This window comes from Oncorhynchus keta, chromosome 24 (genome assembly GCF_023373465.1).
Source record: "Oncorhynchus keta strain PuntledgeMale-10-30-2019 chromosome 24, Oket_V2, whole genome shotgun sequence".
NCBI lineage: Eukaryota > Metazoa > Chordata > Actinopteri > Salmoniformes > Salmonidae > Oncorhynchus > Oncorhynchus keta.
The window spans coordinates 34904509-35048687 of NC_068444.1; the positions used below are offsets into that span (position 1 = coordinate 34904509).

Genomic DNA, 144179 nt, shown 5'->3' on the forward strand with positions numbered 1-144179 from the left:
CCCACCAAATAATTATTATCAACACACACACACACACACACACACACACACACACACACACACACACACACACACACACACACACACACACACACACACACACACACACACACAATCAGGCAAACTCAGATAACATTCAGCAATACCGAACGGGATAATAGACAAATCCCACTCGGACAAAGTTCAGCTTTACACCATTTGTTGGTAATCAGCCCCCTTCACACCTCCTCTCCTGCCCTTGAGTGTCTAAGACACAGGTGTCAAACTCATTCCACGGAGGGTCAAGTGTCTGCGGGTTTTCACTCCCTAACTTGGACTTTATTGATTAATTAAGGTCACTGATAAGTCAGGAACTCCCCTCACCTGGTTGTCTGGGTCTTAATTGAAAGGAAAAACCAAACACCAGCTGACACTAGGCCTTCCATGGAATGAGTTTGACACCCCTACCTTAAGATAACTAGATTTGGTGCTAGTTAGTAATAAAGAACCCCTCTATGAAGGGTTCTACCAAGAACATTTTTATCCTCTAAAGGATCTTCCTAGAACTCTCTATGAATGGTTCCACCAGCCTTATTAGCCTTTAAGATCAAATATTATGATATTACGTATATCATAAGGCTTTTCTTTGAAGGCCTATTTTCTACCCAGTGGTGTTAGGAAACTCTGGTTTACAGGCCACATCAGCCCTACTTGTCCCATTATGCTGGATTAAAAACTGAAATGTAATTCCTATTGGAATCCAGACAGAGTTAGGATATCCAACAAGTGGAATTATTTATCACCCGCAACGTGCATACCTTCTAAAGCTTCTAAAGCCATGACATCATTTTCTGGATTTTCCAAGCTGTTTAAAGGCACAGTCAACTTCTAACTCACTGGAATGGTGATACAGTGAATTAAAAGTGAAAAAATCTTTCTGTAAACAACTGTTGGAAAAATGACTTGTGGAAAACGATAGATTGTTAACAAGAAATTTGTGGAGTGGTTGAAAACAAGTTTTAATGACTCCAACCTACAGTTGATGTGGGAAGTTTACATACACTTAGGTTGGAGTCATGAAAATGCGTTTTTCAGCCACTCCACAAATGTATTTCAAGGCTTACCTTCAAACTCAGTGCCGCTTTGCTTGACATCAGGGGAAAATGAAAAGTAATCAGCCAAGACCTCTGAAAAAATATTGTGGACCTCCACACGTCTGGTTCATGCTTGGGAGCAATTTCCAAATGCCTGAAGGTACCACGTTCATCTGTACAAACAATAGTATGCAAGTATAAACACCATGGGACCACGCAGTCGTCATTCAGCTCAGGAAGGAGACGCGTTCTGCTCCGAGAGATGAATGTACTTTGGTGCGAAAAGTGCAAATCAATCCCAGAACAACAGCAAAGGACCTTGTGAAGATGCTGGAAGAAAACAGGTACAAAAGTATCTATATCCACAGTAAAACAAGTCCTATATTGACATAACCTGAAAGGCTGCTCAGCAAGGAAGAAGCCACTGCTCCAAAACCACCATAAAAGAGCCAGATTACGGTTTGCAACTGCACATTGGGACAAGGATTGTACTTTTTGGAGAAATGTCCTCTTATCTGAAGAAATTAATATAGAACTGTTTGGCCATAATGACCATAATTCTGTTTAGAGGAAAAAGGGGGAGGCTTGCAAGCAAGAGAACACCATCCCAACCGTGAAGCACATGGGTGGCAGCATCATGTTGTGGGGGAGCTTTGCTGCACGAGGGACTGGTACACTTCACAAAATAGATGGAATCATGAGGAAGGAAATTATGTGGATATACTGAAGCAACATCTCAAGACATCAGTCAGGAAGTTAAAGCTTGGTCGCAAATGGGTCTTCCAAATGGACAATGACCCCAAGCATACTTCCAAAGTTGTGGCAAAATGGCTTAAGGACGACAAAGTCAAGGTATTGGAGTGGCCATCGCAAAGTCCTGATCTCAATCCTATAGACAGTTTGTGGGCAGAACTGAAAAGGCGAGCAAGGAGGCCTACAAACCTGACTCAGTTACACCAGCTCTGTCAGGAATGGGCCAAAATTCACCCAACTTATTGTGGGAAGCTTGTGGAAGGCTACCTGAAACATTTGACACTATTTAAGCAAATTAAAGGCAATGCTACTAAATACTAATTGAGTGTATATAAACTTCTGACCCACTGGAAATGTGATGAAAGAAATTACAGCTGAAATAAATCATTCTCTCTACTATTATTCTGACATTTCACATTCTTAAAATAAAGTGGTGATCCTAAACAGACCTGAGACAGGGAATTTTTATTTGGATTAAATGTCAAGAATTGTGAAAAACTGAGTTGAAATGTATTTGGCAAATCTTTATGTAAACTTCCGACTTCAACTGTGTTGAATTTGTAGGTTGAAAACCTCTTGTGGCCAGGGTTGACTTATTTTATTAAATGCCATTGACTGATAAATGTAAAGTCATAGATATTTGATATGCTGATGAAGAAATTCTTGAAGGATATAATCACTGCCACCTGGTGAGGTTATCATAGGGCTATCATATGCCAGGTTATCTGATTGGACCAGCTTCAATGTAGCTTTCTATCTTGTGCAAGTAACAGTTTTAATTGGCTGATATGCATTTTGAACTGGAGAAACTACCATACGCATTTCATAAGGCCTGAGTTTGACCCTAACACAGGGACCTGGAACTCATACACATCACTTTGAACAAAAATCTCCCAGCATGCTCTTTTGCAAGTAGATTTTTTGAGTTATTTGTTTCATTATCTATGATGGTGCATGTACATTGATTGATTAATTAATATTTGGCCACTCAAATATAAATGTAACATTTTCTAAACTAATCCAATATGTTATTTGTACTTATTGCACTCATTACTGAAATTGTTGTTCCAGTTTAGATGCTTTAGGTAGACTCATAGCTTAGTCTTCCTAACCCTATCAGTCATTCTGATTACAAATTGCGGGTGATTAAAATGTTAAAACCTAACTGCAAGGTGTCCTGTAAACCATGAGTTTCAGCCTATTGTATTACACTCCCAGATAAAAGGTTTAGATTTGTTGCTAATGGGGTACAAACACGAATCACTTTGGTGGTACCCTGTAAGGTCATCCTTTGTACCTTTTAGTTATAAGTGCATAATTGTACCCCAGTTCATACCTCAAGTCACATCAGGCCTGCAAGTAGAGTTGCAAAATGACTTTCCCAAAATGCCCAGATTTTCCAAAAATCCTGGTTGATGGCTTGCAAAGTGATGTGTAATTCCAGCCAGAGTTAAGATATCCAACCATATTCATTTTATTTACCTGCAACTTGCAATCAGAATGAGTTCTAGGTGTAGGAACATTATGAGGAGACTACCTAGGGAATTTAAACTTGAACAAACATTTCAGTCACAGGTACTAAAAATCTAACTAATTAGTTTAGGAAAATGTATGTGAAGACTGAGATTTGAATACATATATATACATTTATTCTCAATGAATATTTAAGCAATAAAGCATGAGGAGTTGTGGTATATGGCCAGTATACCACGGCTAAGGGCTGTTCCTCCTCACAACATAACATGGAGTTTCTGGACACAGTTTTAGCCGTGGTATATTGGCCGTATATCACAAACCACCGAGGTGCCTTATCGCTATTATATACTGATTACCAATGTAAGCAGTAAAAATAAATGTTTTGTTTAACCCGTGGTATATGGTCTGATATACCACGGCTGTCAGCCAATCAGCAGTCAGGGCTCGAACCACCCAGTTTATAAAATCCAATATATTTATCCAGTATATTCCATATATTATATGCATGCAATATGTGAATCAGTAGAATATACACTCATTTGTCAGTTTATTAGGTACACCACCCCGTTCACGAAAATGGTTACCAGTTTCTACAGAGAGTGAGACATGGCTTGCTATATGAAACAGTCAGATCGGCATAGAGGTATTCAGTTACTGTTTGGCTGAACATTGCAAAGGGCAACCCGACTTTGAGCATGGTATGATCGTCGGTGCCAGGCGCGCCAGTTCCAGTATCTCATAAACGTCCGGCCTCCTGGGCTTCTCAAGCATGGCAATGTCTACGGTTTACCGAGAATGTTGTGGCAAACAAAAAACATCCAGTCAACGACAGTCCTGTTGGCCAAAACAGCTTGTTGATGAGAGGTCATAGGAGAACGGCAAGAATCGTGCAAGCTAACAGGCGGGCCACAAACAGGCAAAATAACGGCAAAGTACAACAGTGGCCTCAGTATTCAAAATAGGAGAAAGATTGTTGAAACAACACTTCTCCCTGTATTACATTGTTTATATGTTTCAACCTCTGTTTTGAAACTATTGGAGACAGTCTATCATTCCGCAATATGTTTTATCACAGAGGACAATTTAAGGACTTATCATTGGAGACTGTATACAAATGTGGGATGGACCTCTCTGTCTGAAAGAAGAGAGCTTCATTATCTTTTATTTATTTACAAAGCAATCTTACAGAAACTCCCTTCACATGTAACTTCATTAAGTTAAGAATCATAAGTTACCGAACGCGTTCTCAGGAATGGATAACACTAGAGATCCCTTCAGTCTCCACAGAGCTGGGAAAATCTCAAATGTCTTTGCATCTAATTTGTGGAACAATCTGCAGAGTTCACTGCAGTTAGATGTGCTGGTGCCACTCAGGAAGTTTAAATGATGATTGATTGAGGACCTCAATGCAGTTGAATGTAACTGCTTTCATTAAACATGTTTATTTTGTTATTGTGTGCTGAATTATATTGTTTTGTACACGCAGTGTAGAGTGGGGCAAAAAGTATTTAGTCAGCCACCAATTGTGCAAGTTCTCCCACTTAAAAAGATGAGAGAGGCCTGTAATTTTCATCATAGGTACACTTCAACTATGACAGTCAAAATGAGAGAAAACAAATTCAGAAAATCACATTTTTTATGAATTTATTTGCAAATTATGGTGGAAAATCAGTATTTGGTCACCTACAAACAAGCAAGATTTCTGGCTCTCACAGACCTGTAACTTCTTCTTTAAGAGACACCTCTGTCCTCCACTCGTTACCTGTATTAATGGCACCTGTTTGTACTTGTTATCAGTATAAAAGACACCTGTCCACAACCTCAAACAGTCACACTCCAAACTCCACTATGGCCAAGACCAAAGAGCTGTCATAGGACACCAGAAACAAAATTGTAGACCTGCACCAGGCTGGGAAGACTGAATCTGCAATAGGTAAGCAGCTTGGTTTGAAGAAATCAACTGTGGGAGCAATTATTAGAAAATGGAAGACATACAAGACCACTGATAATCTCCTTCGATCTGGGGCTCCACGCAAGATCTCACCCGTGGGGTCAAAATGATCACAAGAACGGTGAGCGAAAATCCCAGAACCACACGGGGGGACCTAGTGAATGACCTGCAGAGAGCTGGGACCAAAGTAACAAAGCCTACCATCAGTAGCACACTACGCCGCCAGGGACTCAAATCATGCAGTGCCAGACGTGTCCCCCTGCTTAAGTCAGTACATGTCCAGGCCCGTCTGAAGTTTGCTAGAGAGCATTTGGATGATCCAGAAGAAGATTGGGAGAATGTCATATGGTCAGATGAAACCAAAATATAACTTTTTGGTAAAAACTCAACTCGTCATGTTTGGAGGAGAAAGAATGAGTTGCATCCAAAGAACACCATACCTACTGTGAAGCATGGGGGTGGAAACATCATGCTTTGGGGATGTTTTTCTGCAAAGGGACAGGGATGACTGATCCGTGTAAAGGAAAGAATGAATGGGGCAATGTATCGTGAGATTTTGAGTGAAAACCTCCTTCCATCAGCAAGGGCATTGAAGATGAAACGTGGCTGGGTCTTTCAGCATGACAATGATCCCAAACACACCGCCCGGGCATGAAGGAGTGGCTTCGTAAGAAGCATTTCAAGGTCCTGGAGTGGCCTAGCTAGTCTCCAGATCTCAACCCCATAGAAAATCTTTGGAGGGAGTTGAAAGTCCGTGTTGCCCAGCAACAGCCCCAAAACATCACTGCTCTGGAGAAGATCTGCATGGAGGAATGGGCCAAAATACCAGCAACAGTGTGTGAAAACCTTGTGAAGACATACATAAATTGTTTGACCTTTGTCATTGCCAACAAAGGGCATACAACAAAGTATTGAGATAAACTTTTGTTATTGACCAAATACTTATTTTCCACCATAATTTGCAAATAAATTCATTAAAAATCCTACAATGTGATTTTCTGGATTTTTTTCTCATTTTGTCTGTCATAGTTGAAGTGTACCTATGATGAAAATTACAGGCCTATCTCATCTTTTTAAGTGGGAGAACTTGCACAATTGGTGGCTGACTAAATACTTTTTTGCCCCACTGTATGTGTATGTTTTATTATTCTGTTTTTATTGTAATGTATACAGACAGGGCTCTCATGTAAAGTATATATTTTAATCTCAATGTTTAAATAAAAGTGGTAGTTGGTGCCAGGCACACCAGTTTGAGTGTGTCAAGAACTGCAACGCTGATGTGTTTTTCCACGCTCAACAGTTTCCTGTGTGTATCAAGAATAGTCCACCACCCAAAAGACATCCAGCCAACTTGACACAACTGTAGGAAGCATTGGTGTCAACATGGGTCAGCATCCCTGTGGAACACTTTCAACACCTTGTAGAGTCCATGTTCTGACAAATTGAGGCTGTTCTGAGGGCAAAAGGGGGTGCAGCTCAATATTAGGAAGGTGTTTCAAATGTTTTGTACACTCAGTGTATGTATGGTATTGTGTTAAATAAATATAAATGGTGATGACACATTCACTTTAGGATCTCACTTGGTGAAGTACATAGGATCCAAAAATGGCAGAATGCAACAACCATGTCTCTGTCACTAACCAATACAGTCATGGGTGGCAACTCTACAATTTACTCGAAAGGCAAGGCATTCTGGGAAATATTTGTAAAAGCCTTTACACTAAGCAGTGTGGTAATTCAACTCTGTTCCGGTGTTGATTTAACTCTGTATTTATTTGTTTGGTTTTTACAATGGAGAATTTGCTGTGTAGGGGACAGATTAAGTGTTTGTTTTTTTGTTTTTTTTTGTAATTTACAGATAACTGGGTGCCAGTAAGTTACCATAAAAACAAGTTACGTTTCTTACAGTGTAGCAGCCAACCTGCCCTTGCTCCAATCCCTTGTAATTACAGTAAAATGCAGTGAAATATAAACCATCCATTCATTAAGTCATTCCTTACAATTATGGTTGTATTCAAATTTTAACAGTATAACACAGTCCATTTGTATGGCTTTGATACCATATTAACATTACAGTAGGTGTACTGAAATATGAAATACATCATTTTACTTACTACGCCCATGAGCTGCCTGTCAAATTCACAGAAACCCCTTTACAGTGTAATGTCCTACAAGAAGAATAGTGAAAGAGAGAGAGAGCGGGATGAGGAGATCAATAGAAAGAGGCGCTGATTGGGGAGAAACTGACTTCAGAAGAGACACACACATGGCTGAACACACCGGCACTTAACTCATTTGACTTTCATAAAGGTAGATCTGTGGGCGTGTTTTCTTTTGTTGAGAGGAGCTTTTGTTGCCAGGTGACAAATGGTTCCACAGGTGCAAAAACATCTGTGGAGGATGAGAGAGAGAGAGAGAGAGGGTCAGGACCCCCCCGAGGAGAAAATTATTCACATAATTATTCACATTCTCATTGACACACACACACCTGAGGAGCGTCAGGAGCCCCCCGAGGAGAAAATGTAGTAATTATTCACGTTCTCAAGGAAACACACATAAACAGGTGAATGTCTCACAAAACCATATGACCTTGAAAAAGGGTATATCGCCAGACCAAACACACACACACACACACACACACACACACACACACACACACACACACACACACACACACACACACACACACACACACACACACACACACACACACACACACCTGTGGAGCGTGGTGGCCTGAATAAATTGGCTCATGTGACGTAAACTACTCCAGATGCTCAGAGTCACCTTGAGAAAAAGAGAGGGCTGACAGGTGATGAAGGAAGAAAGAGAATGAAAGGGGGGTTGGATTGGATAGAGATATTAGTGGAATATGAGAAAATAGAAAGGGGGTGGGGATAGGGGGGAGAAAAGAGGGATATGATTAGGGAGGGGAGAGGAGCGGTTGGATAAGGAAGAGATTGTCACGCCCTGACCTGTTTTACCTGTCCTTGTGATGGTCTCCACCCCCTACAGGTGTTGCTTATTTTCCCCAGTGTATTTATCCCTGTGCTTCCTGTCTCTCTGTGCCAGTTCGTCCTTTCTGTTTCAAATCAACCAGCCTGTTTTTCCCGTGCTTTTGCTGTTCTCTGTTCTCTCTTTTGATGGTCCACTGCTATTCTCTTGCCCTGGAACTAATAAATATCAAGCACTCAAACCATCTGCCTCCCGTGTTTGCATCTGGGTCTGGCCCTGAGCCCTTATAGAGATATTAGATTGTGAATGGGAGGAGAAGAAAATAGAGAGGAGGGAGGGAAAGTGGATACCTAGTCAGTTGCACAACTGAAAGCATTAAACCAAAATGTGTATTCTGCATTTAATCCATCCCCTCTGAATCAGGAGAGAGGGGTGGTGAGTGTGGAGAAATTGGGGAGCATGACAAAAGGGACCATGTTTTGTTTCTAATAAAATATACGTTGAAGATCTCTATTAATTTGAACTGTAATACTCTAAGATATTATATGAACAATATGTGGTAGTAGTTCAATTCCAGTAGTCTATTGCAATATTTTGACTGATATTTGGTATTTCTATTCCTTCCATATTAAATATTTTGTACCCTGCACCTGAGAAGTGTTTGATGTGTGACATTGTTTTTGATTAATTGTGTGCCACTCACGTCATGTCTGAGTCACTCTCCAGATCAGACGACGTGATTGGCTTAGCTAGCAGGAGCGTTAATTACCTTGGCAACGCCAAGATTCCAGGCTCGGTGCCCACATTCATCCCATCCATCACAGGAGCCGGAATGACTTTAGCATTACGATTCGAAGATTTAGAAATTCCAATCCAAAACTGTTAACTGACGTAAATGGGCAGACGTGACACACTAGACATCAGTAATACAAGCATTTCGCTACACTCGCATTAACATCTGCTAACCATGTGTATGTGACAAATAAAATTTGATTTGATTTAATAAAGGTTGCTCTCTGGATAGCGTCTGGACTGACCACAAGGAAACACATAAAAAAACCACTGGTGAGCAGATTCTGTTGGAGCTTGTTTGAGGAAAACTGTAACATAAAAAAAAAAATGTAAAAGTTTAGTCCTAAAGTTTTAGATGTGTTTCTTCAAACAATATCAAATGAAGAAAATGGGAAAATCTTCATTAGTCCAAATATATCTGATTTCAAAACAAAACGGATCTTTATTTTGTAGAAATGAATGCAGGATTTGTTATGCCAGTGGGATGCAGACAGACATTTACAATATCTCAAGAATCGTGTGTTGAGTGGCAGATAACAAAGATGCCATTTCCTCTTTCACAAAGAAACCCTCGATATGTTTGATGAGGAAAAATGATTATGTTGCTTTACATATTGGGCACGATATGATCTTTTTCCATCTAGAGATTTTGCGGTGTGATTTGTCATCACTTCTATGCTGTCACCAGCCTATTAGACCAGAGGATCCAATTCTGAGACGGTCCAGTTTCTGAATGGTTCCAGGATGGGTTTTGGGGAGCAATTTGTGCGTGGCACAGGGAGTGGTGAGGTTCTTTATACAATGGTGTGTACACAGGCCATACATCATCAGTACTGTCAGACACACATACACATATTTTACACACACGCACACACAAACACGTGCACATACACGCACACAGTCTACAGACAGTAACCATGACAATGGTGAGCTTTTCCCTCCATCATTAAGTAAAGAGGCAGCTCACATTGTTGTTGACTATACTCAAGATGTCACCAAACTGTCGCCTCTATGTATGTGTGTGTGTCTGTCTGTGTCACCAGGCTGTCACCTCTCTCCTCATCCTTCCAAGGTGACAGCCCCTGTGGTCTGGCTGGCATCAATCACCCCAGCAAATGAACTACCACACCACAACCTGCCACAGAGCCAGTCCCAACAAGGAGCGTGGCCGGGCTGCCAACGACACACATAGAGACACATTTGCCAGGCTGCCAAAGAGCTACAGAACTCCCACTGAATCCATAGCCCTCTAATTAACTGGAGGTGTAAGTCTCAACCCCTCTGGACTCCCTCACCCCTCCTCTCTGCACCCCTAGCACCAAGCAGCCAATATAACCGGTATTATTAACTGACAGATACATTGTTAGGTGAGAGATATTCCTCAGGTTACTCATGTTATTATTATCACAGAATTGCATTTGTTCTACATGAGGGATATTGACCATGTTCCAGGGTTTGACACTCTTTTTCCTAGATTAGCACAAAAACCCGGAGATGAAAAAGATACGATTCTGAATAGGAAGAGAGGAGATGAGAGGAGAGGAAAAAACAGAGTACATTGAGAGAGGTGAGGATAGAGTTCATTCTGGTTTTAACCGCAGAGGAAATCGGCATGGACGAAGAGTCCATTAATAAGAGTCATCTCATCGTCGTTGTCCCCCATCTGACCAACAAATGTCCCCCCTCCAATAGAGACAGGGGAAGGACCTGCACCGTCTGGATCCACAGATGGCAGAATTCTGGCCTCTCTCTCGCGCGTGCACACACACAGACACACACACACAAACACAGGCGTCTTGAACTCCAACAGCTGATCAATGTTTGTGTTTCCAAAAATTAGGATTATAGTTTGAGTTAATGTGTGTGTGTGTGTGTGTGTGTGTGTGTGTGTGTGTGTGTGTGTGTGTGTGTGTGTGTGTGCTAGAGAGAAATGAAGACAGTATGTCAAACTGCAGTTTAATCTATGGCCACTATGACAGCAAAACACTATGTTTCAAAGCAGTAAATAGTAATGGATTTCTATCACATTTTCATCCCACTAAAACATAATGATGATTATTATTTTGAGGCTGCTATTTTTTACTGTATCGTAATGTCTCTCACTGCCTGTTTGTCTTCCTCTTTCTCTGCAAAATATCACATTTCTGTTGTCCTACATGTCCTGTAGTTCTCTGTTGGTTTCAGAGGCACACAGTATTACCATAAGTCATACAGTATGCTAGCAGTAACATTCCATAAGTTCCATCTAAGTTCTCTGAGTTCCCTTTATGTCAGGTCTCTCTTTGTAGCACGCACACACACACAAGTGTGTGTTTTACTCACATACACCGGACAGGTCCAGTGAGGCCAGTGAGGCTTCCCCCCAAAAATGACAAAGAAAAAAAAATGTATCTTTCCTTCTCTGTGTTTCATAAATGTCCTTCAATTCCCAGAGAAAGCAATAAAGTGAATTGAACAGCGCCCCTCTGTCTCTCTATGTGTAGCCAGCCATCTATGCTGTCTGGTCAAAAAGAGTATGACTGTTGCCGACCATAGCATTGAATGCCTCACTTGATAAAAATTTTAAAAACAATCGGTGTTGAGCTCAACTGAGTGAGCTCAGCTGTGAATGGTCCTGGCACAAGAAAAAAAAGTGTCAAAGGAAGCCAGTTTGGATTTGGCATCACACCAATCACATCACATTTGAAGCTAAACAGAATTTACAAAACTTGAATTGTTACATTTCGTTGTCCTCATTTGGCTAGCCAGCTTTAATCGTCCCTTTCCTAAATTAGCCATGGATGGAGATAAGGTCTTGGACTTGTGTTTTTACTTAATTCTCTATGCTGGCCAATGATTATAACTGTGCTTCTGATCCAACCATAAATCCATACATTGTGTCCCTGGACTGAGAGGAGGGTAGTTAAACATGTAGCTAGATGTAATAACTTTCAACATTTTTAGTTTTTGTATATTTTTCTTTTTTTTTATTATAATTTTTATTTTAGGTATTTTCTTAAAACTGCATTGCTGGTTAAGGGCTTGTAAGTAAGCATTTCACTGTAAGCTTTACACCTGTATTCTGACAAATACAATTTTATTTGATGTTAACTAGCTCGCCTGGTGGATCATTCAGAATGACAGACGCACATATGCCCAGGCCTTGAGCAGAACAACAGGCCCACACCCCAGCAAACACCAGCCCAAGCCCTATCCTGCAACCTAAGAGGCATGTATCAGATGCTCAACATGCTCTGCTCACACCTGCTGTAATGGTCGAGCCTAAACCAAAGGAAAACAACACTAGACACTATGGAACACAAAGCTTTTATAATCACATTCTGGCATGTTCAAGGTCTGAGGTTATCTGACTTTCGCCCAAAGAGCAGGAACCCAGACATCAAAGAAATGACATGTTTCTTGTAGGACATTGTCACCCTACAAGAAACATGGTATAGAGGAGACTGACCCACTGTTTGCCCTCAAAGTTACAAAGAGCTGGTTGTCCCATCCACCAAACTTCCTGTAAAACAGGAAGAGAGTCAAGGGGCACACTACTTTGGTATAGATCAGACCTAACACACTCTTTTAAAAAATGAAATAGGAACATTTTATATCTTGCTAGAACAAGGAAATTATCTCAGAGAAAAACATTTCCTCATGTGTGCTACCTATATCCCCCCAATAGAATTCCCATAATTTAACGATCATAGCTTCTCTATCCTTGAGGGGGAGATGAAACCACTTCCATGCCCAGGGACCTAAATACTAGAACTGGACAAGAACCTGACCCTCTCAGCACACAGGGGGTCAAACACCTACCTGTGGGTGACAGTAGTCCCTCACAAATATGCCCCCCTAGACACAACTATGACAAAACAACAAAAACAGGTCACAGGTCAACTCCTGCACTCTTGCATGCTGGGTCTGTACATGGTCAATGGTAGGCTTCGAGGAGACTCCTATGGTAGGTGCAGTACACCTATAGCTCATCTCTTGGCAGTAGTACTGTAGACTACTTTATAACCAACCTCAACCCAGAGGTTGATGTCGGTGAATGCTCTCTCTCAGCCCACTTGCGACCCCTATCAGATCACAGACTACTTGAAGAGTTCAATACTAATTTACAAGGCATCAAAGCAAAAGGAACTGCACATTATTAAATGATATAGCTGGAAGGAAAATAGTGTAGAAACCTACCAAAAACTTATTGGGCAACAACAAATTCAATCCCTTTTAGACAACTTTATGGACAAAACATTTCACTGTAATAGTGAAGGTGTAAACTTATCAGTAGAAAGCCTTAATAGTATATTTGACCTTTCAGCTTCCCTATCAAATCAAAAATGTTCAATCAGGCAACCTAAGAAAATTAAAAACAATGAAAAATGGTTTGATGAAGAATGCAAAAACCTAAGAAAGAAATTGGGAAACCTTGCCAACCAAAAACAACAGGAGCATCAATGTGCCCTCTTCCGGGTTCCTTGCTAGGTTCAATACTGTATATACAGGTTAAGGGTGCGTTCGTAAATTAACTTTGGCTATGTACGATTTCGGAGCACTCTCGTCTGTGTGCAAGAGCGCTGAATAACGGATGCATTTACAAGCGTGCAACACGTTGAATATGACCGTTGTCAGTAGAAGTTGGCAAAAAAACGTAATTATATTGTTGCCAGCAGCACAGTTACAGTCACCAAACGATACCCAGAAACGAGACCCAGAAAACCTGTGCCTTCCGTATGGTGAATCACTAAAACAATACATAAAATCACTACGGAAAAAGAGTGAACAGCACATCAGAAATCAGCTCAATGTGATTGAACAATCCATAGAATCTAACCATTTCTGGGAAAATTGGAAGACACTAAACAATCAACAAAGTTCTATCTATCTATCCAAAACAGAGATGGATAAACCACTTTTCCAATCTTTTTGGCTCTAAAACAAAGCAAAAAACAGATACATGATAAATGACAAATCTTAGAATCAGCTATTAAAGCTATTACCAGAATTAATTATTACATTGAATGAACTACAGGACAAAATACAAACCCTGCTACTCAGAAAGGCCTGTGATATTGATCCTAAATCCTAAATTAAATGATAAAAATATACAGAGCACAAATTCCAATTGGATATGCTTACACTCTTTAACGTTATCCTCAACTCTGGCATCTTCCCCAATATTTGGGGAAGATGGACTTATCGCAAAGGACTTATCGCCCCAATCCACAAAAGTGGAATTACATTTGACCCCAATATACGGGCACAAGGTGAGACCCAGATGCAGCCACGGGAGGCAGATGGTTAGAGTCCAAGATGTTTATTAACAATCCAAAAGGTGTAGGCAAGTGAATGGTCATGGACAGGCAAAAGGTGAAAACCAGTTCAGAGTTCCAGAGGTACAGAAAGGCAGGCGGGCTCGAGGTCAGGCAGGCGCGAATGGAATACAGAAAACAGGCAAAGGTCAAAACCAGGAGGAGGATTAGTAGAAGTGAAAACAAAGCAGGTGCACGGGGAAAAACCACACTGGCTGACTTTAACATACAAGACGAACTGGCACAGAGAGACAGGAAACACAGGGGTAAATACACCAGGGAAAATAAGCGACACCTGGAGGGGGTGGAGTCAATCAGAGGGACAGGTGAAACAGATCAGGGTGTGACACCCAATAACTACCGTGGGATATGCATCAACAGCAACCATGGGAAAATCCTCTGTATTGTCATCAACAGCAGACTCGTACATTTTCTCTGTGAAAACAATGTGCTGAGCAAAAGTTTAATTGAAAGATCACGTATTCACCCTACAAAACCTAATTAACAAACAAACCAGAAACAAAGCAAAGTCTTTTAAAGCTTTGTTGATTTCAAAAAAGCTTTTGACTCCATTTGGCATTGAGGTCTGCTATACAAATTGATGGAAAACAGTGTGGGGGGGGACATACAACATTTATAAAATCCATGTACACAAACAAGTGTGCAGTTAAAATTGGCAAAAAAAATGTTCCATAACAAAGCCAAACCTACAGAGAGGTTAATCAAGAGAAGAGTCCCCTAAGCAAGCTGGTCCTGGGGCTCAAACAGACCCCACAGAGCCCCAGGATAGCAACAGCAACAGAGTTAGACCAAATCATGAGAAAACAAAAAGATAATTACTTCACACAATGGAAAGAATTTACCAAAAAACTGAGCAAACTCTGATTGTTATTTGGCCCCAAAAAGAGAGTACACAGTGGCAGGATACCTGACCACTGTGATCGACCCAAAATGAAGGAATGCTTTGACTATGTACAGACTCAGTGAGCATAACCTTGCTATTGAGAGAGGCCGCCGTAGGGAGACCTGGCTCCCAAGAGAAGACAGGCTATGTGTACACTGCCCAGAAAATTAGATGGAAGCTGAGCTGCACTTCCTAACCTCCTGCTAAATGTGTGACCATATCAGAGACACATATTTACCTCAGATTACACCAACCCACCAAAGATTTTTGAAAAGAAATTCTCATCTCGATAAACTCCCATATCCATTGGTTGAAATACCACATTGTTTGATCACAGCAGCAAGATTTGTGTTCTGTTGCCACAAGGAAATGGCAACCAGTGAAGAACTAACACCATTGTAAATACAACTAATATTTACTGTATGTGTATTTATTTTCGTTTTTGTACTATTTGCACATCATTATAACACTGAACATAACCCTAATATGACATTTGAAATGTTTATATTCCTTTGAAACTTTTGTTTGAGTAATGTTTACTTTGTTTATAATCTATTTCACTTGCTTTGGCAATGTAAACATATATTTCCCATTCCAATAAAGCACTTTGAATTTAAGTGAGAGAGAGAGAGAGAGAATATATATATAGAGAGAGGTAGTTGTTTGGGCTAAATTATAGATGGATGGATTATAGATTTATGTACAGGTGCAGTAATCACCTGTACATAAAGTGCACACCCATACTGTATATAGAGTAGGGTGAAAGGGCGCTTTGGTGATGAAAAGTAAGTTCCTTTTGTTATAAAATACATTTACCAAGACAAATATGACTATTCATGTTCTGAATTGTTCAGTGGGGTCTTTCACTAACCTATCATTAACATTATATCCAAAAAGACAAATTCCATCACCTAATACAGCCGATAATAAGCAATGAGCTATGTTAACATAGCGATGCAGGTTTCTCGTAACAGCTTTTGAGGATTTTACATTTTGTGGTCGTCGACATCAAAAGTTGTTTCCGTCGGTCGCAAAAATCTGAATTAGCATGACACGAGCTGAATTAAATGTAGGTTTTGAAAATGAAAGCTTGTTAAACGTAAATGTGCTCCGTTGACATTTCACAGATATTAGAGGTCGACCGGAATGACTGACTAATTAGGGCCGATTTCAAGTTTTCATAACAATCGGTAATCAGTATTTTTGGACACCAATTTGCCGATTAAAAAAAAAAAGTTGTGTTTTTTAACACCTTTATTTAATCTTTATTTAACTAGGCAAGTCAGTTAAGAACACATTCTTATTTTCAATGATGGCTTAGGAACGGGTTAACTGCCTTGTTCAGGGGCAGAACGACAGATTTTTACCTGGTCAGCTTTGGGATTCGTTTTTTGCAACCTTCCGGTTACTAATCCAACGCTCTAACCACCTCTAACCACATTGCACTCCACGAGGAGCCTGTCTGGCAGGCTGACTACCTGTTACGCGAGGGCAGCAAGAAGCCACGGTAAGTTGCTAGCTAACATTAAACTTATCTTATAAAAAAAAACAATCAATCTTAACATAATCACTTGTTAACTATATATGGTTGATGATATTACTAGTTCATCTAGCGTGTCCTGCGTTGCATATAATCGATGCGGTGCCTTTCCCATCGAATCATAGCCTACTTCTGTCACGAATCCCGCTTCCTGAGTCTGTGTTTGCCTGTGTTTCTGTCCTGGAGTGTGTTTCCGGTGTCCTGGAACGCACCCTGTCTGGTTGCCGGGCGAATTAGCTTGTTGGGAGATCGATGTTCACCCGCACCTGTATCCCATCAGTAATCTGCACACCTGTCGTGATCATCACCTCTCCCCTTCAAAAGCTCTGACCTGACATCCATTCCCTGCCGGATCGTTAGCCATGATCAGTATGTTGTGCCATAGTATCAGCCTCAAGTTGGATAGAATTTGTTTTGTTGTTTTTTACGTATTGCTTGCCTTAAACTTACCTCTGTTTGTTCTGTCTTCAGTTACTCACCCGGATCATTTACCCCATTCCCGCCTGGTCATCGGAGGATTCCGTTACCCCATTGGATCCACCTATTTACTCCCATCAACTCACCACCGCAGCCCGCTACGCCACCTGGATATATCTACCCTTTCACATTCACTTGTAAATAAATACTCACCTTCTTCCTACTCTCCTTGTCCTGGTCTGCTTCTGGGTTCGATTTTGAAAGAACGTGACAACTTCACCAAATGGGAGATGAGTTAACAAGCGCATTTGCGAAAAAAGCACTGTCGTTGCACCAATGTACCTGACCATAAACATCAATGCCTTTCTTTAAATTTAATACACAAGTATATATTGTTAAACCTGCATATTTAAGCAACATTTTCACAAAAACCAGAAAAGCATTCAAATAAAATCATTTACCTGTGAAGAACTTCGGATGTTTTCAATGAGGAGACTCTCAGTTAGATAGCAAATGTTCAGTTTTTCCTGAAAGATTATTTGTTTCGGACAAATCGCTCCGTTTTCTGCGTCACGTTTAGCTACGAAAAAAACCTGTATCCAGGATTGTGTAAATCTATCCGCAAGCTCATTAGCATAACGCAACGTTAACTATTCATGAAAATCGCAAATTAAATTAAATCTATTTGCTCTCAAGCTTAGCCTTTTAACAACACTGTCATCTCAGATTTTCAAAAATATGCTTCTCAACCATAGCTAAACAAGCATTTGTGTGACAGTATTGATAGCCTAGCATAGGATTATGCCTGGCATTCAACATGCAACATTTTCACAAAAACCAGAAAAGCATTCAAATAAAATCATTTACCTTTGAAGAACTTCAGATGTTTTCAATGAGGAGACTCTCAGTTAGATAGCAAATGTTCAGTTTTTACAAAAATATTATTTGTGTTGACAAATCGCTCAGTTTTTTTCATCACGTTTGGGTAAAGAAAAAAAAAGAAAATAATAATTAAGTCATTAAAACGCTAACCTTTTTCCAAATTAACTCCATAATATTGACAGAAACATGGCAAACGATGTTTAGAATCAATCCTCAAGGTGTTTTTCACATATCTATCGATGATAAATCCTTCGTGGCAGTTGACTTTCTCTTCTGAAGAAATGGAACGCGCATGGACCTAGAGATTACGCAATAATTTCGACACAGGACACCGGGCGGACACCTGGTAAATGTAGTCTCTTATGGTCAATCTTCCAATGATATGCCTACAAATACGTCACAATGCTGCAGACACCTTGGAGAAACGACAGAAAGGGCAGGCTCATTCCTGGCGCATTCACAGCCATATAATGAGACATGGGAACACAGCGCCTTCAGAATCTGGGGCATTTCCTGTATGAAACTTCATCTTGGTTTCGCCTGTAGCATTAGTTCTGGGGCACTCACAGATAATATATTTGCAGTTTTGGAAACGTCAGAGTTTTTTCTTTCCAAAGCTGTCAATTACATACATAGTCGAGCATCTTTTCGTGACAAAATATCTTTTTTAAAACGGGAACGTTTTTTATCCAAAAATAAAAATAGTGCCCCCTATCTTGAAGAAGTTAATATTGCCTGCTAACATGAATTTCTTTTAACTGGGGAAATTGTGTCACTTCTCTTGCGTTCCGTGCAAGCAGTCGGGTTATATGCAGCAGTTTGGGCCGCTTGGCTCATTGCGAACTGTGTGAAGTCCATTTATTCCTAACGAAGGCGTAATTAATTTTCCAGAATTGTACATTATTATGACATAACATTGAAGGTTGTACAATGTAACAGCAATATTTAGACTTAGGGATGCCACTCCTGTTAGATAAAATACGGAACGGTTACGTATTTCACTGAAAGAATATACTTGTTTTCTAAATGATAGTTTCCGGGTTCGACCATATTAATGACCAAAGGCTCGTATTTCTGTGTGTTATTATGTTATATTTAAGTCTATGATTTGATAGAGCAGTCGGACTGAGTGATGGTAGGCACCAGCAGGCTCGTAAGCATTCAATCAAACAGCACTTTCGTGTGTTTGCCAGCAGCTCTTCGCTGTTTCAAGCATTGCGCTGTTTATGAGTTCAAGCCTATCAACTCCCGAGATTAGGCTGGTGTAACCGATGTGAAATGGATAGCTAGTTAGCGGGGTGCGCGTTAATAGCGTTTCAATCAGTGACATCACTCGCTCTGAGACTTGGAGTAGTTGTTCCCCTTGCTCTGCAAGGGCCGCGGCTCTTATGGAACGATGGGTAACGATGCTTCAAGGGTGACTGTTGTCGATGTGTTCCTTGTTCGAGCGCAGGTCGGAGCGAGGAGAGGGACGGAAGCTATACTGTTACACTGGCAATACTAAAGTGCCTATAAGAACATCCCAATAGTCTAAGGTATATGAAATACAAATCGTATAGAGAGAAATAGTCCTATAATAACTATAACCTAAAACTTCTTACCTGGGAATATTGAAGACTCGTGTTAAAAGGAACTACCAGCTTTCATATGTTCTCATGTTCTGAGCAATGGAACTTAAACGTTAGCTTTTTTACATGGCACATATTGCACTTTTACTTTCTTCTCCAAACACTTTGTTTTTGCATTAATTTTACCAAATTGAACATGTCTCATTATTTATTTGAGGCTAAATTGATTTTATTGATGTATTATATTAAGTTAAAATAAGTGTTCATTCAGTATTGTTGTCATTGTCATTATTACAAATAAATAAAAATTGTCCGATTAATCGGTATCGGCCTTTTTTGGTCCTCCAATAATCGGTGTCGGTGTTAAAAAAAATCATAATCGGTCGACCTCTAAAAGAGATACACTTGTTTTTGTTAGAAATCCAAAAACGTTCTTACAGGAATTGTGAATTAATTTGAAAAAGCATATACTAAAATATGGAAATACTACACGTCATTTCTCAAAATCGATATCCATCTTACCTCTATATTCTTTAATGACCCGCAGATTCGAGAAGAAAGATGATGAGTTCAATGGGATAGTGAGCCTGTCAGGTAGCAGATAGCCTTAATTCTTGCACAGAATCCAGCCTTGTTGACACAATGCAATTATGTAGATTTTTGACCACTTTTTGTCTCTGGCTTGCATTGATTTAGTCACCCTAACTATGGCCATCCTACAAGGGTAAAAACTCCAATAACTTTTTAACGGATTATAATAGAGACATTAAGTTTGGAAATTTTTTTAGAGGGTTATCTACACAATATTATTTTGCCCATTGTTTAATAAATGTGTTTTGTGTATTAAATATTTGTGTTTTTGATTGGTCACCATTCATAGAGGGCATAGGGAGAGTGATAATAAGACAGAAACAGATGACAGAGAATGAAGCCGACAGTCAGAGATAAAGAGAGATAGAGCGACAGGCACAGAGGCAGACAGTGGTCAAAAGAGAGAAACATGGGACAGAGCAATAGAGTCACACAGAGAGATCAAAAGAGAGACTCACAGGCACGTCCGTCCAAAATACCTTTAATTGTTCTTAGTGATTAATTACAATGTGGAAAAATCAGGTAATACAGATACTAGAATAGCTTTCAATGACCTCCTTTAGCTATAATTTACAGTGAGAGGAGGGAGGGGAGAAATAGTAAGTTCTGCCATCATTACACAGAGAGAGGAGCGAGAGAGCGGAAGAGAGAGAAATAGAGAAAGAGAGAGGGGAAAAGGAAGGGACTGGGAAAAAGATGGAGAGAGACAGAATATCAATCAAAGTAAATGTTTCACCAAGTCAGTCAGTTCTGCCATTATAAAAGTCCTGAAAGATATGCCTGAATAGTTATTGGTTATTAGAAACTATATATATATATATATATATATATTAATACATTAATATAACACTAAAACAACAAATAGCATGATATATCTACAGTATATATTATCTATATCTAAATATAGAATACATATACGGTGCATTCGGAAAGTATTCAGACCCCTTGACTTTATCCACATTTCGTTACATTACAGCCTTATTAAGAAATTGATTAAATATTTTTTTTCCCTCATCAATCCACACACAATACCCCATAATGACAAATCTAAAACAGGTTCATACACATTTTTTACAATTTATAAAATAAAAAAAACATCAATACCTTACTTACGTAAGTATTCAGACTCTTTGCTATGAGACTCGAAATTGAGCTCAGGTACATCCTGTTTCCATTGATCATCCTTGAAATGTTTCAAAACTTGATTGAAGTCCACCTGTGGTAAATTCAATTGATTGGACATTATTTGGAAAGGCACACACCTGTTTATATAAGGTCCCACAGTTGACAGTGCATGTCGGAGCAAAAACAAACCATGAGGTCGAAGGAATTTTCCGTAGAGCTCCGAGACAGGATAGTGTCGAGGCACAGATCTGGGGAAGGAAACCAAAACATTTCTGCAGCATTGAAGGTCCCTAACATAACAGTGGCCTCCATCATTCTTAAATGGAAGAAGTTTGGAACCACCAAGAATCCTCCTAGAGCTGGCTGCCCGGACAAAATGAGCAATCGGGGAAGAAGGGCCTTGGTGACAGGGCAGGGAGGTGACGAAGAACCCAATTGTCCCTCTGACAGAGCTCCAGAGTTCCTCTCTATGGAGAGACCAGAAAATAGCTGCGCAGCGACGCTCCCCATCCAACCTGACAGAGCTTGAGAGGATCTGCAGAGAAGAATGGAAGAAACTTCCTAAATACAGGTATGCCAAGCTTGTAGCATTATACCCAAGAAGATTCTAGGCTGTAACCACTGCCAAAGGTGCTTCAAGAAAGTAGTGAGTAAAGGGTCTGATTACGTAAATGTGATATTTCAGTTTTGCAAAAATAAATAAAAACCTGTTTTTGCTTTTTCATTATGGGATATTGTGTGTAGATTGATGAGGGAGGAAAAACTATTTAATCCATTTTAGAATAAGGCTGTAATGTAAAAACAATGTGGAAGAGGTCAAGGGGTTTGAATACTTTCCGAATGCACTGTAAATCTGATGAGAAGCCCTATTAGATTGTGTGCTGCTGTGGATGTATCATCCATCCAGTGTGATGTGCTCAGAGAAGGCACATATCTAGTATCAGCCTACCTTCCCAAAAACCTTACCTTAACCATCAGGGTGGGAACACAAAACTGACCGTAGATCAACATCAAGGATTATATAGCTTCTCAGATCACTTCTACAGCTGAAATGTTTTTATTGCACTGTAGATACACACAAAAAGGGCAGGATTCAATCCGTATCCCCACAGTATCACGGAAGACCCGCGCTATAGCTCATTATAGGCAATGTTCCCACATTTGCAGAGACTGCACTTACAGTAAACCCTGCATGTCGGCTCAATCGGAAATGATCTTCGCCTTTTAATGCCGATCTTTCTCAATACTTCCGCGATAGGGATTGTGTCCAGCGCTTAGCTTTCCGTATTCCTTACCAATATACAGTGTGTTCATATCTACAACGGAAACCTTTTTATTGCAATTCTTCTCCAGATTCTTTAACTGTGCTCCTACTTATAGAAATTGCTGGGTTGTCATGGCCTTGTACATAGAAGTCAATAGCTACAGGTAACTGTGATCTTGTTAGTGTGTATGATTGTGGGAGGTTCTTTGCTTATATGGAGAGCTGAAGACATGTTCCCCTTTCGCTCGGCTCAGTGGAGAAGGAAATAACCTGGCAAGGGCTGACAACACACACAGCACACATACACACACACACAGAATACACACACACACAGCTCTCTGGGCTATCTTTGAGAGCATCTGCCCCACACAGCAACACTACTGACTCTGTACATCGTGGCCACGTAATACAATGCACAGAACACAGGAATATAATGTTTCAAAGCAGCAAGTAAATTCAACATTCCATCAAAAGCCAGGGGTTCTTCAAAGGGTTCTCCTATAGGGATAGCCGAAGAACCATTTTAGGGTCTAGATAGCACCTTTTTTCTAAGAGTGTGAAATTTGAAGAAAAAGGGACATCACTGTGCTAGAATGAGCAAGCTGCAGTACAGTTACCTCCACTACACATCCTTTCAGTTTCATGCTTTTTCCAACATGGCCATTTAACATTTAGTCAAACACTCTACTTTGTCTGTTCAATAAGGAATAAGGCAGTTCAACTGTCCAACCTACCTACCCCTCAGCTTACCACCTTTACTGTACAAATCCTTTGTGTACATGTTTCTGTGTATGAGACATATCCCACCTCCCTCTGAAACGGTCACTGTGGATCACAAATCTTAAATGTGGAAGTCAAACGGTATATTCTATTGTATAAATTCCAGTATGTAAAGTCTGCACTGTTTGTCTGTGTCTCTCAGACCTCTGACTCCAGACTAGACACGCGTCCCCAGGGCTGGGTCACACAGGATCTGTCCTCAGACCTCAAACCTACTGATGTATCTCCTCTCTGGGGCTCTAAGCCCGGATCCTGGTCCTCTCGGTAGGCTCCATTGGCCCCATAGGCTCCATACAGACTGTCCTGGTACAGCAACCCCCTCTGGCCTCGAAAGCCACCACAGGGCAGGAGCTGGCATACTGGACTGGGACTAGGGTATGTACCGGGGCTGGGGCTGGCGTGGTTGCTGGATGCCTGGGAATGGGCCTGAAGGTCCAGGGGACCATGGTAGAGAGGCAGCCCAGGGTAGGAGGTTAGATAGTGGGAGTACTGTCTGCTGAGCAGGTTGGTGGCTCTCCGGACCCCCCCAAGGCCTACCCCCCCTCCGCCTCCTTGACCCCCCAGCATGGCCTCCCTGTAGGTGGGCAGGTGGGTGGAGTTTGAGTACCGCAGCTTCTTACGTCCGTTCCCTTTCCTCTGGTCCTGCCTTATATGGAGATACGCATGCTGGCGAGTTGAGGTGGCAGGGTAGCATAGGTTGTTCCGGAGAGGGGCGGGGTTGTAGAGTTTAGTGGGAGTTTCTTGGTCGGCCATGACGCAGGGGAACAGGTCTGGTAAAGCAGAATGTGATTGGCAATCAAGGGATGTAGGCAGAGTTTCGTCCGGCTGGAGAATCCGCTCACTCCCCCAGGTTGCTCGGAGGAAAGATGGCCGTCGGTGGAGCCTCGGTCTGCCTGCCAGAACCAGCTCTTCGAGGGGAAGAGGCCAGGAGCCAACGCAGCCTTCTACCCCAGGACAGAGCATCGTTCCTGGGTACAGGGAGTCGGGCATCTGGGGCGAGACGTTGTTCTCCTGGAGGTGGTTGGCCCGGAGTTCACCCAGACACACCGTCTTCTCCTCCCTACGCCTCCTCCACTCTCCTCCTCCTGATTCCCCTGAGAGGAGGCTCTTGCTCCTCCTATTCTTCCTGGAGGGTTCTGTGTGGGATGGATGGGAGATGGCTGAGGGGTGGTGAGAGGAGGGGTAGATGTCTGGCAGCTGAAGCTCACTATAGGGGATGAAAGGAGAGCGGGGGTGGGAGATGTGCTGGGGCTCCACATACAGCCTACCTGTGGAGGGTTGAGAGTAGGAAGAGAGGGGGTCCCCTCCAGCCAGGTCAAGGTGAGGGCTACTGAGACTAGAAACAGAAAGTGGTCTGTCGTAGAGGGAGGAAGTGCGAGCCGGGAGCGTGTATCGTAGGGGCGTGGGTCTCGCCAGCCCCTTCTGCCTGTTCAGAGAAGTCACTACACCCAGCGTGCAGTATTGCGGGATGAGGGGGTGCTCGGGGGACAGGTGTGTGTGTGTGTTCTCTGTGACATGAGAAAACCCTCCTGGAACCATTTCCGTGGTGACCTGCTGCGGAATGTGGACTGGCAGGTTGCCGCCATGGCGACCCCAGTGTTCTATGGTCTTGGTGGCATGGTCCAGTGAGGTCTCGACCTGGGCAGAGTTGACCAGGTCTTTAGCGGTGCGTAACATCTTAAGCATGTTAGCCTGGGCGTAGTTAGTTGTCAGATCTGAGTTTGCCAGGTTAGGGTGGTCTGGTTCCTCCACCCCGTTGAAGCAACTGTAGATTCCCTGGGAGATGGAAGAGAGAGGGAGAAAGGGATAGAGGAGGTTAGATAGAGGGAAGGAAAGTAGAGGAAGGAAGAGAGGAATGGGGGGGTCGAAGTGAGAAAATTATGATCTATTACACTTAAAACATGAAACATTAATCTTCTGCACATCTACCATTCCAGTGTTTAATTGCGATATTGTAATTACTTCGCCACCATGGCCTATTTATTGCCTTAACTCCCTTACCTCCTTTGCACTCACTGTATATATAGACTTTTATTTTTTCTACTGTATTATTGACTCTATATTTGTAAATGAGAACTTGTTCTCAACTAGCCTACCTGGTTAAATAAAGGTAAAATAAAAAAATGAATACAACTAAAGCTGGGAATGTCAATACGATCAAACTAGCAAGGGCAATGATTGCAATAATCACATCGCAATGATCAGTCATAACGTTGCTAATAGGTTAGGGTATCTATTTATGTAGGAAGCTAAAAACACAGATTCTAACGTTATCTAGCTAGCTATCAAGCTGCTAGGAGGATGTCATGTCATGCCATGCCATTGGAGGAGTGGGTGAGTGACTGACTTCTTCCCCTCCTATCTTTTTCCGGAGCACCCTCGTTTGAGTTTGCCAGAGCACAGAACAACTGATGAATTTACAAATGCGCAACACCTGCTGAATATGACCGGTGTCAATAAATGTAGACAAAAAAGTAATAGTTAGTCAAGAATGCACTAGATAACATGTAAACAGCCTAACCAGCTCTGCTACAGGCAGTAAAATTGTCAGCATGAGGTGTTCTCTAATTTGTGTCTGGAAGTAGCTAGCTAGCAAGCTAGGCAACTTTAACCAGTCAGCTTGGGTGCTTGGTTGGGACAAGCATGCATTGGCAGGCAAGCTGCAGAAGGACGAGGAGGCTACAATTCCCCATGGTTCAGCAGTACAATTTTTAGAGCCTACTCGCTGAAAACGTTTGAGAGGGTTAATCTAATGTTGCTTCGTTAGATATTAGCTCATCTTGCTCTGGCTGGCATTAGTTTTTTAACTTCTTGATGTGTGTAACTGCGGGAGAGAGAGCCTAACTTTTCATGGTTGTTTGATCAATAGTACTGTAAAGTTCCCAAATGTAAGAGGACTCCCATGGTGTTAACACATTTGCAGAACTCCTTTCAGGTGTATTTTGTGGCTTTTGTCGAATGAGTTCTAATTATCTAAAGCTGTGCTGTTGCAACTGCCTGCAAACACACAGTCCAGTTCAAAGTGAATGATGGCAGGGCCGAGTGGCAAATGGCTTGTTTGTATAAAGGCCTACTGTAGATCTGATTGGCTATAACTCACCAGTCTCTGTAGACTCCGGTCCTGGACAAAACAGTTTTATTTACTGCAGTGTCTAAAGCCTTTTGTGACTAGGGGGCAGTATTTTCATTTTTGGAAAAATAACGTTCCCAAAGTAAATGGGATATTTTGTCAGGACAAGATACTAAAATATGCATATAATTGACAGTTTGGGATAGAAAACACTCTAAAGTTTCCAAAACATTAAAAATATTGTCTGTGAGTATAACAGAACTGATGTTGCAGGCGAAAGCCTGAGAAAAATCCAATCCGGAAGTGCCTCATGTTTTGAAAGCGTTGCATTCCAATGCATCCCTATTGAGCAGTGAATGGGCTAAAAACTTCCTAATGATTGATTGTGTACTTAATTTGAAATGTTCCTTTGACCTGTAATATAATTTTTTAAAGTTTTTGTCCAATGTAACGCTGACCAGAACCAGCGTTTGGATATGTATACCAAACGCGCTAACAAAAGTAGCTAATTGAACATAAATAACGGACATTATCGAACAAATCAAGCATTTATTGTGGACCTGGGATTCCTGGGAGTGCATTCCGATGAAGATCATCAAAGGTAAGGGAATATTTAGCATGTAATATATGGTTTATGTTGACTACACAACATGGCGGATATCTGTTTGGGTTGTTTTGGTCTCTGAGCTCCGTACTCAGATTATAGCATGGTGTGCTTTGTCCTTAAAGTTTTTTTTACATCGGACACAGCGATTGCATTAAGGAGAATAATCGATTATTCCGTGCATAATAGTTGTATCTTTTATCAATGTTTATTAGGAGTATTTCTGTAAATTGATGTGGCTCTCTGCAAAATCACCTGAGGTTTTGGAAATACTAAACGTAACGCGCCAATGTAAATTGAGATTTTTTTAGATAAATATGAACTTTATCGAACAAATAATACATGTATTGTGTAACATGAAGTTCTATGAGTGTCATCTGATGAAGATCATCAAAGGTTAGTGATTAATTGTATCTATATTTCTGCTTTTTGTGACTCCTCTCTTTGGCTGGAAAAATGGCTGTGTTTTTCTGTGACTTGGCTCTGACCTAAACATAATGTTTTAGTTTGCTTTCGCTCTAAAGCCTTTTTGAAATCGGACACTGTGGTGGAATTAACAAGAAGTGTATCTTTAAAATGGTGTAAAATACTTGTATGTTTGAGGAATTTTAATTATGGGATTTCTGTTGTTTTGAATTTGGCGCCCTGCACTTTCACTGGCTGTTGTCATATCGATCACGTTAGCGGGATCTCAGCCCAAAGAGGTTTTAACCTCTTGCTCCTACCTGACACGCAGGCGTCCCATCTAGACATCTGGAAATGCAAATGCGCTACACTAAATGCAAATAGCACTCGTTAAAATACACATGCAGGGTACTGAATTAAAGCTACACTCATTGTGAATCCAGGCAACAAGTCAGATTTTTAAAATGCTTTTCGGCGAAAGCATGAGAAGCTATTATCTGATAGCATGTAACACCCCAAAAGACCCGCAGGGGACGTAAACAAAATAATTAGCATAGTCGGCGCTACACAAAACGCACAAATAAAATATAAAACATTCATTACCTTTGACCATCTTCTTTGTTGGCACTCCTAGATGTCCCATAAACTTCACTATTGGGTCTTTTTTTCGATTAAATCGGTCCATATATAGCCTAGATATCGATCTATGAAGACTGTGTGATCAACGAAAAAAATAGCGTTTTATAACGTAACGTCATTTTTTTAAATTAAAAAAGTCTATGATAAACTTTCACAAAACACTTCAAAATACTTTTGTAATGCAACTTTAGGTATTAGTAAACGTTAATAAGCGATCAAATTGATCACGAGGCGATCTATATTCTATAGCTGTACGTCTGGAAATAATGTCCGGGTAAATCTCAACCAAAATATCCGGTCGGAGACCGGAAGAACTGCGCTGCCTTGTGTCTGTTTGACCAAGAAACAAATCGTAGGAAAATGACAAGACTGTTGACATTGTGTGGAAGCTGTAGGTATTGCAACCTCGGCCCCATTTAATGTGGATCACGTTTAACAATGGGTTGAAGTGGCGCATGGATATATTTTCCCATTTTCAGTGATCAGATTTTCCTGCACTTTTCGATGAAACGCACGTTCTGTTATAGTCACAGCCGTGATTTAACCAGTTTTATAAACGTCTGAGTGTTTTCTATCCACACATACTAATCATATGCATATACTATATTCCTGGCATGAGTAGCAGGGCGCTGAAATGTTGCGAGATTTTTAACAGAATGTTTGAAAAAGTAGGGGGTAGGAGTAACATTAAAGTACTTAATGTCATCAGTTTTTGTCCAGAATATTAGGTAATTGAAACTGAAACAGCGCATCCCGAATGGAGCCAGCAAACAATGTACCAGGCCAGCTGTGATTTACAACATGATAGCAAAATTTTGGGACGGCCAGGAAATGTATTGGGGAATTATATTAATCATGCACTGAACTACATCCATCTATTCTGACAAAAATGTCTTAGTGTACATCATGGAACATTGAGTCAAATAGATCTTTTAAACCTCGTATAAAGTTGGTTTTGTAGCATAGACTGGGAATTTTATCTTTTTTTACTGATATTATGATTGTCTGTTTGTTTCATATCTGAATAGTTTAGGTCACCGGTTACTTTGTGTGCTAAACGTGATATTTGTTTTGCAATGGGAAGGAGTAGTTGTACCTTTCGATTGGGAATTGCTTAATGGTTGTGTTTTGTAATGTTATGATTGGGACCTACTGGCTTATTTTGCCTGAGTTTATGGACTGCTTATCCTTTATCAAAATGCTGCATGTGACTGCTGTCTTTCCATCGGCCCTATGTAATGGTGCCTGGAGAAGTGGGTATAATAACATTTTGCCAAAAGTTCCCAAACGGCCCACCCAGCGAAGTAAAGGCACCCTGGTGTGAAATATCTAGTTTTTGTAAAAGTTTTCCTATAGATTTTTCCGGTTCTCACTCTAAATCACACTTATTTTAAATAAAAAATGTTTAAAAAATATTGTCATAGCCTGGCTCCCCAGTAGGTGGGCCTCTGTCCACCTAGGTCCATACATGTCTACGCCCCTGATGCAAACAGTGCATGATGACAATTGTGCATCACAAATAGCAGTGGTGTAAAGTACTTAAGTAAAAATACTCTAAAGTAGTACTTAAAACCAGTTAGAGATAGGGGGCAGTATTTCCACTTTGGATGAATTGCGTGCCCATAGTGAACTGCATCAAAATCTGTCCTAAATTGCTAATATATGCATATTATTATTAATATTGGATAGAAAACACTCTGAAGTTTCTAAAACCGTTTGAATTATGTCTGTGAGTATAACAGAACTCACAGGGCAGGCAATCTTCCAAACAAGTTTTGAAATCCTGAAAGTTGGGGCAACTTTGACGTCATCGCCCCCTCCCTACCCAACAAGTTATGGATCTGGAAACACTTCATACATCTTCCACTAGATGTCCTCATTCAGTAGAAAGTGTAATGGAGCATTTGCTGTGAACTTTTACCTAATGGGAAGGAAAGAAGTCGGTGTCGCAAAATAATGCCATTTTGTTGTGGCGCATTAGTCTTTGAGTGCTTCCAATCAGCCCCAGATGAAAACGAATGATCCGGTTGGAATGCTATTGGATATATATGATTATAACATCCTGAAGATTGATTCTGCACTTAGTTTGACCAGTTTCTTCGACCTGTAATATGTCTTTTGGAAGTTTTGGAAGTTTTCATGCAAAGTTATCCTGGACCAGAAGTCATTTTTTGGGCATGTGAGCTGAAAGTGGTTGCAAATGCTGCTACTTGGACACTAGAATTGAACATTATGAAACAAAATGATTTATTGTTGAACTAGGACTTCTTGCACTACATTCTGAAAAATAAGATCATCAAAGGTAAGGGAATATTTATGTTGTAATTTTGTATTTCTGTTGACTCCAACATGGCGGAGAAATATTGTTACGTCTGAGCGCCGTCTCAGATTATTGCAATGTTAGGCTTTTTCCGTAACGTTAAATCCTGTTAACTTAACGTTAAATCCTGTTGAGGCGATGGTTCCCCTACGGGAACTCCACCCCCCCCGTTCAGCTGAAAAGGTGGCGCAGGGAATGCAAAAATATTCTTTACAAATATTTAACCTCCACACTTTAACAAGTCCAATGCATCAAATGAAAGAAAAACACCTTGTTCATCTACCCAGCATGTCAGATTTTTAAAATGTTTTACGGCGAAAACACAACATATATTTATGTTACACCACCACCAAACCAAAGAAAAAACGTAGCCATTTTTTCCAGCAAAATATAAAAATCACAAAAGCAGGATTTAAAAAAAAAATCTATCACTAACCCCTTGAAAATCTTCATCAGATGACAGTCATATGACATGTTACACAGTACATTTATGTTTTGTTCGATAATATGCATTTTATATCCATAAATCTCATTTTACATTGACGCCATGTTCAGAAAATCCTCCAAAATATCCGGAGGAATTATAGAAAGCTACGCCAGATAACAGAAATACTCATCATAAACTTTGACTAAAGATACATGTTCTACTACATATAATTAAAGATACACCGGTTCTTAATGCAACCGCTGTGTCAGATTTTTTTTTATTAAGTCGTTTTTGGGGGTATCTTTACTGTACTATTTATATTTTTGACAACTTTTACTTCACTACATTCCTAAAAGAAAATGTTCTAATTCACACACATATCAAGAGAAGGTCGCTGGTCATCCCTACACATGCTTCATTTGTAATTGATGTCTGAGTGTTGGAGAGTGCCCCTGGCTATCCGTAATTTAAAGAAACATGAAAATTGTGCAGCCTGGATTGCTTTATAGAAGGAATTTGAAGTGATTTATACTTTTACTTGTGATTCTTAAGTATAATTATTTTAGCAATGACATTTACTTTTGAAACTATATTTAAAACTAAATACTTTTACTAAATACTTTTACTCAAGTAGGATTTTACTGAGTGACTTTCACTTTAATTTGAGTCATTTTCTATTAAGGTATGTTCCTCTTTTACTCAAGTATGTCAATTGGGTACTTTTTCCACCACTGACAAATAGCCTACTAATCAACACTTCAGACTAAACCTTTTCATTAGCTGGTTTGCATACCCATTGTTTCATTAGTCAGCATTTACCGGCTACCAATGTCATTCTTCTCTGAGCTGAGTGCTGCACGCTCTTGCTACCTGCAGATGATATTCTGCTGAAACTAGGTTGTTTGCGCGGCACACATGTGAATATATTTCACATGCTTTGCAATTGTGGAGGCTTCTTTTGTGCACGATTTCTCTATTGTACTACATCATTGATAAGTCGCATACCTCCACTAAACTACTTTGACACGCATCAGTAGGGATTAATAAGTGAGTATATGCAATGCCCACTGAAAGAAAAGTAGGTGTATGGTTTATATCTGCTATAGCCTCCACTACTTTGTGTTCTACAAAAAGTGCACTCCCCTACATGAGTGCGCTGTTATTACAGTTGATGTCCATTCAGAATCAGAAACCTGTCAGACACTGAAGGCCTATAGGTTTGCCACTGCGCAAACATGTCTATAATAGATATGAAGGATGTTATCATGCTGTATTCATGTTTGAAGAATATTTGGCCTGGCTGAATGGAATGACCGACACTCAATGTGGTCTCGATACCGGACTCGAGATCGAGACCTGTCTTGAGTATTACAACACTGCCTATAGCTAAACAAATACACACACACACACACACACACACACACACACACACACACACACACACACACACACACACACACACACACACACACACACACACACACACACACACACACACACACACACACACACACACACACACACACACACACACACACTTTCTGAGCAAATAGACTCATACTGCATCAGCAAACAGAGAGCCGAGTCTCCTGACTGCCCTGTTCACAGTCGACTGAAAAACTGACAAAGCCCAAATTAATTTGGCCCTCAGGGGCCCCCGTAGGGATTAATTATCAGATAGTCATTTAGCTGCAAATCTGATAAGCCCTGATACAGGCACAACTCTGCAATTACACTCTGCTAGAGCAGGACGTACACACACATACTCTTTGTAAGAGTGGTGTTGGAGTTGGGTCTATAGATTTTTGGCTGGTAATGTTATTCCTTCCTTGCTCCTGCCTCTCCTCTCGACAACAACCACGCTTTATTTACATAGATTGGTTGTTGATTAACACTAATCTTGAGCTGGAATTGTAACTGTGGTTCGTGCTCATTATAACTATAGCTGGCAGATGATAATGTAGTCATTGAAATGATAGGCGGCGTAAACAGTACTAAGAGCTCATATCAGGCTTCATACATTGGCCACACATCCTCTCTCTCTTTCTAAACCTCTCTCACCCTGCTGATAGCGAGCAGGAAGTCCATGCGAGGAGACTTGTCTAGTTTCTTGCGTAGTTTCCAGTAGAGTAGATGTTCCCAGGCAAACACCAAGAGACTGAGCCCCATGGCCACCAGTAGCATGTAGAAGACCCCGGCCATGTTATCTATGTCCAGCTTACTACTCATCACCTCGTTCTTCTCATTCTGACAGATGCCTGACAGCCAGACCGTCTCCAAGCGCTGGGTGTCACCTGGGAGAGAGGAGAGGAGAGGAGGGGGTCATGGTCATAATCCCCTTGAGGAGGGACTGGACTCACAAGTGAATAACTAGTCAGATTCAGCTGCTTTAGCTTTCTTTCAAATAAGGGTAGTCTATTGAGGAACACATTATTTATGACTTACAAATTGGGGTTAGCAGTGAACAAGAGACGACTTCCATAATTCTACCATATCAGTATGACCACAGATGGGTAATTGTACTGAAGCTCCTGTTAAGAAAAGAAAAGAAACCTTTTCTGTGTCTGTATGTGTGTGTGTGTGTTGTATAGTTTGTATTCCCAACACTGCACTCATGATATCTCTAACACCTCCCTGTGGTTCCTACGATCCTACTGTGATAGCGGATATTAACTCTTACTGTATGAGTGTGTGTGTCCATAATGGTTATCATCCTCACACCTCCCTACTGTGAGGAAGGATATTAACTCTCTCTCTCTAAGCTTCACCCCTGGTGATGCTGCACACACTGTCACCAACAAATGGAGAAGTGCCAGCTCTACAGGCTGTGTGCGTGTGCGTGCGTGCGCGCGTGCACGTATGTGTTTGCAGTGGCACACCGTCTCCCAGGAACTGCAGCAAGGCCAGGTCAATGGGTCGTTTCCATCTGGAATCTTTCTGCAGGGCTATACCATAGCCTGTCGTGGCAAACACTTTCCCAGAGCCGATAGTCACAAGCTTACAGCCCTCATCTTTCCCTGCCATGTAGTTCAACACCGCAGCATCATAGATGAATGCGTCCAGCTTCCTATTGAATGACACAAAAAATACTCAGACAGTGATGTAATAAATCTCCAGATTATATTAGGAATGAGTTATAAAGTAGATGCACAGGGAGCCAAATAAAACTCCTTCCAGTAAATGGGACTAAATCCAATTTTTGGGTTAATGGACTGTAATTTATTTTGAGGTCATTGGGATGAGGGTTAGAGTTGAGAGCTGGAGGAGTGTTCAGTATTAAGCGCAGTGTATTTTTCTTACCCTGTCTTGAGGCTGTTGAGGGCATCCTCCACTCCTTTCTGGTTGTATTTGACCATGTGTGCATGCATGTCAGGGTAGTTACTTCTGATGTTCCTCTCTGTACTGCCGTTAGGGACCGTACCAAAACGGAATGGAGGGTAGTGCTCCTGAGGCTTCTGGAACTGTAGGAAGTGATGAGGAGAGGAGATTCAGTTCAATGAGATCTAATTCAGAGCCGTCCTATTAATTTCAAACTGATTCAAATAAATGCAGTTCCACTCAATTCAATTTAATTTGATTGAATGTCATTCTACCCTTTTCAATTTGAGTAGATTTGATATAATTCAAGGCCATTATTTTTGAGTCAATTCAATAGCCATAGATTGCCCGGACCTGCTGTTAGCCTGGACCTGCTGTTTTCGATTCTCTTTCTCTACCGCACCTGCTGTCTCTAACTCTGAATGATCGGCTATGAAAAGCCAACTGACATTTACTCCTGAGGTGCTGACCTGTTGCACGCTCTACAACCACTATGATTATTATTATTTGACCCTGCTGGTCATCTATGAACATTTAAACATCTTGGCCATGTACTGTTATAATCTCCACCCGTCATTGCCAGAAGAGGACTGGCCACCCCTCAGAGCCTGGTTCCTCTCTAGGTTCCTTCCTAGGTTCCTGCCTTTCTAGGGAGTTTTTCCTAGCCACCGTGCTTCTACATCTGTATTGCTTGCTGTTTGGGGTTTTAGGCTGGGTTTCTGTATAAGCACTTTGTGACATCGACTGATGTAAAAAGGACTTTATAAATACATTTGATTGATTGATTGAGTTCAGTCTACCACACTCAAAAAGAAAACGCTGCTTTAAAAACAACTCAATTTGGGTAAATATAGGACAGAACACATGTTGGATTATTTTGACCCAGCAGTTGGGTCATTTAAGAACACATTGCCAGAGCCAGGTTGGGTTGTTGATGCTGCAGTATTTAGCTAAAATCAGAGATGGGTCAAACAAATATCACAACAAATATTATGGCTGAACTCAAATGTGCTGGTTGATAAGTTACCTGTATTTATGGAAAAGATGTTTGAGAAGGTAATTTTGTTCTTAAATGATATTGTAAATTGGAATGGTAGAGTTATGTCCTTCATGGAGTTATCAGAATTGTACGGGAAGGTCTGCTCAATCCAAGAGTACAACCAATTGATTACAGCATTGCACCAAAAATGGAGGAGGTGAATGGCAGCGGGAGGAGGTAGGGAACTGGTCTGTCTGCCCAATATAAAGGATCAAAACTGGCGGAGGAATAAATAGCATAAATAGGAAAGTATACAAGTTTCATTTGAGGACCAGGATGTTGACAACTGTGCCAGACAGATTTCAAATGAGTTGGGAAGAGATTTTTGATGTACCGATTCCATGGTACAGGGTGCATGAGTTGATATATAAAACAACGCAAGACTCAAGACTTTGTGCTTTTCACCTAAAATTATTATATAGAATTCTTGCCACCAACAAAATGTTGAATATTTGGGGCATAAAATCATCGAAGCTCTGCAGATTTTGTTGTGAGGATACAGAATCAATAGACAATTTATTTTGGTATTGCCCTCAGGTAGCCTGTTGCTGGTTTCAGGTTCAGGAATGGCTGAAAATGCATAGCATTGATCTAAAATTAACCCTAGAAATAGTACTGTTAGGAGATCTGGAGAGACCGGGTCAGTCAATTACTAATATACTAATACTCTTAGTAAAAGTATTTATCTTCAACACGCAATCTGTAGTTTCTATTTGATTAGATAGATTGAAATTGTACATTAAACATCATAGCATAGTTGAAAGATATGTGTTGCGTAGAAACACGAAGTGGTTGGCCAGCAGAGATAGATGGAATGGGCTGAGGGAAGCTGAGGGTTGGTATGTGGAATAGGGTCAAGTGGGAGTGGAGGTGCTGTGTGAGAGAGAGAATGATAAAGAGAAAGGAAATCAAGTACAAATAAAACATAATAAAAGTACATTTGAATGACACTAAGTGGCAGTGTTTTTACAACTAATGCCAGAGTCTGATGCCGTGCAGGTGTTTGTAGATATATACACAGACTCTAATTCAAATAAACGCATACAAGAACACACACATACATGTAATAGTGCCAGACATGCACACAAACATATACAGTAGGCATTGCTGTTATGATTTCAGTTGTCCTTGATGTCCTTTGTTTTTTGTTTTTTGAATGTATTTTTATTTATTTATTGCATTGTTGTTTGCTGTTTTCGTCTGTCTTTTCCTTTTTTCTCATTAGTTCTTCTCTTGCTTGTTGGTGCATTGAGGGGTTCTTGAGGGTGGGGAATGGAATTAATTGTATTTTTAATTTTTCCTCTTCCGGGGGGCTGAGGGGTTCTCGAATGGTTGAGCGACAGCTATTGGGGAAACTATGACATAATTTATATCGCTATCAAGCACACGCACCCTCACACATAAGGATGGCTCTGTTGCGGAAAGACTGATACATGTTTGATGCTGTATTGTCTGTCCTTCATGTTCTAATACTTTATTGTTACCCCCTCCTTGTGCTTTTTGTAATAAATAATTTTAGAAAATAAAATAAAAATTAAAAAAATTAAAAAAAATAAAAATAAAATAAATAAAATAAATAAAAAATAAAATCAGAGATGGGAATTATTTCTATTACACGTATTTCAAATATGTATTTTAATCACACTATATATACAAAAGTATGTTGACACCCCTTCAAATTAGTGGATTTGGCTACTTGAGCCACATCTGTTGCTGACAGGAGTATAAAATCAAGCAGACAGCCATGAAATCACCATAGACAAACATTGGCAGTAGAATGGCCTTAATGTCATAGGATGCCACCTTTCCAACAAGTCAGTTAGTCAATGTTTTGCCCTGCTAGAGTTTCCCTGGTCAAAGGTAAGTGCTGCTTTTGTAAAAATGGAAACTAAATTAAATCTAGGAGCAACAATGGCTGAACCACGTAGCTCACCGAACAGGACCGCTGAAGCGCATAGTGCGTAAAAAACATCTGTCCTCGGTTGCACTCACTACCAAAGCGAGGTCCATACAGAAATGGTTTGTCGAACTTGACTGGCCTGCACGAAGCCCTGACCTCAACTCCATCTAACACCTTTGGGATGAACTGGAACGGCGACTGCGAGCCAGGCCTAATCGCCCAAAATCAGTGCCGACCTCACGAATGCTTGTGGCTAAATGGAAGCAAGTTCCCGCAGCAATGTTTCAACATCTAGTAGAAAGTATTCCAGAGGAGTGTAGGCTGTTATAGCAGCAAAGGGGGACCAACTCCATATTATTGCCCATGATTTTGGAATGAGATGTTCGACGAGCAGGTGTCCACATACTTTTGGTCATATAGTGTACTTCTGAATATTTTGTATTTTGTATTACACTGGTCTGAACAACACTCCAATGTGGTATTTCAGAGCCCTTGCCCTTTTCCACATTTTGTTACATTACAACCTTATTCTGATATTGATTAAATCGTTTTTTTCTTCATCAATCTACACACAATACCCCATAATGACAAAGTAAAAACAGGTTTGTGTATTAAAAAATGTAAGCACAATGTTCAGGGCCATACAATTTGTCCATTGTACAGTATACAGCCTACAATGAACTGTACCACAGTATCCATTCTCAGACTTTCTCCTTCCCACCTTCAACAACCTGTTTGCTCTCTGAACTGGCTTATATTGGTTGTGTCGCATCATTTGAGACAGGTTACATCTATTTTGAGTGGTTGTGTTCAATCAATGACATATGTTCTCTATTTGTATTTGATTGTTGCCACTTGTGTTTACCAGTATCGATGACATGTCCATTGGAATGCAGAATGTGTTTTGAGAATGAGAATGTGTTTAGAGATTTGCTGAAAAGTCTAAGTGAGATCTGCAAATTGTGTTTTACCATGTGAAATGGTTTAAGGTATTAACAACAGACTGCATAATTAGCTAAATGAGTCCAGGCAACTGAGAACTTTGTTCAAACAATGGGTTTTAGTGTTTTAGCAATTGAGAAAAACTGTAACAGTACTGACTGCTAAATAGATTTTGACTGGTTGCAGGCCAATGGTGACTTTAAAACAGTTACAGAGTTTAATGGCTGTGATAGAAGAAAAGCTAGCTAGCCAGCTATTGTCGTTCTTTTAACGCAACGTAACGTAATCAACACTGCTAGCTAGCCAGCTAGCCCCGAATAGCTGCACTGTAGAAACTATTACACTCAACGGAACGACTTGATTAGTGTAGTGTCAACAACGCAGCCACTGCCAGCTAGCCTACTTCGGCAGTACTGTATCATTTTAATCAGTTTAGTCAATAAGATTCTTGCTACGTAAGCTCAACTTTCTGAACATTCGAGACGTGTAGTCCACTTGTCATTCCAATCTCCTTGCATTAGCGTAGCCTCTTCTGTAGCCTGTCAACTATGTGTCTGTCTATCCCTGTTCTCTCCTCTCTGCACAGACCATACAAAAGCTCCACACCGCGTGGCCGCGGCCACCTAATCTGGTGGTCCCAGCGCGCACGACCCACGTGGAGTTCCAGGTCTCCGGTAGCCTCTGGAACTGCCGATCTGAGGCCAACAAGGCAGAGTTCATCTCAGCCTATGCCTCCCTCCAGTCCCTCGACTTCTTGGCACTGACGGAAACATGGATCACCACAGATAACACTGCTACTCCTACTGCTCTCTCCTCGTCCGCCCACGTGTTCTCGCACACCCCGAGAGCTTCTGGTCAGCGGGGTGGTGGCACCGGGATCCTCATCTCTCCCAAGTGGTCATTCTCTCTTTCTCCCCTTACCCATCTGTCTATCGCCTCCTTTGAATTCCATGCTGTCACAGTTACCAGCCCTTTCAAGCTTAACATCCTTATCATTTATCACCCTCCAGGTTCCCTCGGAGAGTTCATCAATGAGCTTGATGCCTTGATAAGCTCCTTTCCTGAGGACGGCTCACCTCTCACAGTTCTGGGCGACTTTAACCTCCCCACGTCTACCTTTGACTCATTCCTCTCTGCCTCCTTCTTTCCACTCCTCTCCTCTTTTGACCTCACCCTCTCACCTTTTCCCCCCTACTCACAAGGCAGGCAATACGCTCGACCTCATCTTTACTAGATGCTGTTCTTCCACTAACGTCATTGCAACTCCCCTCCAAGTCTCCGACCACTACCTTGTATCCTTTTCCCTCTAGCTCTCATCCAACACTTTCCACACTGCCCCTACTCGGATGGTATCGCGCCGTCCCAACCTTCGCTCTCTCTCCCCCGCTACTCTCTCCTCTTCCATCCTATCATCTCTTCCCTCTGCTCAAACCTTCTCCAACCTATCTCCTGATTCTGCCTCCTCAACCCTCCTCTCCTCCCTTTCTTCATCCTTTGACTCTCTATGTCCCCTATCCTCCAGGCCGGCTCGGTCCTCCCCTCCCGCTCCGTGGCTCGACGACTCATTGCGAGCTCACAGAACAGGGCTCCGGGCAGCCGAGCGGAAATGGAGGAAAACTCGCCTCCCTGCGGACCTGGCATCCTTTCACTCCCTCCTCTCTACATTTTCCTCCTCTGTCTCTGCTGCTAAAGCCACTTTCTACCACTCTAAATTCCAAGCATCTGCCTCTAACCCTAGGAAGCTCTTTGCCACCTTCTCCTCCCTCCTGAATCCTCCTCCCCCCCCCCTCCTCCCTCTCTGCAGATGACTTCGTCAACCATTTTGAAAAGAAGGTCGACGACATCCGATCCTTGTTTGCTAAGTCAAACGACACCGCTGGTTCTGCTCACACTGCCCTACCCTGTGCTCTGACCTCTTTCTCCCCTCTCTCTCCAGATGAAATCTCGCGTCTTGTGACGGCCGGCCGCCCAACAACCTGCCCGCTTGACCCTATCCCCTCCTCTCTTCTCCAGACCATTTCCGGAGACCTTAATATATAATATAATAATATAATAATAATAATATAATAATATAATAATATATAATAATATATATATGCCATTTTCTCCCTTACCTCACCTCGCTCATCAACTCATCCCTGACCGCTGGCTACGTCCCTTCCGTCTTCAAGAGAGCGAGAGTTGCACCCCTTCTGAAAAAACCTACACTCGATCCCTCCGATGTCAACAACTACAGACCAGTATCCCTTCTTTCTTTTCTCTCCAAAACTCTTGAACGTGCCGTCCTTGGCCAGCTCTACCGCTATCTCTCTCAGAATGACCTTCTTGATCCAAATCAGTCAGGTTTCAAGACTAGTCATTCAACTGAGACTGCTCTTCTCTGCATCACGGAGGCGCTCCGCACTGCTAAAGCTAACTCTCTCTCCTCTGCTCTCATCCTTCTAGACCTATCGGCTGCCTTCGATACTATGAACCATCAGATCCTCCTCTCCACCCTCTCCGAGTTGGGCATCTCCGGCGCGGCCCACGCTTGATTGCGTCCTACCTGACAGGTCGCTCCTACCAGGTGGCGTGGCGAGAATCTGTCTCCTCACCACGCGCTCTCACCACTGGTGTCCCCAGGGCTCTGTTCTAGGCCCTCTCCTATTCTCGCTATACACCAAGTCACTTGGCTCTGTCATAACCTCACATGGTCTCTCCTATCATTGCTATGCAGACGACACACAATTAATCTTCTCCTTTCCCCCTTCTGATGACCAGGTGGCGAATCGCATCTCTGCATGTCTGGCAGACATATCAGTGTGGATGACGGATCACCACCTCAAGCTGAACCTCGGCAAGACGGAGCTGCTCTTCCTCCCGGGGAAGGACTGCCCGTTCCATGATCTCGCCATCACGGTTGACAACTCCATTGTGTCCTCCTCCCAGAGCGCTAAGAACCTTGGCGTGATCCTGGACAACACCCTGTCGTTCTCAACTAACATCAAGGCGGTGGCCCGTTCCTGTAGGTTCATGCTCTACAACATCCGCAGAGTACGACCCTGCCTCACACAGGAAGCGGCGCAGGTCCTAATCCAGGCACTTGTCATCTCCCGTCTGGATTACTGCAACTCGCTGTTGGCTGGGCTCCCTGCCTGTGCCATTAAACCCCTACAACTCATCCAGAACGCCGCAGCCCGTCTGGTGTTCAACCTTCCCAAGTTCTCTCACGTCACCCCGCTCCTCCACTCTCACCACTGGCTTCCAGTTGAAGCTCGCATCCGCTACAAGACCATGGTGCTTGCCTACGGAGCTGTGAGGGGAACGGCACCTCAGTACCTCCAGGCTCTGATCAGGCCCTACACCCAAACAAGGGCACCTCTGGCCTGCTCAGCCCAGTCAAAACTGTTCGCTGCTCTGGCCCCCCAATGGTGGAACAAACTCCCTCACGACGCCAGGACAGCGGAGTCAATCACCACCTTCCGGAGACACCTGAAACCCCACCTCTTTAAGGAATACCTAGGATAGGATAAGTAATCCTTCTCACCCCCCCCTTAAAATATTTAGATGCACTATTGTAAAGTGGCTGTTCCACTGGATGTCATAAGGTGAATGCACCAATTTGTAAGTCGCTCTGGATAAGAGCGTCTGCTAAATGACTTAAATGTAAATGTAAAGAAAACTGAGGATGGATCAACAACATTGTAGTTACTCCACAATACTATCCTAATTGACAGAATGAAAAGAACAAAGCCTGTACGGAATAAATGTATTCCAAAACATGAATCCTGTTTGCAACAAGGCACTAAAGTAATTCTGAAAAAAATATTGCTAAGCAATTAACTTTTTGTCCTGAATAGAACATTTTATGTTTGGGGCAAATCCAATACAACACATTACTGAGTACCACTCTCCATATTTCCAAGCATAGTGGTGGCTGCATCATGTTATGGGTGTGCTTGATTCTAACATGTTGACTCAGAGGGTTGAATACTTATTTAATCAAATTATATTTGTGTTTTAGTTTTCATGATTTGTTTTACAAATGCTAGAATTTTTCTTCCACTTTGACATTGGAGTATTTTGTGTGGACTGTTCAGAAAAAGACAATGAAATCCATTTTAATCCCACTTATGTCATGCCTTGGTCTTAGTATTTTGTGTTTTCTTTATTTATTTGGTCAGGCCAGGGTGTGACATGGGTTTATTTTGTGGTGTGTTTTTGTATTGGGGTTTTAGTAGGAATTGGGATTGTGGCTGAGTAGGGTTGTCTAGGAAAGTCTATGGTTGCCTGAGGCGGTTCTTAATCAGAGGCAGGTGATTATCGTTGTCTCTGATTGGGAATCATATTTAGGCAGCCATATTCTTTGAGTGTTTCGTGGGTGATTGTTCCTGTCTCTGTGTTAGTTTTCACCAGATAGGCTGTATAGGTTTTCACTTTCCATTTGTTGTTTTTGTATTGTTCGTGTTTTTTTTGTCATTAAAGATGTATCGTAACTAACTAACCACGCTGCATTTTGGTCCGACTCTCCTTCAACGGAAGAAAACCGTAACAACTTAGTAATGAAATGTGTAATAAGTCAAGGGTGTGAATACTTTCTGAAGGCACAGTACATGTATTTTAATTAAATTAAAATATATATTTTCATACATTGGTCTTTAGGATATTTTGTAGTTGTATTTTGTAGTTTGTAATTTATGCCCATCCCTGGCTACGATCCACCGGGTCAGATCAGAAGACTGGAAGCATGGCTTAGTAGGGGCATGGCTTTAGGCAAGTTATTTTTGGCCACCCATGAGTGCAAATGTCATCCCAGATCATCTGTTCTGTTGTATTGTCAATATATTGTAAGGTTGAGTACTGACACTTTTGTATTTTAATAAGGCTTTCAAAGTGTATGAGTGCCTTAAATGCTGGGAAGGGTACCACTTTGATATAATGTAATTTATTAATAAATCCTCATGGGGATAGGGCTGTCTACTGCCCCCGCTGGAGTAATTGCGTGCCCATAGTAAACATAATTTTTTTTTGTCAAAAGTTGCTAATATATGCAAATAAAAAATATTATTGAATAGAAAACACTCTAAAGCTTCTAAAACCGTTTAAATTATGTCTGTATGTAAAGCAGAACTCTCAGGGCGGTCATTCTCCCAAACTCTCTCTTGTGATCAGAAAAGTTGGCCCAACTTTGACGTCATCGCCCCCACCCTCCCAAGCAGTTACAGTTCTGGGAACAGTCTCTCTGCCTTCAGCGCGATCTCAGCTTTCAATGGGGCTTCTCATTGTGAGAATCGCGCGCTCACGAGAGTTTTGGCTGGCCGAAATCTTTCAGTCACGCGTACATTTCAACCGAAATGTGTCGTTTTTGAGAACCGAAAGACACAGACTGCAAAACTAAAAGCTGTTTTTGGTAAGTATAATTCCTTCCAGGTCTTTTGATGGAAGAACAGCAAAGGTAAGGGAATATTTATGTGGTAAATTTGGGTTTATGTGGACTCCAAGATAGAGGAGCCATAATGCTACTTTTTGAGCGCCGACTCATAGTATAGCCTAGTGAACGAAACCTGTAACGTTAAAAATAAATGTAACACAGCGATTGCATTCAGAAGAAGTGTATCTAACTATATATATGTAGAACATGCATATTTAGTCAAAGTTTATGATGTGTATTCCTTGTTAGCTGACGTTATCTGCCGGAGCTATCGTCATTTCTCAGGACATTTGAATAGCATTTTTTGAACGATGCATCATTGTAAACAGAGATTTATGGATATATATAGCATATTATTGAAAAAAACATAAATGTACTGTGTAACATGTTATATTACTGTCATCTGATGAAGATTTCAAAAGGTTAGTGAAATTATTTTTCTTTTAATCCTGCGTTTGTTGATTGCATATTTCTTCCAACTTGGCTATGCAAATGAGCTATGTCTGCGGTGGTGGTTTGACATAAATATGTGCTATGTTTTCGCCGTAAAACATTTTAGAAATCTGACTTGCTGGGTAGATAAACAAGTTGTTTATCTTTCATTTGAGCTATTGGACTTGTTAATGTGTGGAGGTTAAATATTTTTTGGAATATTTTTGCGTTCCATGCGCCACCTTCCAGCTGAACGTGGGGGGGTGTTCCAAATTTGGAACCCTAGTCCCCTTCTGGTTTAAGCAACATTTTAATTTGCAGTGTACAAATTTAACATGATGAACAGGAATGACATTTACTCTCACGGTTGGCCTAAAATAACTATCTGAAAGCCACACTCTCAATAGGCTATGCCTTTGAATTACCCAAACATGGGTCATTTTATACTTTCATGTGGGCCTTAAAGTCTTATAACTGTCATTTTATTGTCCTAATATAAAATGAATAACATCTTCATTCAAAGACTTTCACACAGGGGTACCAATTCCAATATTTGGAAATGTATAGGTTCTTGATGAACTCATACTGTTATGTACACCTCTTTAAAGCTACAAAACTATCAGCTCAAAATTGTAATGCAATGACAATACCACAGACAAGACAAACCTGACTGACATTTACACTCATGGGTGTCCAAAAATAGCTATCTGAAAGCCACACCCCTACTTAGCCACGCCTCCAGTCTTCTGATCTGGCCTGCTGGGTCATTGCCAGGGATGGGAATAAATTACAAATTACAATTACAAAATACCGAAAGACCAATGTATCAAAATAAAAAATATAAAATACCGTTGCAAGAATTTCATTGAATTAAAAGCCTTGTATTTTGTATTTTAAAATACAAAACTAAATTTGCAAGTAGCCAGCCGATCAGCAACAATATCCTGTGTGGTTGTGGAAACGTCTTACTTGCTTTGACTGTGATATGTTGTTGTTTGTCTACCTTAGCTGCATGCACTCTGGATAATTCTAAATGACCGAAAGCTTGTTAGAGTAACTCAGCATGCTTTCCAATTGTTTATTTTTACATATACATTTATATTTAGTTCATTTAGCAGATGCTATTATCACACCATAGCACCATCAGACTTCTGATACCAATGTTGGGTGAAAGGGTACCACAAAATTGTGAACCGCTATAAAAAAAGTATTTTGAAATACAGAAATTACAGCTTTCAAGAGTATCTTACTACAAATTATATTGTGTTGTTCAGCCCAGTGTAATACAAAACGCACAATACTCAGAAGTAATTGGAATATGTATTTCAAATATATGTAACAGACATACTGCCAATCTGGTCATAGCTCAATAACCCAACTAAGTGCCCCAACTGCTGGGTCAAAAATATATATTTACCCAGCAATGGATTGTTCACACAGCATTTTTTTTAGTGTAGTACTTCAACTCAGGGCCGTTTGGCCAAGTCAGGTCAGAGTTGAGAGGATTCAGAGTGCAGGATGGATGAAACCTTTGACAGAACCACACAGAACCCAGACGCTCATGAAACTCAATTAAAGTGTAAACAAAAACTCTCCATTATAAGCTGTTAGTATTGACCTTCAGATCCCTGTGAAGATGGATGGACCTCTCTACAATAAGATCCTGTGTGTGTGTGTGTTCACTGTCTGAAAATAATATAATATTGTCTCAACACATCCCCTGAGGCCCTGGCTTTCTCTCTCTCTCTGTATCTATTCTTTGTTTATTTGTTTCTCGCTCTCATACTCTGAAGTGAAGTTTGTCGCTTGCCATTTTCCTCTTCTGTGATTACGCTGAGGAATAACGAGCCAAATGACGAAGATTGTGTGTGTGTGCGTGTGCGTGTGCGTGTGCGTGTGCGTGTGTGTGTGTGTGTGTGTGTGTGTGAATGCTATGGTCTGACAGGGAGAATCGTTGACAGGACGAGCCCAGAGAGGACAGTTATCAGGATGGATGGATTGATGGATGACTCAGGGATTGATTAGTTGTCCTACCTTCTTGTCAGACAGTCCAGACACAGTGTCTATGTACTGCTCCTGGATCATGAAGGCAGCCAGGTTGGCAGTGTAGGAGGCCAGGAAGATGACAGCGAAGAAGGCCCACACCAACACCATGATCTTACTGGTTGTGCCTTTAGGGTTCTCAATGGGGACTGAGTTATTGAACACGATGCCCCACAGTAGCCACACTGACTTCCCTATGGTGAAGGTAGGACCTCCGGGCGCTGGGGGGGGGGGAGCAGAGATGGGCAGTATTTTTATTACATATACACTACCGGTCAGAAGTTTTAGTACACCTACTCATTCAAGGGTTTTTCTTTATTTTTACTATTTTATACATTGTAGAATAATAGTGAGGACATCAAAACTACGAAATAACACATGTGGACTCATGCTGTAACCAAAAAAGTGTTGAACAATCTAAATGTATTTTATATTTGAGATTCTTCAAATAGCCACCCTTTGCCTTGATGACAGCTTTGAACACTATTGGCATTCTCTCAACAAGCTTCACCTGGAATGCTTGTCCAACAGTCTTGAAGGAGTTCCCACATATGCTGAGCACTTGTTGGCTGCTTTTCCTTCACTCTGCTGTCCAACTCATCCCAAACCATCTCAATTTGGTTTAGGTCAGGTGATTGTGGAGGCCAGATCATCTGATGCAGCATTCCATCAATCTCCTTGGTAAAATAGCCCTTACACAACCTGCAGGTGTGTTTTGGGTCATTGTCCTGTTGAAAAACAAATGATAGTCCCACTAAGCCCAAACCAGATGTGGATGGTGTATCGCTGCAGAATGCTGCGGTAGCCATGCTGGTTAAGTGTGCCTGGTCACCAGCCAAGCACCCCCACACCATAACACCTACTCCTCCATGCTTTATGGTGGGAAATACATGTGGAGATCCTCCGTTCATCCACACCACGTCTCACAAAGACATGGCAGTTGGAACCAAAAATCTCCTATTTGGACCAGACCAAACAACAAATTTCCACTGGTCTAATGTCCATTGCACGAGTTTCTTGGCCCAAGCAAGTCTCTTCTTATTATTGGTGTTCTTTAGTAGTGGTTTCTTTGCAGCAATTCAACCATGAAGGCCTGATTCACACAGTCTCCTCTGAACAGTTGATGTTGAGATGTGTCTGTTACTTCAACTCTGTGAAATATTCATTTGGGCTGCAATTTCTGAGGCTGATAACTCTAATGAGCGTATCCTCTGCTGCAGAGATAACTCTGGGTCTTCCATTCCTGTGGCGGTCCTCATGAGAGCCAGTAGAGAGCTCATAGAGCTTGATGGTTTTTGCGACTGCATTTGAAGAAACTATCGAAGTTCTTAACATTTTCCATATTGACTGACCTTCATGTCTTAAAATTAAAGTAATGATGGACTGTCATTTCTCTTTGCTTATTAGAGCTGTTCTTGCCATAATATGGACTTGATCTTTTACCAAATATGATTCTTCTGTACACCCCCCTACCCTGTCACAACACAACTTATTGTCTCAAACACATTAAGAAGGAAAGAAATTCCACAAATGAACTTTTTAAGAAGGCACACATGTTACTTGAAATGAATTCCAGGTGACTACCTCATGCAGCAGGTTGAGATAATGCCAAGAGTGTTCAAAGCTGACATCAAGACAAAGGGTGGTGTAACGGCGTTCTTCGTTTGTCGAAAGAGAGTCGGACCGAAATGCAGCGTGGTTGTTACTCATGATCTTTAATGAAGGATCGCGATACATGAACATAACTTATACAAATACAAAACAACAAAACGGAACGTGAAACCTAATTACAGCCTATCTGGTGAACACTACACAGAGACAGGAACAATCACCCACGAAATACAAAGTGAAACCCGGGCTACCTAAATACGGTTCCCCATCAGAGACAACAAGAATCACCTGACTCTGATTGAGAACCGCCTCAGGCAGCCAAGCCTATACTAGACACACCCCTAATCAACCGCAATCCCAATGCCTACAAAAAAAACAATACGACAATACAATAACCCCATGTCACACCCTGGCCTGAACAAATAATTAAAGAAAACACAAAAATACTAAGACCAATGCGTGACAGGTGGCTATTTGAAGAATCTGAAATATAATATATATTTTGATTTGTTTAACAATTTTTGGTTACTACATGATTCCATATGTGTTATTTAATTGTTTTTATGTTTTCACTATTATTCTACAATGTATAAAATAGTTTAAAAAAATAAGAAAAACCCTTGAATGAGTAGGTGTTCTAAAACTTTTGACCGGTAGTGTATTTGAAATACATATTTGAATTATTTCTGAGTATTTTTTTATTTGAATTACACTGGGCTGAACTACACTCCAATGTATTTTGTATTTTCAAAATTCTGTCATTTTGTATTTTCAAAATACAAAACACTTTACATTACCATTGAGAGCTAGAGGAGAGGGAGGTGGAGATTAGATGTTTGGTTAATAAACCCAAGGTATCATAACAGCCTCATTAGCAGATGTTCAATTGGATGAATGATCAATGCTCCCAAGATTCAGTGTTGTTGATGTGTTTCATGAAACATAATCCTTATATGTCCATGTTCCTATACTGTTGATGACAGAATCATGAATTTCCAATTAGCTTATTTCTATAGGCCACTCCTATCCCTTATAGAGAGCTGAATAGGTCAAACTTATATAGTGTTTCTATTCATAGGTCGTTCCCTAACCCATCACTCTACCCAGCAGCATTAGCGATCCTCTCAGCATTAGCCTAGCCACTGAAAGGTTAGACATTAGCCTGCCTCCACCTGGTCTGTATCATGTTGTGGAAGACAGCATTAGCCTCTAACTGTGTGTCGTGTTGGGGAACACTGCGCTTGCCGCTAGCCTGCTTCTAGCTGTGTGTCGTGTTGGGGAACACACCCTAAGTCCATCCATCTTGCTCATCTTAGCGGAGACACATCCATCTCCGTCAGATTAGCCTAGCGACAAACGTTAATTAAACCAGGAAGTGACCTTTCAGACAGTGAGACGAGAGCGAGCTTTGGCATCTCGGCATGCTGGGATTGAATAGCCATCTTCGTTTTGTGTATGGCTATACCCCACAGTCTTCCGGGGACTCTCTGTAGGACATTCTGTTTCATAACCTGTAAAGCAGGCTTCCCCAACAGGTGGCCCGTGGGTCGACTTCCTTCAGTGGGTGATTTTATTTGGCTCCCCAAGTTGTCCGAAATATACAGTACCAGTCAAAAGTTTGGACACACCAACTCATTCCAGGTTTTTCTTTATTATTACTATTTTATACATTGTAGAATAATAGTGAAGACATCACAACTACGAAATAACACATATGGAATCATGTAGTAACCAAAACAGTATTAAACAAATCTAAATATATTTTATATTTGAGATTCTTCAAAGTAGCCGCACTTTCCCTTGAGAGCTTTGTACACGCTTGGCATTCTCTCAACCAGCTTCATGAGAAAGTCACCTGGAATGCATTGTGCCAGTCAGGTATGTTGTGACAAGGTATGGGTGGTATACAGAAGATAACCATGTTTGGTAAAAGATCAAGTCCATATTATGGCAAGAACAGCTCAAATAAGCAAAGAGAAATGACAGTCCACCACTACTTTAAGACATGAAGGTCGGCCAATCTGGAACATTTCAAGAACTTTGAAGGTTTCTTCAAGTGCAGTCGCAAAAACCATCAAGCCTAATGATGAAACTGGCTCTCATGAGGACCGACCACAGGAAAGGAAGACCGAGAGTTACCTCTACTGCAGAGGATAAGTTCATTAGAGTTACCAGCCTCAGAAATTGCAGCCCAAATAAATGCTTCACAAAGTTCAAGTAAAAGACACATCTCAACATCAACTGTTCAGAAGAGACTGTGTGAATCAGGCCTTCATGGCCAAAGTGCTGCAAAGAAACCACAATTAAAGGACACCAATAAGAAGAAGAGACTTGCCTGGGCCATGAAACATGAGCAATGGACATTAAACTGGTGAAATTCTGTCCTTTGGTCTGATGAGTTCAACTTTTAGATTTTTGGTTCCAACCACTGTGTCCTTGTGAGACGCAGAGTAAGTGAATTGATGATCTCCGCATGTGTGGTTCCCACCGTAAAGCATGAGGTGTGATAGTGTGGGGATGCTTTGCTGGTGACACTGTCAGTGAATGATTTATTTTTATTTTTACTTTATTTAACCAGGCAAGTCAGTTAAGAACATATTCTTATTTTCAATGACGGCCTGGGAACAGTGGGTTAACTGCCTGTTCAGGGGCAGAATGACAGATTTGTTCCTTGTCAGCTCGGGGGTTTGAACTTGCAACCTTCCGGTTACGAGTCCAACACTCTAACCACTAGGCTACGCTGCCGCCCCGAGAATGCCAAGCGTTATAAATCAAGGCACACTTAACCAGCATGGCAACCACAGCATTCTGCAGAAATACGCCATCCCATCTGGTTTGGGCTTAATGGGTGTTTTTCAACAGGAAAATGACCCAAAACACACCTCCAGAATGTTTATGGGCTATTTTTCCATTTGATTGATGGAGTGCTGTATCAGATGGCCTGGCCTCGATTGAGATGGTTTGGGATGAGTCGGACAGCAGAGTGAAGGAAGAGCAGCCAACAAGTGCTTAGCATATGTGAGAACTCCTTCAAGACTGGAAAAGCATTCCAGGTGAAGCTGGTTGAGAGAATGCCAAGAGAGTGCAAAGCTGTCATCAAGGCAAAGGGTGGCTACTTTGAAGAATCTCAAATCTAAAATATATTTTGATATGTTTAACCATTTTTGGGGTATTACATGATTCCACATGTGTTATTTCATAGTTTTGATGTCTTTACTTTTAATCTACAATGCAGAAAATAGTACAAATACATTAAAACCTTTGAATGAATAGGTGTGTCCAACCTTCTGGCTGGTACTGTCTATATACAGTTGAAGTCAGAAGTTTACATGCACCTTAGGCAAATACATTTAAATTCAGTTTTTCAAAATTCCTGACATCCAGATAAAAATTATCTGTCTTAGGTCAGTTAGGATCACCACTTTATTTTAAGAATGTGAAATGTAAGAACATTAGTAGAGAGAAAGATTTATTTCAGCTTGTATTTCTTTCATCACATTCCCAGCGGGTCAGAAGTTTACATACACTCAATTAGTATTTGGTAGCATTGCCTTTAAAATGTTTAACTTGGGTCAATGTTTAACTTGGGTTGGACACTGGTGTAACTGAGTCAGGTTTGTAGGCCTCCTTGCTAGCATACCCTTTTTTCAGTTCTGCCCACAAATTTTCAAGTGGAAAATTCCAATGTTGTAGCAAAATGGCTTAAGGACAACAAAGTCAAGGTATTAGATTGGCCATCACAAAGCCCTGACCTCAATCCTCTAGAAAATTTGTGGCAGAACTGAAAAAGCGTTTGCGGGCAAGGAGGCCTACAAACCTGACTCAGTTACACCAGCTCTGTCAGGAGGAATGGGCCAAAATCCACCCAATTGATTGTGGATAGCTTGTGGAAGGCTACCCGAACCGTTTGACCCAAGTTAAAAACCTTAAAGGCAACTGAGTTTGAACCTGGGTCTCCTGTGTTAGCCCTCTGAGCTAAATCCAGGCTAGCAGACAGGTTTGTCTCAACTCACCTTTGGCACTGACCAAGCTTCGGTTGTACCCGACAGGACTGAAGTACTCAAACACGAATACAGTCACAGCGACCACGGTCAGGCACATTACAAACATCATCACCCACACCGCTGGGCTATAGGGCTCTAGTGGAGAGGATGAGAGTCAATGAGGGGAGGGAGGGCAAAAGAGAGAAGGAGTGAGAGACATCTTTCTTTTCAGGTATTTTGGACTGGCCAATAATGGCTAACAATGTCTTCTGCATAGTCTCTAAAGAAGAATTAACGGTAATCATGGGATTCTTAATCCATTCCTTTGGTTGTCGTGTTAGCTTTTGTACTGCCAGGCTCAAACAAGGTAATTATCATACAGTGGGGCAAAAAAAGTATTTAGTCAGCCACCAATTGTGCAAGTTCTCCCACTTAAAAAGATGAGAGAGGACGTTAATTTTCATCATAGGTACACTTCAACTATGACAGACAAAATGAGAAAAAAATCCAGAAAATCACATTGTAGGATTTTTTATGAAATTATTTGCAAATTATGGTGGAAAATAAGTATTTGGTCACCTACAAACAAGCAAGATTTCTGGCTCTCACAGACCTGTAACTTCTTATTTAAGAGGCTCCTCTGTCCTCCACTCTTTGCCTGTATTAATGGCACCTGTTTGAACTTATCAGTATAAAAGACACCTGTCCACAACCTCAAACAGTCACACTCCAAACTCCACTATGGCCAAGACCAAAGAGCTGTCAAAGGACACCATAAACAAAATTGTAGACCTGCACCATCCTGGGAAGACTGAATCTGCAATAGGTAAGCAGCTTGGTTTGAAGAAATCAACTGTGGGAGCAATTATTAGGAAATGTAAGACATACAAGATCACTGATAATCTCCCTCAATCTGGGGCTCTACGCAAGATCTCACCCCGTGGGGTCAAAATGATCACAAGAACGGTGAGCAAAAATCCCAAAACCACACGGGGGAACCTAGTGAATGACCTGCAGAGAACTGGGACCAAAGTAACAAAGCCTGCCATCAGTAACACATTACGCCGCCAGGGACTCAAATCCTGTAGTGCCAGACGTGTCCCCCTGCTTAAGCCAGTACATGTCCAGGACCATCTGAAGTTTGCTAGAGAGCATTTGGATGATCCAGAAGAAGATTGGGAGAATGTCATATGGTCAGATGAAACCAAAATAGAACTTTTTGGTAAAAACTCAACTCGTCGTGTTTGGAGGAGAAAGAATGCTGAGTTGAATCCAAAGAACACCATACCTACTGTGAAGCATGGGGGTGGAAACATCATGCTTTGGAGCTGTTTTTCTGCAAAGGGACCAGGACGACTGATCCGTGTAAAGGTAAGGATGAATGGGGCCATGTATCATGAGATTTTAAGTGAAAACCTCCTTCCACCATAAAGATGAAACGTGGCTGGGTCTTTCAGCATGACAATGATCCCAAACACACTGCCCGGGCAACGAAGAAGTGGCTTCGTAAGAAGCATTTCAAGGTCCTGTGTGGCCTAGCCAGTCTCCAGATCTCAACCCCATAGAAAATCTTTGGAGGGAGTTGAAAGTCTGTGTTGTCCAGCAACAGCCCCAAAACATCACTGTTCTAGAGGAGATCTGCATGGAGGAATGGGCCAAAATACCAGCAACAGTGTGTGAAAGCCTTGTGAAGACTGACAGAAAACGTTTGCCCTCTGTCATTGCCAACAAAGGGTATATAACAAAGTATTGAGATAAACTTTTGTTATTGACCAAATACTTATTTTCCACCATAATTTGCAAATAAATTCATTAAAAATCCTACAATGTGATTTTCTGGATTTTTTTTTTCATTTTGTCTGTCATAGTTGAAGTGTACCTATGATGAAAATTACAGGCCTCTCTAATCTTTTTAAGTGGGAGAACATGCACAATTGGTGGCTGACTAAATACTTTTTTGCCCCACTGTAATTTGAAGATCAGGGAGAGAAGAGGCAGAGATAAAAAAAATTATTCATTTTAACATGGGAAAATATCCAGCAACTTGTTTTCATTTTGATTTTGTTGTTTCGGGGTTTATGTGGGATTTAGTCATATCTGCGGGATAAAACTTTAATCTAAAGTTTCCTAAAGCAGAAAAAACAGACCACTGAGACAGAACTCAGTAAAGTAGGCCACACACACACACGTTTGTGCTCACTGAGCGTTGCCATGGGAGCTAGCGGTCCTGCTGCATCCATGGGGAGAGGCATCATAGCAGACAAAACAGGTAAATTACTATTAGGCACACATCTAGGATCATCTTGTCTTCCCCATATCCTAATGATAGCTATTGGAGTAATTCAACTAAACCGACCTCAGATCAAATTATATTTACATTATCTCAAGTCAATCAATTAATCAATCCTACTATCTCACCAAGGAAGGCGGAGGGGGAGACAGTCCCATTGCTACGGGCAACCATGACGCTGATGCCCGTCTCAACGAAGGGCACGGAGAAGTCGATGATCTCAGAACGCTCCTCATTTATGGTGAGAGAACCTATGGCCATGTCTGCTTTCCTATAGAACACCTGGGAGAGGAGAGGGTGAGGAATGAGACAGGGTGAGGAAAAGAGAGTGTCAGGTTGATACAAGTACATCTTTACATTATACAACTGACAATAGGATTTACCCTACATAATCCCACTGTTAACGTGCAGTTCAGATTTTCGCATGTTGTTACATTACAGCCTTATTCTAAAATGCATTAAATAAAAAATGTCATCATCAATCTACACACAATATGCCATAACGACAAAGCGAAAACTGGTTTATAGAAATGTTGGCTAATTTATTAAAAATAAAAAACAGAAATAACTCATTTACATAAGTATTCAGACCCTTTGCTATGAGACTCGAAATTGAGCTCAGATGCATCCAGGTTCCATTGATCATCCATGAGATGTTTCTACAACTTGATTGGAGTCCACCTGTGGTAAATGTAATTGATTGGACATGATTTGGAAAGGCACACACCTGTCTATTTAAGGTCCCACAGTTGACAGTGCATGTCAGAGCAAAAACCAAACCATAAGGTCAAAAGAAATGTCAGCAGAGCTCTGAGACAGGATTGTATCTAGGCACAGATCTGGGGAAGGGTACCAAAACATTTCTGCAGCATTGAAGGTCCCCTAGAAAACAGTGGCCTCCATCATTCTTAAATGGAAGAAGTTTGGAACCACCAAGACTCTTTCTAGACCTGGCAGCCCGGCCAAACTGAGCAATCGGGGAAGAAGGGCCTTGGTCGGGGAGGTGGCAAAGAACCTGATGGTCACTCTGACAGAGCTCCAGAGTTCCTCTGTGGAGATGGGAGAACCTTCCAGAACGACAACCATCTCTGCAGCACTCTACCCATCAGGCCTTTATGGTAGAGTGGCCAGACAGAAGCCACTCCTCAGTAAAAGGCACATGACAGGTCGCTTGGAGTAAAGGGCTCTCTCTACTGTAAAGGACTCTCAGACAATGAGAAACAAGATTCTCTGGTCTGATGAAACCAAGATTGAACTCTTTTACTGATTGCCAAGCACTATCCTTACAGTGAAGCATGGTGGTGGCAGCATCATGCTGTGGGGATGTTTTTCAGTGGCAGGGACTGGGAAACCAGTTAGGATCGAGGGAAAGATGAATGGAGCAATGCACAAAGAGTTCCTTGATGAAAACCTGCCGCAGAGCGCTCAGGACCTCAGACTTGGGCGAAGGTTCACCTTCCAACGGGACAACAACCCTAAGCACACAGCCAACAGAACGCAGAACACAGGACTGTCTCTGAATTTCCTTAAGTGGCCCAGCCAGACCCTGGACTTGAACCAAGATTGAACATCTCTGCAGAAACCTGAAAATAGCTGTGCAGTGACCTAACAGAGCTTGAGAGGATCTGCAGAGAAACTAATTATGGGGTATTGTGTGTAGATTGAGGGAACAAAACGATTGAGTCATTTTCAGAAGAAGGCTGTAACGTAACAAAATTTGGAAAAAGTCAAGGGGTCTGAATACTTTCCGAACGCGCTGTATATAAGAATTGCACACTATGGTATTTTTCTCTAGAATTACCTAAAAAAAACACATACAAAGTATTGAGCCTCTGGGCAGAGGAATGCAGGCAGTGATGTTCTCATGAGAAACACCTGTTAAGGCGTACGCCTTAGGATGCAACTGTGTTTGATGTGTGTGTTTTGCATCTTCAGCACCATATGTGCATGTCCTCATACACCATTGCCTAGTTAAAATGCACCATCAAAGAGATAGGCAGAGCTCCTGTACACCTACCCAGGTTACCACTGCCACTGACCACTGCCTCTTTTTCTCTCCTGCTCCCATGGAACACACAGCACATAGTTAGGAGTTGGAGCATTGTAGCTATTTATGGAGAAGCTAGTTTATATTCCAATTGTTATCGTTCTGGGATTTGAAACAGCAGCATTCCAAGCTACTGGTACACCTCTCGAGCCTCTATGCTACCCACCACCTCTGCCCGAGCACAGACATCTCCTGTAATGTTCTGCACTCCTGGTCCTGGAAAACTCCTGGGTGTGCAGGCTTTTGTCCCAGGCCAGCACTAACACACTTGATGACACTAATCAACGGACCGTGAAAGCCTTGATAAGTGTAATCAAGTGTGCTATCAGAATGCCAGTGGAGCTTTTACCCCATTGCTTACACCTACGGATTACTCTCAGATCCCCATAGACTAGGGTTTGATATGGGGTTTGGCATTAGTGTTCCTCTCACCTCTCCGATCATGCCGTTCCAGATGCCACTGATCATCTTTCCGTGTTTCCCGTTAGTGACCAGGTAGAGGTCGTAGGAGAACTTAATGGTGCGAGACAGCTTCTTCAGAATGTCTATACAGAATCCCTTACAGCAGAGCTTGTTGTAGGGCTCCGAGTGGCCCACAATACTGTAGGGAGAGGAGGAGCACACACACAGAACAGAGATTAGTCAATTCTTCAGTGACCTGAGATATTGCAGAGATCGACCCACACAGAGAGAGAGAGAGAGAAAGAACGTAGGTGAAGCATGATACGTTTTTGGAGAAAGAAGAAGAACTCCTAATTGACCTAATAGGTCCTATTATTGACCTCCCAAACAGCAGGAACACAGTGAGTCCTGATGGCTGAAGATGTGAGACATATCAGATCAATAAGCTAAACAGCATCATAGCAGAGCAAAGAGCAAACTGTACTCTGTACTAATGACTGGGACCTGGTCTGCAGACACGAACGACAACAGTAAATCGGTATCCCCCAGACACACACACACACACACACACACACACACACATAATCACACACACGCAAACAAGCGTGCGCATACACACAAACAGAGACAGAGATGCACGCACGCAGTCAGAGGGGCAGGCATGCACGCACGCACACACACACACACACACACACACACACACACACACACACACACACACACACACACACACACACACACACACACACACACACACACACACACACACACACACACACACACACACACACACACACACACACACACACACACTTAGTCCAGTCTGAAACCTTGGATGTCTGAGGGCCGGAGACAGACTCTAAACACAGGCCATTAGGGTGTTTGGAGGAACACTGACACACACACACACAGAGCGGTGATGATCCGTCACCTCCAGCCTCCCCTCAACCCCACTGTCTAATGATGTGTAGGTAGAGGGGGAGGACAGAGAGAGAGGGATGAAAGAGAGGGGATGGTTGTTGTTGTTTGACCTAGAGTAAACAGGTCTGTCCCCGTCTCCCTCATCTCACCAGCCTGGGCTAAACGCTGCAGGTTAAGAGCTCTGAGTTAGGGTGTTCTAATGTGTGTGTGTGTGTGTGTGTGTGTGTGTGTGTGTGTGTGTGTGTGTGTGTGTGTGTGTGTGTGTGTGTGTGTGTGTGTGTGTGTGTGTGTGTGTGTGTGTGTGTGTGTGTATGCTACACAACAAAAAAACTGCTTCCTCTATCTCCCCCCAACACTACACGCTCACACACAGACACACCTGAGGATTAGCGATGGCTCTGTGGCTCCAGGGTTCTTCCCTGAGACTACAGCAGTATGAAACAATGTGAACAGAGGGAGGAAATCTAAAGCTATAACACACAAATAAACATCCTTTGCTATGAGGAAGGAAGACAGAGAATGGTGGAGAAAGAAATAATGAGGAAGGAAGATTGAGAACATATGTTTCAGTGGGGAGATTGCCAGTGGTGTACCCTTAGGTATGTGATGCTAATACCTATGGCTCGATTGCAACCAACAGGCAGAATTGAACGCAGTCCTGCAGGTTACCGCTGGATTCCTTAAAACGCTACGAATGGGAGATGACTAAGCTTGATTGCAACAAAAAAATCAGTTGATCTCTCGTTGTTACCATGTCAAGTGATTATGATACCATATAGCTGGTCTAGATTCTCTACTACCGCCCCGAATGAATTATCACCCAATCAGAAGCATCAGAAATCAAGGCTGATTGATGTATAAGAAGATAGAAGTATTAGCCCTCATTTCATTCAAATGCTTCACCTTAAATGGCAAAATAAAATGATAATTGCCTTTCAATGTATAACGTAAATGACTACATTTTCATTTGATAAACAAATATAGATTATATGACTCAATCATGATTTACTTGATATTGTTGCAAATTTCTAATATGGACTGTCCAGGGATATTTTACCCTCAATCTTGATATGACCATATCAGACAATTTTATTTTAAAGGCCGTTGCATTTCATGGAGAGCATAAATTGGAGACAAATAAAATAATTAAGAATAGGCTACACCTTCAACATATTTTTTTTCCCATTCATACAACGTGTCAGGAAAATTGCCACAGTAGATTTGTCATGGTAGAAAAGGAAATACTTTGTTTCAGTCGTCAAATAGATACATCACTCTTAGTCTGCTCATCTCACTGATCATCCCCAAAGCCAACACCCCATTTGGCCGCCTTTCCTTCCAGTTCTCTGCTGCCAGTGACTGGAACGAATTGCAAAAATGGCTGAAGTTGGAGACTTTTATTTCCCTCACCAACTTTAAACATCAACTATCTGAGCAGCTAACCGATCACTGCAGCTGTACATAGTCCATTTGTAAATAGCCCACCCAATCTACCTACCTCATCCCCATACTGTTTTTATTTTGTTTACTTTTCTGCTCTTTTGCACACCAGTATCTCTACTTGCACATCATCATCTGCTAATTTATCACTCCAGTGTTAATCTGCTAAATTGTAATTATTCGCTCCTATGGCCTATTTATTGCCTACCTCCTCATGCCTTTTGCACACACTGTATATAGACTTTATTTTCTCTACTGTGTCATTGACTTGTTTGTTATTGGCTTGTTTATTGTTTACTCCATGTGTAACTCTGTGTTGTTCTCTGTCACACTGCTTTGCTTTATCTTGGCCAGGTCGCAGTTGCAAACGAGAACTTGTTCTCAACTAGCCTACCTGGTTAAATAAAGGTGGAGAAAAAAAATAGCAAGATTAAAATGTTCCGATGATAATTACCCACCAGAGAACAAATGTTGGTTGGAATCAGGACTAAAAGATAACCCCGAAATCCGCGTTATGCAGATGTTTAACAGTGGTGGACGATGGTTGCAATTGAGATCAGTTGTGCGGGTGGTTTTAGCTCGTATCGAGAGTTTAACGAGAGCTGGTGATAATCTCGTGGCCATCAATTGTTGCAATTGTCCCAAAGCTTCTACATAACTAAACTAAGGTCTTACAGTACTGCACTTGAATATTCTGCCATCGCAATACAACTCTCGCGCTCTCTGGGCGTCCCCAAACCAGTTCTGCTCGCAGGTATACGCCGACTACATTGCAATCAAATACCCACACGTGGACAAGTTAGGATTCTACCCAGACAAAGCATAGTACAGCATGTAGGATCACGCAGCAATAGCATCACTGTTGCGGCTCGCCCACAGTCAGTTAGAAGAGAGGGTGCTTTTGACTGTGCCTTAAAGAAGGGTTAGCTGACAATTTCACGAAAACGGTGCACACGCTTAAAATGGGGCAGAAGTCTGTGTGTTGTGATTTGGGATGGGCCAGATAGCTAGCAACGATGACAAGATGTTGCCATGTGGTGAATCGTGGGTGTGGCTTGTTTCAGATGGTATCAAGAACAAGATGAAACTATGTCTTGATTTGAAGTGTTTTTACTGATGTCACATCTATGCTAATATGGCTCAAATTTGCTAGTAACGACAGTATACTGGTGTATTTGACACAAGTGCTCATTGTGCAAATGTATTTATTTTCAAACATTTGAGACTAAATATAGTTTACATGTCAACAATCTAAGCCAACTCTGTCCGTTTTTCCCCATAGTTGCACATGCATCGGTTTTTGTTGCTGAACAAACAACCTGTTTACGATACTCTCACTTATTGGAGTTCAGTTATGTTGCCAATGAGACCAGCCGCTGTCCAAAGAGAGGAGTTTTAATGAGTAAAAAATCTTTCAATTACACCAAACATCTGCCACGGAGAAGAGCTATGTCACCCAACATATGATTAACATCCTTTATTTTACTTTCACTAACTCTCTCTCTCTCCCTCTTTCTGGTTTTCCCTGGTAGCCCGTAGTGTTGATTACTCCCCAAGCAGGGGGGGGGGAAGAGAGAGAGAGAGAGAGAGAGAGAGAGAGAGAGAGAGAGAGAGAGAGAGAGAGAGAGAGAGAGAGAGAGAGAGAGAGAGACCAAGACCGAGAGAGGGACCAGAGAGAGAGAGAGGGACCATAACCTGGCAATAGAGACAGAACGCCATAGAAAAGCATGGAAGGTCAGAGAAGAAAGACTAAGTAAGCACTGTGGGTCAGGTGAAGTAGATGATGAGCAGCTCTTCCTACTCCACTGCTCAAAATACGAATCAATCAGAGGTATTTATCTCCTGAAATTTGAAGACAGAATTGCAGGATTTCTTGACCTGCCTGTTGAGGAGAAAATCAGCATTTTGTTTGGAGAAAATGTAGAGACAGTAGATGTTGCTCCAGATGATGTCCTGGCCTGTCATAATGTAAGAGAAACAATAGCCCTTGCAGATTTATATTTCTCAATTGTTGCTGTTTGTTAAATGTTTTGTTTATTAGTTTCCTATATTTTATTATTATTGTTGCTCAAACACATGGTTAATTTATGTCATACTTCATGTGCATTGCTCTGGCAACAGTGACAACCACCCATTCATGCCAATAAAGCGTTGAATCAGGAGAAAGAGAAAGAGAGGGTTGTGTGATTTCTACCCGACAGTGCCATGATATATATGCCAGCGTTGGCAGATAAATCTTCTTTACAGCCAATCAATGTGCCATCGCGCACAACAACTCTCCCCACACATCTCTCCACTATTAATATACTGGTTGGCCCCTGGTGTGTCATTGTTGTGTTATGGGTTGACTCCTATTAGTAATCCGTTTCACTCCAGGTGTGTTCATGCACGTGGTTTGATACAGTTTAAAGGATCACACAGCTGCTATGTGCTCTGACAACAGCGCATCATAGTGTATGCATGTATGTTTGTGTGTTTGAAATGTATAAAAGTATCCCGGTCTCAAAATCTAGCTTCCAGTATGTGTTTACCAGATGCACCTTTGCCAAATACATTTAACTCAGTTGTTCACAATTCCTGACATTTAATTCAAGTAAAAATGATCTGTCGTAGGTCAGTTAGGATCACCACTTTATTTGAAGAATGTAAAATGTCAGAATAATAGTAGAGAGAATGATTTATTTCATCACATTCCCAGTGGATCAGAAGTTTACATACACTGAATTAGTATTTGGTAGCACTGCCTTTAAAATATTTAACATGGGTCAAACATTGTGGGGAGCCTTCCACAAGCTTCCCACAATAAGATGGGTGAATTTTGGCCCATTCCTCATGACAGAGCTGGTGTAACTGAGTCAGGTTTGTAGGCCTGCTTGCTCGCACATGCTTTTTCAGTTCTGCCCACAAATTTTAGAGAGGATTGAGGTCAGGATTTTGTGATGGCCACTCCAATACCTTGACTTTGTTGTCCTTAAGCCATTTTGCTACAACTTTGGAAGTATGCTTGGGGTCATTCTCCATTCGGAAGATCCATTTGCGACCAAACTTTAACTTCCTGACTGATGTCTTGAGATGTTGCTTCAATATATCCAAATAATATTCCTTCCTCATGCTATCTATTTTGTGAAGTGCACCAGTCCCTCGTGCAGCATAGCACCCCCATAACATGATGCTGCCACCCCCGTGCTTCACGGTTGGGATGGTGTTCTTCGGCTTGCAAGCCTCCCCCTTTTTCCTCCAAACATAACAATAGTCATTATGGCCAAACAGTTCTATTTTTGTTTCATCAGACCAGAGAACACTTCTCCCAAAAGTATGATCTTTGTCCCCGTGTGCAGTTGCAAACCGTAGTCTGTCTTTTTTTATGGCTGCTTTTGAGCAGTGGCTTCCTTGCTGAGCGGCCTTTCAGGTTATTCGATATAGGACTCATTTTACTGTGGATATAGATACTTTTGTATCTGTTTACGCCAGCCTCCACAGGTACACTTCCAATTGACTCCAGTTATGTCAATTAGCCTATCAGAAGCTTCTAAAGCCATGACATCATTTTCAGGAATTTACCAAGCTGTTTAAAGGCATAGTCAATTTAGTGTATGTAAACGTCTGACCCACCGGAATTGTGATGCAGTGAATTATAAGTGAAATAATCTGTCTGTAAACAATTGTTGGAAGAATCACTTGTGTCATGCACAAAGTAGATGTCCTAACCAACTTGCCAAAACTATAGTTTGATAACAAGAAATTTGTGGAGTGGTTGAAAAACAAGTTTTAATGACTCCAACCTAAGTGCATGTAAACTTCCGACTTCAACTCTATGCGCAGCCATCTGTATACATTTGCAATTTGCATGTTGTTGTTGGTGCGTGCGTGTGTACCTCTCGGTGCGGTTGGACTGGCGTCGGCAAGGCACGGTATTGCGTACACAGGTGCCCGTGTCGGGGTCCACGTTTTCTACGATGACGAAGGGCCTCTCCTCCAGAGTGGCTACCGTCAGGTGGCGGTCATCTGATACCGTCTCCAGAAAACTGCCATAGCGTGGCCACACCGGGTAACGCACCTGGAGGATACCCCGCTCTAATGTTCCCACCTGGGGGGAGAGGGAGAGTACATGAAAGTGGATTAAACACACTCAGGGCTGTAGATCTGAGAGAGGCTGATCCAAGTAATCCAATGGATTGTGACTCTAAGCAGAGCCCCAGAGGACCCAGTGATCCCCGTTAAGAACCTGTCCTCGCTTAACCCTACTGGGGCTTCATTTATCACCCAGGCTTCTTTCCCTGGAGCTTCCAACTCCATCCCTCCAGTCATAAATCATAGTGTCTCTTCTTTTATATGCAGATTACATTGTACTGATATCTGAAAGTGAAGATAAGTTTCAAGAAATGTTATATATTGTTTTTAACTGGTGTGGACAATTGAATCTGAATATCAACGTGGACAAAACTAAGGTGGTACGCTATTGGAATTCAGCAGTGACTAGAACACTGCTGTGGTCCAGGCCACAGTAGATATGATCAGTGAGTACAAGTATATGAGATTGATTGTCAAAGACTTTGTGGATCACAATGTGTCTGTGAAGTACATATCTAACTATGCGAATTGTGCCCTCGGTGCCATCATTGCAAAGTACAAAGCCATGGGCGGCTACCATTTAAATGTTTAACTAAACTGTTTGATTCATTGGTGCTACATACCGTATTTGTACTTATGCTGCAGGAGTATGGGGGAACAGAAATTATATATTTTTATTGTGTAAATGCTGATTTTACCTTGGTGTGGATAAATACACGACAAATCCTGTTATTCAAGGCGCTGTATGGGTTGGAAAATATGGCATCATCAGTTGCTATTTTTTTTTAAAAATGGCAGTGATTTTGCATCATGCATCAGCCAAAATAGAAATTGTAACGGTCTTGATGAAAATAATAAACTATGTGACATGTTAACAGATAACAATAATATGCAGTGCCTCTACTTTATCCACATTGTGTTGTGTTACAGCCTGAATTTTAAATGAATTGAATTGAGATTTTGTGTCACACACACAATACTCCATAATGTCAAAGTGGAATTATGTTTTACAAGTTCATTCAAAATGAAAAGCTAAAATGTATTGAGTCAATAAGTATTCAACCCCTTTGTTGTGGCAAGCCTAAATAAGTTCAGGAGTAAATATTTGCCAATCAAGTCACATAGGTTGCATAGAATCACTCTGTGTGCAATAATAGTGGTTAACATAATTTTGTTATGACTACCTCATCTTTGTACCCCACACATACAATGGTCCCTCAGTTGAGCAGTGTATTTCAAACACAGATTCAAACACAAAGTCCAGGGAGGAAAAAAAAGCAGACATTGAATATCCCTTTGAGCATGGTGAAAATATTAGTTACACTTTGGATGGTGTATCAATATACCCAGTCACTACAAAGATACAGGTTTCTTTCCTAACTCAGTTGCCGGAGAGGAAGGAAACCGCTCAGGGATTTCACTGAGGATGGTTCAACGACATAGTAGTTACTCCACAATACTAACCTAAACAATGGAGTGAATTGAAGGGAGCCTGTACAAAATAGAAATACTCCAAAACATGCAAAGACAATGTGGCAAAGAAATTATCTTTATGTCCTGAACAAAAAAAAACGTTATGTTTGGGGCAAATACAACACATCGCTGAGTACCGCTCTTCATATTTTCAAACATGGTGGTGCCTGCATCAACACTTTGGATAAACAGGGCATAATATAAATTGGTTGCTTGATCTCAACCTTTAAATAAAGGGTGAACTGTGGCTGCCTTCCAAGCAATGGGAACCTCCCTAGAAAGGAGAGACGGGTTAAAACGGTTGGAGATAGGCTTGGTGATTATAGGGGCAGCAAACTTAAAGAAGAAAGGGTGTTTTTTTGGGGTCAAGTTTAAGGAGCTCCTTTAGCACCTCGGACTCAGTGACTGCCTGCAGGGAGAAACTTTGTAGCGGGCAGGGGAAAAAGAAGGAGAAGCATCAGTGTCACGACTTCCACCGAAGTTGGCCCCCCTGCCTGTTCGGGCAGTGCTCGGCGGTCGTCGTCACCGGCCTACTAGCCGCAACAATCCCTTTTTCGTTGTCTGTTTATTTTGTCTTATTAGTTGAACCTGGCTATTTGTGTGCTTGATTGGCTTCCTTGTTTATAATACGTTTACCCGCCCTTGTTTCGTGCGGGATTACTGATATGTTACGTGTGTATGCTTTTTTGGTGTTCATGCTCTGGACCTGGCACCCTGTTGTGTTGGGTTGGTCCACATTTTCCTCACTCTGTTTTGTTGGGCATTATATTCTGTGCGATATTAAAAGTGCAATTCTTCCTGTGGAAATATATGCTCTCTGCGCCTGATTCTTCCCTCACGCACCAAGTTACCCGTGACAATCATTGATAGTCACATTAGAAGGGGTATGAGATGAGGAAATGCTGGATGGGCAAGGAGGCATGGCTGAGTCAAATAGGAATCCTGACCTAATTAATCAATCTGGTTCGGGATAGGGTCTAGATTCCTGAATTTCCAAAGTAAACTGTCTGTTACTCAGGCCCAGAAGCCAGGATATGCATATAATTGGTAGCATTGGATAGAAAACACATTGAAGTTTCTAAAACTGTTACATTAATGTCTGAGACTATAATAGAATTGATATGGAGAATTGATATATCATCAACATTAAGGGACATGGGCAGCTGTGAGGAGGAGGGTTTATTCTCCAGGTCTTTAACCGTTTTCCAGAACTTCTTGGGTTTAGACCCTCAGAGTAAGAACTGCTCCATAAAGTAACTAACTTTGGCCTTCTGGATAGCCTGAATGCACTTATTTCTCATTTGACTGAATGATAGCCAGTCAGCCTGAGCCTTTTGCCGAGCCTTTTGCCAAATGCAATTCTTGAAGTGGAGTAACTCTGCAAGATCATGGTCGCACCAAGGGCTGAACCTGTTTTTAATTCTCATTTTCTTTATGGGGGCATGTTTGTTAACAATACCACTGAAAATATAAAAAATAAGGTCCAAGCGTCTTCAAGCTGATTCTATACCATTTTACAGAGGCCAGTTTGTCACGTATACTCCCTCTCTGGCCTCTAGGTCATCAGGCTGCTGATTATCCAGCACAACTGTCACCATCGTCTCGTGCTTCTGCGCCTCATGACACTCACCTGGACTCCATCAACTCCTTGATTGTCTTCCCTAGAACTGTCTCTCCCCTTGGTTCTTTCCTCAGGTGTTATTGACTCTGTTTTCATGTTGGTGCGTTGTTTGTGTTACGTGTTTATTGTTAAATACACTGTTTAAAAAAATAAAGGGAACACTAAAATAACACATCCTAGATCTGAATGAATGAAATATTCGTATTAAATACTTTTTTCTTTACATAGTTGAATGTGCTGACAACAAAATCACACAAAAATTAACAATGGAAATCAAATGTATCAACCCATGGAGGTCTGGATTTGGAGTCACACTCAAAATTAAGGTGGAAATACCACACTACAGGCTGATCCAACTTTGATGTAATGTCCTTAAAACAAGTCCAAATGAGGCTCAGTAGTGTGTGTGGCCTCCACGTGCCTGTATGACCTCCCTACAACGCCTGGGCATGCTCCTGATGAGGTGGCGGATGGTCTCCTGAGGGATCTCCTCCCCGCCCTGGACTAAAGCATTCGCCAACTCCTGGACAGTCTGTGGTGCAACGTGGTGTTGGTGGATGGAGCGAGACATGATGTCCCAGATGTGCTCAATTGGATTCAGGTCTGGGGAACAGGCGGGCCAGTCCATAGCATCAATGCCTTCCTCTTGCAGGAACTGCTGACACACTCCAGCCACATGAGGTCTAGCATTGTCTTGCATTAGGAGGAACCCAGGGCCAACCGCACTAGCGTATGGTCTCCCAAGGGGTCTGAGGATCTCATCTCGGTACCTAATGGCAGTCAGGCTACCTCTGGCGAGCACATGGAGGGCTGTGCGGCCCCCCAAAGAAATGCCACCCCACACCATGACTGACCCACCTCCAAACCGGTCATGCTGGAGGATGTTGCAGGCAGCAGAACGTTCTCCACGGCATCTCCAGACTCTGTAACGTCTGTCACGTGCTCAGTGTGAACCTGCTTTCATCTGTGAAGAGCACAGGGCGCCAGTGGCAAATTTGCCAATCTTGGTGTTCTCTGGCAAATGCCAAACGTCCTGCACGGTGTTGGGCTGTAAGCACAACCCCCACCTGTGGACATCTGGCCCTCATACCACCCTCATGGAGTCTGTTTCTGACCGTTTGTGCAGACACATGCACATTTGTGGCCTGCTGGAGGTCATTTTGCAGGGCTCTGGCAGTGCTCCTCCTGCTCTTCCTTGCACAAAGGCGGAGGTAGCGGTACTGCTGCTGGGTTGTTGCCCTCCTACGGCCTCCTCCACATCTCCTGATGTACTGGCCTGTCTCCTGGTAGTGCCTCCATGCTCTGGACACTACGCTGACAGACACAGGAAACCTTCTTGCCACAGCTCGCATTGATGTGCCATCCTGGATGAGCTGCACTACCTGAGCCACTTGTGTGGGTTGTAGACTCAGTCTCATGCTACCACTAGAGTGAAAGCACCACCAGCATTCAAAAGTGACCAAAACATCAGCCAGGAAGCATAGGAACTGAGAAGTGGTCTGTGGTCACCACGTGCAGAACCACTCCTTTATTGGGGGTGTCTTGCTAATTGCCTATAATTTCTACCTGTTGTCTATTCCATTTGCACAACAGCATGTGAAATTTATTGTCAATCAGTGTTGCTTCCTAAGTGGACAGTTTGATTTCACAGAAGTGTGATTGAGTTGGAGTTACATTGTGTTGTTTAAGTGTTCCCTTTATTTTTTTGAGCAGTGTATATTTATTAAAACACTCCCTGAACTTTCTTCCTGACTCTCAGTGCACTTGTTACACAGTTCATGAAGGAAGGCTTGCTTATTAAAGTTTATTAGCAAGCGTAGGCCGATACTGATGGAGGACGATAGCACCCAGCAACAGTCAACAAGAGCTATTTGAGAGTTTTGTGCTTAAAACCAGCGAATCAAATTGTTTGGGGACAGACTTGGTGGAGACAACTGAGTACTGAATGTGATCCTTGGTAAAGATTGCCACTCCCCCACCTTTGGAAGATCTGTCTTGCCGAAAAAGGTTATAACCAGAAAGGTTAACATCAGTATTCAAAACACTCTTCCTTAATCACGTCTCAGTAATGACCAACACATCTGGATAAGAGCTATGAACCCACACTTTCAATTGATCCATTTTACGTAATAAGTTTCCAGTGTTAACGTGCAGAAAACCCAGGCTTTTACGAAATCAGAAATCAGTGAAGCAGATATCAGAGCACAAGTCAGAATTGGGGCTAGCAACAGTAGGTGGGCCAGGGTGTACATGCACATTTCCAGATATCATAAACTGTAATACAATCAAGGCACGGCAGAGGACAGGGAGAGATCTGCAGTGTTGACTTATGACATCTGAATGTGCATCAGATGTCAGCAAGATCATATTGTACAGCAATTTCATCAGGTAACATGAATACAAAGCCGGAGAGAGGTGGTTAGAATAGGATGTGAGGCAAAACGTTTGTGTAACCAATAGAGAGTCCTGAGTGTGGGAACAAACATAGTCTGTCCCACAGTTGGGTAAAGAAGGTTGTAGTCAACAAAGTATGCAGGAGTCATGAGTCAAATGGCAAAATAGCAAAATGCACAAGAAAGAAATGTAATATATAACGAATAGACTTGGGCTAGCCATTGTAAGTTCATAGTCACTCGCCCCAACAGTGTGTGTGTGCTGGAGGCGAGCAAAAGCTCAGGAGAGAGGGGTTAGTGTGGTGGAGGTACCTGTACCAGACAGGGGGAGACAGGGCAGGGCAGACGGCAAACAGATGGCCAGGTGGAATCCAAGCAGCAGTGCAGCAGGCAATGGGAGTAGGTGTCACACACACTTGGGATAAGCTTTTATTTCTAGAGGCAGATTTCTTGTAGAAAATGCCAGGGAATGGTCTTTGAACAGCAGGAGGGGGGTTCAGAAGACTCTTCAAAGACTCCTGACCCTTGTTGGGCCCAAAGACTGTTTACGTCACAATTTAGTGCTAAATGAATTTGTATTTGGTCTGTCCTTGCAAGCCTCGGAGCCTTAACTCAGCATGCAGTCACCATAAAGTAAAATATATCACTGTAAATGCACTTTATTATAAAAAAAATAAAATGTTTTTTATTTTTCTTCTAGGCTTTCAAAATAGCATCAGACCAAACGCTACTCACTCAGTTCCAGGTTGCAATGGTGTCCTCGGGTCTCTGCTGTTTGTTTGCTAGAGCACCCTCCGAATAGCTTGGAAAAAGAACCTTGAAAGCAGTAATCTCTGCTTTAGGTAATTAGGCAATTAGTAATAATTAGGTTATGGGTTTGGAGTTTTGCTCTGGAGCGAAGGCCAAGCTGTGGAGGGTGGGTAGCATCCTGCATTCAGTGTAAGTCAGAAGTTTGCATACACCTTAGCCAAATACATTTAAACTCACTCAGTAAAAATTCCCTGTCTTAGGTCAGTTAGGATTGCCACTTTATTTTAAGAATGTGATATGTTAGAACAATAGTAGAGAGAATTATTTATTTCAGCTTTTACTTCTTTCATCACATACCCAGTGGGTCAGAAGTTTACATACACTCAATTAGTATTTGGTAGCATTGCCTTTAAATTGTTTAACTTGGGTCAAATATTTTGGGTAGCCTTCCACAAGCTTCCCACAATAAGTTGGGTGAATTTTGGCCCATTCCTCCTGACAGAGCTGGTGTAACTGAGTCAGGTTTGTAGGCCTCCTTGTTCACACACGCTTTTTCAGTTCTGCCCACAAATGTTCTATAGGATTGAGGTCAGGCATTTGTGATGGCCACTCCAATACCTTGACTTTGTTGTCCTTAAGCCATTTTGACAAAAGTTTGTAAGTATGCTTGGGGTCATTGTCCATTTGGAAGACCCATTTGCGACCCATTTGCGACCAAACTTTAACTTCCTGACTGATGTCTTGACATGTTACTTCAATATATCCAATTCTCCAACAATTTTCCATGATGCCATCTATTTTGTGAAGTGCACTAGTCCCTCGTGCAGCAAAGCACCCCCACAACATGATGCTGCTACCCCCGTGCTTCACGGTTGGGATGGTGTTCTTCAGCTTGCAAGTCTCCCCCCTTTCTCCTCCAAACACAATGATGGTCATTATGGTCAAACAGTTCTATTTTTGTTTCATCAGACCAGAGGACATTAAAAGTATGATCTTTGTCCCCATGTGCAGTTGCAAACCGTAGTCTGGCTTTTTTATGGCGGTTATGGAGCAGTGGCTTCTTCCTTGCTGAGCGGCCTTTCAGGTTATGTCGATATAGGACTCATTTTACTGTGGACATAAATACTTTTACTCCAGCATCTTCACAAGGTCCTTTGCTGTTGTTCTGGGATTGATTTGCACTTTTCGCAACAAAGTAAGTTAATCTCTAGGAGACCGAATGAGTCTCCTTCCTGAGCGGTATGACGACTGCGTGGTCCCATGTTATTTATACTTGCATACTATTGTTTGTACAGATGAACATGGTACCTTCAGGCATTTGGAAATTGCTCCCAAGAATGAACCAGACTTGTGGAGGTCTACAATTTATTTTCTGAGGTCTTGGCTGATTTATTTTGATTTTCCCATGATGTCAAGCAAAGAGGCACTGAGTTTGAAGGTAGGCCTTGAAATACATCCCCAGGTACACCTCCAATTGACTCAAATTATGTCAATTCTCGACCCGCTCCACTGCAGCCCCGTCGATGTGAATGGCCCTCCTCTTCCTGTAGTCCATGATCAGCACCCTTTGTCTTGCTCGCGTTGAGGGAGAGGTTGTTGTTCTGGCATCACACTGCCAAGTCTCTGACCTCCTCCCTATAGGCTGTCTCATCGGTGCTCAAGCCTACCACTGTTGTGTCATCAGCCAACCTAATGATGGTGTTGGATGTCGTGTTTGGCCACGCAGTCGTGGGTGAACAGGGAGTACAGGAGGGTACTAAGCACACACCCCTGAGGGGCCCCCGCGTTGAGGATCAGCGTGGAAGATGTGTTGTTACCTACTCTTACCACCTGGGGGCGGCCCATCAGGAAGTCCAGGATCCACTTGCAAAGGGAGGTGTTTAGTGCCAGGGTCCTTAGCTTAGTGATTGCTTTGTGTGCACTATAGTGTAGGACGCTGAGCTGTAGTCAAATGAACAGCATTCTCACATAGGTGTTCCTTTTGTCCAGGTGGGAAAGGGCAGTTTGGAGTGTGATTGAGATTGCGTCACCAGTGGATCTGTTGGGGCGGTATGCATACTGGAGTGGGTCTAGGGTTTCCGGTTGATGGTGTTGATGTGAGCCATGACCAGCCTTTCAAAGCACTTCATGGCTACCGACATGAGTGCCACAGGCAATAGTCATTTAGGCAGGTTACATTCGCTTTCTTGGGCACAAGGACTATGATGGTCTGCTTGAAACATGTAGGTATTACAGACTCGGTCAGGGAGAGTATGGAACTGTCAGTGAAGCTAATAGCTGCCAAAAGGTGATTCTAACAGGTTTTGACTCAGAGGTGTGAATACTTATGTAAATGATATAGAGTGAGCTCCAAAAGTATTGGGACAGTGATATATTTTAGTGAATAATGATAAGTGAGAATGTTACAGATGCACAGATATCATACCCCCCAAGACATGCTAACCTCTCACCATTATACTAACAGGGAGGATAGCAGCCAACGGGTTTCTCCACGCATCGCGCCGACAGAAACAAACACCTTTCTGGTAAGAAGAGGGGCGGGGGCGTATGCCTTATGGCTAACGAGACATGGTGTGATGAAAGAAACATACAGGAACTCAAATCCTTCTGTTCACTTGATTTAGAATTCCTCACAATCAAATGTAGACCGCATTATCTACCAAGAGAATTCTCTTCGATTATAATCACAGCCGTATATATCCCCCCCAAGCAGACACATCGATGGCTCTGAACTAACTTTATTTAACTCTTTGCAAACTGGAAACCATTTATCCGGAGGCTGCATTCATTGTAGCTGGGGATTTTAACAAGGCTAATCTGAAAACAAGACTCCCTAAATTTTATCAGCATATCGATTGCGCAACCAGTGGTGGAAAAACCTTGGATCATTGTTACTCTAACTTCTGCGACGCATATAAGGCCCTGCCCCGCCCCCTTTCGGAAAAGCTGACCACGACTCCATTTTGCTGATCCTTGCCTACAGACAGAAACTAAAACTAGAGGCTCCCACGCTGAGGTCTGTCCAACGCTGGTCCGACCAAGCTGACTCCACACTCCAAGACTGCTTCCATCACGTGGACTGGGATATGTTTCGTATTGCGTCAGATAACAACATTGACGAATACGCTGATTCGGTGTGCGAGTTCATTAGAACGTGCGTTGAAGATGTCGTTCCCATAGCAACGATTAAAACATTCCCTAACCAGAAACCGTGGATTGATGGCAGCATTCGCGTGAAACTGAAAGCGCGAACCACTGCTTTTAATCAGGACAAGGTGTCTGGTAACATGACCGAATACAAACAGTGCAGCTATTCCCTCCGCAAGGCTATCAAACAAGCTAAGCGTCAGTACAGAGACAAAGTAGAATCTCAATTCAACGGCTGAGACACAAGAGGCATGTGGTAGGGTCTACAGTCAAACACGGACTACAGGAAGAAATCCAGCCCAGTCACAGACCAGGATGTCTTGCTCCCAGGCAGACTAAATAACTGTTTTGCCAGCTTTGAGGACAATACACTGCCACTGACACGGCCTGCAACGAAAACATGCGGTCTCTCCTTCACTGCAGCCGAGGTGAGTAAGACATTTAAACGTGTTAACCCTCGCAAGGCTGCAGGCCCAGACGGCATCCCCAGCCGCGCCCTCAGAGCATGCGCAGACCAGCTGGCCGGTGTGTTTACGGACAAATTCAATCAATCCCTATACCAGTCTGCTGTTCCCACATGCTTCAAGAGGGCCACCATTGTTCCTGTTCCCAAGAAAGCTAAGGTAACTGAGCTAAACGACTACCGCCCGTAGCACTCACTTCTGTCATCATGAAGTGCTTTGAGAGACTAGTCAAGGACCATATCACCTCCACCCTACCCGACACCCTAGACCCACTCCAATTTGCTTACCGCCCAAATAGGTCCACAGACGATGCAATCTCAACCACACTGCACACTGCCCTAACCCATCTGGACAAGAGGAATACCTATGTGAGAATGCTGTTCATCGACTACAGCTCGGCATTCAACACCATAGTACCCTCCAAGCTCGTCATCAAGCTCGAGACCCTGGGTCTCGACCCCGCCCTGTGCAACTGGGTACTGGACTTCCTGACGGGCCGCCCCCAGGTGGTGAGGGTAGGTAACAACATCTCCTCCCCTCTGATCCTCAACACTGGGGCCCCACAAGGGTGCGTTCTGAGCCCTCTCCTGTACTCCCTGTTCACCCACGACTGCGTGGCCACGCACGCCTCCAACTCAATCATCAAGTTTGCGGACGACACAACAGTGGTAGGCTTGATTACCAACAACGACGAGACGGCCTACAGGGAGGAGGTGAGGGCCCTCGGAGTGTGGTGTCAGGAAAATAACCTCACACTCAACGTCAACAAAACTAAGGAGATGATTGTGGACTTCAGGAAACAGCAGAGGGAACACCCCCCTATCCACATCGATGGAACAGTAGTGGAGAGGGTAGCAAGTTTTAAGTTCCTCGGCATACACATCACAGACAAACTGAATTGGTCCACTCACACAGACAGCATTGTGAAGAAGGCGCAGCAGCGCCTCTTCAACCTCAGGAGGCTGAAGAAATTTGGCTTGTCACCAAAAGCACTCACAAACTTCTACAGATGCACAATCGAGAGCATCCTGGCGGGCTGTATCACCGCCTGGTACGGCAACTGCTCCGCCCTCAACCGTAAGGCTCTCCAGAGGGTAGTGAGGTCTGCACAACGCATCACCAGGGGCAAACTACCTGCCCTCCAGGACACCTACACCACCCGATGTTACAGGAAGGCCATAAAGATCATCAAGGACATCAACCACCCGAGCCACTGCCTGTTCACCCCGCTATCATCCAGAAGGCGAGGTCAGTACAGGTGCATCAAAGCTGGGACCGAGAGACTGAAAAACAGCTTCTATCTCAAGGCCATCAGACTGTTAAACAGCCACCACTAACATTGAGTGGCCGCTGCCAACACACTGACACTGACTCAACTCCAGCCACTTTAATAATGGGAATTGATGGGAATGATGTAAATATATCACTAGCCACTTTAAACAATGCTATATTATATAATGTTACTTACCCTACATTATTCATCTCATATGCATACGTATATACTGTACTCTATATCATCGACTGCATCCTTATGTAATACATGTATCTCTAGCCACTTTAACTATGCCACTTTGTTTACATACTCGTCTTATATGTATATACTGTACTCGATACCATCTACTGTATCTTGCCTATGCTGCTCTGTACCATCACTCATTCATATATCCTTATGTACATATTATTTATCCCCTTACACTGTGTATAAGACAGTAGTTTAGGAATTGTTAGTTAGATTACTTGTTGGTTATTACTGCATTGTCGGAACTAGAAGCACAAGCATTTCGCTACACTCGCATTAACATCTGCTAACCATGTGACAAATAAAATTTCATTTGATTTGATTTGATTTTTTTGTGGGGGGTGATATTTACGCAACTTTCTGTCTCATCATTATTCACAATTCATTCAGGACTATCAGAAATCAAGGTAAGATCCAGATGCAGACACGTCGAATTGACAATAGTTTAATATTCTAACAGGGGCAGGCAATAGACAGGTCAAGGCAGGCAGGGGTCAGTAAACCAGAGGTGGGGCAACAATACCAGATGGCAGGCAGGCTCAGGGTAGGCAGAGGTCAGCAATCCAGAAGTGGGGCAAAGCTACAGTTTAGCAGGCAGGCTCAGTGGCAGGCAGAGTGGTCAGGCAGGTGGGCTCAGAGTCAGGACAGGCAAGGGTCAAAACCAGGAGGGCGAGAAAAAGAGAGACTGGGAAAAGCAGGAGCTGAGAACAAAAATGCTGGTTGAACTGACAAACAAGATGAACTGGCAACGGACAAACAGGTATACGGAGAACACAGGTATAAATACACAGGGGATAAGGGGGAAGATTGGCGACAACTGGAGGGGGTGGAGACAATCACAAGGACAGGTGAAACAGTTCACAGTGTGACACAGGATTATCCATAATTATGGTAGATTCCAGATTAATGTAGAAGTGTTTAGAAAAATATTATATTCTTATTTACAATAAAAGTTCTTCCAAAATGACACAATACATTGTTTACCATTAATCTCTATTGGGGACAAAATCATCTGAAACACAACCAAAACAAACAGCAAATGCTAGGAATATGGGACCAAATACTACACTTTCGACTACTTTAATACACATACAGTGTAAGTAAATTTGTTAACAATTGTAAAATCACCCGCTATGGATGAAAATACCCTCAAAACAAAGTCATTGATAATTTCATATCCAGAGTGGTGTAATACAGAGCCAAAACCAAAACAGTGTCACTGTACTAATACTTTTGGAGCTCACTCTATTTCTGTATTTAATTTTCAATAAATCAGCAAAAATGTCTAAAAACATGCTTTCACTTTGTCATTATCAAAGTTTCACACACAGTATTGTGTGTAGGTTGGTGAGAAAAAAAATGATTTGATCTATTTTGAATTCAGGCTGTGACAAACAACAACATGTGGAAGAAGTCAAAGGTCAATGCCTGCACTGTAAAGGCCTGCGCCAAACCCTGCCATCTTATCCTCCAATAGAGACGTTTCTTTTTATGTGCCCAATTGTCCTTTTATCCACTGTATACTCCGTTTTTTTTATGCAGAGGCTACATGTGTATAGATGATGTCATGTATTATAGATGAATCCTGTACAATGTTTGATCATGATTGTTTTTAGTGTTGCAGAACTCAATATGAGTGATCCACAATGTGGTTGAAAATAAAATCTGCATTTTGGACTATTGTATCATTGCGTGACACTTAAATACATTTTTCTAACTCTAAATCTATCTCTGTTGATTTATATTACTTTTTTTAAGTAGAAATAGCTACAACACTATTGAAAGCGACATTAGCATGTAAATAACCCACACGATTGTGTCTGACTCTATGAATTGCAGTGCTGTTTTAACTGTTTCGCAGGCAGTTACTGAAATCAATCACTCCTCCCTCTCTAGGAGGAAAGCAGTGAGGTAGATAGAGAGACGGTTCCCCCTGACTTAGTTTTAAAAAATGAGATGTGTAGTGCTGTCAGTGTGTCAAAAGGAAAGAGAAGGGATGAAAAGGGCATGTCACATGCACAAACCCACAAGTAAGTGCACAATGACACTTTTTCACTAATGAATGAGCTACATGACACTGGAGGTAAGGAGGGGGAGAGAGGTTTAAAGGAAAGAGGGAGAGAGTGTTACAGAGAGAGTGAGAAGGTTGAAGGGAAGAAATAGAAGCAGGGGTTGTGAATGACTGTGTTTTGTTGGAATTCCAGAGCATTCCCCAGCAGCCTGACTTTTTTTTTGTGTTTGAGTTTCCGACTGCACAGTCACGACCCCCACACACACACACGCACACAACCACACACACACTGTTATGTTCCTTTATACTTGTAGGGACCTAAAAATCAGTGATAATACATAATAATTAATTTATCACCTGTTTGAACTTGTTATCAGTATAAAAGACACCTGCCCACAACCTCAAACAGTCACACTCCAAACTCCACTATGGCCAAGACCAAAGAGCTGTCAAAGTACACCAGACACCAGGTAGTGCTGGATTGGTTGTTTCACGGTCCAGACACACACCCACTCACTCACACACACACACACACACACACACACACATGTAATTCAGTACCTTGTCCCACAGTCTGTCTCTGTCCAGTGCGATGATGGCCATGGAGGGGTTGGTCAGGTAGCCATCACTGTTGAACGACAGGTCCTTACGCTCCCATGTCACATTTAGCATGTGTCTGCAACACACACAGATTCAGTTTTCAACACAAACACACCTGTTTAGTATGTGTCTACTTACAAAAACACACACAGGACGAGAGGGTGTGTGGCCTCACACACTCACCTGAACAGTGTGTTGTTGTTGATATGTGTAACTGGTGTGTTGCAGTCGCTGTGTCCCTCTGGAAGGAACCCTTGATGCCTTCTGAAACTATCCGCCCCTTTGGCCACTATGGCCACTCCCTCTCTGACACGTTGCCTCAGGCTCTTCCTCCAGTGGTCAGTGATGACGCCAATCAGTCCTACAGGGAAGCTGATAGGTGGAGGGCTCTCTGTGTTGCCCAATGCGAGGGAGGGGAGGATCCAGATGTACCCAGGCCCCAGTAGACCCACCTCCCCTGCTACCTGGAACAGGTACTGGGCCTCTTCATAGGAACAGTAGGCCAGGAGCACCTGGGAATCAATCTAGAGGGACAGACAGATATAACACTGTAAGTAATATCTAACATTAACCTCTCTCTCTCTTTCTCTCGTTGGAAATAGTTTTTAAAAATTCTCTCTCCTACCTGCTGTAACATGCGTTTGGCTCGGACGTCACTGGTTCCGACGGACATCTCCAGAGACAGGATATCTTGTAGCCTCCACAGGAAGTAGGAAGTGTCCGTGTAGGATCGGACATAGTCTACAAACGTCTCGTATCCCGGCCACATGCTGGTGATTACTACAAAGTCTCCCCAGTCATACTCCTCCATCAACTAGAATATAGACATGATAGAACATATTATATGTAAAGGGTCGTTCCACTAATAGAGTACATTGTGGCTCGTGTAATCTGGTCCAAAATACATTTTTATTTCACCTCTTTAACATTGTCATAAAGAGCACATGTTCAAATTAATTTGGAAAAAAAACATGTTTTTCCATCTCAAGAAGTTAAATTAAAAAATGATTTTAGTATTTTGTATTTGTATTTATTATGGATCCCCATACCAAGGCAGCAGCTACTCTTCCTGGGGTCCAGAAAAATTAAGGCAGTTATATAATTTAAAAAACATACAATACATTCTCAGGCCCCTATCCAACATATATACAGTACAAAATCCATGTGTGTGTGTGTGTGTGTGTGTGTGTGTGTGTGTGTGTGTGTGTGTGTGTGTGTGTGTGTGTGTGTGTGTGTGTGTGTGTGTGTGTGTGTGTGTGTGTGTGTGTGTGTGTGTGTGTGTGTGTGTGTATGCTTGTGTCTGTGACGATGTTTGTGTTGCTTCACAGTCTCCGCTGTTCCATAAGGTGTTTTTCTATCTTTAAAAAAAGCTATTTGTACTGCTTGCATGAGTCACTTGATGTGGAATAGAGTTCCATGTGGTCATGGCTCTATTTAGTACAGTGCACCTTCCATAGTCTGTTCTGGACTTAGGGACTGTGAAGAGACTTCTTGTGGCATGTCTTGTGGGGTATGCATGGGTGTAGTTCAAACAGACAGCTCAGTGCATTCAACAGGTAGTCAATCTCTCCTCTACTTTGAGCCAGGAGAGATTGACATGCATATTATTAATATTAGCTCTCTGTGTACATCCAAGGGCCAGCCGTGCTGACAGTGCTGGTGTATCAATATGTTTTGACCATGAGTTTACAATCCAGGGTAACTCCAAGCAGTTTAGTCACCTCAACTTGCTCAATTTCCACATTATTTATTACAAGATTTAGTTGAGGTTTAGGGTTTAGTGAATGAGTTGTCCCAAATACAATGCTTTTAGTTTTAGAAATATTTAGGATGAACCTATTCCTTGACACCCATTCTGAAACTAACTGCAGCTCTTTGTTAAGTGTTGCAGTCATTTCAGTCACTGTTGTAGCTGACATGTATAGTGTTGAGTCATCTGCATACATAGACACTCTGGATTTCCTCAAAGCCAGTGGCAATTCAATAGTAAAGATTGAAAAAAGTAAAGGGCCAAGACAGCTGCCTTGGGGAATTCCTGATTCTACCTGGATTATGTTGGAGAGGCTTCCATTAAAGAACACCCTCTGTGGTATGTTAGACAGGTAACTCTTTATCCACAATATAGCAGGGGGTGTAAAGCCATAACATAAGTTTTGCCAGCAGCAGACTATGATCGATAATGTCAAAGGCCGCACTGAAGTCTAACAAAAGTAAGTGCCAATAAAGTGCAAAATAAAGTAGCAGGGTTGACCGTGACAGGGTTGATGTTTTGATCTTAAATCAGTGATAAATGCACTTGTGACAGGGGGAATAGAAGCTTGTTGTCACGCCCTGACCTTAGAGATCATTTTTATGTCTCTATTTTGGTTTGGTCAGGGCGTGAGTTGGGGTGGGCATTCTATGTTTTGTGTTTCTATGATTTTCTATTTCTATGTTTTGGCCGGGTATGGTTCTTAATCGTTGTCTCTGATTGGGAACCATACTTAGGTACCCTTTTTTCCCACCTGTGTTTGTGGGAAGTGAACTTTTTTTGACGGCACATAGCCTTAAGCTTCACGGTTTGTTTTGTATTGTTTGTTTTGTTTTGTCGGGGTCATTTCGAATAAAAGAGAAAATATACGCTCACCACGCTGCACCTTGGTCCAGTTCTTTTAACGGCCGTGACACTTGTTGTGTGCAACAGGGAGTTGAAATTGAATGCAAGCTTCACAAAAAAAATGTAACTGTTCAAACATCTCTAGCCTATCTATCTATGGGTAACAGAGTTGACGTGTTGTGCTGGATGCACTCAGTTTTCCACCACAGAACACCAGAAAAGGCCAAAAAGAGTAGAACCAGCTCACCTGCTTTCTCTCTATGATTTTACTTTTACTGAAAAAATAATTTAAAAAGGAATAGTTTCACCACATTGAAACGAGAGTTCAGTTCATATAAAAGATTTGACCTTGAAATGAGGGACAGATGCTAATTGATCACTAATAACATAAATACATAATACTCTTCAGAAAGAACTTGGTCAAAGCTTTAAAATGAAAACTTGGATAAGTGGGTTGAAATCTTAATCTAATTCGTAAAAACGAGACAAGAAACATGTCAAAATGCTGAATTGTGTTGTGTTTCTCAAACTCAATCCTGGGGCCCAGCCTGGTTGCACATATATATATTTTGGTCCTAGCACTACACAGCTGATTCCAATAATCCAAGCTTGATGAGTTGATTATTTGAATCAGCTGTGTAGTGATAGGGCAAAAACCAAAATGTGCGCCCAGGGGGGCCCTAGGACCAAGTTTGAGAAACCTTGCTTTAGCAAGTCTTTATTCATACTAATAGTCTGAAGGGCACTTCATTTAATATAACAGGCTTGTAAAATGCAATATTGGTGCACAATTTCTACTCAAAATATCAAAGGAATACAAAACGTACTTGTGGAACGACCCATAAATGTAAAATCATATATTGACATAACATTTCAGACCACGGCTTTCCTGATTGCTACATTCTGATTGGCTGAAAGGGGGCTCTATAAGTGAACATGAACTTTAGATTATTCTATTCCTGTACCTTGAACATGCAGACGATCTGCTGCTCCAGGGAGGCACCCATCTGGAGAAACGTGGAACCCTCAGCCTAAAGGGGGGAGGAGTGGGGTGAGAAGAAGAGGGAGGGGGGAATGAGAATGTTAGCTCAATCCAATAATACTGTACACTATTCAGGTGAGCACACTCACAAGCAATCACAAACTCTCAAGTAGACATTTTCCACACCCAGAGGTAAATAATGTGTGGTCAATCCTATCGCTGTTATAACACCTAAACACACCTACACACCTATAGACACACACTTAAACAACGGGCTGTGAGGGTCGATTCTATCTCTATTAAAGCCACGCTATGAACACGTGCATTCGGGAAAGTATTCAGACATTTTTCTTCTAAAATGTATTAAATACACACGTTTTTTTTCTCGTCAATCTACACACAATCCTCCATAATGACAAAGCGAAAAACAGAACTACCTTATTTACATAAGTATTCAGACCCTTTGCTATGATACTCGAAATTCAGCTCAGGTTCAAACAGGTTCATCCTGTTTCCATTGATCATCCTTGAGATGTTTCTACAACTTGATTGGAGTCCACCTGTGGTAAATTCAATTGATTGGACATGATTTGGAAAGGCACACACCTGTCTATATAAGGCCCCACAGTTGACAGTGCATGTCAGAGCAAGAAACAAACCATGAGGTCGAGGCAATTGTCAGCAGAGCTCTGAGACAGGATTGTGTCGAGGCACAGATCTGGTGAAGTGTACCAAAAAATGTCTGCAGCATTGAAGGTCCCCAAGAACACAGTGGCCTCCATCATTCTTAAATGGAAGAAGTTTGGATCCACCAAGAATCCTCCTAGAGCTGGCCACCCGGCCAAACTGAGCAATTGGGAGAGAAGGGCCTTGGTCAGGGAGGTGACCAAGAACCTGATGGTCACTCTGACAGAGCTCCAGAGTTCCTCTGTGGAGATGGGAGAACCTTCCAGAAGGACAATTATCTCTGCAGCACTCCCACAATCAGGCCTTTATGGTAGAGTGGCCAGACAGAAGCCACTCCTCAGTAAAAGGCACATGACAGCCCGCTTGGAGTTTGCTAAAAGGCACCTACTGTAAAAGACTCTCAGACAAAGAGAAACAAGATTCTCTCTTTTACTGATTGACAAGCGTAACATCTGGAGGAAACCTTGCACCATCTCTACTGGGAAGCATGGTGGTGGCAGCATCATGCTTTTTGGGTGTTTTTCAGTGGCAGAGACTGGTAGACTAGCCAGGACAGGGTAAAAGATGAATGGAGCAAAGTACAGAGAGATCCTTGATGAAAATATGCTCCTGAGCGCTCAGGACCTCAGACTGGGGCGAAGGTTCAACTTCCAACAGGACAATGACCCTAAGCACACAGCCAAGACAACGCAGGAGTGGCTTCGGGACAAGTCTCTGAATGTCCTTGATTGGCCCAGCCAGAGCCCAAATTGAACCCGAGCGAACATCCCTAAAGAGACCTGAAAATAGCTGTGCAGCGATGCTCCCCATCCAATCTGAGAGAGTTTGGAGGATCTGCAGAGAAGAATGTGAGAATCTCCCCAAATACAGCTGTGCCAAGCTTGTAGCGTCATACTCAAGAATACTTGAATCTGTAATTGCTGCAAATGGTGCTTCAACAAAGTAAATGGCCTGAATGTTTTAATTTTTTAAATTTCTACATACCTGTTTTTGCTTTGTCATTATGTGGTATTGTAATTTATGTAGATTGATGAGGGGAAAAATGTATTTAATCAATTTTAGAAAAAGGCGGTAACGTAACACAATGTGGAAAACTCAAGGGGTCTGAATACTTTTCGAATGCACTATACGTGAAACCGTTAATTAAACATTACCTTCTCAGCAGGCATTCTGTATATGACTGTGAGCAGACTATATGAGCTGTCATAAATCCGACACAACAATCCTATGAAAATGACATAGCACCTGATGTAATAACACACTGTGAAAAGGCAAAACGTAGGGCTTCCTGAGTTGCGCAACGGTCTAAGGCACTGCATCGCAGTGCTTGAGGCATCACTACAGACCAGGATTTGATCCCAGGCTGTGTCACAACCCGCAGTGACTGGGAGTCCCATAGCGGGACGCAATTGGCCCAGCGTCGTCTGGTTTAGGGGAGGGTTTGAGCGGGGGGGCTTCATTTGGCTCATCGCGCTCTAGCGACTTCTTGTGGTGGGCCGGGAACCTGCAGGCTGACTTTGGTCGTGAGTTGAACAGTGTTTCCTCCGACACATTGATGCGGCTGGCTTCCGTGTTAAGCCAGTGGATGTAAGATGCGCGGTTTGGCAGGTCATGGTTCGGAGGATGCATGACTCGACTTTCGCTTCTCCAGAGCCCACTGGGGAGTTGCAGTGATGAGACAAGATTGCAATTGAATATCACAAAATTGGGGATAAAATGTGGATAAAATATGTTATAAAATGAATAAAAGGCTAAACTGTCTTAGGGCAGGCGTAAGTACCTTAAAGGGTAAGTACCTTAAATCACAAATTTCCCAAGTGATTCCATACATTGAAACTCATTAGGTGGAATTTTCCTTCTCTCCCTGCAGTCTTGAACTGGAAAGCTGCAAAAACGGTTCATGTGACTCATGAGGTTTGTTTGTGCACTACTAAGAACAATTGAGAAATCTGCGAATTATGGGCAAATTTGTTGTTTTATTGAAAGAATACAGACGAATTTGATATTTTTACCAAAAGTACTAATGTTTTTTAGTCAGGAAATGTGTACCTTTCCACCTAAAGTGGTTGCAATGATGTTATATTATTATTTTATGTGGCCAACTGCAACAACAGTGGAGATGGGTAACAACTGTGCATGTGCGCTCTCGTGCAGCAAACTCTGTAACGTATATGCCCTTATTTGAAGCTTGACATCACAGATGCGAGTTTAGTACAGGTTAGTAAACATGGTATCACTTGACTTGTGTGTTAGGGTGGTAGTTTTTCTTAGTCAATACACAATCAAAAGCCTGATCAACTCTATGAGAAGGAGATGTGTCTTGCAGCATGAGGAAAATGGTGGTCACACCAGATACTGAGTGGTTTTCTGATCCACGCCCCCATCTTTTTTTAAGGTTGCCAACAGATGCATATCTGTATTCCCAGTCATGTGAAATTCATAGATCAGGGCCTAATGAATTTATATCAATTGACTGATTCCTTATATGAACTGTAAATCAGTAAAAATCTTTGAAATTGTTGCATGTTGAGTTTATATTTCTGTTCAATATATGTTATAAAAATGACAATACAATTCATGCTTTATTGGTCCATTTGCATGGATATTCTTTATTTTTGCAGTCACATTCCTAACATGATACACAACAGACAAATCACAGTCTGGGAGCAGCGAATACCTGTAACTTTGACTATTCACAAGTTCTGGGAGTCTTCCACTTCCTGAAAACCAGTGTAGACCCCATAATGAGATTGATATTTGGCTCAGATGGCATTTACCACGCAGGCTGGGAAAGGGATCTGGACTCCTGGACCCAATGTCTCACCGTGGAGGACCCACTCCAAAATTATGTGGTAGGAGACTAGTCTCAACTGTCTGGAATGACAATAGACCAAAGGGCATTGTGGATTTGAGAATCTGGAGCAGAAGTCATGTACTCATAACATTTCATTTTTTGGACAATATATGGAAACAGGTTTTCATTTTCTGTTATTAGATTTGGCTGTTATTTCATGTTCAATGTGTAGGCCTATATTTCCTATATCCTACTCAAATAAAAGATGCTAAAAACATTGTGATCATGTGAAAACCTATCTGGACAGTGTTTGAGATCATGTAGAATCATAAACCCACAACAGTCAAGCTCAGAGGTTCTATTTTTAAAAATCCACCTCTCTAAAAACAAGTCTCACCTGTTATAGACCACCCTCTGCCTCCAGCTGTGCTCTGGACACCATATGTGAACTGATTGCCCCCCATCTATCGACCTAAACTGGAAGACCTAAACTGGAAGATGCTTAACATCCCAGCCATCCTACAATCTAAGCTTGATGCCCTCAATCTCACACAAATTATCAATGAACCTACCAGGTACCACCCCAAAACCGTAAACACGGGCACCCTCATAGTTATCATCCTTACCAACTTGCCCTCTACATACACCTCTGCTGTTTTCAACCAAGATCTCAGCGATCACTGCCTCATTGCCTGCATCCGTAATGGGTCAGCCGCCAATCGACCTCCTCTAATCACTGTCAAACGCTCCCTGAAACACTTCAGCTAGCAGGCCTTTCTAATCGATCTGGCTGGGGTATCCTGGAAGGCTATTGACATCATCCTGTCAGTAGAGGATGCCTGTTTTTTTTAAATGCCTTCCTCACCATCTTAAATAAGCATGCCCCATTCAAGAAATTTAGAACCAGGAACAGATATAGCCAAGTGTTTTCTCCAGACCTGACTGCCCTTAACCAACACAAAAACATCCTATGTTGTTCTGAATTAGCATCGAACAGCCCCCGTGATATGCAACTTTTCAGGGAAGCGAGAAACCAATATACACAGGCAGTTAGAAAAGCCAAGGCTAGCTTTTTGGGGTTTTTTTTGTGAATTTTACCCCTTTTTCTCCCCAATTTCGTGGTATCCATTTGTTTAGTAGCTACTATCTTGTCTCATCGCTACAACTCCCGTACGGGCTCGGGAGAGACGAAGGTTTAAAGTCATGTGTCCTCCGATACACAACCCAACCAAGCCACACTGCTTCTTAACACAGCGCCATCCAACCCGGAAGCCAACCGCACCAATGTGTCGGAGGAAACACGTGCACCTGGCAACCTTGGTTAGCGCGCACTGCGCCCGGCCCGCCACAGGAGTTGCTGGTGCGCGATGAGACAAATCGGAGGGCCTGTTGTCCGGGCCTCTGGCAGTCTCTATGGGGGTGCCTCAGGGTTCAAATCTTGGACCGACTCTCTTCTCTGTATACATAAATGATATCGCTCTTGCTGCTGGTGAGTCTCTGATCCACTGCTACACAGACAACACCATTCGGTATACTTCTGGCCTTCTTTGGACAGTGTTAACAACCCTCCAGACGAGCTTCAGTGCCATACAACTCTCCTTCCGTGGCCTCCAATTGCTCTTAAATACAAGTAAACTAAATGCATGCTCTTCAACCGATCGCTGCATGCACCTGCCCACCCGTCCAACATCACTACTCTGGACGGTTCTGACTTAGAATATGTGGACAACTACAAATACCAAGGTGTCTGGTTAGACTGTAAACTCTCCTTCCAGACTCACATCAAACATCTCCAATCCAAAATTCAATCTAGAATCGGGATCTTATTTCGCAAAAAAAGCATCCTTCACTCATGCTGCATAACATACCCTTGTAAAACTGACCATCCTACCGATCCTCGACTTCGGCGATGTCATTTACAAAATAGCCTCCAATACCCTACTCAATAAATTGGACGCAGTCTATTATAGTGCCATCCGTTTTGTCACCAAAGCCCGATATACTACCCACCACTGCGACCTGTAGGCTCTCGATTGCTGGCCCTCGCTTCATACTCGTCGCCAAACCCACTGGTTCCAGGTCATCTACAAGACCCTGCTAGGGGCTCACTGGTCACCATAGCAGCACCCACCTGTAGCACGGGAGCACGCGCTCCATTAGGTATATCTCTCTGGTCACCCCCAAAACCAATTCTTCCTTTGGCCGCCTCTCCTTCCAGTTCTCTGCTGCCAATGACTGGAACAAACTCCCTCACTAGTTTTAAGCACCAGCTGTCAGAGCAGCTCACAGATTACTGCACCTGTACATAGCCCATCTATAATTTAGCCCAAGCAACTACCTCTCCCCCTACTGTAATTATTTCTATCTCTACTTTGCATATTCTTCCACTGAAAATCAAACATTCCAGTGTTTTACTTGCTATATTGTATTTACTTCGCCAAAGGCCTTTTTTTCGCCTTTACCTCCCTTATCTCACCTCATTTGCTCACATTGTATATAGACTTATTTTTCTCCTGTATTATTGACTGTATGTTTGTTTTACTCCATTTGTAACTCTGTGTTGTTGTATGTGTCGAACTGCTTTGCTTTATCTCGGCCAGGTCACAATTGTAAATGAGAACTTGTTCTCAACTTGCCTAACTGGTTTTAAATAAAGGTGAAAAAAAAAAAAGTTTAGCTACTTACTCATTGGATATCTGTCATTTTGGTCCATATGGAGTGGGGTTACCAATTTATATTTGGGATATGAAAGAAAAAGAAAAAAATCCAGGACACCAGAGTTGTTCTGGGCAGAAAAATCCCTGTTGTTGCGAAAGTAAGCAAACTGTTTCTCAACATTAAAAATCACATTCTTCGTGAGTCTGCATTGGAGCACAATTACACTACCGATCTGCGTTCATCTTGGGGCTGGGCTGGGGCTGTGGTCCTGCTGCTTCTCCGGCCTCGGTGACTAGAGTGGTGGTGGCCATCTGAAACTCAGGTTTGCCTCAATTCCTTGTCAGAATACTCAGGCTCAAATAAATACGGTTCGATGCCACCATTGGCACCCCTCTAGTAGTTTTCTTCATCACTCGCAAATATTTAATCGTCAGACATGCTTCAGGTTGTTGTTTACTTTCGTATAACTAATCTGTAATGCTAGGCTACCGTCCCCTGAAAACGGTTGCATCTTGTCACGAATATTACCGAAAGTGACTCCCCTTCTTGTTCAGGTGGATGGATCGTTGGGAGAGGAATGGTCTCCCTACTACCCCACCGACCCTCCCACCAGCAACTCTACCATCTCCCCCATCTAGATCCGGCTCCAGCGCTCTGCTCATGACGCCTCCGAGGAAGTACGATGGAGCAGCGACGGGGTGCCAGGGATTCCTGCTTCAATTAGACCTCTACCTGGCCACCGCTCCCTCGTCGGAGGAGAGAGTAGGGGTTCTCATCACATGCCTTACCGGTAAAGCCCTGGAGTGGGCTAATGCGGTCTGGAACGGGCCCGACTCAGCGAGGGACAACTACCCGGAGTTCACCCGCCGTTTCAGGGCCGTGTTCGATCACCCTCCAGAAGGTCGAGCGGCGGGTGAGAGATTGTTCCATCTTAGAGAGGGGACGAGGAGCGCGCAGGACTTCGCACTGGAGTTCCGGACCTTGGCCGCGGGAGCAGGGTGGAATGACAGGGCCCTGATAGACCATTACAGGTGTAGCCTGAGAGAGGACGTCCGTAGGGAGCTGGCCTGTCGGGATACTACACTTAGCCTGGATGGACTGATAGACCTGTCGATCCGGTTGGACCATCTGCTAGCTGCTCGTGGACGTTCTGAAAGGGTCCTGTCAGTTCTACCTCCTGAACCTCCTGCTCCTATCCCGATGGAGCTAGGAGGGACCGCGTCAAGGGAGATCGGAGGAGGAAGCTCCTCCTGTACCAGTTGTGGCCGGAGAGGGCACACGTCTGGTCGGTGTTGGAGGAATTCATCTGGGAATCGAGAGGGCAGGCAGAACACTCATCGGTCACCCCAGGTGAGTAAGCACCACACTCTCCCAGAGTTTCCTGTTGGTCACATGTTCCTATTTGTTTCCTTAATTATTCTCCTTCTCTCCAGCATAAGGCACTGGTAGATTCAGGCGCAGCTGGAAACTTTATAGATCGCGGACTCCGTTAGTAAAAGTAGACCCCCCTTTTACCGTGCACTCTTTAGATAGTCAACCATTAGGGTCAGGGCTGGTGAAGAAAGCCACAATTTCGTTGGAGATGATTACGCAGGGGAATCACAAGGAGCGAATTAGTTTGTTCCTTATCGATTCACCTGCGTTTCCAGTTGTACTGGGGATTCCCTGGCTAGCTATTCATAATCCTACGATTTCGTGGAAACAGGGAACTCTACAGGGGTGGTCTGATGAGTGCTCAGGCAGGTGTGTAGGGGTTTCCATCGGTGCGACAACGGTGTAGAGTCCAGACCAGGTTTCCACCGTGCGCATTCCAGCTGAGTATGATGATTTGGCTATAGTTTTCAGTAAAAAGAAGGCGACCCAATTACCACCCCATAGGCAGGGGGATTGCGTGATAAACCTCCAGGGTAACACTGCACTCCCCAGGAGTCATGTGTATCCTTTGTCCCAGGAGGAGAAGGTGGCTATGGAAACTTATATCACCGAGGCTCTGGGACAGGGGCCCTCCATGTCACCTGTCTCTTCTAGTTTATTTTTTGTGAAGAAAAAGAATTGGTGGTTTACGTCCGTGTATTGATTATAGAGGTCTAAATTCCATCACAGTGGGTTTTAGTTACCCACTACCTCTCATTGCTACGGCAGTGGAATCATTTCACGGAGCGCAGTTCTTCACTAAACTGGATCTCAGGAGTGCTTATAATCTGGTGCGTATTCGGGAGGGAGATGAGTGGAAAACTGCATTTAGCACTACTTCTGGCCATTATGAGTACCTCGTCATGCCATACGGTTTAAAGAATGCTCCAGCTATATTTCAATCCTTCGTGGATGAGATTCTCAGAGACCTGCACGGACAGGGTGTAGTGGTGTATATTGACGATATTTTAATCTACTCCGCTACACGCACTGCGCATGTATCTCTTGTGCGCAAGACGACTGCTGGAGCATGACCTGTATGTGAAGGCGGAGAAATGTGAGTTTTCCAAACAATCAGTTTCCTTCCTGGGTTATCGCATTTCCAGCTCTGGGTTGGTAATGGAGGGTGACCGCGTAAAGGCCGTGCGTAATTGGCCGACTCCGACCACGGTAAAGGAAGTGCAGCGGTTCTTGGGGTTTGCTAATTACTACCTGAGGTTTATTCGGGGTTTTGGTCAGGTAGCTGCCCCTATTACCTCACTGCTGAAGGGGGGGGGGTGTGTTTGCTGTGGTCAGCAGAGGCGAATGGAGCTTTTCATAAGTTGAAGGCGATGTTTACTGAGGCGCCGGTGTTGGCGCATCCGGACCCTTCTTTGGCGTTTATAGTAGAGGTGGACGCATCCAAGGCTGGGGTTGGAGCGGTGTTCTCACAGCGTTTGGGTGCGCCACCGAAGCTCCGCCCCTGTGCCTTTTTTTCGAAGAAACTCGGGCCAGTGGAGCGGAATTATGATGTGGGGGATAGGGAGTTGTTGGCTATGGTTAAAGCCCTGAAGGTGTGGAGACATTGGCTTGAGGGGGCTAAGCACCCTTTCCTTATCTGGACTGGCCACCGTAACCTGGAGTATATCCGATCAGCTAGGAGACTGAATCCTCGTCAGGCAAGGTGGGCCATGTTTTTCACTAGATTTTGTTTGACTATCTATTATAGACCAGGTTCCCTCAACACTAAGGCCAATGCGCTGTCAAGACTCTATGACACTGAGGACAGGTCCATCGATCCTACTCCCATCATTCCGGCAGCTAAGCTGGTGGCACCAGTAGTATGGGATGTGGACGCGGACATCGAGCGGGCGCTAAGGGAGGAACCTGCGCCTCCACAGTGTCCGGAGGGTCGTAGGTACATGCCGCTGGCTGTTCGTGATCAATTGATTCGATGGGCTCATTGTCTACCCTCGTCGGGTCACACAGGTATTTTCAGGACAGTGAGAGGTCTTGAGAGGAAGTACTGGTGGCCCACTTTGAGGAAGGATGTGCGATTCTATGTTTCCTCCTGTTCGGTGTGCGCCCAGAGTAAGGCTCCTAGACACCTGCCAAGAGGTAAATTACAACCTCTTCCCGTTCCACAACGGCCGTGGACCCATCTATCGGTGGATTTTCTTACTGACCTTCCCCCCTCTCAGGGTAACACAACTATCCTGGTCATTGTGGATCGGTTCTTTAAGTCCTGCCGTCTTATCCCATTGCCCGGTCTCCCTACGGCCCTACAGACTGCGGAAGCTCTTTTCACCCATGTCTTCCGGCACTACGGGGTGCCTGAGGATATAGTTTCTGATCGGGGCCTCCAATTTATCTCCCGTGTTTGGAGGGCATTTATGGAACGTCTGGGGGTCTCGGTCAGCCTGACCTCAGGGTATCACCCGGAGAGTAATGGGCAGGTGGAGAGAGTTAACCAGGAGGTGGGTAGGTTTCTGCGGTCGTATTGCCAGGACCGGCCAGGGGAGTGGGCAAGATATATTCCCTGGGCAGAAATAGCCCAGAACTCACTAAGCCACTCCTCTACCAACATGTCACCATTTGAGTGCGTGTTGGGGTACCAGCCAGTCCTGGCACCGTGGCATCAGAGCCAGACTGAGGCTCCTGCGGTGGAGGAGTGGGTACAGCGCTCTGAGACCTGGAGGGCGGTCCAAGAGTCATTACGCCAAGCGAGTATTAGGCAGAAGAAGAGCGCTGACCGTCACCGCAGTGAGGCCCCCGTGTTTGCACCTGGGGAAAGGGTCTGGCTCTCGACCCGAAACCTGCCCCTCCGCTTGCCCTGCCGGAAGCTGGGTCCGCAGTGTATAGGGCATGTATTTAAAGTCCTGAGGAGAATAAACGAGGTTTGTTATCGATTATTACTTCCTTCGTATTATCGCATTAACCCCTCGTTTCATGTGTCTCTTCTCAGGCCGGTGGTAGCTGGTCCCATGCAGGAAGATGAGGTTCCGGAGGTTCCTCCGCCCCCTCTGGACATCGAGGGGACCCCGGCGTACAAGATACGAGCTATACTGGACTCGAGACGCTGGGTGAGGGGCTTGCAGTACCTCGTTGACTGGGAGGGGTATGGTCCGGAGGAGAGGTGCTGGGTTCCGGTGAGGGATATTCTAGACCCATCTATGTTGAGTGAATTCCATCGCCTCCGTCCGGATCGCCCAGCGCCTCGGCCCCCGGGTCGTCCCCGAGGCTAGCGTCGGCGTGCTGCGGGAGCTGCGCGTCAGGGGGGGGGGTACTATCACGAATATTACCGAAGGTGACTCCCCTTCTTGTTCGGGTGGCGCTCGGCGGTCGTCGTCACCGGTCTACTAGCTATCGCCGATCCGTTGTTCTGTGTTCCTTTAGTTCTGTCTAATTGGTAGCACCTGTTTCTTGTTTGGTTGTTAGGGTAGGGTTATATATAGTCTGTTCAGCCCGCTTCTGTTTCGTGCGGGCTTGTTCGTCTGAATTGTTGTTTGAGTGTATTTTTGTTTGCATTTGGGTTTCACGCTGTCCGTTTATATTTCTGTTCATTTGTGTTTCCACTTTTGTTCATGTTATGTTTCCAGGACATTAAAGCGTGTTTTTTTCCCCACATCTTTTGCTCTCTGCGCCTGACTCCACACCTCATCACTCATTTACCGTAACACATCTGTGATTGTGAATAATCAAATCAAACTTTATCTGTGTGGACTTTACCATGAAATGCTTACTTACAAGCCCTTAACCAACAGTGCAGTTCATGAAGAAGAAAATATTTACTAAATAAGCTAAAATAAAAAGTAATAATAAAAAATAACACAATAAGAGTAACAATAATGAGGCTATATACAGGGGGCACCGGTACCCAGTCAGTGTGCAGGGGTACAGGCTAGTTGAGGTCATCCGTACATGTAGGTGGGTGCTAAGTGACTATGCATAGGTAACAAACAAACAGCTAGTAGCATCAGTGTACAAGAAGGGGGTCCATGTAAATTGTCCGGTGGCGATTTTATGAATTGTTCAGCAGTCTAATGGCTTGGGGGTAGGAGCTGTTGAGGAGCCTTTTGGTCTTAGACATGGTGCTCAGGTACCGCTTGCTGTGCAGTGGCAGACAAAACAGTCTATATGACTGGATGACTGGATTCTCTCTTTTATGGCCTTTCCTCTGACACCGCCTATTATATAGGTCCTGAATGGCAGGAAGCTTGGTGATGTACTGGGCCGTTCACACTACCCTCTGTAGCGCCTTACAGTCAGAGGCCGAGCAGTTGCCATACCAGGCGGTGATGAAACTTGAAACTCTCGACCCACTCCACTACAGCCCCGTCGATGTTAATGGGGGCCTGTTTGGCCCTCCTTTTCCTGTTGTCCACAATCAGCTCCTTTGTCTTGCTCACATTGAGGGAGAGGTTGTTGTCCTGGCACCACACTGCCAACTCTCTGACCTCCTCCCTATAGGCTGTCTCATCGTTGTCGGTGATCAGGCCTACCACTGTTGTGTCTTCAGCAAACTTAATGAAGGTGTTCGAGTCGTGTTTGGCCATGTAGTCATGGGTGAACAGGGAATACAGGTGGGGACTAAGTACACACCCCTGTGGGGCCCCAGTGTTAAGGATCAGCGTGGCAGACGTTGCCTACCCTCACCACCTGGGGGTGGCTCGTCAGGAAGTCCAGGATCCAGTTGCAGATGGAGGTGTTTAGTCTCAGAGTCATTAGCTTTGTGATGAGCTTTGTGGGCACTATGGTGTTGAACACTGAGCTGTAGTCAATGAACAGCATTTTCACATAGGTGTTCCTTTTGTCCAGGTGAGAAAGGGCAGTGTGGAGAGCAATTGAGATTGCGTCATCTGTGGATCTTTTGGGGCGGTATGCGAATTGGAGTTGGTCTAGGGTAGTCCGGGAGGATGCTGTTGATGTGAGCCATGACTAGCCTTTAAAGCACTTCATGGCTTTCAACGTGAGTGCTTTGTGGATGTTGACCTGTTTAAAGGTTTTGTTCACACATCGGCTACCGAGAGCGTTATCACACAGTCATCCAGAACAGCTGGTGCTCTTGTGCATGCTTCAGTGTTGCTTGCGTAACTGGGCAGCTCGCATCTGGGTTTCCCTTTGTAGTCCGTAATAGTTTTCAAGCCCTGCCACATCTGAGCGTCAGAGCCGGTGTAGTAGGATTCAATCTTAATCCTGTATTGGCACTTTGCTTATTTGATGGTTCATCTGAGGGCATAGCGGGATGTCTTATAATCGTCCGGATAAATCTCCTGCTCCTTGAAAGCGGCAGCTCTAGCCATGAACTCGATGCGGATGTTGCCTGTAATCCATGGCTTCTGGTGGGTATATGTATGTACAGTCACTGTGGGGACGACGTCATCGGCGCAATTATTGATGAAGCCGATGACTGAGGTGGTGTATTCCTCAATGCCATTGGATAAATCCCGGAACATATTCCAGTCTGTACTAGGAGAACAGTCCTGTAGTGTAGCATCCGCGTCATCTGACCACTTCCGCATTGAGTGAGTCACTGGTACTTCCTGCTTTATGTTTTGCTTGTAAACAGGAATTAGGAGGATAGAATTATGGTCAGATTTGCCAAATGGAGGGTGGGGGAAAGCTTTGTATGCATCTCTGTATGTGGAGTAAAGGTGGTCTAGGATTTTTTTTCCCCTGGTTGCATGTGGCATGCCGGTAGAAATTTGGTAAAACTGATTTAAGTTTGACTGCATTAACCTGTTAAGTCGACCCTCTACTTTTGCGAACATTCTGTTAAAAATCGCGCAACATTTCAGCGCCCTGCTACTCAGGCCAGGAATATAGTATATGCATATGATTAGTATGTGTGGATAGAAAACACTCAGACGTTTATAAAACTGGTTAAATCACGGCTGTGACTATAACAGAACGTGTGTTTCATCGAAAAGCGCAGGAAAACCTGATCACTGAAAATGGAAATAAATATCCATCCGCGACTTCAAGGAATTGTTCAAAGTGAACCGAATTACATGAGATCGAGGTTTCAGTGCCTACAGCTTCCACACGTTGTCTAGAGTCTTGTCATTTGATTCGCAATTGATTCTTGGTCTAACCGAATCAAGGGAACCAATTCCCTCCGGTCTCCGACCGGATGTTTTGGTCGAGCTCTCTTCAGACATGTTTTCGACACGGACAGCTAAAGAATTTACATCGCCTCCTGATTAATTTTATCGCTTATTAACGTGTACTAATACCTAAAGTTGCATTACAAAAGTATTTCGAAGTGTTTTGTGAAAGTTTATCGTCGACTTTTTGAATTTTAAAAAATGACGTGACGTTATGAAACGCTATTTTTTTCAGTTTATCACACAGTCTACATAGAACAATATCTAGGCTATATATGGACCGATTTAATTGAGAAAAAAAAGACCCAATAGTGATTATGGGACATCTAGGAGTGCCAACAAAGAAGATGGTCAAAGGTAATGAATGTTTTATATTTTATTGTGCGGTTTGTGTAGCACCGAATATGCTAATTATTTTGTTTACGTCCCCTGCGGGTCTTTTGGGGTGTTACATGCTATCAGATAATAGCTTCTCATGCTTTCGCCGAAAAGCATTTTAAAAATCTGACTTGTTGCCTGGATTCACAACGAGTGTAGCTTTAATTCAATACCCTGCATGTGTATTTTAATGAACGTTTGAGTTTTAACTAATACTATTAGCATTTAGCGTAGCGCATTTGCATTTCCAGAGCTCTAGATGGGACGCCTGCGTGCCAGGTAGGAGCAAGAGGTTAAAGTCCCCGGCCACTAGGAGTGCCACTTCTGGGTGAGCATTTTCTTCTTTGCTTTTGGCCTTATAGAGTTTGTTGAGAGCGGTCTTAGTGCCAGCTTCGCTATGTGGTGGTAAATAGACGGCTATGAATAATACAGATGAGAACTCTCTTGGTAAATAGTGTGGTTGACAGCTTATCATACAGTACTCTACTTCAGGTGAGCAATACCTCGAGATTTCTTTAATATTAGACATTGCACACCAACTGTTATTGACAAAAAGACACACACCCCCACCCCTCGTCTTTCCAGATGTAGCGTCTCTGTTTTGCTGGTGCATGGAAAATCCCTCCAGCTCTATTATTGTCCGTTTCTTAATTCAGCCACGTCTCGGTGAAACATAAGATGTTACAGTTTTAATGTCCCGTTGGTAGGATAATCTTAACAATAGGTCATTAATTCTATTTTCCAATGATTGCATGTTAGCAAGGAGAATGGAAGGCATTAGGAGTTTCCTCCAGATTCTCAGAACGCTTCCCTGATCTGCGAACCCCTTTTCCGGCATCTTTTCTTTGCGCAAAAGGCGTGGATCTGGGCCTGTTCCATTAAAAGCAGAATATCCTTCTCATCGGACTCGTTAAAAGAAAAAGTTTCTTCCAGTCCCCGGTGAGTAATCGCTTTTCTGATGTCCAGAAGTTATTTTCGGTCATAAGACGGTAGCAGAAACATTATATACACAATAGGTTAAAAAAATAAGTTAGCACTTTACTACCCATTACCTGATCATAATCCAAAAAACATCTGTTGCAAGGACAAGAAGAATGTTTGTATTGCTAATATTTTTGATGTTGTCAACCTCACGAACCAGAGCCAATAGTAATAACAGAAGTCCAACTCAGTTGTGTTAGTTTTCTTTCTTGTGGATTTTCATTCATTCATTATTAGTTGTATGACATTATTTGACATTTGATAAGACTAATTGACAGTTGGCACTATTTCCAGTTGGAAATGGGACATGTATAACTAATTCAAGAGTCCACAAGAGAGAGTGGAGCTTGTGCAAGTCATCACACGCAACTTCATATGACTTCAGGAGTACTTCGTGGACATAGCAGCACTCCAACAAGATCACAACAAGTATGCTCTCACACAGACACACCATCAAGCTCTAACGGTCTCACTGCAGAATTAGATATTCATCCAAGTTCTACAACGTCAAATTTCAACAACAAAAGTTGTTGCTCCTGCTGTATCTTTCCATTTCTCCAAACATCAAATTGGGAAGTTAGTGGTTAAGTTTAGGCACTCATTCTGAAGGGTTAAGGTAAGGGTTGAGGTTTGGGATAGGGTTGAAATAGAAAAACAAAAGCAGTTTCTATGACTAGGACCGAACATGCAACTTTCTGATCCAGAGTCATGGAATTACACCCATCCACAACACCCTAGCAAAACCCAGGGCTACTTGATGGAAATAGCACTCAATGTTGCCCCTAGTGGCTGGTTTTGAATGCATTTCCTAACATCCTCAGGACATGGATAGACGTCCAATTTCGATGTGAATCTTGAACCACCTGGCTGCACACACACACACACGCTACACACTGTCACGCTGCATACTTTCTGTCAACTTCCTCTGTGTGTGACTGAAGCTGTCCAATTAGGCTGATGGGTCCATACAAGCAAAAGTGTGTATGCCCTCGCACCTGCAGTACAGTATCTGTCTCATGTCTCAGGTAGCCCATGAATGTCTGCAAGATAGAATGCAATAATTAAGTGAAAAAGCCAAAGAAGCCAATGTTTGGGGATATGTTGGCACGGGTGTTGCTAGTACAGTGGGGCAAAAAAGTATTTAGTCAGCCACCAATTGTGCAAGTTCTCCCACTTAAAAAGATGAGAGAGGCCTGTAATTTTCATCATAGGTACACTTCAACTATGACAGACAAAATGAGAAAATAAATCCAGAAAATCTCATTGTAGGATTTTTTATGAATTTATTAGCAAATTATGGTGGAAAATAAGAATTTGGTCAATAACAAAAGTTTATCTCAATACTTTGTTATATACCCTTTGTTGGCCATGACAATGGTCAAAAGTCTTCACAAGGTTTTCACACACTGTTGCTGGTATTTTGTCCCATTCCTCCATGCAGATATCCTCTAGAGCAGTGATGTTTTGGGCCTGTTGCTAGGCAACACGGACTTTCAACTCCCTCCAAAGATTTTCTATGGGGTTGAGATCTGGAGACTGGCTAGGCCACTCCAGGACCTTGAAATGCTTCTTACGAAGCCACTTCGTTGCCCGGGCGGTGTGTTTGGGATCATTGTCATGCTGAAAGACCCAGCCACGTTTCATTTTCAATGCCCTTGCTGATGGAAGGAGGTTTTCACTCAAAATCTCACAATACATGGCCTCATTCATTCTTTCCTTTACACGGATCAGTCGTCCTCGTCCCTTTGCAGAAAAACAGCCCCAAAACATGATGTTTCCACCCCCATGCTTCACAGTAGGTATGGTGTTCTTTGGATGCAACTCAGCATTCTTTGTCTTCCAAACACGACGAGTTGAGGTTTTACCAAAAAGGTATATTTTGGTATCATCTGACCATATGACATTCTCCCAATCTTCTTCTGGATCATCCAAATGCTCTCTAGCAAACTTCAGACGGGCCTGGACATGTACTGGCTTAAGCAGGGGGACACGTCTGGCACTGCATGATTTGAGTCCCTGGCGGCGTAGTGTGTTACTGATGGTAGGCTTTGTTACTTTGGTCCCAGCTCTCTGCAGGTCATTCACTAGGTCCCCCCGTGTGGTTCTGGGATTTTCGCTCACCGTTCTTGTGATCATTTTGACCCCACGGGTGAGATCTTGCGTGGAGCCCCAGATCGAGGGAGATTATCAGTGGTCTTGTATGTCTTCCATTTTCTAATAATTGCTCCCACAGTTGATTTCTTCAAACCAAACTGCTTACCTATTGCAGATTCAGTCTTCCCAGCCTGGTGCAGGTCTACAAATGTGTTTATGGTGTCCTTTGACAGCTCTTTGGTCTTGGCCATAGTGGAGTTTGGAGTGTGACTGTTTGAGGTTGTGGACAGGTGTCTTTTATACTGATACCAAGTTCAAACAGGTGCCATTAATACAGGTAACGACTGGAGGACAGAGGAGCCTCTTAAAGAAGAAGTTACAGGTCTGTGAGAGCCAGAAATCTTGCTTGTTTGTAGGTTACCAAATACTTATTTTCCACCAAAATTTGCAAATAAAATCATAAAAAATCCTACATCCTACAATGTGATTTTCTGGATTTTTTTCCTAATTTTGTCTGTCATAGTTGAAGTGTACCTATGATGGAAATTACCTGGATTCCTGCATAATTTGGTCATAACATTTGATCTGATCTTTGTCTAAGTCACAACAATAGACAAACACAGTGTGCTTAAACTAATAACACACAAATTATTGTAATTGTCTTGTCTATATTTAATACATAATTTAAAAACTTTCACAGTGTAGGTTGGAAAAAGTATGTGAACCCCTAGGCTAATCACTTCTCCAAAAACTAATTGGAGTCAGGAGTCAGCTAACCTTGAGTCCAATCAATGAGACGAGATTGGAGATGTTGGTTAGGGCTACCCTGCCCTATAAAAAAAACTCACGCAATTTGAATTCAAGAAGAAGCATTGCCTGATTGTGAACCATGCCTTGAAGAAAAGAGATCAAAAGATTTAAGATTAACAATTGTTGACTTGCATAAAGCAGGAAATGGTTACAACAGTATCTCTAAAAGCCTTGATGTTCATCCATCCAATGTAAGACAAATTGTCTATAAATGGAGAAAGTTCAGCACTGTTGCTACTCGCCTTAGTAGTGGCCGATGACTGCAAGAACACAGTGCAGAATGCTCAATGAGGTTAAGAAGAATCCTAGAATGTCAGCTAAAGACTTACATAAATCTCCTGGACATGCTAACATCTCTGTTGACAAGTCTACGATACATAAAACACTAAACAAGAATGGTGTTCATAGGACGACAATGCGGAAGAAGCCATTGCTGTCCAAAAATAACTCTGCTGCATATCTGAGGTTTGCAAAAGAGCACCTGAATGTTCCACAACGCTACAGGTAAAATATTCTGTGGACAGATGAAACTACAGTTGAGTTGTTTGGAAGGAACACACAACACTATGTGTGGCGAAGAAAAGGCACAGAACACCAACATCATAACCTCATCCCAACGGTAAAGTATGGTGGAGGGAGCATCATGGTTTGGTGCTGCTTTGCTGCCTCAGGGCCTGGACAGCTTGCTGTCATCGATGGGGAAATGAATTCACAAGTTTATCAAGACATTTTGCAGGAGAATGTAAGGCTATCTGTCCGCCAGTTGAAGCCCAACAGGACAACGACAAAAAAACACATTAGTAAATCAACAACAGAATGGCTTCAACAGAATAAAATACGCCTTCTGGAGTGGCCCAGTCAGAGTCCTGACCTCAACCCGATTTGAGATGCTGTGGCATGACCTCAAAAGAGAGGTTCACAACAGACATTCCAAGAAAGTTGCTGAACTGATACAGTTTTGTAAAGAGGAATGATCCAAAATTACTCCTGACCGTTGTGCAGGTCTAATCCGCAACTACAGAAAATGTTTGGTTGAGGTTACTTCTGCAAAAAGGAGGGTCAACCAGTTATTAAATCCAAGGGTTCACATACTTTTCCCACCCTGCACTGTGAATGTTTATACAGTCTGTTCAATAAAGACATGAAAACGTAGAATTGTTTGTGTGTTATTAGTTCAAGCAGACTGTGTTTGTTTATTGTTGTGACTTAGAAGATCAGATCATATTTTATGACAAATCTATGCAGAAATCCAGGTAATTTCAAAGGGTTCACATACTTTTTCTTGACACTCTGTATGCCAATGTATCCTCAAAACACCGGGTTCGAGGGCATTATCACTTTTATGCAAAGGGTTACCAACATATTCAAATAATGATAGACTAATTTTCATAAAAAATGTATTTTGGTGAATTTATTGATATTATTTAATCCTTCCATGAGATATAGTCTAGACACAAATCTAAGGTTGCCTACCCAAGCCAGCTGATCTTTCATTCTATCGTTTCGGTTGCCAGAGATGCGACCCATTTGTTAAGTCTTTTGTTCTGTATCTATGGACGCAACCCCGTCGTTACATCTAAATGTTGGCAACGTTCTTATCCCTTGTTTTGCTAGCTAGCCAACTACGGCTAACTTACGGTCACGTCGAAAGGGCAGCCAGAATAACAGAAAAGTAGCTGCATTTGTTTAAGCTGTTTTCTAGTGACATTTATTTGGATACAGTGGATTGCTCAGTGAGATGGAACAGAATAAATATGCATTTCAAAGTCATAGCTTTAGCCGGTGGTAACTTGTGGAATAGACACTGGCTGGAATGCGTTTTTAACCAATCAGCATCCAGGATTAGACCCACCTGTTGTATAATTGCCTAATATTTGCCACATTCTAATCATTCTCATGTCACAATATATCACTATAGTCCGTGCCATGGTATTGAAACATTTCTGGTAGGTCTCAGGGAATGTAAAAGAGTTAGGAAGGGAGACTTTTAACATGGTATTGAGTAAAGTAGCAGCAAATATATCAAATGAGCAACTAATAAGTATGGAGAGCCTCCCAAGTTGATGAAATGACCTTATATTGTTCAGCCTAATAAGACGATTTACTTAATTTTGTAGCTCATCATCAGAAGCACGCTTTTTGTAAGTACACTACTGCACATGACCAAACGTATATGGACACATACTCATGGAACATCTCATTCCAAAATCATGGGCATTAATATGAAGTTGGTCCCGCTTTTGCTTTAATAAACAGCCTCCACTCTTCAGGGATGGCTTTCCACAAGATGTTGGAACATTGCTGCGGTGACTTAATTCCATTCAGCCACAAGAACATTAGTGAGGTTGGACACAGATTGTGGGAGATTAGGCCAGGCTCGCAGTCTGCGTTACAATTTCTCCCAAAGGTGTTCAATGGAGTTGAGGCCAGGGCTCTGTGCAGGCCAGTCAAGTTCTTCCACACCAATCTCGACAAACTATTTCTGTATGGACCTCGCTTTGCTGAAACAGGAAAGGGCCTTCCCCAAACTGTTGCCACAAAGTTGGATGCACAGAGTTGTCTAGAATGTATGCTTTAGCGTCAAGATTTCCTTTCACTGAAACTAAAGGGCCATGAAAACCCATGAAAAACAGCCCCAGACCATTATTCCTCCTCCGCCAAACTTTACAGTTGGCAAAATCACTGAGCTCTTCTGTAAGACTGCAAATGTTTTCTATGGAGATTGCATAGCTGGGTGCTCGATTTTATACACCTGTCAGCAACAGGTATGGCGAAAAAGGCTGAATCAACTCATTTGAAGGGGTGTCCACATACCTTTGTATATATTGTGTATATAGTTGGGAGGCCAAACTGTCCTCTCCAAGTTTAACTGGAGTTTAGCCTGAAAGGATTTGAGAAATATGATTGGTTGGCTATAAGCCTATGACATTGGCCTACTGTCTCATCTTAAACTGTGCAGAATATCAGATCTCAACAACGATTGGAGAAGTGTTTAACATCACAATTAGGCTGAGGCTACCACATCCTCATGATTTATATTTCATAAGCCATCATGACTGGAAGACACTGCTTTTGTTGAATAATCCTGGGTCAATGGAAACCTGCCTATTGACTGATTTCACCTGTATTTCTAGACTTTGCACTTCAAAGTAAACCTCAGCTTTGTTATAAATATACCAGTGCTTAATTTGAGCAGGATCATGCCAGCACGGGATCCGGCACCTCTCAGTTTTGGACTTGTTTCATTTTGGAACCTATTTGCCAGGATCCGGTACCTCTGGTGGCATAAAACATCATTTCCAGACAAAACAGGCCTTTCACAATATTTCAAATGCAATCATGGGATAGCACAGGTTGGAAAGCAAATGGGTCCTGCTGAAACAAAAATTGTTATCTAGCCGTAGGCTACGAAAATATTTTACAACTTTCAAATATTCCTATTGAGTGAACAGCATTGTTTTTACAAACTAAAACGAGGGAGACAGGCTTTTGGCACGAGCTCATCGGCCATTGCCGTTGAGTGAGCTGCACATCATTGGGTGAGTCAGTGAAACTGGAAAGCTTTTTAAGGACTATAATTTCCTACTCATATTGGTCAAGATTGTGTCTCTTCCACACACCTTGGCCTAGGCTATTGATGGATTCAAGATTGTCATTTTTTATGATCTCTCATTCTCAGTTTGTCAGTGTCAAAGTAGCCTGACATTTCAATCATTTGTGCAGTATTCAAAAATATTCTGCTGAAGTCTCCAGTCATGTAAAATTACATAGAATTGCATAAAATGTGTTTATAAAAAGGACCAATCTTTTCCCACACCCTAGGGTACAAAAATAATTCAGCAAGTGCCTCCACTCTACTGCTCTACTCTAGACCACTACGCAAATGCAATGACACGCGTGCAATGCTTTATTATAAAGGTGATTTTCCGGTAACTCAGAGCTCCCCAGATTACCCCCCTTGCATGCTCATTTTCTGTTCCGGCACCTCCCAATTTACAAATGAAGCACTGAAATACACTATTCACCATAGTGATTCAGGAGTAACATTAAAACAGAATAATATGTTCCACCAACATTAGACAACTATACAGAAAACCCTAGAATTGCTGAGATTTGTGTGTGTGTGTGTGTGTGTGTGTGTGTGTGTGTGTGTGTGTGTGTGTGTGTGTGTGTGTGTGTGTGTGTGTGTGTGTGTGTGTGTGTGTGTGTGTGTGTGTGTGTGTGTGTGTGTGTGTGTGTGTGTGTGTGTGTGTGTGTGTGTGTGTGTGTGTGTGTGTGTGAATAGGAGTGTGGGAGAGAACGGGTGGGTGGATCCATAGGGTATATGTTGGATGGGAATTAATGAGAATGGATGAGTAAGTTGATGGATGTAAGTGTGTCTGAGAGGTAGGAAGGGTGGGAAAAAGACGGGTAGGTTATAATGTGACAAAAGGGGACCCCAGCTCCCCACTACCGCATTGGGCAGAGGGTATGGCTTTCCACTCGGGACCTGCTCCTTCGGGTGGTGTCCCGCAAACGGTCCCCCTGTTTCATTGGTCCTTTTCCCAACTCTCGAGTCCTTAGATCCACTGCTGTCCATCTTTTGTTACCCCGTACCCTCCGCATTCACCCTACTTTCCATGTGTCTAGGATTAGGCTCGTGTCTCACAGCCCTTTGTCTGCTGTCTCCAGGCTCAACCCTCCTCCCCGTGTCATCGATGGCCATCCGGCATACACGGTGAAACGCCTCCTGAGTGTTTGACCACAGGGCAGGGTTTTCCAGTACCTGCTTGACTGGGAGAGTTATGGCCCGGAGAAGAGGTGCTGGTGGTTTTAACCTTCCGGACTTGGAATTGTATCAACTCGCCACCCAAGGCTTTTACTTGTGACATATTGTTAAATGCACTAAATAGGAACCATGGGTGCATATTTAAGATGAGCATGCTCATCCCCAGAACTTTTCACTTGTCTATTTTCAAAGGATAAAGCTAAGAACATTGACCACTTCATCGTTAAGAACACTACAACAATATGGAAGAAAATGAAACGTATTCTACAAGAACCAATATGACTCCCTAAAAACACAACCCCATGTTACAATCCTTGTATAGCTTGTCAGAATTCACCCATAAATTGGTCCACATGGAAAACTAAAGGCATAGAAACCAAAAATAAATTTTAGACTGGCCAGTGTAGATATTTTCAAATACATGCAACTTAGAAGTTTCATATCAAGAAATGTTGACTTGTAATCTTTTGGACATCAGAGCAGTCTTGAAGGAATCCTAAGAGTCAGAAAAGGATTTTCATATCATAAGATATATAAAAACTTGCAGACAGCCTATCCAACTGACAGTGTCTTCGAAAAAAAGATTGGAACCAAGACTTAAAAATAACTGATATTGGCAGAAGAGGGGGGGGAATGTTGAAACATAACTAACGAAATATCAGTTAAAGAAATATTTGAGAATTAATCCATTATTTACTAATGCATATAATTTATTACATATAAAATTCACAATTTCTTCAGCACAACGGCAGTCATGTCTTAAGTGTAAAACTAACAATGACTAAAAAATGTACAGTCGTGGCCAAATGTTTTGAGAATGACACAAATATTAATTTCCACAAAGTTTGCTGCTTCAGTGTCTAGATATTTTTGTCAGATTTTACTATGGAATACTGAAGTAGAATTATAAGCATTTCATAAGTGTCAAAAGCTTTTATTGACATTTACATGAAGTTGATGTAAAGAGTCAATATTTGCAGTGTTGACCCTTATTTTTCAAGACCCTGCAAATCGCCCTGGCATGCTGTCAATTAACTTCAGGGCCACATCGACTGTTGGCAGCCCATTCTTGCATAATCAATGCTTGGAGTTGAGAAATTGTGGGTTTTTGTTTGTCCACCTTTTTCTTGAGGATTGACCACAAGTTCTCAATGGGATTAAGGTCTGGGGAGTGTCCTGGCCATGGACCCAAAATATTTATGTTTTGTTCCCCGAGCCACTTAGTTATCACTTTTGCCTTCTGGCAAGGTGCTCCATCATGCTGGAAAAGGCATTGTTCATCACAAAACTGTTCCTGGATGGTTGGGAGAAGTTGCTCTCGGAGGATGTGTCGGTACCATACTTTATTCACTCCCTTGGCTGAGAAGCAATCCCACACATGAATGGTCTCAGGATGCTTTACTGTTGGCATGACACAGGACTGATGGTAGCGCTCAACTTGTCTTCTCCGGACAAGCTTTTTTCCGGATGCCCCAAACAATCGGAAAGGGGATTTATAAGAGAAAATGATTTTACCCCAGTCCTCAGTAGTCCAATCCTTGTACCTTTTGCAGAATATCAGTCTGTCCCCAAAGTTTTTCCTGGAGAGAAGTGTCTTCTTTGCTACCCTTCTTGACACCAGGCCATCCTCCAAAAGTCTTTGCCTCACTGTGCCTGCAGATGCACTCACACCTGCCTGCTGCCATTCCTGAGCAAGCTCTGTACTGGTGGTGCCCCGATCCTGCAGCTGAATTAACTTTAGGAGACGGTCCTGGCACTTGGTGGACTTTCTTGGGCACCCTGACGCCTTCTTCACACACAATTGAACCGCTCTCCTTGAAGTTCTTGATGATCCGATAAATGGTTGATTTAGGTGCAATCTTACTGACAGCAATATCCTTGCCTGTGAAGCCCTTTTTGAGCAAAACAATGATGACGGCACGTGTTTCCTTGCAGGTAACCATGGTTGACAGAGGAAAAACAATGATTCCAAGCATCACCCTCCTTTTGAAGATTTCAGTCTGTTATTCAAACTCAATCAGCATGACAGAGTGATCTCCAGCTGTCACGACTCCCGCCGAAGTTGGTCCCTCTCCTTGTTCGGGATGCGTTCGGTGGTCGACGTCACCGGCTTTCGAGTCACCATCAATCCATGTTTCATTTTCATTTTGTTTTGTCTTCATTAAACACACCTGGTTTCCATTCCATCGTCAATGTTCTTTATTTAGCCCTCTGGCTTCCCTTTCTGTTTTGTGAGTGATTGTCATTATCATGTGGGTTCGTTCTTTGTGCTCTGGATATTTGTATTTTTCCTTGTTGGAACATTGCTTACATTTTGAGTATTCAGTGATTACTCATACCTGTGTCCTGCACCTGACTCTGCTTATCCATTCACCTAATCGCTGACAGAATCACTCAACATAGAATGGAGTCAGCAGGTGCAGTCAGCCAGCCCTCCTCTCCCAGTGGAAGAGCGCGTTCAGCAGCACGCGACTATGTTACAGAGTCTCGATACAGCCATGGATCGCGTACTGCAAACCATGGACAGATGAGAGAGAGGGGGTTTTCCGGTTAATCCATCATCACCACTTCAGCTCCCACAACAACCTCCACTGCCGGGTGCCAGGGGTTCCTACTCCAGCTGGAGCTCTACCTGGCAGCTGTTCAGCCGGCCCCTTCGGGACGCGAGAGAGTGTGCGCCCTCATCTCTTGTCTGACTGGTAAAGCCCTGGAATTGGCCAATGCCATCTGGGGAAGGAAAGGCCAGACGTTGGACAATTACGAGGATTTCACCCGCCACTTCCGGGCGGTTTTGGATCATCCACCTGAAGGGAGAGCGTCAGGGGAACGCTTGTACCATCTAAGACAGGGGATGAGGAGCGCTCAAGAGTTTGCGCTGGACTTTAGAACTCTGGCAGCCTGGCGCGAGATGGAATGAGCGGGCCCTGATCGACCACTACAGATGTAGTTTACGCGAGGACGTTCATAGGGAGATAGCCTGCAGGGACACCACCCATAACCTTTCACCAGCTGGTGGACCTATCCATCCGGGTGGATAACCTGTTGGCCTCCCGCAGACGTCCAGATCGGGGTCCGGCAGTTCCATCCCCCAGCACCTCTGATCCAACACCGATGGAGCTGGGAGGTGCTGCTATGAGGGGGACCGGAGGGGGGACCATTCCCTGCACCACCTGTGGCCGCAGAGGGCACACTGCTGGTCAGTGCTGGGTAGGTTTACCAGGGGGTTGAGGTAGCAGGCGGAGCACTGGTGGATCATCCCAGGTGAGTAGGCACCCAACTCACCCAGAGCTCTCTGTTGCACACATGTGGTTGTATATAGAATTTCCTGAGTTTTCCCCGCATTCCCAGCATAAGGCTCTAGTAGATTCAGGAGCAGCTGGGAACTTTATTGACCGTTACGTTGCACTTAGATTAGGGTTCCCTATTGTTCCTGTTGATGTTCCCTTCCCTGTACATTCCTTAGATAGTCATCCTTTGGGGTCGGGCTAATTAGGGAGGTCACAGCTAGGGAGGTCATAACGCAAGAGGGTCATGAGGAGAGAATTAGTCTCTTCCTGATCGACTCTCCTGCATTTCCTGTGGTGTTGAGCCTTCCCTGGTTGGCCTCTCATGACCCCACTATTTCGTGGCAACAGAGGCTCTCAAGGGATGGTCCCGTCAGAGCTCAGGGAGATGTGTAGGTGTTTCCTTCGGTGCCACTATGGTGGAGAATCCAAAGCAGGTCTCCACCATGCACATTCCCCCCGAATATGCCTATTTTGTATTTTGACTCAATTACCACCCCATTGAAAGGGGGATTGTGTGATAAATCTCCTGGTAGACGCTGCACTTCCCAGGAGTCACGTGTATCCTCTGTCACAGGAGAAGACGGCGGCTATGGAAACATATGTCACCAAATCTCTGGGAGAGGGATACATTCTGCCTTCCACTTCACCTGTCTCCTCGAGGATATTTTTTGTGAAGAAGAAGGATGGAGGCTTGCGCCCGTGTATTGACTATCAAGGTTTTAAATCAGATCACGGTAAAATACACTTACCAGCTACCTCTCATAGCCAGTATGACAGAGTCATTGCAACGGCGCGCTTCTTCACAAAATTGGATCTCAGGAGTGCTTACAACCTGGTGCGTTTCCGGGGGGGTGCCATGCCTATGAGTACCATGCCGTACGGGTTAATGAATGCTCCATCAGTCTTCCAATGCATTGTAGATGAGATTTTGAGGGACCTGCACAGGCAGGGTGTAATGGTGTATATCGATGACATTCTAATATACTCCGCTACACGCGCCGAACATGTGTCCCTTGTTTGCAGGGAGCTTGGTCAACTGCTGGAGCATGACCTGTACGTCAAGGCTGAGAAATGTCTGTTCTTCCAACAGTCCGTCTCCTTCCTAGGGTACCGCTTTTCCGCATCAGGGGTGGAGATGGAGAATGACCGCATTTCAGCCGTGCGTAATTGGCCGACTCCAACCACGGTAAAGGAGGTGCAGCGGTTTTTAGGGTTTGCCAACTACTACCGGAGGTTTATCGGGGGTTTTGGTCAGGTAGCGGCTCCCATTACCTCCTTGCTGAAGGGGGGAGCGGTGCGACTGCAGTGGTCAGTTGGGGCGGACAGGGCTTTTAGTCACCTGAAGGTTCTGTTTACCTCGGCTCCCATGCTGGCTCATCCTGATCCCTCCTTAGCGTTCATAGTTGAGGTGGACGCGTCTGAGGCTGGGATAGGGGCTGTGCTGTCTCAGTGCTAGGGTACGCCACTTAAGCTCCGCCCCTGTGCTTTCTTTCGAAGAAGCTCAGCCCGGCGGAGCGAAACTATGATGTGGGGGACCAGGAGCTGTCGGCTGTGGTCGGGGCCCAGAAGGCGTGGAGACATTGGCTTGAGGGGGCTAGACACCCTTTCCTAATTTGGACTGACCACCACAATCTGGAGTACATTCGGGCAGCGAGGAGACTGAACCCTCGCCAGGCGAGGTGGGCCATGTTTTTCACCTGCTTAGTTTTCACCGTATCCTACAGACCAGTTTCCCAGAACGTTAAGGCACTGTCCCGGATGTATGACACAGAGGAGCGGTCTGCAGATCCCACTCCCATAATTCCAGCTTTTTGCCTGGTGGCATCGCTGGTATGGGAGGTGGACGTGGACATCGAGCAGGCGTCACGTGCAGAGCCCACTCCCACACAGTGTCCAGTTGGGCGTCTGTACGTTCCGTTTGATGTCCACGATCGTTTGATCTGTTGGGCTCACACTTCAACCTCCTCTGGTCATCCTGGCATCGGTCGGACAGTGCGCTGTCTTGCTGGGAAGTACTGGTGGCCCACGTTAGCTAAAGACATGGTGGTTTATGTTTCCTCCTGCTCGGTGTACACACAGTGCAAGGCACCTAGACACCTGCCCAGAGGGAAATTACAACCCCTTCCCGTTCCACAACGACCGTGGTCACACCTATCGGTGGATTTCGTGATGGATCTTCCCCCGTCACCGGGCAACACCACGATCCTGTTCGTTGTGGATCTGTTTTCTAAGTCCTGCCATCTCCTTCCTTTGCCCAGTCTCCCTACGGCTCTACAGACTGCAGAGGCCCTGTTCACCCACGTATTCCAGCACTACAGGGTGCTTGAGGATACAGTTTCTGATCGGGGTCCCCAATTCACATCTAAAGTCTGGAGGGTGTTTATGGAACGCCTGGGGGTCTCGGTCAGCCTCACCTCAGGTTTTCACCCAGAGAGTAACGGGCAGGTAGAGAGAGTCAACCAGGATGTGGGTAGGTTTCTGCGGTCCTATTGCAGGCCCAGCCGGGGGAGTGGGCGGTTTTCATCCCCTGGGCAGAGATGGCCCAAAACTCCCTCCTCCACTCTTCCACTAACCTATCACATTTTCGGTGTGTGCTAGGTTATCAGCCGGTCCTGGCTCCGTGGCATCAGAGCCAGATCGAGGCTCCTGCGGTATACACCGGGGGACCGGGTCTGGCTATCGACCCGAAACCTACCCCTTCGCCTGCCCTGGCGGAAGTTGGTCCGTCTCCTTGTTCAGGTGTCGTTCGGCGGTCAACGTCACCGGCTTTCTAGTCACCACCGATCCATGTTTCATTTTGTTTTGTCTTCATTATACACACCTGGTTTCCATTCCATAATCAATGTTCCGCATTTAACCCTCTGGCTTCCCTTTCTATTTTGTGAGTGATTGTCATTGTCATGTGGGTTCGTTCTTTGTGCTCTGGATATTTGTATTTTTCCTTGTTGGAACATTGCTTACATTTTGAGTAAATTCAGATGATGACTCATACCTTTGTCCTGCACCTGACTCCTCTTATCCCTTCACCTAATCGCTGACACCAGCCTTATCCTCGTCAACTCTCACACCTATGTTAATTAGAATCACTGACATGATGTCAGCTCGTCCTTTTGTGGCAGGGCTGAAATGCAGTGGAAATGTTTTTTGGGGATTCAGTTCATTTGCATGGCAAATAGGGACTTTGCTATTAATTGGAATTCATATGATCACTCTTCATAACATTCTGGAGTATATGCAAATTGCCATCATACAAACTGAGGCAGCAGACTGTGAAAATTAATATTTGTGTCATTCTCAAAACTATTGGCCACGACTGTTTCTTTTACTGTTCCACTATATGACCACTGATTATGATTACCATGTGTTTCTGGATAGACCAGAGCTATTTTCCATATGGAGCCCTGGCTGGGATACGGTACGTGTTTATGAGTGTTTATCACGCAGTTGTGTGAGTATTCCTCAGGGGACACTAGCTGTCTCCCTCGTTAGGAGATACTGATGTTAGCGTGTGTACCAGTCCCTCAACACAACATCTGGATACACCACTGTCTACTGAACACAACCAACAAATGACTCATAGCCTGGAAAACACAAAGGCACGCACGTATGCACGCGGATACAAACACACGCAAACACACACACAAATAGCATATCCGACCGTGAACATAAAACACGCACACCAATAGCAATCAAATACAATCACACACACACACACACACTCACCAAAAGAAAGCATACGATAACACATGCAAGCAAGCCCACACACACACACACACACCAATAGCCAGAATATATACGATCACACACACACACTTTGTTTTCCTCCCCCCTCTATATCATACCCTCTTGATCATTTGATTGGTACATGCATAACCTGTCAAAAGACATACAGCTCCTTTCCTTTTTTTCATCTTTCATCTTCCTTTCATCGTTCCTTGTTTAGTGATGGATAGATCAGGGACAGGGGATAAAGGACAACAGAAAGGAACCAGGAATAGGTGTCAGACTGAATAGCAGGGTCCTTTAAAAAATACACCAAAGACATCAAAGATATGCCTCCTCCTCATCATTATCTTCATCATCAGGGCCATTGATAATCAAGCACTATTGAACCCTTTTATCTATGAATAGGATCACACACGCAGAAACACACACACTTCCCTTCCCACCTGCAGGTTAGAGAGAGTAGCCAGCGGGGGGAAATCTGTCTGGAAATGAGTTGGCAACGGGAGGGTTGCTTGTATCATATCCTAGATGCCATTGCCTGCCGTTATGCCCTTGAGCAAGGCACTTAACCTCCCACAAAAACTGCTCTGGGGCACCCAGTGTGGCAGCCCTCCACTCCTCTCCAAAACCTATATATGTGGCTATGTGTATGAACAGTATGTGTGTCTTTCGGTAGGATTGGGATAAAAGCGAAAGTAACATTTTGGTTGGACCCTAGGTTGGGTGCAATTGACCAATAAAGTGATCTTAATCTTAGTCTATTGGAAGAAACCCTACTAATGAGTTTCTTTGCCGGTTCTATGGAACCCAATAGCGTTCTACCTGGAACCAAAAAGGTTCTTCAAAGGGTTCTCCAATGGGGACAGCCGGAGAACACTTTTAGGTTCTAGATAGCACCATTTTTTCTAAGACATTTTAGATGTCTCAAAGCCTTACCTTCGCTTGAAGAGCCATGGCTGCTTGTGTGTCAGCGAGTGACTCATCTCTGAGTCTTTAACAAGCTGTCAATTAGACCCTTTTAAAGAAGAGACAAGGGTTATCTATACTCTAATTACAGATAGAGCCAAATACTCACTCGCAGGCTATCAGCTATCCGCAAGTGTGAGATGGAGAGAGGTGGGGGGATAGAGAAAGAAAGAGAGGGATAGAGGAAAAGAGAGGAATGGAGCGAGAGAGTGGATGAGAGAGAGTGGTGGAGAGGAGAGGGAGAAACTGAGAGAGAGAAAAAAACAGAGTGGAGGAGAGATGGAGAAAGAGGGGGGGGGGGTAGAACATGGAGAGTGTAATAGATGAGAGAGTGACAGGGGCAGAAGGGAGTCTCTACCTCCTAAAGGGTCTAATTAAGTGTTTAATAGAGTGGCAGAGCTCTGAGAGACCACTGGCTGACTGTGTCACCCACACGCACGTGAGCACACAAGCGCACAGACAGACATACACACTCACGCGATGCCATCAGCCCAGCATAGTGATTGCTACCTGCCATCACGTCATCTGTCTCCGAGGATCTTACCTCGGAAGCGAGGTCATTCCCCAAACTATTTAATAAAATGTCATATTGCATTCTGTCTTTGTTATTCGTTCAGTTAAACCTGTACTCGGTTGAACTGAAGTACTGACTTCTGTCAGTAGGCTACAGCTTCATATAGACACCAGATTATGACTGATTTATTTCCACTCAATCAATCGCTCTCTCTCAATAACGCCATCACGTCTTTGTGTTTGATGCATTTCTATCTAAAACATTGAATCAACAACAGCCCCACCCCTGTTCAGGTATTTATTCACATTCCCACTGTTTCACAGCATTGTCATTGTGCTACTACAGTTATCTCTATTCCCAGCATTTTTGTTAGTAATATTCCTGTGCACATACATTTAAATTCCACTGTTAGCTCTGTTACTGTTAGCCCAAATGGGAAGCCCACTGTGGTCATCTCGTCCAGTACTATTATTTAAAATAACATAAGTATTGATACCCCCTCTGTTTTCAAATCATATAGAGGGCTTGGGGCTGTTACACATAAACATGCAAAGCTTGATGTCAAAGATGGACCTTCTTGATGTCTGAGTATAGACACGAGCCCTGATATTCTGGTTCTCACGGAGACCTGGCTCGACATGTTCAGGTGTTATATACTGAAAAGGGGGAGGGGTAGCTACTACACTACCGGTCAAAAGTTATAGAACACCTACTCATTCAAAGGTTATTTATTTATTTATAATAATAGTAGAGACATCAAAACTATGAAATAACACATTTTTTTTTTTTACCTTTATTTAACCAGGCAAGTCAGTTAAGAACAATTCTTATTTTCAATGACGGCCTGGGAACAGTGGGTTAACTGCCTGTTCAGGGGCAGAACGACAGATTTGTACCTTGTCAGCTCGGGGGTTTGAACTCGCAACCTTCCGGGTCCTAGTCCAATGCTCTAACCACTAGGCTACGCTGCCACCCCCAGTGTTAACCAAATCAAAATATATTTTATATTTGAGATTCTTCAAAGTAGCCACCCTTTGCCTTGATGACAGCTTTGCACACTCTTGGCAGTCTCTCAACCAGCTTCACCTGGAATAATTTTCCAACAGTCTTGAAGGAGTTTCCACATATGCTGAACACTTGTTGTCTGCTTTTCCTTTACTCCGCGGTCCAACTCATCCTAAACCATCTCATTTCGGTTGAGGTTTGGATGATTGTGGAGGCCAGATCATCTGATGCAGCACTCCACCACTCTCCTTCTTGGTCAAATAACCCTTACACAGCCTGGAGGTGTGTTTTGGGTCATTGTCCTGCTGTGAAAAAATGATAGTCCCACTAAGAAGAATCCAGATGGGATGGCATATCGCTGCAAAATACTGTGGTAGCCATGCTGGTTAAGTTTGACCAGCAAAGCACCGTCACACCTCCTTCTCCATGCTGCACAGTGGGAACCACACATGCAGAGATCATCCATTTACCTACTCTGCGTCAAAGACACTGAATCAAAAATTGCAACCAAAAATCTCAAATTTGGACTAATCAGACAGATTTCCACAGGTCTAATGTCCATTGCTCATGTTTCTTGGCCCAAGCAAGGCTCTTCTTATTATTGGTGTCTTTTAGTAATGCTTTCATTACAGCAATTCGACCTGATTCACACAGTCTCCTCTGAACAGTTGATGTTGAGATGTGTCTGTTACTTGAACTCTGTGAAGCATTTATTTGGGCTGCAATTTCTGAGGCTGGTAACTCCAATGACGATATCCTCTGCAGCAGAAGTAACTCTGGGTCCTCATTTCCTGTGGTGGTCCTCATGAGAGCCAGTTTCATGATCGCGCTTGATGGTTTTTGTGACTGCACTTGATGATTCTTTCAAAGTTCTTGACATTTTCCGGATTGACTGACCTTCATGTCTTAAAGTAATGATGAACTGTCATTTCTCTTTGTTTATTTGAGCTGTTCTTGCCATGATATGGACTTGGTCTTTTACCAAACAATCTTCTGTATACCACCCCTACCTTGTCACAACACAACTGATTGTTTCAAGCGCAATTAGATGGAAAGAAATTCCACAAATGTACTTTTAACAAGGCACACCTGTTAATTGAAATACATTCCAGGTGACTACCTAATGAAGCTGGTTGAGAGAATTCCAGGAGTGTGAAAAGCTACTTTGAAGAATCTCAAATATATTTTGATTTGTTTAACACTTGTTTTGGTTACTGCATGATTCTATATGTGTTATTTCATAGTTTTGATGTCTTCACTATTACTCTACAATGAAGAAAATAGTAAAAAATAATGAAAAACCCTTGAATGAGTAGGTGAGTCCAAACTTTTGACTGGTACTGTATGCGATATCAACACTTGTGGCAACATGTTCTCTAAGTGTCACGATCCCCAAAAGTTTGTGTTTTTGATCATAAATGTAGCCCTATGACAAAATATGCATTTGTTTGTAACAGGGATCCACTCACTCTCTGCCTAAGCAAGTTCTGTCCGTCACTGGCATTATTACTGAAAATAATAAGTGATGCATTTAATCAGGGTAAGGTTTTACTAAGCTAACATATGGAATCATTTTAGAGTTGGTCATACCATGGATCATGTATCTATTTTATTTAGAATTTTTAAGATCCCTTTAGGTAAAAAAAATGTATATAAAAAATATTTAATAAAATATTGAATTTGGCCTTTACTACTACAAGCCATAGAAACGTATTGAATAACACATTTATAAATGACAAAAAGACAGTCATCAAATAAATCATAAGGAATTAGGAAATATTTTGTTTTTTACATCCCTTATATTTATTCACACAAAACTACCTCCATACTTCCATTCATATGTATGAGTTACCTTCAGACGAGTCCTGTGACACTTGTGGGGGTCGTAGAGCAAAACTGAGAACACCATCGTGTTTGTGAGAGTCTCATTAGCTTGTAGGCCAAATTGTTTGGACTCTTCAGATGTTTTCGTGAGAAGACAGATTTTTGGGACGTCTCATGGTCTGACAAACACTGCTGTAGCACGGCCACCTTCCACCACAGATGCGCCCTCATACCATCCTTCATCTCCCTCCTGGTCCCTGTACCTATTCCCCAGGTCGTTGCTGTAAAATGAGAATGTGTTCTCAGTCAACTTACCTGGTAAAATAGGGTTTAAATAAAAATAAAACAACCTAAAAGGGTCGATTTTATGTCCTGTACTTTTTACTGTCTATATAAATATTGGTCTATCTGCAAAGAATTGTAACGTACACCTGTATGCAGATAACACTGTTGTGTATGCATGGTTGACCAGGCTTTTTCAGAGCTGCAATCTGCCTTTGTTGCTTTGCGGAAAGCATTTGCATGAACTGAAATGTATAATTAATGCAGATAAAACCATGGATGTTAAGATTTATGATAAATATCTGGGCATCTGAATTGATGAAAAGTTATCTTTTAAAAAGCATATGGATGAGTTAGTTAAAGAAGTTGAGAATAAAGATGGGCCTCTTCTTTAGAAATAGATCAAAACCATTTATATGAATGCAGCTGCCTCTGCACTGAAACCATTAGACACAGTTTACCACAATGCACTTAGCTTTATTACGGGCGACAGGTTCAGTACACATCATTGCGTCTTATATCAGAAAGTAGGCTGGCCCTCTCTGAAGTCTTGTAAATCGACACACTGATCTCTTTTTATTTATAAAGCACTCTTGCGCAAACTTCCACCGTACCTTACTTCATTGTTAAAATACAGATATACGAGTCACCAGACCCGATCGCAGGGATGACTTAAGACGTCCGCATGCTTCCCATCTGAAACCGTTCGGAACTGTTCCTGCATACATTAGGACATTTTGCAATGTTTTTCTTCATTTTGATCTTCGGCAAGGTGGTGACCCTTGTGACCTTAATAATTATCACTCTATTTCTAAACGTTCTTGCCTCGAAACACATTTGGAATTCCTGATTAATGCTCAGCTAAGATATTTCTTTACTTTAAAATCTATTCTAAATGTGCATCAGTCAGGCTTCAGACCCAGGGCAGAGCACCATCTCGGGAGCATCACTGGTTTTAATCGATGTGGTAAATTGTTGGATAGGAAGAAATACTGCGATGCTCTATTCATTGACTTGTCTACGCATTCGACCACTCTTTACTAATTCCCTGCTAAATCCGAACATCTTCCTAGTGTAACAGTATAACTTTAAACCGTCCCCTCGCCCACACCCGGGCGCAAACCAGGGACCCTCGTTGTTGATGCACACATCAACAACAGCCACCCACGAAGCATCGTTACCCATCGCTCCACAATAGCCGCAGCCCTTGCAGAGCAAGGGGAACCACTACTTCAAGGTCTCAGAGCAAGTGATGTCACCGATTGAAACGCTATTTAGCGCGCACCACCGCTAACTAGCTAGCCATTTCACATCCGTTACACTAACCCCCCTTTTGACCTCCTCCTTTTTCCGCAGCAACCAGTGATCCGGGTCAACCGCATCAATGTAACAGTATAACTTTAGTCCGTCCCCTCGCCCCTACCCGGGCTCGAACCAGGGACCCTCTGCACACATCAACAACAGTCACCCACGAAGCATCGTTACCCATCGCTCCACAAAAGCCATGGCCCTTGCAGAGCAAGGGGAACCACTACTTCAAGGTCTCAGAGAAAGTGACGTCACCGATTGAAACGCTATTTAACGCACACCACCGCTAACTAGCTAGCTATTTCACATCCGTTACACTAGGCATGTGCACGTGAGTGAGAGAGGTATATATTCTTATTCCATCCCTTTACTTAGATTTGTGTGTACAGGTATTAGGTAGTTGTTGTGGAATTGTTAGATTACTGTTAGATATTACTGCACTGTTGGAACTAGAAGTGCAAGCATTTTGCTACACTCGCAATAACATCTGCTAACCATGTGCATGTGGCCAATAAAATGTGATTTGATAGGGAGTATGTGTGTGTGTGTGTGTGTGTGTGTGTGTGTGTGTGTGTGTGTGTGTGTGTGTGTGTGTGTGTGTGTGTGTGTGTGTGTGTGTGTGTGTGTGTGTGTGTGTGTGTGTGTGTGTGTGTGTGTGTGTGTGTGTGTGTGTGTGTGTGTGTGTGTGTGTGTGTGTGTGTGCATCTGTATTGTATGTGTGTGAGTGCTACTGTCAGTACTATAAATACAGGGTGTTGATGACAGGTGTTGGTGCCTCACATCTCTTGGGTGAGGGGAGGGGGGAGAGGAAAAGGGGAAGGAAGGAGTGATGAGAGAGAGATGAGAGGGAGGAATAGTAGGGAGGAAAGTGGGAAGATGAGTTTGAAGTGGGGTGAGGGATGAGCTAGGGACAAGAGGAGGGACAAAGTGAAGATAAAGAAGAGAGGGTGAGGTTCGGTGGGCACTGTGGTGATCAGGCTACAACAGAACTAGAAGTGATCTGATGATTGATCATCTCTCTACACTCTAAGCATCGAGCTCAATGTGTCTGTCAATGTATTTCTGTGAAACACTGTGCACATCATTATGGTATAATTTGTCTGTATAAGGATGACTGATTGAGGTATATATCCCTCTCAGTATTTCTCATCTCAGATTCTCAGAATTATTTCCTGCATGTTTCCTAGCAGAACAACTCTTTCCCAGCTATTATCTGATTAAGGTTGATGGAGATGAGGTAGAAGACATATTTCTATTTCTCATCCATGCCCTGTGTTGCATGTTTAGACAGAACACACACATTTATTTACAGACTGGTGTTAAACATTATATCTGTAGAGGTGTTGTGGTGTTGCACTGCTGTCTGTAGGTGTTTGAATTGGTACCCTGTACAGCAGAGTATCGAATCTTATCCTACTGATGTTTTCTGTTCTACGAGACAATGAATTGCATCCACCTGGTGTCCCAGGTCTAAATCAGTCCCTGATTAGCAGGAATGACTGAAAAAAAAACAGTGGAACTGACTTCAAGGTCCAGGGTTGAGTTTGAGGGATATACAGTATAGGTGATTTGTCTCACATTATATGGTGTCTAGAGGGGTTTTTAGTACTACATGATGTGTTATGCTAGGGTTGTTTGTGACTTGTGTGGTAGCTTGAGTATATATACAGTATTATGTGTTGTCTTACCTTGTGAGGTATGACAACGGTAGATCCTCCACTGATGCCAACGATGGGCAGAGCTGTCTGAGTCGACAGGAAGTCTAGGATCTGAGCCACTTCTGCCACCTGCTTTTATTCAGTCCAGGAGATAGTCAAATAGATACACACAACATATAGATGATTTTTACCAAGGAATCTGGCATCTCATATCTATCCCGTTTTTTCAATATCCCCAAAGGACAGAGGTCAGTATCTGAGTTAACCTTCCGCCTTGTTTAACACGATTGATTGATTGATTGATTGATTGATTGATTGATTTAAGGATCCATCGATTGACTGACCTGAGGTCCAGCTCCTGATCCCACATCGTCCTCAAACACGACCCCATGCAGTTTCTCTGTCGCCATGGTTTCACAGAGACGTGTCAGCAGGGCGCGAGGGTTGGTGTCGTTAACCAGAACAGTGACCGGGTTCACCTCTAAGAAGAAGAAGAAGAAGAAGACAAAAGCAGAAGAAAGAATGTTGCACTCCAAAGTGAACATAGTATCTGCTTTAGTGCTTTTTTGCACATAAGTATTCATGTCAAGAACATACAGTGGTAAAGCCTAGCATACCTAGGGGAAGATCAGCGAAGTCCTCTCTGCTCAAATGACCCCTGACTTCATTCTGGTAAGCAGAGCCACAGAACACCACCGCCACGTTAATAGAGGGATGAGGGATGAGAGGGCGGGAGAGGAGGGGAGGAAGGTAGGAGAGGAAGAGGAGGAGGAGGAGGAAAAGAGGAGGATATCGCGGAGAAGAAGGTGGCTGTCCTGGAGGAGCAGCCATGTCAGCACCTTACTGCCTGGAGAGGAGTAAGAGGAGTAAAAATAGAAGTGGGGGGGGGGAGAGAAAGAGATAGGGAGAGGGGAGGAGGTGAGGGTGGGACAGAGGGTTCAAAGAGAGGGGGTAGGAGAGGGAAAGATGGGGAGCAGTAGTCAGACATGCAAGCAGCTTTTGTCTGTGACAATTGATGTGTCGCTCCACGAAACTAGTCTCTCTTGCGTCCCTTTGATATTTTAAGTAGAAATTGTGCACCAGTATTGGATTTTAAAAGTCTGTAATATTAAATGAAGTGTCCTTTAATATAGACCACATGGACAATTCAATAAATCCAACATTTTTATATGAATAAACATTTGCTAATGTCCCTTTGTGCACTCTCTGTGACTTCTCGGGAAGATTTTAACCCACTTAAGCCCACATTTTTCCCCATAATTGTAAAGCTCTATTTAATTTGTTGCTTTGACAAAGTCTTTTCTGAAGATTATCATTTATTTAATGTGATTAGTGATTGATAAAAATAAAATACAAATCCCTCATTTTATGGTCAACCCTGTGACGCAAACTCCTTATTTTAATATTGTGAAACTATTCCTTTTTCCCCCTGGTGTTTTGTGGTGGAAAACTGAGCACGTCGGGCATAACATGTCAACCCTGTTACCCATAGATAGACAGGCTTAAAATGTTTTACCAATTTACATTTTGGGTGAAACTTGCATTCAATTTCCCCTCCTTGTTGCACACAAGCTTCCATTCCCCCTGCCATAATGGGAGTTATGGCTGAGTTAAGATGAAATTATACCTAAATTAATATATGCCATTTAGCAGATGCTTTTATCCAAAGCGACTTACAGTCATGTGTGCATACATTCTACATATGGGTGGTCCCAGGAATCAAACCCACTACCCTGGTGTTACAAGCACCATGCTCTACCAACTGAGCTACAGGAGGACCAATTAACCCTGTTACTTTATTTGGCACTTACTATCGTCTTTATTTAGATGGGGTAACATATTAAGTTTAACGTCTGCTTCCAACTCCCCTGAACGCAGCTCACTTTCCAGCCCACTTTCCAGCTCACACGCTCAAACACATCGATGCCCTGAACGCAACTCACTCTCCAGATCCCAATCACCTGAATTCTAATCACCTGTTCACACACCTGTATGTCATTATCACACACTATTTAGTTCAGTTCCTTGCACCCATCACTGTGTGGTATTGTTTGTTTTGTGACACACTTCTGTTCAGTGTTTGGGTTTCCTGTAATTTAATCCTCTCGTGTCTGATAGTTGTTGCCTGCCTCACTAACGGCGCCTTTTGCCTAGTCCTGCCTGTTCTTTAGGATTTCCTGTTATCAACCTATTGCCTGATCTCCCAGATGACATTACTAGCCTTTTCACTGCCTGTACTGTTGCCTTTTTAAACCCTGTGTATGACCTTCTGCCTGTGGTCCTTTACAAATAAACACCTGCTACGCCCTGCGCTTGAAACCAGCTCTCTGTCTCCCATCGTGTTCATTGCACGGGCCCAGTGCAGTCAAAAATGTGTTTTATTTTTTTGTTGTCATTTTATATATATTTCCACAAGTTGGAGTAATACTGTGAAAATTGTGATGCCTATTTAGTGCAAGAGCTGTTTGAAAAGAGCGCCTGACATTTCGACCGCATTGGACCTATAAATTGAACATGTGCTCATCATGACAGAAAGTTAAATTAAACTACCAGAAATGGACTCATTTTGTGGACTGACCCTGAAACCCATAATCCTTCAGTGCATTTGTTTAAGTATTATATATTTTTCTCTCTCTCCATCCCTGTTCATTGCAATCTCACACACACCCACTGACACTGACACCAGCACCTGACCTCCACCAGACATTAACATTTTAGTCTCTAGCCTCTTTCTACAAGATATCATCTAGAAACATTTCAATTAGATTAGATGTATTTATCTTTTGGTCAACTGCTTTCAACAACAACTAGTGCTGAACAACTGCAGGTACATGAATAAAATATAGTACCCATCTTCAACGGCAGGAGCATTCGAAGTCATTCGGAAGGAAACAGACAAAAATCACCTTAGAAAAGAGGCTTGAAAGAGAGTTGAAAGGATACGTCTGATGACAGTTCTATTCTAAGAGCTTAATATATTTTGTTTTTTAGTCTCGTTCTTCATTTGCACACCAAAACAACAATATCCCAGCATCGAGACATTGGGCCATTTGGTCTGTATTGGAACAAAGAGATAGGGAAGTGTGAGGGATGTGAGATGATTGTGAAGGCCTCTCTGATGACCAGAGATCACACAGATGGATTAGCCAGCGGTCACTACATAGACACATAGCTGCGAGAAGTAGGGGTGCTGAGTGTGCTGCAGGCCTCTGCAGGCCTCTACAAGAACATTTTTTTTAAACATTTTTTTTTTTAGTAGTGCACTGGGCCTTTACTAGTCCTAGTAAAGTTACTAGTTACTAGTACTAGTATTAACGGACCAATTTAGCATCTTCCAGCGGCAATGCAAAAGCACACCACACCCCAACAGCACATCTGACAGAGGTGAGTGTATGGTGTGGGGGGGAGGGAGGGTGTAGCGTGTGTGTGCATGCGTGTGGGTGGGTGCTTGCGTGTGAGTGTGTAAAGCAGGAACGGGATTGTGCAGAGGTTATCAAACACCAAAGGCTTCGCCTGGTTAGTTTGTAATGCCCACTTTAAAATCCCACAGACAAGAAGAAGTGCTCTCAACGTGCACAATGTGTCAAAAGTGTGCACATGCATGCCTGCGTGTGCGTTCCGCTTATGTTTGTGCCGGCGTGAGCATGAGTGTGTGAGAGGCGAGCAAGGTGGCGGACAGTAATCGAAGACAAGGTCTCATTCTTTTTCATTTGAAAAATACATTGTATTTTTACAGTTATATGATTGAAACTAGTCACAACCCAAGGCCAAATACATAGAGAGGGGGGTGAGAGAGAGAGAGAGAGAGAGAGAGAGAGAGAGAGAGAGAGAGAGAGAGGGAGAGTATGTCAGAAAAATAGCAAGAAGGCGAAAGAACCATTTAAAGATAGAGAAACAGAAAGATTAGAGAGAAATGCAGACAAGGGGGAGGGAAAATGGAAAAAAAGAGAGTGTGTGGGTTAGTTAGATGAGATGACTGAAGAACAGAGATGCTGGTTGCAGATACACTCAACCCACTGTAAAAAAAAATATTGTGAAACAGACACAAATTACTTATGTTCACCACACGATTTTGTATACAGTGCATTTCAATCATAGATGAAGGTAGTAGGTTACTTAAAACTGTCACACCCTGATCTGTTTCACCTGCCCTTGTGCTTATATCCACCCCCCTCCAGGTGTCCCCCATTTATCCCCTGGGTACTTATACCTGTGTTCTCTGTTTGTCTGTTGCCAGTTTGTCTTATTTGTCAAGTCAACCAGCGTTTTATTCTCAGCTCCTGCTTTTCCCTAGTCTCCCTTTTTCTCGCCCTCCTGGTTTTGACCCTTGCCTGTCCTGACTCTGAGCCCGCCAGCCTGACCACTCTGCCTGCCCCTGACCCTGAGCCTGCCTGCCGTCCTGTTCCTTTGCCCCTACCCTGGTTAAATGTGGGTCTTACCCAAAACAGAAGCGATAGGAGGGAGATTGGTCGGTGAGGATGGGTGGGCGTATAATGCGAAGGTCTAAAAACCCAAATGTTGTGTGTTCGAATGACAATGGCCAACTTTAGTATTTTAAATAGTTAGGAACTTCTCATTATTTTTTAACTGGCTATTTAGCTAGCCCTAACCCTTTAGTTACTTAGCTAGCGTGTTACCTAACCACTACCTTAACCCCCAGCCTAGCTATCGTTAGCCAGCTAGTTAACCTAGCTAACATTAGCCGCAACAAGTTGGAAGTCTTTATGAAGGAAATCGTGTACTGGTCAAGAATGCATTTTTTGTGTGCCTGTCACAAATTTCAAATAAGTCATTTGTCTATTTTCACGGTTTTCTGTTATAGTGTGTTGATAGCACAAATAATCTCTACACTCTGGGCTGGGCGGTGATGGACTAAGCAGGTTAACAACAGAAAGTGTGTGGGAGAGTGGGATAAGGTATAGGACAGGATATGAGCATGTCTAGAGACATACAGTGCAACCGACTTGGTTTGATGACCTACGGTAGCATGAATCCTTAGACCTGGACATTCATTAGCTCCTGAAGTTAATGCCCAGGCTTTAGCTTAGAGGCCTTACACAGTCTTCTGGTTCCCAGACAACCAAGGTTAAAACAAAATAAATGTGTATTTGTCACATGCTTCGTAAACAACACGTGTAGACTAACAGCAAAATGCTTACTTATGGGCCCTTCCCAACAATGCTGTCGTGACCTGACTATCGTTAACCTGATGACTGTTATTTATTTTATCAACCAACTATGTTTAATTTATAAGCAGTGTAGGACAGGATGATTTGAAGAGAGTAACAGTACTTAGAACAACGACTCAACCGCAGCATTGATTGATAAGAGGTTATTTTGTCTTCTTCAACCTCCTGTTGCATTCCGGACTATTGTAGAATTCGCTGCAACTTTGGTCCGTTTTAGTCTGATATGTTCATTCTTAACTCAAATGCTGTATACCATTGCGTAAAAAGGGGGCCTTTATGTCATTGGTTACACGCTCTCTGGGCTCCCTGGGGCGTGGCTGGTGAAAAGGCAAGGTACACAATTTACTATGATCTCGTTAGAGAACTAAAATCACTATCTTATTGTCACAAAAACATTCTATTTACCCTGGATATTTTCTACACAAAGTAAAGTATGTAAATCTGATATACACAGTGTAAAAGCTCTTCAAGTTACAATGTTTCCATTATAATGTCTTTATAACTATTTTAATGACATCACAAAATATACATACATTTTCCATATTCCATCTCTCATCATACCCAACATTCGGATGTTGAAATATATTGTCCCAGTGTCAAGCCCTGACCTTAGTTATCTTTGTTTTCTTTATTCTTTTGGTTAGGTCAGGGTGTGACAAGGGTGGTTGGTTTAGTTTTGTCCTGTCTAGGGTTTTTGTAATTCTATGGGTTTTTTGTATGTCTAGGTATATGTAGGTCTATGGTGGCCTGAATTGGTTCCCAATCAGAGGCAGCTGTTTATCGTTGTCTCTGATTGAGGATCCTATTTAGGTTGCCATTTTCCAGTTTGGTTTTGTGGGTTATTATTCTATTTTTAGTTGCCTGTTTGCACTAGTCATATTGGTTTGTTTTTGTTATTTTGTATAGTTTTGTTCAGTGTTGCATTCGTTCAATAAAATAAAATGTACGCTTCTCACGCTGCGCCTTGGTCTCCTCATTATGACAACCGTGACACACAGTGTCCATTGTTTGATGTTGTCGTTGTGGGCAGCAAACTCTTCATAAGACACAAATAATACGTATTCTAAAATGGATTGCATTTTTGGAAGTCTTCAATCTACACACAATACCCTATAATGACGAAGTGAAAACAGGTTTTTAGAAATGTTTGCGAATGTATTAAAAATAAAAAATAAACAGAAATACCTTATTTACATAATTCTTCAGACACTTTGCTATGAGACTCGAAATTGAGATCGGGTGCATCCTGTTTCCATTGATCTTCCTTTGGCCGGTTGTACTTGATTGGAACCCACCTCTGTTGAATGCAATTGATTAGACATGATTTGGAAAGGCACACCTGTCTGTATAAGGTCCCACAGTTGACAGTGCATGACAGAGCAAAAACCAAGCCATGAGGTTGGTCCTTCTGTGGCTCAGTTGGTAGAGCATGGCGCTTGTAACGCCAGGGTAGTGGGTTCGATTCCCGGGACCACCCATACGTAGAATGTATGCACACATGACTGTAAGTCGCTTTGGATAAAAGCGTCAGCTAAATGGCATATATTATTATTATATATTAGGTTGAAAGAATTGTCCGTAGAGCTCCGAGACAAAATTGTGTCGAGGCACAAATCTGGGGAAGGTTACCAAAAATGTTTTGCAGCATTGAAGTTCCCCATGAACACAGTGGCTTCCATCATTCTTAAATGGAAAAAGTTAAGAACCACCAAGAATCTTCCTAGAGCTGGTCGCCCGGCCAAACTGAGCAATCGGGGGAGAAGGGCCTTGGTCAGGGAGGTGACCAAGAACCTGATGATCACTCTGACAAAGCTCTAGAGTTCCTCTGTGAAGATGAGAGAAACTTTCAGAAGGACAACCATCTCAGCAGCACTCCATCAATCCAGCCTTTATGGTGAGTGACCAGACATAAGCCACCGCTGAGTAAAAAGGAAGCAACGGCGGGGACTGGTAGACTAGTCAGGACAACGACCCTAAGCACACTGCCAAGACAATGCAGATGTAGCTTCGGGACAAGTCTCTGAATGTCCTTGAGTGGCCCAGCCAGAGCCCGGACTTGAAGCAGATCGAACAACTCTGGAGAGACCTGAAAATATCTGTGCAGCAACGCTCCCCATGCAACCTGACAGAGCATGGGAGGATCTGCAGAGAAGAATGGGAGAAACTCCCCAAATATAGGTGTGTCAAGCTTGTAGTGTCATACCCAAGAAGACTTGATGGTGTAATCGCTCCAAAGGTGCTTCAACAAAGTGTGTGTGTATATATATATATACAGTGGGGCAAAAAAGTATTTAGTCAGCCACCAATTGTGCAAGTTCTCCAACTTAAAAAGATGAGAGGCCTGTAATTTTCATCATAGGTACACTTCAACTATGACGGACAAAATGAGAAGAAAAATCCAGAAAATCACATTGTATGATTTGTTTAATGAATTTATTTGCAAATTATGGTGGAAAATAAGTACAACCTGTAATTTAAATGTATTTTTATTTGGATTTCATGTAATGGACATACACAAAATAGTCCAAATTGGTGACGTGAAATGTCAAAAATGACTTGTTTGAACAATTAAAAAAAAAATCAAATGGAAAAGTGGTGCGTGCATATGTATTCATCCCATTTGCTATGAAGCCCCTAAATAAGATTTGGTACAACCAATTCCCTTCAGAAGTCACATAATTAGTTAAATTGCACACAGGTGTACTTTATTTAAGTGTCACATGATCTGTCACATGATCTCAGTATATATACACCTGTTCTGAAAGGCCCCCAGAGTCTGCAACACAACTAAGCAAGGGGCACCTTCAAGCAAGGGGTACCATCAAGCAAGCAGCACCATGAAGACCCAAGGAGTTCTCCAAACAGGTCAGGGACAAAGTTGTGGAGAAGTACAGATCAGGATTGGGTTATAAAAGAATATCCGAAACTTTGAACATACCACGGGGCACCATTAAATCCATTATTTAAAACATTTAAGAATATGGCACCACAACAAACCTGCCAATAGAGGGCCGTCCACCAAAACTCAGGAGGGCATTAATCAGAGAGGCAACAAAGATACCAAAGATAACCCTGAAGGAGCTGCAAAGCTCCACAGCGGAGATAGGAGTATCTGTCCATAGGATCGCTTTAAGCCGTACACTCCACATAGCTGGGCTTTACGGAAGAGTGGCAAGAAAATTGTCATTGCTTAAAGAAAAAAGTAAGCAAACACATTTGGTGTTCACCAAAAGGCATGTGGAAGACTCCTCAAACATATGGAAGAAGGTACTCTGGTCAGATAAGACTAATATTGAGCTTTTTGGCCATCAAGGAAAATGCTATGTCTGGCGCAAACCCAACACCTCTCATCACCACTAGAACACCATCCCCACAGTGAAGCATGGTGGTGGCAGCATCATACTGTGGGCACGTTTAGCATTGGCAGGGACTGGGAAAATGGTCAGAATCGAAGGAATGATGGATGGCGTTAAATACAGGGAATATTGTGAGGGAAACCTGTTTCAGTCTTCCAGAGATTTGAGACTAGGACGAAGGTTCACCTTTCAGCAGCACGATGACCCTAAGCATACTGCTAAAGCAACACTCGAGTGATTTAAGAGGAAACATTTAAATGTCTTGGAATGGCCTAGTCAAAGCCCAGACATCAATTCAATTGAGAATCTGTGGTATGACTTAAAGATTGCTGTACACCAGAGGAACCCATCCAACTTGAAGGAGCTGGAGCAGTTTTGCCTTGAAAAATCACTCTGACATCAATTCAAATGCAATCAAAAATCGAATCAAACACTTCATGATAGTCCATGAGCTCATGTTGTGCAACATTTCTATAGGCTATGCAATTGTGTGCATAAACAGAGTGGTGGCCTCTATTAAAAAAAGGAGTATCCCATCAGCTTTCTATAGGCTAGGCCTACTATATATATATATCAACTTTCCTAATATTAAGCACATTGCTTATCTTTATAACAGAAGTATAGCCTCCCTGGCTGGCATTAAAAAACGAACCACGGGAAAAGGGTCCTCCATTTGTTAATTCATTCTCTATTTAAGTGCAGAGACGACATGTATTTTTTTCCCCTGCCCCTGTTTCTAGACAGTTGCATGAAAATAGCCATTCTAAATCTAAACAAATTTCACACATATATTAGTATATGTAAAGACAAGATTAAATCAAGAATAGTCTGATGGGTGACAATATCAGCCTATCACTTGTGAATTACATATTATTACTTGTGAATGATGCCCAACCTAAGGCAAGAAACAATGCCTTTTTTGGGCTAATTTTTCTAATCATAGTCTCATACATCATGTAGCCTAGCTCGTAGGCCTATATGCTTTGATAAGGTTTGTATTACAACTAAAGTGGCCAAATAACTTCTTCAAATTAAGGACATTAATCCGCTTTACAAGGGGTGTAGAGCCAACCGGCATACATAAGCAGCATGTGAGTTTCAAGTTTGTGGAAGATAATTTTCACAATAAAAGTATTACCTGCATAATCACATTTGCGGTGACTTTTGATAATGGTGTTTTCCCGCTAATGGAACATTCACACATATAGCCTACTGCCGTGTGGTCATTGCTGCACTTATATTGTGAAGAAATAGCCTAATTGTTTATCAACATGTTAATCTAAACGCTCTGATCTGCTGCATCAGCCTCATGGTGTAAAACCGTTTTTTGATGCTAGTGGTTCATTTGGAATCTATCGCATAACTGTCCCAGTCAGAGTATGTTTGGAATATTTATTTTTTGCACAGAATAAAATAGGCTAACTTTTGTACTATGGGAGATAGTAGATTGACATAAACTAGTGCTTTTGATGTTTGTTAGGTCTACTCATCTTGTTGGTTGACAAAAAGTAAATGTGGACAGTTCTTCCAATATCTTTAATATGCACCTCGGGATAGGATAACGACGCGCACAGTTATATCCCCGATGTGTCTGTCTTCACTTGTAGCCTGTGAGAAAGACCCGATCAAGTGATGAAGAGCAATGTGAATGTGATGTGCTTGGGAGCAAGCAGCACTCCGGGAGAAGGGAATTATAATTTTTATATTCAGCCTAAAGGCACAACGGTCACTGGCCGCAAAGGCATGGATTTTTTTCTATGGGCATTTCGGCCACACAAAGGGGATGCCCCAGGGAAATTCAAGGCATTATCAAGTGGTTGTCAAATTGTGGAAGAGAGACTGATGAAGTTTGTACAGCCTGTGCAAAAAAAACTAAGCAGAGCTCATGCCTTTCATGCTACTTTTTTCAAATCATCTTTAGAGTCACATCATGCAGCCTTATAATGTATAAAATATCTAAACATATAGCCCAACATTTGTAGAACAACTGAAGTTACATGAAAAACTCTAAGTTAAGCATATAGGAGTAACTATTTCTTTGTTAACCACTCAACACAGAATGTGCACACTCCCTCAAATATCCTTTCTATTTTATTCAGCTCTGTTCAATTGTATTCTTCATACTATACACTTCTATAAAATAATGCTATTGAATTCTAACCAAACCTTGTCTGCTAATTAACTAGTGTAGCCCACAGCCATATGGCATAGCCAGATGAAGACCTAATATAAGGACAATTCTAATATAAGGAGTATTCTATTCTGTTCTTCTGAAATAGACTACATTTTCTTCATATCATGTTTCTTTAGACCTGTCTAAAATAAATCATGGATTTATTGTGAAGGTGTAGATTATATTACATGGATTCATTAGACTTTTCAACATACAGATGCTCCAAAGGTCTGCATCAGTGGCTTGTAGTGTGTGGAAGCCAGGAGCTGTTAAATGTGTTTATGTTAATTAACGGTCAATTACCATGAGACTGGCAGTTATTTGCTTGACAATCACCTGCTGACGAAATCTCATGACTGCCACAGCCCATATGACACCAACAAGATTGGATGTACACAACACACTCAATGACAGCTGACCCCACAATAATCGCTTCCACAACCTATGGCGAAGCAATATATTCAGGTTTTACAAGTCACAGCAGTATGCTATAGGACAGTGGTCACCAGCCGGTTGACTGCAATTGACCGGTCGATCTTCAAGGCATTCTTAGTAGATCGCCAAACATTTCTGTAGAAAACCAAATGATAGGCCTTGCGCTCCTATTGTTTCTATTTGTCTTGCACTGTTGGCACTAGGTTCACCCATTTCAGCTGCCAGGTGCCGGGTAGACGACATGTTCGCATTTTGTACCATTTCATGTGTCTGAAAGTAGAAACTCTGCCTTCCAGGGGGGAGCAAATCAAGTGTGCTGTAGGCCTACCACTGGCCAATTGGATGTCTCAGATGCCCGTGTCTGCAGTAACACAGCAGGTGCAAATGAAAGCTACAGCAAAATTGATACTGTGAGATTTATAAACTTTTAAAACCATGACTTGATTCTGACCATCAGATGCAGGCTCCATCAGACCAGTAAAATAAATAAAAAAGAGAATCATTTAAATGTATGCTCACTCAGTTGTGCCTCACAAGTAATACAACAACTGGTCTATTATTGGTGGGATCATGCAGCCTACCTCAAATGTTGATTTTTTTTTTTTTAAATGGTCTGAGAAGAACAACAATGCATTGGCAGGAATATTCAGGCAAAGCCAATATGCGGTGATAACGATTTAGGCCAATAGTCTACTGCACAAACCTCATTAGTACAGTACTGTTATTAATAGGTTAATGTTGTATTGGCTTACAAAACGCAAGTCATGTTAAAAATAAATGGAGCTGTACATTTTGGCTTGGCTTTTGGCTTGACTCAAAAAGGTTGGTGACCACTGTTACACTGTTATTCTATATAATAATAAAATATATGCCATTGTAGCGGAAGCAGAGCTTTTATCCAAAGCGACTTACAGTCATGTGTGCATACATTCTAGAGGACTGGAATACATTACTATTTCAACTGAGCTACAGAAGGACCACTATTCTGTAGGGAAGCAGAGAGAGGACTGGATACATTACTATTTCACTCTCTCTCTCTCTCTCTCTCTCTCTCTCTCTCTCTCTCTCTCTCTCTCTCTCTCTCTCTCTCTCTCTCTCTCTCTCTCTCTCTCTCTCTCTCTCTCTCCTTCCCTACATCCTTCCCTCAGTCAAGGATTCCTAGACAGAGACAGTGTGATTGATGAGATGCAGACACACACACACACACACACACACACACACACACACACAAACACACAAACACACACACACACACACACACACACACAATCTGAATAAACAATACCCCACATTACGGTTTGTAAATCATATTACGTTGTTCTTCACTTTAGTGTTTTATAATTCATCATAACTTTGTGTCTCTACGTCTCTCCATTGTAACATAGCCAACATAGCACAGCTAGTCATATATTCTGCAGCAGTCTCTATTGGACCATGTTTTTCTGAGGCATAAAGGTTTGATGGCTCTTGCAGATAAATGTTACTGCCTATATGTAGATGGCGAGAAAGAGAGAGAGAAGTGTGTGTGTCGGGGGGGGTTATGATACAGCAGTATGGAACCAATCAAAGCTATGCTAGTCGTTTCCCTGTCACGTTCTTTCAAAATCGAACCCAGAAGCAGACCAGGACAAGGAGAGTAGGAAGAAGGTGAGTATTTATTTACAAGTGAATGTGAATGGGTAGATATATCCAGGTGGCGTATCGTGCAGTGGTGGTGAGTTGATGGGAGTAAATAGGTGGATCCAATGGGATAGCGGAATTCTCCGACGACCAGGCGGGAATGGGGTAAATGATCCGGGTGAGTAATGTTCATGGCTAACGATCCGACAGGGAATGGATGTCAGGTCAGAGCTTTTGAAGGGGAGAGGTGATGATCAGGACAGGTGTGCAGATTACTGATGGGATACAGGTGCGGGTGAACATCGATCTCCCAACAAGCTAATTCGCCCGGCAACCAGACAGGGTGCGTTCCAGGACACCGGAAACACACTCCAGGACAGAAACACAGGCAAACACAGACTCAGGAAGCGGGATTCGTGACAGTACCTCCCCTCCGACGAACGCCACCGGGCGGACTACCTGGAGCGCCAGGGTGGAGGTGGTAGAAGTCACGAAGCAGGTCGTCATCAAGGATCTGACTCTGAGGAATCCAACTCCTCTCCTCTGGACCATATCCTTCCCAATCCACGAGATATTGGAAACCTCGACCCCGCCGTCTGGAATCCATTATGCGGCGCACCGTGTAGGAAGGACCACCTCCGATCATCCGAGGAGGAGGAGGACGAGGAGGAGGGGGCAACAGAGGACTGAGGAGAACCGGCTTGAGGCAGGAGACATGAAAGGTGGGGTGAACTCGAAGCGTTGCCGGCAATTTGAGTCGGACCACAACAGGGTTAATGATTCTCTCCACCACAAACGGACCAATGAACTTTGGTGACAGTTTCCTCGACTCAGTCCGTAGAGGAAGATCCCGTGTAGCCAACCAAACCTTATCTCCGATGGTATAAGCGGGAGCAGGAATACGGTGACGATTCGCCTGGATCTGATACCGGTCAGAAACTCTAAGGAGGACCTTCCTGGCCCGATGCCAGGTCCGGTGGCAACGACGAATGTGGGCGTGGACAGAAGGAACCGAAAGATCCCTCTCCTGAGAAGGAAACAAGGGAGGTTGGTATCCATACAGGCATTGGAAGGGGGACATCCAAGTGGCAGATGAAGGAAGGGTATTATGGGCATACTCGACCCAAGGTAATTGAGATGACCAAGAGGTGGGATCAGAGGAGACAAGACAACGCAGCGTGGACTCCATCTTCTGGTTGGCTCTCTCTGCCTGACCATTAGATTGTGGGTGAAATCCAGAAGTGAGACTGACTGTAGCTCCAATGGCCAAACATAAGGATCTCCAGACAGCAGAGGTAAACTGAGGACCACGGTCAGAAACAATGTCACTGGGCAATCCGTGGAGCCTGAAAACCTCCCTAACCAGGATTTCGGACGTCTCTGTGGCAGATGGAAGCTTGGAGAGAGGGACAAAATTAGCAAACTTGCTGAATCTGTCCACAATGGTCAGAATGACCGTGTTCCCAACAGAAGGGGGCAATCCCATGACAAAATCCAGGGCCAGATGCGACCAAGGTCGCCGAGGAATAGGTAGGGGGTGAAGAAGCCCAGAGCCGGGCCGATTGGTACTTTTGTTCTGAGCACAAACAGGACATGCGGCAACAAACCTCCGGGTATCTTCTCCCATGGCAGGCCACCAAAATTGTCTGCGCAGTAGCGCCATAGTCCGAGCAACGCCAGGGTGACAAGCTATCTTGCTGGCGTGGGACCACTGAAGAACAGCAGAACGGACCGACTCAGGCACGAACAACCGACCGGGTGGACCGTTACCGGGGCCGGGCTGCGTCCAAAGGGCCGCCATCACATCCTCCTCAATCCTCCATGTAATGGCTCCCACGACAAGGTTCTGGGGAAGAATCGTCTCAGTCTTGGCCCCACTCTCATCCATCTTGGAGAACATCCGGGACAAGGCGTCCGCTTTGCCGTTCTTCGACCCATTGAAGCGTCCAAAAAACAAAGCCCACCTGGCCTGACGGGAGTTGAGACGTTTAGCCGATTGCACGTAAGCCAGATTCTTGTGGTCAGTCCAGACCACAAACGGTTGCTCCGCTCCCTCCAACCAGTGACGCCACTCCTCCAAAGCAAGCTTCACAGCGAGAAGCTCCCGGTTACCCACATCGTAGTTTCTCTCAGCTGGTGAAAGACGGCAAGAGTAGAAGGCGCAGGGATGGAGTTTACCGTCAGTGGAGCTACGCTGGGACAGGATGGCGACCACCCCCACATCAGATGCGTCCACCTCAACAACAAACTGACGGGAAGTGTCAGGTTGAGAGAGAATCGGTGCGTTGGTGAATCGGCTCTTCAAGTTCAGAAATGCTCGGTCTGCCTCAGGAGTCCAACAGAAAATTGTGGTGCAAGACGTCAGAGCAGTTAAAGGGGCGGCCACCCGGCTGTAATCACGGATAAACCTCCGATAGAAGTTTGCAAATCCCAGGAATCTCTGGAGCTGCAATCTCGTACCGGGCCGGGCCCAATCCCGAACCGCCCGAACCTTCTCTTGGTCCATCTTGATCTTACCCCTGGAGATGATGTACCCGAGGAAGGATGTAGTGTGGGCGTGAAAATCACACTTCTCTGCCTTCACAAACAGACGGTTCTCCAATAACCGCTGCAGGACCTGCTTAACATACTGGATGTGGCTGGAAAGCTCCTTGGAGAAAATCAGGATGTCATCCAGGTAAACGAACACAAACAGACCGATCATATCCCTCAGCACGTCATTCACCAAACTTTGGAACACTGCTGGAGCATTGGAAAGTCCAAACGGCATCACCTGGTACTCGAAATGTCCTATAGGTGTATTGAATCCAGTCAACCACTCGTCCCCCTCTTTGATCCGAACCAGATGATACGCATTGCGTAGATCAAGCTTCGTAAACACAGTAGCACCCTGTAAAGAATCGAAAGCGGAGCTCATCAAGGGCAAGGGGTACTTGTTCTTGACCGTAATATCATTCAACCCCCGATAATCAATACACGGTCGAAGAGAGCCATCCTTCTTACTCACAAAAAAAAATCCAGCTCCCAGGGGTGATGACGAGGGACGAATGAGACCTGCAGCAAGAGACTCCTTTATGTAGGTCTCCAGGGCTTCCCGCTCTGGTCGAGAAATACAGTATAACCGTCCCTTGGGAAAGGTCGGTGGGGAGGAAGTGACTGAGCTTTCTGCTTACTGAACACCTCACCCAACTCGTGATATGTTTCAGGAACCAGGGACAAATCAGGAGGAGCAGACTCACTGACCCGACTGGGGACAGCATGAGAACAGGCAGTCCTGAGGCAGTTAGCATGGCACTCAATGCTCCAACTAGTTACCTTACCAGTCACCCAATCGAACGAAGGATTGTGTTCTCTTAGCCAGGGGTATCCAAGAACCAGAGGAACATGGGGGGGAAGGCAAAATGAAAAAAGAAATAACCTCTGAATGATTCCCCGACAACAACATCTTAAACGGTTCAGTCCTCATAGTGATCCGTGCCAGACTACTGCCGTTCAGAGTGGTTGCTTCAATGGCTTCCGGTAATTGCTCCTTGGAAAGCCCCAGCTGTTCCACTAAGTCGGCATCAATGAAGCTGTCATCGGCACCTGAATCTAAGGTAAGCGTTAATCGCTAAACTCTGATTCTTATTTATGAGGGTAGCAGGAAAACGAGGTCTGACAGGGCTCTTGAGAGGTTGAAACTGGCTCGCTAACAACCTCCCAAACTTAACGAGCCGAGCAGTTTAACGGGCGCTGAGGACAAACGGAGATGTAATGTCCCGAGCTACCACAGTAGAGGCAGCTGTTGGTCTCACGTCTACGTTGGCGCTCGTCCTTAGTTAACCCGTGCCGCCCCACTTGCATAGGTTCAGGATCTGGCGGCAGGACTCCTCCACTAATCCCGTGTGAGGGAAAATGATCAACCCGTTCTGGTCCACTTCCTGACCCGAATGGTAACCGAGTCTCAGATTGATTAGATGGACCCCACTGCTTCTCCCTCCTTCTCTCTCGGACTCTATTATCTACCCGAATAGCTAAGGTGACCAAACTATCTAGGTCACTAGGCTCTGGATAGGAGATCAGCTCGTCCTTGAGTTGCTCCGACAACCCCTGGTAAAAAAAACGCTTGTAGTGATTCCTCATTCCAACCACTCTCCACAGCCAATGTCCTGAATTCTATCACAAAGTCTGCCACACTGCGAGCTCCTTGGCGAAGAGAGTACAAACGTTTAGCTGCGTCCTTACCTCGGACTGGGTGGTCAAAAAGCTTTCTCATCTCTGCCGTGAAACCCTGGTATGACGTCATGCATGTGTCCCGTCGTTCCCAAACAGCTGAAGCCCATTCCAGAGCTCTACCACGCAGCAGCTCAATAACAAAAGCTATCCTAGCCTTATCTGTGGCGTAAGAGTAGGGCTGCAGATCAAAAACTAACCCACACTGTAAAAGAAATGAACGGCATTCTCCCAGATCTCCCTCGTACTTCTCCAGTGTCGGAACCTTGGGCTCGCGGAAGGAACCCGCTCCCGAATCGGCAGGTGATATGGGTGAAACAGGTGGTGGATGATCCGCCGGCAACCTGAGCTGATCCTGGATACTCGTTAATCTATCCGATAAATTCCGGATTGAACCCGCTATCTCGTGTAGCGCCGTGTTGTGTTGTCCCAACATCTTCTCCTGCTGGGTAATTGCATGGCAAACGGAGTCCAGGTCCGCTGGGTTCATCCTTGGCCGGATCGTTCTGTCACGTTCTTTCAAAATCAAACCCAGAAGCAGACCAGGACAAGGAGAGTAGGAAGAAGGTGAGTATTTATTTACAAGTGAATGTGAATGGGTAGATATATCCAGGTGGCGTAGCGGGCAGCGGTGGTGAGTTGATGGGAGTAAATAGGTGGATCCAATGGGATAGCGGAATCCGACGACGACCAGGCGGGAATGGGGTAAATGATCCGGGTGAGTAATGTTCATGGCTAACGATCCGGCAGGGAATGGATGTCAGGTCAGAGCTTTTGAAGGGGAGAGGTGATGATCAGGACAGGTGTGCAGATTACTGATGGGATACAGGTGCGGGTGAACATCGATCTCCCAACAAGCTAATTCGCCCGGCAACCAGACAGGGTGCGTTCCAGGACACCGGAAACACACTCCAGGACAGAAACACAGGCAAACACAGACTCAGGAAGCGGGATTCGTGACATTCCCTGTACAGTGTAAAACTCAGATCACTATAGGGAAACGTGGGTTAAGTCGATTTAAAGGTTAAGTTGAGCCACCCCTTGTTTATAGAAAACCCTACACAAAATTAATCACATAACCAAATATTTTGGGAGTGGTCATCATGTGGTAAACAAGCTAGATCCAGAAAACAGATTTTCAAAAAGTCAAATAAATATATTATCAAATCAAATGTTATTTGTCACGTGCTTTGTAAAGAACAGGAGCAGACTGTGAGATGCTTAAGTACAGGCTCTTCCCAACAATGCAGAGAGAAACATTTAAAATAATTGAAAAATAATAACACTAGGAATAAATACATAATGAGTAACAACGATAACTTGGCTATCTACACGAGGTAGGAATAAAGTCGAATCGATGTGCAGGGGTACGAGATAGTTGAGGTAGATATGTAGATATAGGTTGGGGTGAAGTGACTAGGCAACAGGATAGATAATAAACAGTAGCAGCAGCTAATGTGATGAGTCAAAAGAGTTCATGCAAAAAGGGTCAATACTAAGCTCAGTCTTATGGCTTAGGAGTAGTATCTGTTCAGGGTCCTGTTGTTTCCAGACTTGGTGCATCGGTACCGCTTGCTGTGTGGTAGTAGAGAGAACAGTCTATGATATGGATGGCTGGAGTCTTTGATTTTTTTTGACACTGCCTGGTATAGAGGTCCTGGATGGCCGGGAGCTCGGCCCCAGTGATGTACTGAGCCGTACGCACTACTCTCTGTAGCTCCTTGTGGTTGGATGCCAAGCAGTTGCTATACAAAGTGGTGATGCAGCAAGTCAAGATGCTCTCAATGGTGCTGAGGAACGAGGATCTGAGGGCCCATGCAATATCTTTTCAGCATCATGAGGGGGAAGAGGTGTTGTCTTGTCCTCTTCACAACTGTGTTGGTGTGTTTGGACGATGTTAATTCCTTAGTGATGTGGACACCAAGGAACTTGAAGCTCTCGACCCGCTCCACTACAGCCCCATCATTGTGGATGGGGGCGTGCTCATCCCTCCGTTTCCTGTAGCCCCGATCAGCTCCTTTGTCTTGCTGACATTGAGGGAGAGGTTGTTGTCCTGGCACCACACTGCCAGGTCACTGACCTCCTCACTACTGGCTGTCTCACAATTGTCGGTGATCAGGCCTACCACTGTTGTGTCATCAGTAAACTTAATGATGGTGTTGGAGTCGGTGGCTGATGTGGAGTTGCAGAGGGAGTTGTGCAGTCCCAGGGTCCTGAGCTTAGTGATGAGCTTAGAGGGAAATATGGTGTTGAACACTGAGCTGTAGACATTCTCACAGGTGTTCCTCAAGTCCGGGTGGGAGAGGGCAGTGTGGAGTGCATTAGAGATTGTGTCATCTGTGGATCTGTTGGGGTGGTACATGAATTGGAGTGGGTTCAAGGTGTCTGGGTTAATTTTTTGTTGATGTGAGCCATGACCATCCTTTTAAAGCATTTCATGGCTACAGGGCGATACTCATTTAGACAGGTTACCTTGGCGTTCTTGGGCACAGGGACTATGGCAGTCTGCTTGAAACATGTAGGTATTACAGACTGTGTCAGCGAGAGGTTGAAAATGTCAGTGTATACACTTGCCAGCTGGTCAGCGCATGCTCTGAGTACGCATCCTGGTAATCCACCTGGCCCCACGGCCTTGTGAATATTAACCTGTTTAAAGGTCTTACTCACATCGGCTACGGAGAGCGAGATCATACTTTCATCCGGAACAGCTGGTACTCTCATGCATGGTTCAATTTTGCTTGCCTCGAAGCGAGTATAGAAGGCATTTAGCTTGCCTAGTAGGCTCGCGTTACTGAGCAGCTCGGTTTCCCTTAGTAATCCATGATAGTTTCCAAGCCCTGCCACATCCGACGAACATCAGAGCCGGCATAGTAGGATTCGATCTTCGTCCTATGTGGACACTTGGCCTCTTTGATGGCTCGTTGGAGGTTGTTGCGAGATTTCTTATAAGCATCCGGGTTAGTGTTCTGCTGTTCTGTTGCTGCTCTGATGTCCAGAAGCTGTTTGGGGTCATAGTAAATAATGGTTGAGACATTATATACACAATTGGCTGTAACGATCGTTGTTGGAAGGATTGGACCACGGTGCAGCGTGGAAGGCGTTCATCATATTTATTCATGTGAACCGGCAACAAAACAAATAAAGAGTAACAAAACTAACGTGCAGCTTTGTAGTGCAAAAGGCTACAATACAAAAACATGATCCCAGACACAACAGGTGGAGAAAGGCTGCCTAAATATGATCCCTAATCAGAGACAATGATAGACAGCTGCCTCTGATTGGGACCCATACCAGGCCAACATAGAAATAGAAAAAACCCACCCTAGTCACACCCCGACCTAACCCATTAAACAGCTGCTAGCCACTGCAGCACCATCTTTTACCATATATATTATAGGTTTCATGATGCTTGTATCTAAGCCAAAGTAGATGGTTTCAAGATTGTTTTGTACATCAGTCGGGGACTCAAGCTACAATATGACATCTTAAACCTAGCAGTGCATCCCTGTAGCTGTGTGGGCTAATATTGTCAAAATGTTTGCCTTGGGGTAAGTTGAGCCAATGGCCCCCACACCCCCATACAAATGACGATTACATGTTGTCCGTTGTATGCATAGTATTCCTAGTATTTTTGCAATGTGTCATGCAAGATAGTGCATTTCTATCGTTACAAGGCAGACATCATCATGCCTCATGTTTACACCTGTAAAACAAGCAGGGTTTAGCCCCCCTTGAGGCTGTTGAGAGAGCAGCCAATGAAATGAGAGAAGGGAATAAGTCCATTTGAGCAGCAGCAACAGATGAATGACACTGAATGACACTGAATGACACTGAAGAGGTACATACATAGACAAAAAAAGAAAACAAACATGTACCTACGCAAAAGAGAGGCTATTATATTGTAGCAGAGGCACACAAGGTCTAGCTCACTCATACACGCAAGCTAACTCTAGCGTCTATTCGCCAAGGCACCTTCCATTAAGAGACCCAGCGCTCTGTCTGAACGGTACAGTTTTTGAAACATAAGGGCCTTATCTCATATCAGCTGGAAATAAATACGTAAAAAATGTAAAGGTCGATTTTTCTACACTGTTGAGATCAAGTGCTCTGTAACACCTAAACTAGTGGCAACTAAGCTGCCTCCAAGTTGAAGGAGATGAAACCTTAACTTTGCATAAGTATTGAAACACATCATCCTGAGATGTTTTGAAACTTTACATGGTGTGTTGTAACAACACTCAATCAATTAACACCTTGATAGGGACTGGGAGCACTAACAAAAAAAAGGTTTAAAACACTATTTTGGTGTTTTAAGTCCTGTTCACTGCAAAATTAGATACCATGTCTTTTGTTGTTGTTTCCTCTCTTTAAATCTTCTAAACACCATAGGAATCAAAAGATCATTATCTTGTGCAGAATGAAATCCCTTTTTATGAATGGTCTTAATGTTTAACATTGTTCTATGCATTTGATAATGTACCATTATGTACCATTTTGGCAGGCAATGTCACAGTGTTCAAACTGGTAGTTGAACTGAGGATTCTACGCTTGATTCTTCCATTGTCAACCAAAAGTGTGGGAACGGGTGTCCTCACTGAAAGGCAATTTGCCTAATGATTTTGATATACGTTCATCATGATCCATTACACCTCATGGCACAACAAGCCTAATACTGATATAGAAATATAATTGTCTTTAAACATGCATACAACGTTGTGCAAATGAATCATAAAGTCAAAACAATTTTGATTTACCCACAATCCTCTAAAAACAGAGTCACAGGAAATGCAAGGAGATTAAAACCAAAGACTTCCAATGGTTAAATCACTGTATTGTCTGTCTCTTTGTTTTTCCTCTTTCGTGAGAATACTTACATTTTGAGAAACATGTTAAAATTGGATTTACATTGTTTTAGTCAAATTAAATTAACAAATCATTGAAATGAGTTGCATAATTTTTTTTATATCGCTTTGGGGCAGTTAGGCTATAAACCATTTGCAGTTTTGGTATTTTGATGCTGCCTGTTTTCACAACGCTGTCTTAAAAACATAAATATTCAGGTTGAAGTATAACTTGTTTCAGAGTACTATATTTCTCTTTTTTTTAAGCACATTCTCTGTAGTAAAACACTTACATATGGTTTACATTCAAACACCCTCCAAACACCAGATCTCAGCTTAGGTGCATTTCATGGTTTCATTACACAATCATGTTGTTTTGAGACTCTAGTGTTATAAGGTTCTTCCCTCATAGCCATATTTCCATGTTACAGCGCATGTTTACGGAAGACAGACGGAAGACTGTGTGTGACAGTGGGTGGTGATGAACACCTGTGAAAACGGACGCCAGAAAAGTGTTGCAACTAAAAAATACTGTCGGCTGTGTAAAAAAAAAGGTTTTAAAACAGTGTACGTACAGTAAGTATGAAATGACTGATGTTAAAGTAAAATCGTATCGCAAAAGACGATTATTGACTGAGCGTTGGGAGTGGAATGTAGTTCACATGGTCCCAGCTGTGGGCGACACTTACGGCTGAGAACACTAGGGATGAGGCAGAATGCCACCTTGGGTTCTCGAGAGCAGGACGACATATAGTCTGATCTTGCTAAACATCAAGATTCTTGTGGACCGGTTTCACGGGCTTAGTAACCTCAAATCCAGAGAACCAGCCTACGAATTGCTCTTCATGAAGTGGAAGACTAAGTGATATTGAACAGAAAGATCTATATCTGAATGTATAGGCATACATTCAAGATATACAAAATACCCCATTCCATGAATTACACTTTGATCGACCAGCACCATCACCCACTGTCACAGGACATCATCACCCACTCTCACAGGACATCCTCACCCACTTACCCCGAGGCAGCTCAACTAAGCATGTCCCTATGCTCATCTTACCCCATACCCAGGGTAAGTTGTGCCAAGAGACCACTTTTTTGGGAAAAGCTGTGTTTTCAAAACTGTTATCTTTACATTAAGTCTGATTATGTTCAGGCCATACCTGGTTAGTAATAGCCTTTCTAGGGAGTTTTTCCTAGCCACCGTGCTTCTACACCTGCATTGCTTGCTGTTTGGTGACATCAGCTGATGTAAGAAGGGCTTTATAAATACATTTGATTGATTGAAATTTGATTGATACACACACACACACACACACACACACACACACACACACACACACACAAAACCACACAGACATGCACACACACTTCAGAAGACACACACACACACATACAAAGACAGTGTTGTGTCCTGTCAGATAGGATGTAATTGTGATTGTAACAAACAGTTATACAGCCTGACATGTATATTAGACTTGTCATGGCCATTCATCACTTAGTAACTGTGGGATACGCTAACAGAGATGCGTTATAGACCTGCCCTACCCAATCATAACCACACACAGACACACACATTAGACCTTCTGCACACAGCTGTAACGGGACAGTGAATGGCACTACTAAAAATGCAAGAAAATGGCATCAGAAACACACACACAAAAACACGCACACACACACAGAGAGAGAGAGAGAGAGAGAGAGAGAGAGAGAGAGAGAGAGAGAGAGAGAGAGAGAGAGAGAGAGAGAGAGAGAGAGAGAGAGAGAGAGAGAGAGAGAGAGAGAGAGAGAGAGGAAAAACTCAGAAACCCAACCTTTTAAGATCCACCAACACCTCTGGAAAAGTGTAAAATTATATTAATAAGCTGCCATTTCCACTACGACACATCTTGCACTCAGGGAATGTCTGTCTGTCTCTTCTCTCTATACCCCCTTTTATCTCTCTACCTCTCGTACTCTCTTCTCTTTCTTCCCTCTTCCGTTCTCCCTCATAGGACCCAGCTTTTTTGACAGAAACACTACTTTCACAGACCCATCTCTCTCACACACACCTAGGTTGCGTGTTACCTGTGCTGTTTCATCTTTCTCTAGGTGCACTCTCCCTTTTTCTTCTTCTCCTGCTTTGTCTTCTCTCTCCTTTCGCTTGTCTCTCACTTCCCTCTATCCTCTTTCAGCAAGGAGGAGTGTGTGTTCAAACTGTGTGTGTACGTGTGTGAGAGAGCGTGTGTGTGTGTATGAAAGTGTGTGCGTGAGGTGGTGGCATGCTCTTGTGAAGGAGAGAGCACATCTCAACGGGAGAGTGCCAGCATATGGACGTGTGAGTGTGTGTGTGTGCTACTGTGTGTGTGTTCATGTGTGAAGGCGAACGATAGCTGGTGTTAATGAGTGGGACTGAGGTGAGGACAGTGAAAATTAGAGGGGGGTGGAGAGAAAGCAAGATGGGGATGACATAGAGAGGAGGGAAGCTGTCTATACACTCTTCCTCCTGACTGGAGCGATACACTGGGGAGAGGTGTGAGGGACTACAGAGGCAACCTGTGTGTGTGTGTGTGTGTGTGTGTGTGTGTGTGTGTGTGTGTGTGTGTGTGTGTGTGTGTGTGTGTGTGTGTGTGTGTGTGTGTGTGTGTGTGTGTGTGTGTGTGTGTGTGTGTGTGTGTGTGTGTGTGTGTGTGTGTGGGGGGGGGAACCTGCTTCTTAGCTCTCTGTCAGTCTGCCTGTCTCCCTCGCTCCCTGCTGGTCTGGTGAGGAGAGATCAGAGCGATGAGAAGTCCGCTCAGCGGAGGAGAGAAAGCAGTGTGAAAAGGTTTTAAAAAGTGAAAAAATTGTTCTGAACCCCCCACCTTGGTCATAACACCTCTCTATTTCTCTCACTCTCTTTTTCTACCTCCTCCTCTGCCTCTCTCTCTCCAGGAATGTACAGGTCCTCCCCATGCAGATACACTGTTATTCAGGTCATCAGATAAAAGAGAAAAGTTTCTGTCCTTTTTCTTTCTGGAGTATTCCTCCACTCCTGGTTTGTTATTGTATTCCCGAGTCCCTGGGGAATGTTGTCAGTATTCCAGTGTGTTCTCCTTCTTGTCCCCTCTCTATAAAGCGTGGTTAGTATTCCGATGTGTTTGCGTCTCCGGTGTTTGTAGTGTGTTCTAGTGTGTGGAGTAAGTGTAAATCTCCCTGATCTTAATATTCCTTGTGGTTTCTTTGTGGAGCGTGGTGAGTATTCCGATGTGTGTCTTGGTATTCCGGTCTGTGTTCCTCAGGTCTGATGTGTTCAGTAGAGTCCAGAGGAAGCTCCCATATGGAAGAGTTCCAGATGTCTCTGGGACCGGAAGACGGACAGATGGACAGACGGACTAATGGTGGTTTGGCGTGTCGGATCTGAAACTCCTGTTGCTCTGACTCACACAGTCAAAGAGTTTCCTGTCTGGCTCCGCTCGACTGCCGACACTGTCGGAGTGTAATCCTGCTTTCCTCTCTCTATCCCGCGCTATATCTCCCTCCCTCCATCCCTCTCTCTCTCTCTCTCTCTCCCTCTCTCTCTCTCTTTCTCTCTTTCTCTTTCGCTGTATCTCTTTTTTTTCTTTTTTTTTACTCTCTCCCTGTCACAGGACAGGCTGGGAGCCTCGCTCTCTGTAATATTCACACTTTCCTTTTACCTCAATTCCTTTCAATCCCCCCGCTCTCTTTCTCTCTATACCCAGTGAACCTCCAACCCCTTTCCTCTCTATGGCTCCTTCTGTCTGTCTGTCTGTCTGTCTGTCTGTCTGTCTGTCTGTCTGTCTGTCTGTCTGTCTGTCTGTCTTCTCTCAGGTTGGGGTTAATTCCCCATGAACATCAATAGGTCCAGATGGTCCTATTTATGGTCGGAAGGATCCTATAACCCCCCCTCTCTCCATTGAATTTGTTTCAGTTCCCAATCTCTTTCTTTCTCTGTCTCATTCTCTCTCTTACTCCTAGCTCTCACTCTCTCACCCTCCTCTCTACCTGTCGCTCCCTCCCTCTCATACCCCCCTCTCTCTCTCCCTCCCTCTCACCCCCGCCTCTCTGTTTCTCGCCATTACACCCCACCACTATTTCCTTGACAGCATAAAAATGTAGGATCTTAATTTGAGCCAGTTTGCTACAGCAGGAAAATAATCCTGCAGCAACAGAAGATGTGAATTAATAAGGACGATAATTAATGGACTATAATTAATGGACTTTTTTGTAGGGGTTGATACGTTTCTCTGAAGGGAAAATCAAGTCGGACATTTCAAAGTGGAAATTACAAACCTCAAAAGCCTTAAGTTAAAATCACCTGCAACAGAATGATTAAATGAAGATCCTACATCTGAATTAACAGCGAAGACGTAGAGATCCGTCCATGGGTATTTACAGGGAAACATTGTGACTCACGCAGACAAAGTACTGAATAATTTGGCTAACGTTAACCTCCAGTAACTAACAGCTATATTTAACTGTGATTACAAGTGTGTTTGTGGGTGTCTTTTAAAGAGTACACATAGACTCTGTTACACCTCTGCAATTGGCACCGAAGTGACTGATGTGTATTTGTGTGTGTGTGTGTGTGTGTGTGTGTGTGTGTGTGTGTGTGTGTGTGTGTGTGTGTGTGTGTGTGTGTGTGTGTGTGTGCGTGCGTGCGTGTGTGCGTGCGTGCGTGCGTGCGTACGTGCGTGCGTGCGTGCGTGCGTGCGTGCGACTCATCTCAATGTTTGTTTATGTGTGTGTCGCTATATTATCATTATTACACACACACACACATAACCATTGAGACGAGTCAACTCGCTTGTTTAAAACTACACAAGGCTTGCAGATTCAGTGCATCTTTTTATATCCCTGCTGAAGACACACATTTATAGAGATGCTTTTAATGAGT

General features: G+C 43.2%; 1 protein-coding gene across 1 annotated transcript; it reads right to left on the minus strand.

The window, feature by feature from the left end:
- Positions 1-23506: 23506 nt before the first annotated feature.
- Positions 23507-118308, minus strand: LOC118357737 (glutamate receptor ionotropic, NMDA 2C-like). The gene is made up of 16 exons (XM_052478436.1): positions 118095-118308; positions 117822-117958; positions 117508-117606; positions 80222-80287; positions 77286-77474; positions 76844-77184; positions 76622-76736; positions 62487-62698; positions 56281-56449; positions 53930-54083; positions 51542-51667; positions 45909-46138; positions 34134-34294; positions 33713-33900; positions 32895-33127; positions 23507-25144 (listed from the first exon to the last, which is right to left on the minus strand). Exons 1-16 carry the CDS (start codon positions 118306-118308, stop codon positions 23507-23509), a joined length of 4272 nt encoding a protein of 1423 aa, XP_052334396.1.
- Between the last annotated feature and the right edge of the window lie 25871 nt (positions 118309-144179).

Bases quoted from the DNA above. Each gene is read 5' to 3' on its own strand.
- LOC118357737 (XM_052478436.1), bottom strand. From the start codon at position 118,308: ATGGCTGCTCCTCCAGGACAGCCACCTTCTTCTCCGCGATATCCTCCT. The intron at 62,699-76,621 runs GTACTGAATTAC...CTCTCCCCCCAG, and splicing joins GAGACAGACTGTGGGACAAG to GTGGGAACATTAGAGCGGGG. The intron at 46,139-51,541 runs GTGAGTTGAGAC...CCCCCCCCCCAG, and splicing joins AAGCTTGGTCAGTGCCAAAG to CGCCCGGAGGTCCTACCTTC.